General features: G+C 46.9%; 1 protein-coding gene across 1 annotated transcript; it reads left to right on the forward strand.

The window, feature by feature from the left end:
• The first annotated feature begins 5033 nt into the window (after positions 1-5033).
• On the forward strand, positions 5034-97311 carry SPAG7 (sperm associated antigen 7). Its single transcript, XM_069643757.1, has 7 exons — positions 5034-5165; positions 13170-13237; positions 23815-23903; positions 26248-26332; positions 35010-35099; positions 70305-70461; positions 94643-97311. Exons 1-7 carry the CDS (start codon positions 5081-5083, stop codon positions 94756-94758), a joined length of 690 nt encoding a protein of 229 aa, XP_069499858.1. The 5' UTR covers positions 5034-5080; the 3' UTR covers positions 94759-97311.
• Positions 97312-144179: the final 46868 nt, after the last annotated feature.

The following is a 144179-nucleotide window of genomic DNA, read 5'->3' on the forward strand; positions in this document are numbered from 1 at the left end:
CTCTGTATCAAACTCAAATCCTGCGAATTCCACCAGTATTCGAACGAAAAGGCCATGCGGTCTCAAGTCATAGCAGGCTGCGAGTCACAAGCATTCGGGAAGAAACTGCTACAGAAACACCAGTTGCTGGAGGACATTTTAGCGTTGGCTCGGATGGAAGCGGCAGTAGAGTCCCAGCTCAACTGCTTTGGGAAAATCACCATACAGCATAAACCTGCAGAAACAGATGCCATTAACAAACTGTCTACGGCACCAAACCAACCAGGCAGAAGGTCAGAAGCCACGTGCTTCTGTGGCAGATATGAGTATGCCGCATGCAGGGGAGACGACCATTTTCGGGCTGTCTGTAAAAATGCACCAGTCAACATGCTCAGCAGACAGAGGTTCCAAGCACCTGGGCAAGCCCACCAGGCAACAGACAAGAAGGTGAGCCCAGGAGTCAGAGGAGGGATGAACAAAAACACCAAAGCACGTTCACCCAGAATGACCATCGGGCCCCTGATGGGACCAGGTGTAGCGGCAGGAGATTTGTCCGATATATATAGATGAGATCTCCATCGAGCAGTGAGTCCCCATCATCGGGAGACGACCAACAAAAGAAGGGCTATGTATGGGCTCTTAACAACCGTACTGCCACCCAACATAGCCCCGTGCTCACACTACACATCAATGACACCTCTGCTGGAGTTCTTCATCGACACTGGGGCGACAGTCAATATCATTAGCGAAGAGGGCTACAAAGCCCTTGCCCAACCCCGGAAACTCAAAAAGCTGACAGTTAACATCTACCCATATGGGTCGACCACGCCCCTACCCTGAAAGGGCATAATAACAGCCTGGTGCACTCACAAGACCCATGCAGCAAAGATCCTGTTACACGTCCTAAAGATGGAAGTCAACAGTGGCTGCATACTCCACTTCAGTGCAGCAGTCGACATGGGTCTGGTACACATCTTATACCAGCTAATGGCCTACAAGTACTTCGCCATTTCAGAAGACGTGGAACCGGCATTCCCGAAGTTGTTCAAAGGGCTGGTAAAACTGAAGCACAGGAAGATACAGCTGCATATTAATCCTGAGGTTCGCTCAGTGGCCCAACACTACCAGGGCATACCCGTGAAAATACAGAGGAAAGTGGAGGAGGAATTAGACAAACTCCTGCAACAGCATGTGATTGAGCCAGTCACTGGGCCCACCAATAGGCCCGGTGCCCAAGAAGTAGCTGGACGGATCCATACAACAATGCATGGACATGAGTAGAGTCGACGAAGCGATCAAGCGCGAACGCCACCGAGCGCCAAGGATCACTAACATGATTCACCTATTCCACGGAGCGAAAGTGTTCTCCAAACTGGACCTCACAAAAAGGTATCACCAGATCGAGATAGCACCCGAATCTCGATTCATTACCACATTTGTCACACAACTGGGGCTGTTCCAATACAAAAGACTAAGTTTCGGCATCTCGTCGGCTGCCGAAATATTCCAGGAGGAGTTCCACAAGGTCATACGGCACATACCCAACTGCCTCAACTATTCAGACGACGTGTTGGTCTTCGGAAAGTCCAAAGTAGAACATGACGTGGCCCTGCACAGTATGTGTTCAGCACTGGCGGCTGCCAGCCTCAACCTCAACAAATCATAGTGCGAATATGGAAAAGGGTCGTTCCGCTTCTTCAGGGCACATCTTTTCCAAAAAAGGAATGTGGCCTGACCCGGACAAAGTGGCAGCACTCATCAAGGCACAACCCCCTCAGAACACGTCCTAACTACGGTCCTTTCTGGGCCTGGTGAGCTATTGCTCCAGGTATCTCAAGGACTATGCCACAGTAAGCAACCTGCTTCGACTACTCACCCGCAAAGACCAATCTGTTCGAATGATCAAGGGACTGCCAGAACGTGTTTGAAACAATTTGCAACATCTCCCAGGCCGAGGACATGGCATACTGGACACGGCACATAGGAAGACCGAAGTAATCGTGGGTGCCAGTCCCGTGGGGCTAGGAGCACTCCTGACGCAGAGAGACCCAGCCGACCACCCCAACGTATTCATAGCCTATGCCAGTAGGAGCCTCATAGCCACGAACAGGCATATACTCAGGTGGAGAAGGAGTCTGGCGGTGGTATGGGCCGGTGAATACTTCTACCTGTTTCTATACGAGAAGGTATTCACACTCATAACGGACCATCAGGCCCTCTTAAAGATCTATGGGGATCCAAAGGCCGGAATGCCCCCCAGGATCGCCAGTTGGGGTTTGCGCCTGAAAGACTAGAAGTTCCACACCCAACATCGCCCAGGCAAGGAGGACAACACATCAGACTATCTATCCCGCCACCCGACAGGCCCGGCCCATGCGGGTCCATCCATTGCTGATGAGTATATCAACTACGTGGTGCACCACCTCCAGCCATTCCCAGTAGACTGGGCTGAGCTTGCAGCAACATCCGAGCTGGACAAGGGGCCTCATTACGACCCAGGCGGTAAGGGGTTAACGGTGCCGTAAAAGGTGTCGTCGCCGTTAAACACTTACCGCCTAATTACGATGTCCCTTTGCGGGTCCCGACCTTAACGGCTGGTTTTACCAGCCGTTAAGGAAGGAACCCGCAAAGGGACTTTCGAGGTAATTACGGTACCACAATTTGCGGTACCGTTATTACTGCCTTCCCCATTCCCATTGTGCCCTATGGGGGCAAAAATGGGAATGGGGAAGGGCCAATGGTGAATGGGGAATCACCGCCCCGCCAACCTTGGAATGGGGCGGTAATTCCGCCATTCACCATGGCGGAGTTGGTAAAATATCGGCGTCAACCATGGCGCTAATATCGCCATGGTTAACACCCGGGTCGTAATGAGGCCCAAGATCATCAGCAGTGTGGCTAATTGCATCAAATCGGAAAGAACCTCACACTTCAAACATCAAGTCAGGAATGAGAACAAGGCCGTACGAGATGACATCCGGTATCCAGACCTGGTAAAGGACGAGTTGTCCATCGTAGAGAAGATAATCAGGCTGGCACACCAAGGTCACTGGGGGGTGGTGTCAACGAAGCGTCTTCTTCGACAAAAGGTGTGGTTTCCTAAACTGGACACCATGGTAGAAAAAAAGGTAGGGGGATGCTCCGCTTGTGCCCAAGTGGCTCCGCCTCCACACCCAAATCCACTACGGGTCCCTCTACCCGAGAATGTCTGCGACAAATTGGCGGTGGACGTCTTTGGTCCTCTTCGTAATGGCACGTATGTTCTCATGCTGATAGATGAACACTCTCATTTTCCGGAAGCCCAGCTGGTCGAGAGCATGTCAGCCACGTGCGTCATCCCGGTACTGGACCGCATCCTATCCACATTAAGGAATCCCGAGAGTTATAAAATCAGATAATGGCCCTATATTCACCAGCCAGGACTTTCAAAACTTTGCAAAGCACATGGGGTTTCAGCACAACAAAGTGACCCTCGGATGGCCTCAAGCCAACAGCATTGTTGAGAGATTTATGGTGAGCATCAAGAGCAAGCCCTGTATCAGCTGCTGCGGGAATACCGCCACACCCCCCACAGCAGCGTGCCTCCCTGACTTAATGTTTAGGTGCCACATCAAAACGAGGCTACCAGAAGGACCCTCCCAGGCCTCGCCAAGGCCGCTCGAGCAGCAAGCGAGAAAAAGATCACGAAGAGAAGAGCAAGATGAAGGATCGAGCTGATACCCGCAGGCGGGCTCAGGACTGCACCAGTGAACTAGTGGACCAAGTACTCCTAGTTCAATGGTCTGTCAACCAAAGGGGCGAACGAAAGACGCCACATTTCTCCTGACCACCTGATAGTGACCCACAAGAAAGGCACCATGATCACCGCCGGTGTGGATAGACAGTCGTCTGTGATGAGAAACTTGTCTTATTTCAAGAAAGTTGGGGCCTTACCGGCCCTTGGGTGGGAACAGAATTATGACAGTCTTGATGAAAGACATTCAGATGAATCCTACCTTGGAGATGGCGAGCAGTTGGAAGAAGAGGACGGCGGTGGGAGAGAGGCCTCACCCCCGCTGCGGACTCGCCTTCCTCAGAGGCCTCAGAGATGCCGCATGAAGCCTCCGAGACTGAATGAGGAAATGAACTGACAAACTGCAAGACCTGTTGTCTTAAAAAGGGGGGAGATTTCATGTTGCAAGCGCGACTGCCTAGCCCTGCCATGTCGTTGGTTGTGTGGAATGGGCCGGGTTTGGGCCGCATCCCAGTAGAAGTGGCGTTGGGGTTAGGGAGGCGGGTGAGGGGAATGGGTACTTCCGCTGAAGTTAATTAATAAAGAAGACGTTTCTTGAAGCCGCTCCGCCTGCCGTGTCTGTCATTATTCCCGGACGGGATAACCCGTGTGTGGGTGGCTGCAGGACGTCGGGCAACCCCTGAGCATCCTCGCCACCACATGTAGGAAAGCCAAACTTTCCTCCATTTTGTGGTACTGTCTCTACTGCATCGGCTGTAGAAAATGTGCCAACACTAATTTGTCACCTATGCATTTTTTCCAACAGTTGGTGGCCTTGCAGTCACTAGTGATGATTACGTGAGCCCCTCCCCACTTTTTAAAAATACGTTGAGCCCCTAAATGTTGATGCTGCGTCCCTGAGCCCACTGTGAAAAGTTGGCATCTATAGGAATTGTATTTTCCACAGTAACTGGAGAGACAGAAAATGTCGGCATCATTAAATCCAAACCCGCAAGAGGGATAAAGACCTTTATATGTACCTCTAATTTCGCCTGGATTGTTACTATTGCGCACATAAAACAATGTTCTATCCGCACGACCTTGAAGCACTCTATGGATTTGAAAGGGAGTGTACAATACAAAACAGCTCTCTAGGTTTAAGGCTTGGCAGAAACTCTTTGTAGTTCCGTTATTTATTTAGCATGCTCATATGATAATGATCATCCCTCTGTGATTTTGGGAGGTAAGTTGCATTTTTGAATATTTTGACCGCCGACTGGAAAACCTACGGACTTTTTCGCAGCTATAGAGTGCAATGCCTTTAAGAGCCGCTCCCGCGGCCCCTTTAAGACGCACAGTCCCCGCCGAGGGAGAATCACTCAGCCCAAGATGGCGGACCTTTTAGGATCAATCTTGAGCTCCATGGAGCGGCCGCCAACTGTGGGGGACCAGGAAAGCCGGCGGAAGGCACGCGGTGAGACTGCTGCGGGCGGGGGTCCCTGTGTTGTGGACATGCTGCGACTGTCTTCATCCTACCCTGCTCCCGTTGTCCTCCGTGCCCTCGCTAAACCGTCCCCGCCTTGCCCTAACTAGTTGCGGCCTTAGCCTCGCCGCTTTCTATTGGTCACTCGGCGTGTCCATCAAACGTCCTCCGAGAACGGTTCTTTAGCGCGGGCAGCTGATTGGTTAGTTGTTGTACCATTCGCGCCTCTGGCTGCTTTTCTCGGTGTAGAGGAGGCGGGATCAGCTTTTCCTGTGGTTTTACCTCTTCCCTACTTTTCAGTTCGTCTTAAAGCGATAGTGTGTTACTAATGAGTAGCCAGCGGCAGTAGAAAAGGGTTGTGTGCGCGGCCCTGAACTTGTTTTCGTTTTTTTCTAGTCCAATCTTTTTTCATATTTGGTTGAAGTATATTAGAAATTGAAGGAAAATTCATTTAGCGGGAGAAGAAAGCATGTACATGAAATGTGCATACACTTAACTTAGAACACGAGACTATAACAATGTCACTCCCCCACCCCTCCACTAAGTATTATTACAACAAAGCTACGGACTTTTTATTTTTTTTTAAAAAATAGTTTATTCTGTGGTATTGTACGTGTAATATGTAAACATGAAGTGAAAACATTTAAATCCAGCTATTAAAATGCTACGCGGGGAAGGCGATTAAAATAACTAATGTTTTCTCATTATTCCACTTGGGATCAGCACCTGACTTTTCAGTACTTAATGTAATAACTGCATTTAATGTTAATAGGCTTGTGTACTGTGACAAATTAATACTGTTGTGGTCTTGAGGGCGCGTAGGCTTGTGGCGTACAATGCCACCACCCGAGGGATCCAGTATGATGGAAGAAGGTAAATGCGCTAGGGGAAGCGGCAGGGAACAATACAGCTGAAACCTTAGTCTGGGAATATGTAGGATTCATATGTTATCCAGATTCTAGTTGATCCTGTGACATGGGAGGCGTGGTAGGTGTTTTGGTTTGAACCTTCACTCTCATTAAGATGAATTTACTGCATGTCCTGCCAATAATGATCCTAATAGAAATCATTATTACTCTGCACATGAAAATCTTCAAGTTGATTTGGCCTTATCATGTTGCTCTGACAATGTTTTGGAGCCCATTGGTTAGATGCTTCTGAGTGTTTCTAACATAGGTGAATCACTTGTGGATGCTCTGATTGTTTTAATCAGGGAGTGGATGCTTGATGTCTAAACTAAGAGCTGGGTTCGTTTAGAGAAGCCAGAACTGTTTCCGCCTTGTAATCTACTTGCGCTTCCTCTGAAGGCCTACATTGAATTGGACATGTGGTTAACTCTACAATAACTTCTATTCGTCACTAGGGTGGCGCTTGCTCGATCTATGCTGTTGCTCCTTGGTGAACCACGTTTACACCGATTTTATTGGAAAACCTGTGTTATTGTTTGTTATTTTTTTGTTCTTCTACTCCTGGCTTGAGGCTAAGGGATTTGTGTCTGCTAGAGAGGGGGGAATTGAATGTTTGGAGCCATTTTTATGATGAATAGGGAACGTGCCTTCGCTTTGAGAGTTACAAGAATGGTTATCCTACCTACCCACCCACAGATGAGGAAGGGGGGCAGATGCAAATGCAACCGTTTTGATTTCTAATCCATAAGTGTCTTGGAAAAATATTTTGTCCGAACCATCATCCACCTTTGTACATTTTTAATCTGGTACCTTACCCATGATCCTGCTTGCTCTATCTAGATTCTCCCCCATCACTATCAGAGGGAGTGCCAAGTAATGAGAGTCCTGATGCATGGTTTATGGTCCTGCCTTGTGATCAGTGTTCTGGAAAGAGTTCCTGGTGCAAATCGAAGGATTACTAGGGTGCATCGTAACCTGGTGGCAATACTCCTGGATCATGTGGGTTACTTCTTTTGGGTGACAGTGAGACGTGCACTCATTATCTAATTATTGGTAGCTGCATAGTTGGCAGTAAACCAGTTCTGGAAGTCTCCAGACCCCAACACCCTCTGCCATAACCACATTGATGCTGGTTGTGGCGCAAACAAAACAATAGGTTCTAATATGCGACTGCACTTCCAAAATATTTAAGGCTATGAGAGCCTGAGCTCTTAATGGACTCTATTAAAAACTAGATGCATAGTCCATATTTGGTGAGATGGTTTTTTTTCGTTGGTTTGCCTGAAGCTTGCCAATCCTTTCACCTCTCCTCTATAATGTGTCTTTCTCTTTTTGGCACATCCAGAAAAGCTGTACCTATTTTATTTGTACCAATTAACAAAAGCACTCTATTCATCGGATAGTGACCGCCTGTGGTTGTCTTATCACAGCCTGGCACCTAAATACAATTGGCTTATTGAGCTAATTAATTTGTATATCAGAGAATTTATTCTGATCGGTGTCAGGAAAGATTTCATAATTGTATGTAATGTTCCCTCCATGTGTCAACCCCCACATAGACTGACTTTGCTATAGAAGCAGAGCCTTCAGCTGCACTCCTGGGCTTTTTCTCACTTTTTATGGAGAAACCGACATGCCCTTAAGGCAGACAGTACTGGGACACTTTTTTTCCCTTAGTCCTTTCCTCATGTTGCAGCTTTTGTGCAACATGTAACAAGCGTGCAATGTATTTTACCATACAACACCCATGGGTCTATATATTTCCAAAGGCCCTAGATACTCTCTGGACTTTTTATGAACTGTGCAGATGTGTCATAGCTGCCACCAGTCCTGTCTATCTTTTCGCATTATTTTTAACCCTTTCCTGCCATGTTAACCGCGTTTGGCACGAATAGGTGGCCTGGCTCCAAAAATGGCCATGACACAAGGTTCTTTGTCCTGTCCTTTTGGCCATCTTGCCCCTTCACCTTCCCCAGGTCAAGTCGACCTGGGTCAGTCCTTATTTGGTCATGCACTTTCCTGCGAATCACAATGCTTTTGCGGGCTTCTGCATCTGTGTGTGTGTGTGTGTGTGCGCCTGTGCCTCCAGTATGCAAGCTGAACGTCTGGTTCCAATACTGTGGTCCATGATTGGTCCACGTATGGTGTGTGTGTGTTTGTGAGCAGATCTCCCATTGGGTCCTCTCCGTTTTGGCGCAAAGGGAACTTTGGATAAGAGGAGGCTGAAAACACCACTACCAGGTCGATCTCCTGAGTTCTCACTGAATAAAAGATAGGATCTCCAAGTATCCTGCAACTATGAAGCTGAGTCGGGAACCGCTGGTGACCCGCTGGAAGGTTTGGCACCCTGAGCCCGCTGTGGTCCCGTGGGACCCCTCTGCATCTGGTCGTCCTAGAAGGTCTGCGAAGACGCTTCGACCCATTGAAATAGTGGGAACAACTATTCTCGGCACCTTCATCAAACCCTGCAAGTAAGCTTTCTTGGAAGTGTCCCTGGGCCAACCAGTCGACTGACCAGCTTACCTAGTTACTTTGCTCTGTCACTGCTGCCGTTTCGTGGAGGCCCTCAAAACTTGGTATACTGCTAGCACTGTGTCCACGGCACGCCAGGACCGGAGTAAACACGGTTACTGTGTTGCCCTTCCGTGGCAACGTCCTTTGCAAGTCCGCTGCATTTGTGACCCTTGCCCCTGAAGCCTGCTGCAGTGAACTGGGTCGATTCATCCATCCAGAGCAGAGAAATTGCCACCGTCCCGTTTGGGAATCATCGCTGTATCTCAGGAACTTAAAGGTGCTGAGATGTCCCTTTTGCCGCAAGCGAAGTGGACTGACCTGTCGAAGTTTGGGTCTGCTTGCGTCTGGGACCGGTGAGTACTCAATACCCCAACCGGTGGCCACTAGCACAAGGGCCCATTTTTATGCATGACGGGCCCCTCTCCTTTCCACTGCTATTGACTCTATCCCAAACTCTCAAACTGCCTCTGCCTTCAAGTGGAGGTCCTGCTTGAATAGTGGGAACTTGTTCTGCATCGCCTCATCCACCTTCCCGAGTTGCAAGAGACCCTGTTCTGCCCATTGGAACAACTGCGTGCGTTTGTATTGCATTTACTATTGAGCACAAGGCTCCTCTCTTCTTAGGGTTTTGACTGCTTCTTAGGTATATTTTCGATGTTGAACTGGGCCTAAAGAATATCTGCACTGCCTGTTTCCTTCCGATCTAGGTTGTCGACATATTTCATGCATTTACCCCTTTAGACCCCAATGGTCGTGTGTGTATATACTGTATTGCTGGTGATGTGTTGGTTTACTAAGACTATAGTCTAAGACCTTGTAATAAATGTGTCTCTATATTTGTTACAAATTACTCCAGACAGGTGTTATATAAGTGTCCTTGCTCTGTGTTCTCATTGAGGTCCATCAGTCACCCTCACCCCTCCTGAGACTTAATCTTGACCGCCTGCCATAGCTACCCTGATTGGTCTGGCTTGTCCAGAGGTTACCCTGTTCCAAGAAACTAGGCTTACCTTCTGAACCTCTGCCCCTCCAGGTCAGAGTCCAGAAATCAATCTTAAATTAGTGTACAGCGGTGGGATAGGACTGAAGGTATCCGGTGTTGCATGCTAGTGAAGGTATTTCAAGTTATTCCTACCGGGACACATAGTGAATTGTTGTAGTATAACTGAAAAGGCCATAATCCTATCGAACAATATGGAAACAAGTACCTTGTTAACTTTGAATGCTTCTAAATCTGAAACATTGAAAAAGATGTGTCCTGAGGGAGGTATCACTGCTCAAGGCACAACAATGGAAATGATCCAAAGAATCATAGATTGGCAAGAAGCTCAGCTTGGTGCCATAGCTTCTGATGACAGTGCAGAAGGAGGTGGGGCTGCTCTCACTGGCAGAACTGGTAGTTCTGCCGCTGCACTGATTCATAGAGATCATGAGGATTTGGAGGATGTAATGTCTACTGTTTCCTCTGCCATTGCTGAAGGTTAGACCATGCTTGAATTCAAGAAACAAGAACTGCTGTTTAGGCAGGAGCTTGAATTTAGCATGGCCAAACTGAAGATGGAGCAGGCAGAAAAACAGAAAGACGGGGATCATCCGTTGGAACTGGCGAAGCTTCAGGTTGCCAAGGGTCCTGGACATGGGTCTGGGTAGGTTTCCTAAGGATCTGCAGTGTGTAGGAGCAGGAAAAGAATTACATTATGGACTGGCTGAATACATTTGAGTATGCATGTGAAGTTCAAGTTGTCAATGCTGATAAAATTGCCTGGTTACTTAACAGACTGCCCCGTTCTGGCTGTAGTGCCATTATGGAAATGTCAAAAGCTGAGAGCAAATTTTGCAATGTTGAAGCAAACTCTCATCTTAAAGTTTGGAAAGACTCCTGCCCAATACTTAGATAAAGAGAGTAAAAAAAGAAAAAAGGTGGTACTTGGGTATCTTATGTAACTGAATCCTTAAAGAACTTGACTGGCTGGGTTGAAGGTTATACGGTATCTACCTTTTTAAAGGTATGATATGCCTGTCATGCTGAAACATATTTGTGCATCTTCTTCCCCCTGAGCGTAAGCAGCACTTGGCAGATTCAAAGGAGATAGATCCTAAGAAACTTGCCATAGCAGTAGATTTGTGGGTGTCACAAGGAGTGTCCCATAAGGACAGGACTGCTCCTGGTAAGCAGGAGGAGGGGAGAAAGTCCAAAGATAAGTAGGGGGGTAGTGGGAATCCTGATAAAACTTCCTCCCAGAAGGGCCACAAGAGGAACAGTAAAGGTGAGACACGAGAACTCACAGGGTAGTGGAGGTCAGCCTCCAAAACATAACTCTGGTTATAGTAAGCCTCCCTATGTAAACAGACCCAGTGGATCCTGTTTTGCCTGTGGAGCAACTGACCATATGAAGGGGGGGATTCCCGATGTAAGGTCAAAACCTTGGGGGTCCACTCTGCTAATCTGGCCTTCTCCACCTATGAGGAAGAAGAGATTACAGGGTCATCCTTCTCCCCAGACCCCTTCCACAGTGGAATAGAAGCTGAGGTAGTTTTAGTTTCCCTGGGTTCCTGGGAGCCTAAAGTCTCAGAGGCTTATGCTAGGATTCCAGATAATACCAAGCACTACTTTAAAGACTGTGTGCTGATCAATGGAGAAGATACTCCAGCTCTTAGGGATGGTGGGTGTAGTCAAACTGTAGTGGTGCATTTTGCATTAGGCAGTGCCTAGTGATATTTGGCAAGAGGGGGTAAATGGTGTATATGTATGTTACTTTTTATGGTTGGGTAGTATCTGTGCAACTGGAATTGGTGCCCACCGGTAAGTATAAAATAATTGGTTTTGTAAAATGTTTTTTAGTCCATATGGTCTTATAAAAACAGCCAAAAACTCGGAAGCTAATTGACGTTGCTTATTTTGTTCTGTGCTTCAAGTGACTATTCTGCCCCCTCAGTGCTAAACAGATGTTGTATTCGATCATTTCTTAGTGATTTCTCTGATCAGCAAATGGTTTTGTCTGCAATTTTGAAGGAGAGGAACTAGACTGGTGGGGCCCGTTTATTGCCAGTAAACATAGTTTCCGTTCAGGTGGCCAGGGGTGTAGGCTTAGCCAATTTGTGTATAAAAAAAAAAAAAAATGCTCTCCGTTTTGAACTGCTATTGAAGGACTGACTCATCGTAATGTGTTGGATGAAAGAAGAGACGTAGGGTGCGACTGCGGCAGCTTTTGATAGCAGTACCCTAACCTTCATAGAACCCAGTATCGCAGCTGACTAACTCGCTAGACTGTCCGTCTCGATAGATACTTCACACCCAACCCATTCTGTTTCATATGTACCTGTGGAGCCTTATATTGACAAGCAATGTTTTGAGGGAAGGAAAGCTAACGTGTATTCACATCTGAATTTTCCTGGGAGCACAAAGATGTCTAGGTTAGAGTTTGAATATTTCCCTGGATTTTTTTTTTTTATTTTTTTTTTAAGGTCCGTTGTTGCCCTTCCCTAGCTATGGGGGTGATATGGGACAGTTCTAGGATTCCACTGCTCAGACCATATGATAAATGGCCTATGTAGGGGTTCAAGTTCACACCCAGGAAAGACTTCGGTCCCATTCTTTAAAAAGGTTCCTTGTTTTTTAAACGGGGGCCTTCAAAAAGGAAGACAGTAGAACATTGCAATGTGACAATGTTGCCATTTTAGAATAAACCTTTTGTGTCCACCTTTCATTGAAAGCCCTCAAGTTGTGATGATCAGACTTACTCCTGCTATCTCGAACGCTAATGAGTTTGGCTATGTCCGTTTGGGAAGATTTGCAAGTCCTGAACTTGGAAGTTTCATGACCCCTTGCTGGGGCACAGTGCATTCAGGTTTTTGTCTGGCTCCATTCCAACCCCATAAGTACATTATTTTCACCTTGTTCTTGCACCATCCAATAAACTCATTCCTCATCAGTGACTGTACACCTACTCAAACAAGCAAACCTTGAGACGCTTGCATCTTTGTTTCTTTACCTTATTCCAATACGTTTATTTTTCTTGACATTCTGGCTGCCATGCGCTTGGTATCGCATGTTCACTTGCCTATGGGACGTAGTATCCTGATTTCCTTTTGTCAGAGGCCTTGGCACTTTGCTCCAATGCCTCCTGTTGTCAATCTGATAGTGTGGGGGGGGGCTTAAGCCCTCCACACTTTCAGTATTGTAAGACCCTGAAGCTTTTCTTTGGGATGAAATCGGTAATTGAAGACTGCACCTTCCCTTGGGAACCAGTTACACACCCTGCCTGAGCAGTATACTGTTGGGAGACACGCGTATGTGGGGTCGGGGAGTAAACGCATTTGTTACAAGCTACTGTCAGCCATTAAGTAAATCGTCTCACAGTTCTACACGCACAGCACTACTTTTATGTACTCGTCAACTATTACTAGTGAGGTGGCTAATGGGGTGCATGCGTTGTTTTACCAGCACATTTAGAGACTTTCTTTTGTATTTATTTATTTATTTATTTTTTTTAGGTTTTTGTATTTTTTTTATTGCTTGTGTTGTGAGGAAAATCACTGAGCTAAGGATTTTTTTTAATTTCGTCTCCTTTAGAACAAGCTGCTAAAATGAAAAAGATGCAGGAACATGAGAAACGGCAAAAGGTGGAATTCCGGAAACTGGTGAGTTTTCTATGGGTGACAGAAATGTGCATCAAATCAGCTGTACTGTGTCTTTGAATACAAGCAGGATAAATAAGAATCTACTACTGATATTGTTTTTTAAAAAATGGTTTTTAATCTCTGCTGAGAGAAATCACTCTTTCAAAAGAAATCCAGGCCTTTTGATTGGCTTACCAAGCTGACAAGCCAGTGGTTGACCACACCTATGTTTGGTGATTGAGTGCTGTATTCACCTGCTGCCTCCTGAGATAGTTGAAGGGAGATCCTCTTCCCCACCCACTCACCTGGAACATTGAATCTGCACTCTGGAAGACCTACTGCTTGAAGCTCTGCACCAGTACCCATTATCGGACAGCAAAGCGCTGCATCTCCAGGATGACCACAAGGAACCCACAGCAGTGCTCCTGTCCTCTGATCCGGTGGACACCTTGATCACATCTCCTGCTCAAAGGCCTAGTCTCCCTGAATCTCCTGGCAGTGCTTCCATTGCCGGGGTCAGAAGTGAGTGCCTCTTTGCAGCCAGGTCTTTGAAGAAACTATGTACTGAACTGACCAGAGGATCTTAAGCCCCGGACCTCATGTAAGTGCTCTGGTTCCACCTTTTCCCGAGTTGCAAGCTCCAGAAGCCTACAACTGCACTTCCCAACTTGCCTTCCTCATCCTTCCAACTTGGCTTCCTCGTCCTTCCACCGCAGCTTGCTTCTCTGCGGTGTAACGTCATCATTTCCTATGCAGGGGGTCTCTAAACCCTGTGCCTGAGGATCCTGAATCACCAGCAACTGCTGGCTGCAGCCGACTCCTGTCTCCTCTGGGCCTGATCCTCAACCCGAAAACCACTGGATCGAGAATAATCATTCTTCATGAGGGCCTGGTATCCTTACTGCACCAATGACTTGTTGCTGGATCCCTTGGTGGTTACTAAAAAAGATGCATAGTGACCGCATCTGGAAACCGCCTGTCTCAGAACTTTCAGTACCAGGGTTTTGCATTCTTGACACTGCGTCACTTCTTCTTCATGTTTAAGGAACCCTTGAGGGCTTTGCTCCAACGGAATCCAAGTAATTGCTCGTTTGGGCACTTCGACACAATTGTAACACTTTCCCACCAAAGACTACCGATATTTGCACTACTAGTCTCCCTTTGTCCCCTCTTGAGCTTACAAACCTAGATAGAAATGCCTTTACTCCTCTTTTTGCCTTTTTACTTTCTGTGAAGTGCGGTAAAATGTGTGTTCTTATAACTTTCGTTTTAGTAACTGTTGTAAAGGGACCAGGGTACTCCAGAATCCCTACATGCTTTAGAGTTCGGCAACACCTCTTTAAGTCACTGTAATGGATTGGGGGGAGGAGGGGCACTATAAAGGCTTTCTCATTCAAATATAATGGCATACATAGACATGGACAAGCACTGAAGAAGGTAGTTCTTGTCAAACCATAAGGCGCCATTAACAATTTGCTGGATAGATTTGTAATGTCAGATCCAAGGCATTGTCAGATCTTAGTACTATAGAGGAGTCGAGCTCCTTCCTAGAAGGAATGCGGCCTGTGGGGTTCTAAAAATTGACCACCAGGGCTAATGCAGTGTTTGTCACTATGGCTAGCACTGGTGGCACTAACTGGCTCACCATCTGTCTACTGTCCGTCAAGGGTCCATGTAGGTTAAAAATAGGAATTACCTGTTCTGTGCGACAAAATGCAGAATGGGTTAATTATAAGAGTAAAGTGTGGAGGATGAGTGGAATATGGAGAGAATGACTGGAAAATGTTTGTACACATAAAAATGTTTAGTTTTTCCTTGGGCTAGGCCTCACGGTTTGTAAAAGTCTGCAGAGCTACAGGGTGTTTGTGAATAAGCTAGCAAAATATAGATCTGCATGCTATGGGAACATCGCTGACGAGGAAGAAAGAAGGCTTTGGAGCATCCCTATTATGGTAAAAGGACTGTTGGGGAGAATTCTCCGAAATGTGCTAAATCCTCTCTACCTGAGAGACCTCCAACAACTTTGTTGGATTTTAGAACTTTTAATTTTTAACCTGGAGCGGGTGAGACCCTTTTTCCCACTCTCTCATGTATTTTTAATGTGATGGAGCCTGACAAACTCCATAGGCATCATCTTTACATTGTCACACAGTACCTTAAGTGCAGTGGCACAAAGACGTCTTTTAGATTTACCAAAGGTTTAAACCCCTTCTCTTTGAACTACTGTTTCCAAGAGCAGTGTAATTAAATTGACTTTGACCCAGCACACACTTAGGGTGCTGGAGGGGTTACTTAGTATGACCTTTGTCTAGCTTCTCATGTAGCATTTTTGTTACCCTTTCCCCGATGAATGGCTGGTGGCAGTGGTTTACTTTTACTAACGTGGTGTGCATTTACCACGAGCTGCGTTTACAGCTGCAGTAAAGCACCAGGGTGCCATTCTTGGCAAAATGGGCCGGTTTTCTTTTTTTCGCCATTTCCTTGTGGAAAGAACCTTCTTGAGATTTACTCTGCGTGCCTGGTTTGGTCCCTTTGTTTGTTTTGTCTTTGGCAGGATTCACAAGTGAAGCCCGCCTCTGGCTCCAGGGTGTCTGGCGTGGGCAGGAAGAGAGGGAGTTGCCCGACTCGCTGTGCTTAGTCTCCGAGGAAACAGGAATGCACTCCTAGGTGATTTGCTGAAGAGTCCGGCAAGGACAGCCACCCTGCTGGGTGTTGGGCAAAGTTAGTATGCAGTACCCTTTGGGTGCACTACACACAACTCCTACTACAGGTATAGGAAACCAAACCTTTGGTATAAGCTTATACTGTACAGTTTTGGTAGCGTGTTGAGCAGCCAGCCTTCTCTCAAGAGGGGTCAATATGAGCTGGAGGGGAGTTGCACAGAGATTCACAGTGACAAGTATTCAAATAAACACTTACACACAAGGTTTCTTGAATAAACAATTATTAATTCATCAGTCATTTAGAATGAGCCTTCTTCAGAAGGGAGCAATATAATAGCAACACAAATACAGTTCAATACTATACACTCTTATTTTCTAAATCAGTAAAGACCCCCTTTGGGATGGCCCACAGACACAATCTACACCCTCAGGTGACTTCAATAGTTGGTGTGCTGGGGACATTAATATCTTACTGTTGGCATTTAGAATACTCAGGTGGTCAAGGAAAAGGTTACTAGAACAACAAGAGACCACAAATATTCTCAAGCAGGCAAATACTTTTGGATCTGCCAAGAAGAGTCGTTCAGTACAATAGGCTTAGCCAAAGTCAATGGGCTAAAGTCGTATATGGGATGAAGCACGTCTGGTAGGTAAGTAGAAAAGTCTTTGCACAATGTTTCAGAAATCTGTGGAGAAGAGAAGAATGAAATGTAGGGCCACAAGCTGATTAGACTTGTGAGAAGTAAAAGATGCAAGCAACTCTACAGTTAGAGGTAAGTTCTCTCAGACTTTACACTAACTTTGCATTGAAGAAAAAGTGCAGCAGATGACTTCTGTTCCAGTGCAGCTCTGCAGATCTCTGTCCTTGGGCCTCAGTCGTGGGGACAAGAGGGGGGACTTCTGGGGACTCCTGCAATGGGGCGGTCACCGCTCGCAATCGGCAATCTTCAAATCAGTGGCTGTTCAGTGTTTCAGCTCCTTGCGTCTCCTTGCGTCTACCGCGGTTTCTGGCTGTCAAGACGGACTTTCCTTACTTCTGGGGTCCCGCACTCTGAGGGGGCTGAGGCTCGGTCAGTCCTGCTTCCTGGGAGTCTGCAGGATCTTCCTGGAGCTCTAGGCCAGCTTAAAAGCAACGCACACAATCTGGTGTTCCAGCTCTGAGATGGATGTCCAGGTGGCTTACTTTGGAGTTGATTGGTCCCACCAACTCAAGGGGATAAGTCGTCCTTGCAGGGGCTTTTGTGTCCATGTTCCAGCACAGCAGCAGGGCTTCACCGGGCAAACCAACGGTCCAGGAGTTGCAGCAGGTGTCGTTTCGGTTCCTGCGTCCAGTGGTCGACTCTACCGTCCAAGCCAAGAGACTCGCCCTCAGTCAATTCCGCTTTACTGCTCTGGGAAACAGTAGTTGATCAAAGAGAAGGTATACCTTTGGGAAATCTGAAAGACTTCCCTGTGCCACTGCACTGAAGGTGCTGTGTAACGCAACGTAAGAGATGATGCCTATGGAGTTTGTCAGACTCCAACCAAAAGAAAGTGTTCAAAATCACATGAAAATACATGAGAGAGTGGGACAAGGGGGTCTCACTCTCTCCAGGTTAAGAAAAAACAAGTCCTCAAAATCCAGCAAAGACGTTGGCGGTCCCTAAGGAGGAGGAAATTAGCACATTTTTTGAGAATGCTCTCTAACACTGGTTGACTGACAGCTAGGCTGGAATGAATGGGAGCACTGCATGAAAGGCAAAGCTTTATGGCTTGGAAGGCAGAGTAGACCACTGGACGAAGGAATCCGAAGAAGAACTTGGAAGAGACACCTGCTGCAACTGGACCGTTGGTTTGCCCCTTGAAGTCCTGCTGCTGTGCTGAAGCTCCGAATTCGCTTTGACTAGAGAAGGCCTGCAAGGACGACTACTCCCCTTGAGTTGGTGGGACCAATCAACTCCAATTAAGTCACCTGAACGTCCTCTCGAAGTTGGTTGTATTTCCACTGCAGTTGCTGCTGGAAACCGAAGAGCCAGGGAGGGTAACACCAGATCATGTGCGTTGCTTTTAAGTTGACCAAGAGCTCCAGAAAGATCCTCCGGACTCCCTGGAAGCAGGATTGACTGAGTCTGAGCCACCTCAACAGAGTGCTGGACCCCAGATACAAGGAAAGCCCATCTCAACAGCCACGAGTCTGCGGTGGTGCTATTTGCTGAGACGCGAGGAGCTGAAACTGCAAAGTGCCACTGACTAGAAGCTAGTCCTTTCTGTCGCTAACCATCCCGTTGCAGTGCAGGAGTCCTCCAAACGTCCTCCCTCTTGTCCCCACAACTGAGGCACAGGATCTAACGAGCTGCACATGAACAGATGTCAGCTGGAAGCTTTTTTTTTTTCTTCTAACCAAAGGTACTGTAAAGTCTAAGAGTACTTCCCTCTTGTTGTGTAACCTCACTTGTTCTCAGTGGAGACTTGTCTTGGTTGCTTCTGTAGAGTTGGTTGCTTCTGTAGTTGCTAACAGCTTCTTTACCTCACAAGCATAATCCGCTTGTGGCCCAACTTTGATTTCTTCTTTTCTACAAAGACTTCTAAAACATTGTGGAAGACTGTTGTCCTGCAAGAATTGCTTCAGCTCACCTAGACTTTTGCCCAATTGACCTTGGCCTGGCCTGGCTCCCTGAATCACTCTTCTTCCCTCTGACATTGTGTTTTGTCCTCCTTCCAGGAAGGGGTTAACTTACTTTGCATTGGGGGTTATCAAAGTACTAAACCTGCTTCAGCATATTTGTGATTATCTCCTTGTTTTATTCTAATAATCTTTTTCTTAGACATACTCCGAAGTATTGCCCTAAATGCCACAGTGATCTATTAATGTCCACCGTGCCCTAACTATTTAAGTCACTTGAGGGTGTAGGAAGTGTCTGTGTGCCATCTCAAATGGGTATTTACTGATTTAGGGAAACAGTGTGTTACTATTATATTGTCCCTTCTGAAGAAGGTTTACTCAAACTGACTGTTAAATTAATAATTGTTTAATCAAGAAACCTTGTGTGTAAGAGTTGTCACTGTGAATCTCTGTTTAACTCCCCTACAGCTCACATTGACCCCTCTTGAGATGAGCCTGGCTGCTCAACACGCTACCAACCTGTGTAGTACAGACCTATGCCAAAGGTTTGGTTCCTGTTGCCAGGAGGTCAGAGTTGTTGTATTGCACCCAAAGGCTACTGCATACAATCTTCTCTATCAAGGGTGGATTGGGATGAAGTCATTATCCAGATCCAATGACGGCACCACAGCAAGTCGGGCCTATATAAACCCCTGCCTCAAACCACTTAGGCAGGAAGGAACGGAAGAGGGACAGGAGAAGACCGTTCAGGCTGCAGTCCTTTGCTATCATCCGCATTTTATAAAATTAACTTGTTGTCCTTACAAGATCGCTCTTGCCTTATTTCCCTAGAGGGGTGTATTTATTCTGGTGTGAGCGTAATTGGGGGCACCCTTAAATAACTGTGGTTATTTGCGTGATCTGCCTGGATGGGCTGGTGGCAGTGGATAGTTTTTGTAGTCTTTTCTTTTTTTATAATCTTGTGCATGTTTGCATTTTACTGCTCAATGTTGAGTACCATATACTCTAAAATGGCTGTGCCACAAGATTTTTGCTTTTATTTTGGCCAGTGGCTGGATTTTCCATATATGGTTGGCGCTTTCACAGGCATAGCGGTATCTGTTGTGGCCGGATTGGGGTGGGGGGATTTTTCTCTGTCTGGACCCTTTCCATATCCGTGCCAGTGACTTGTTTATCTATTGATATATAGATTCTGCTTCTATTATTAAGAGTGCTCCTTCTGCACTTAACTGTGCCCTTCACCACTCGCACCCACCTAGCTTTGCTGTTCATTCACTCTATCCAGATCGAGTTTTAGTGTTTGTCCTTGTTCCTTAGAATAGGGTGGCCTCTCAAAATCTGTCCACAGGGCTGATTCTGAAAATCCACCTTAAGTCTGTTTGAAAAGTTACCTCCGTTGAGTGTATTGCTTTGTCTTGGCCTCTTCTTGCATAAGGATTTATATTATTATTTTAATAAAATTGGGAGCTTGGTGCGCTTGAGGGAATCTCCAACTGTATCGGAGTGTGGAAGACTCACCTGAAGACCCCGACCACAGGGCTTAAAGAATATCTCCCCAATAGTGCAGGAACCATTACAGGCATCCAAGTGTTGCTACACGTTTGTCATTTTCTTAAATTTAGACAAATTGCAACTTATTATTTTACCAGAGCAAAAACAAATGTGTCTATATACAAATTATGGATAAATACAAAAGGAATTGTTGAAGAAAATTAGCCTTAAATATAATTTATATTTTTGTGTCACAGATGGCTTCGTCTTTCTCCTTCACTCGCACAATACCTTACTTGCACTGTCTCAGAACTATGCCATGTTGTCCTCCGCACTCTGCTTCCGTCCATTCTGCTCTTGGCCCACAACTGCTCCCCTTGACTTCAGCCTCACGCCTTTCAATCTCCTATGTGCTGGCTGGGCTTTTATAGTTCACACAGGACCCATGTGATCATTTCATACCACTTCAGCAGTCCTTTTCAGGTGGAAATCTGCATGGCTCAGACCAGTGTGGCATGGAATTTATCTACCTCCTTTGTTTTTGCGTTGCCCCGGAAAGGGCTGCAAGTTCACTGTACTGCTGGCTACCAAATTGTTTGTGCTTCGGATACCCCCTGCCCCCAGTAGTCCCAAAGGATGACCAGGGAGCCCCAGGCTCTTTAAAAAAAGGATTACAATATTTGGGGAGGATGGGGCGAAGGGGAGACGAGACATCTAGACGGGGAATTGGGGAGGTCTGGGGGGAAATGACCAAGAAGCCCCGAAGTGGGGATGACTCAAAGTATGGGAGGTGAGGGGGTTGATGGAGAGTAGTTGAAGAGGTAGCAGCCGAAGCCCTCTTAGGCTAAGGGCGCGGTGTTGTGTGCAGGTGTGCAAGACGCTGGTCGACCAATTCTCCCACACAGACGCAACGTAGCAGGTGAAGCCTGTGCAGGAAAAGGGTGCTGTTGTGCGCTACAGGGTTTTGGTACTGTGATGTGGCACCCCAAGAACTCTGCAACTACGAACTTTGAGCTGTACCCCGGAACCCATCCAGAACCCCAACCCTTGCATTGGGTAAGTGCATTTGCGCAACTTGCTCATCAGGATTCACCTATATCTTGTTTGCAGACGTCATGGCATCCAGCCACCCATCCACCCCATCTGTCTACCTCACTATCCATTCGAAATGCTCACCTCCACCTTGAGATCTACACCCCACTCATCCCTCCATTTCCCACCCTCTCCAAACGTGAAACAAGCTCCTCCAGCGGCCACACCTAACAAGCCTCTCAAATGTGCCCCGATCAATGTCTGATCTGTCCCCATGCATGCCCCTGAAATTCATGACCTCCTTGCCTCCCAATGGTGTTGACCTGCTTGCCATATCCAAAGCTTGGCGATCCGGCTCCATCTATCGCTATCCCCCCAGGATCCCGCCATGATATGCCATTTTGCGCAACAACGGATCTCCCAGTCGAGGCAGTGGAGTCGCTCTTAACGCCCTCACCATCAGGGTCATCCAATCTTGCCCAATCTCAAATTTTGAAATGCCCTCTACTAAGCTCACTCCCTCACCCACCAATGCTGTCAGTATCCACCTCATCTACTGCCTCCCCCTCTCCCTCCGGCCCCTTCTATCTGGAATTCTATATGCAAACCCCATCCCGACTTTTAAAAGTCCTGATCTTAGGAGACATCAACCTTGGCCTCAACGACCCCACAGAGACACACGCAGAGTCGTACCCTCAACTGGATTGCTAAACGTACTGCCACCTGGCCAGCCCTACCACCACAACTTGCCCCATCCCACCCCACCTTCGTCATAGTCATCCCCACGGGTCAGCCCCTGTCACTCGGTGAAATCAGAAACCCTAACTCGCGCTACAAAAAAAAATCTCAAGGAGCACCTCGCACTCCTCCTTCAGACCTCAAGGGTCTGACCAGCATTGCAACTAACCCCGAGGCCCTTGCCAACCTCTACAACAACACTATAGCACATGCTCTCAACACCCTTCCCCGCTAAAAAAGCGTAAAACCAAACTCGCTCTAAAGAAGAACTCTTGGTACATCCCTGAGCTCCTTGCTTCCAACGCAAAGAAACGGCATGGAGAAAAGAGCCCTCCTTTACCACCAGATCCCCGTTAAAAATGACTGTACCCTTCATCATGAAAATCCTTGGCTGTGCAGCATACATCCAGGTCCTCCAACAACTCGAGGATAACCGCACCCTGGGCACCCCCCAATTAGGCTTCCGACCAAGGCACAGAACTGAAACTGCTTTGTTGGACCTGAAAAACCAACTGGATGACATCAAAGACACTGGTAAACTCGCCTAGCTCCTCTTGCTGGACCCATCGGCAGCATTCGTTATCGACTAACCTCTCCCCTGAAGCCACAGACTGGATCAGATCCTTTTTGGCAGATGGATCTTCCCGCGTCTTCATGGGTGATCATGTTGCCCCACCCACGCCAGTAACCTGCAGAGTCCAACAAGGATCATGCATCTCCCCCCATCTTGTATATCATTTATCGTACACCCCACTTTGATAGACTGAATGTCCTCCGCATATCCTAAACAAATTATGCCAACAACACCCAAATCTTCCTCCCGCTTAGGCACCCACCACCTAGGCACCCACCACCTAGAAGTCGCAGCCATCAACAGTCTAACTTTGTCCAGAACTGGATGGCAATTCAACAGTTATGGCTAAATAATGACAAAACTGAGATCCTCCTTGTAGGCTTGCACACCCCTCTCTGCAACATGGATCCAGCTTACATAGCCTTTACATTGACGGTAACCTCACCTGCAGCCGAGACCCAAAGCAATCTACCTAGACACTAGCCTTGACCTCTCATGGCAAGTCAACACCATTTCCTCCTCTACGGCCGACACCGCCAAACTTCTTAATGCCAGCAGGCCTTTCCTCACTGCATCCAACCGCCCCACCGGAGCCAAATTGGACTACTGCAACTCCCACTTTGCAGGCACTTAAACAATGACCTCCGCGGCCGCCGTAGGCTTGTGCAAGAACGATCGGGTTTCAGAAAAGATGCCCACTGGCTTCCGATCCATGAGCGGCTCAAGTTCAAACCACTTTCCATTGCACACAGGTTCACCACCAACACTGCCTCGGATTACCTCTTGCGCTGTGTGGAAAATATACAGCCCATCTCGCCTGCTAAAATCCACTAATTGTCACTTACTCAAAGTGCCTAACTTCATTAGAAAGGCCACAGGAGGATCCAGCTTTCCTGCCATTGCTGCTAACCTCTGGAGCAATTTCCCCATCGCCGTGAGAAAGGAACCTTCCGACTGGATCTTAGACAAAAAAATAAAAACCTGGCTCTTTGCCTAAAGCTCCCTGAGTTCTCCTCTCGCCTCCCTGCTGTACCTTTTCATGTATATACTTTCACTTAATGTAACTAGCACCTAGGGTTCAGGGCGCTGCAACAAATGCAAAAATAAAGGTTACTGGGCCATAGAAGCAGAGGAATACATTGTCTGTACTGATCTGTGATACCAGTTGTGGTACTATCGCTGTGAAAAAAAAAGTATAAAGTTTGTTTAAAAAAAAATGATGGCGACTGCTTTTAAAAGAAAATGTAAGCAGTAGAAAATCTGCTTGAATTCTAAAAACATCCATCTTAATCCTTATTTTTTTTTTGCATCCCATCTTATTCTTCGGGGGCTCCTTGTTCATATTTACTAGTCGAGAATTTGGACTGGCATATAACTCCTTTAAACCCACGTTGTCACTCGTCCCCAGTAAATGGTTTTTACTTTCGCATGTTAAAAGTGGCAGATCTTGCATGAAAATATTTGAATAATGTTAGTGTTTTTATTTTTTCTCTCTTAGATGGAGAAGGAAGTGACTGATTTCATTCAGGACACGGGTCAAATGAAAAAGAAATTCCAGGCCATGGGAAAACTTGAAAGGAGTATCCTGTGAGTCTGACTTCCAGTGTTTATCTATCTTCTGTAAATATTAACTATACCTGCTTCTTTAAACAGTGTGCCTGTATGCTGTGCCCTAAGGGCTGCCCCCCTTCTAACATGTGGTAACCATTTTAGGTGATACCTGTAACCCAGTGGTATTCGAATATTTTTATTCTGCGCACCCTCCACCCCCCCCCCCCCTAAGTAAAAATATAGTTGTTGAGCCCCCTCTTGATTTTAAAATTGTGGTGCTGTAAATCCACCTCCCCCACCCCCGATGCCATATCTGCTTACTTTTTCTAGTGCAAGCTGTGCTCCCTTTTTTTGAAGAGCTTCGGGCCCCTTGGCCATCCTTCTCGTCCCCTCCCCCACTAGGGAGGCCAGCCTCACAGTTTGAAGACCAATGCATAGCCATAAGTAGTAGTGCTTGGTTGGTTACCGAATCTCCATTTGTGCTGAAATGCCCATAGTAAATAAAAGTATATGCTCCACCCCATATCAAGACTCAAAATCGTGGTGAGCTGTCTGAATTCCCCTCGCACCCTGCAATGCCTCAACCAGTCTCGATCATTGATTGATATACTGCTGTGGGTGCCAGTCTCGGGAGGATAAATCAGGGGCAACATGCTCGCCTTGGAAGCAAGACGACACAGAGCAACATGGGTTCAATCCCCGGATCCGTGCTTAGAAACCTCTGGGTATTAAGCACAATATAAATAACCAAGCAAATCATAGCCCTAATGGCAGAGTCCTTGAACCATGAGGATCCGTGTTGGTCGATAGTGTCTATTCCTATCTGCTATAAACAGAGGACCATTTTGTAAGTAGGTCTGTGATTAATTTTCTGTTTGTGTTCATACTGAAAGCCAGTGCAGGGATCATCGGGTTGATGTGACTTGGTCTTTTCTATTAAGCCTCAGTAGTAGTCTAGCTGCAGCAGTCTCAACGTATTGGCTTCAGTATGTAATACACTATGCAAGGATTCTGCATCGTGTACCTTCCTAGTGGTCTTCTGTAGTCCAGACCAAGATCTAGACCATTTACCTCCGTTTAGTTTTCGCATCATAATTGCAATGTCCTCACCCATTATTTTGGAGGTGGGAGCCGTAGCGAGCCAAATAAAATAAAATGTCACTTCTCCACTGTCAAATGCTTTAAAACTACACTTTGGCCAAAGTTGCAACCTGTCTTATCTGCCTCAGTTGGAGGCAAGGAACATTTTGAAGCTATGGTTTATGGGAGTTCTGTGAATAATTCTAAGGATTCCCAGGGCGACCATCCCAAGACTCGAGCAGGCAAGGGAATGTGGGGATGAAGGCATGGAGGGAAGTGCTAACGATTGGGCACTCTCAATGCAAAAATCTAAGTACTGTTGAGAAGGTAAGTAAACCCAATCTGATATCGCTAAACATGTGGGGCACCTCTGGGCAGAGGCATGTACTATGCAGGATGATGACCACCCCCCCCTCGGATTGCTTATAAAATGTATGCTAGCTGAGCCGTAGCATCTGTGCCAACTCTATGGGTCAGTAGATTCCCTTCATCTTTTTACTGGGTGAGTTCTAGAGAGACTTGTTTTAATGCTTTGTATACCACCCTAGTGATTATTCGGACTCTTGGGAGCACGTCCATTTGGTAGCCTAATATTACTAACTTGCTGTGTTTGTCCCAGTAGTTTCTTTCATATTCCCATCACAATGGAGAATAAACCATTCCCTCCGAAGATGCGCCATACAGTCTTAATGGTGCGCACTTAACAGAACCTTTATTTGTCATTGGCGATGGATGAACATGCATACTGCAGAACGTCTAGAAGAGGGTGATTCTCAAAACCCCCTGTGAATAATCTGGGGGGGAGGAATGGAAAAGGCAGAACATCAGTGTGAATGCCCTGAGGCAGGGATTTCCCTTACTCACTAATAGTATGTGTTCCTGGAACAAGACCTATTCTTGGCTTCTCCTTTTGACGCAAGTAAAATATCATTCTATGCATTGGAATCCTGCGTGTTTCAGGGGCTGTGCGATCCTGTACAGACTTAAGATTGATAACACTGGGTGGGAGTGATTGTGTTAAGGCTGAAGCCACAGATCCTTGTACATCAATCTTGAGGCTCTCCAAACTACCACTGATTGATCCTCGTATTTCCCACCCTTGCCCCCAAGAGAACCCTTGTATAGCCCCCAAAGAAACCATGCTACACCTCCTTCCCCTTCCTTGTGTTGGCTCACAGATTTCCCCCCGTGTTCCTTCTAAGCGGCCCTCATGTCCCCAAAGTATTATCTTTGCCTCTAACATACAATTAATTAACTTTTCCTCCACAATCCTTCATCTGATGCCTGCTTTTTATTTCAGGCATGATGTCGTGGAGGTCGCTGGCTTAGCCTCGTTTTCATTTGGCGATGATGAGGAGAGCAGATATGTGATGATATTTAAAAAGGTAAGTGGAGGACGACTGCATGCTGGACAGAATGCTTGGGTGATGGTGCAGCACACAGTCGCACTAGTGGCAAAGGCCTGTAGCATGCGGACCACAGAGATGAGGCCTGTGTGGAAAGGGCACGGAAGGAGGGCGGGCAACCACTCGATGTGTACAACTAAAGTCCGTTTTAGATGCACATTGCATAGTGCCGTTTTATTAGGCACCTTTTTTGCCAGTAGGATAACCTCCTCTTCATACATGTGAATGTTTTATTTATTCCCTTCGTTTTGTGTGTCCAATAGCAAAGCATTACTAATGATTCCCTTATTTTACAAAGTATATTTTATATATTATGGCAGGGAGTAGTTGGCAGTTTAGCTGAATGTGCATCGTCCACGTACTGAAAGTTGCATATCGCCTGCTTTTAGAGGAGACCACCAGTTGAAAGGAAGAGTTCTTCTTCCCCAACCCCATTTCTTTCTTTATGGTTTATATGCCAATCTATACCCTGGCCGCTTATTAGTGGTGGTAAGATGAGGTGGTGATGTAGGCATGGGATTGTCAGTTTTCTCAAGGTTTTGCATTTATGGGTCTTTTCTGAAAAGGGCGTGTAGTGGGATGTCCCGTTTTTATAGAAACCTTTCAACCTGCTGTGTTGCTTGATTATTTTTATTTTTTTTAAACTTTGGCTTTATTGGCAATTTTTCAGAAAAAGAAACAATGACAACACCGGGAGCAATATGATTATCACATTTAGCATCGTCATCAAACCCCCGCAGTCTCCTTCCCCTCAGATCAGTGTCCCATCGAAAAACCAATCGCAGGAGTTGTCATCAGGTTCACGTAAATGCTGGCTTAGACGGATCCGCTATCTCCCGGGCCGCGGATTACACCATTGTCCTTGAGTGGTACTCTCTGGGCTCCATCGCCCTCACGCCCCTTGTTGTCTACATAATGTCAGTGAGCATCCCACCCCCATGCCTAGTAAACCCCATACCAATTTGCCTGGTAGGCGCTCGATTCGTTTACCATGGGCGTCAGTTTGTCCATGAGGAACATGTTAAGTTTTTTTTTTAGCCAGTCTTCCTTAGAGGGGATCTCTGGGCTTTTCCACCTTGGCGCTAGGTCCACTCTTCCTGCTCGCAACATGGTCTTCCACATTCTTGGGTACCTATATATTTCCGCCTCCTCCAGTGGGAGGCCCAACAACATCGTCAACGGATTGAGTGGGAGTAGTTCCTCGGTGACCTCCGCCATCCATCCCCGTACCTGCTCCCAGAACCCCTGTACCTTAGGGCAGAACCACCACATGTGACCCCTTGTCCCCATTTGGCCACATCCTCTTGGGCATCTGGGGGACACCCCAGAGAACATCTTGGATAATTTCAATGGATCTCTATGCCATCCCTGTAAGATCTAAAGTTGTGCTCCTTGTCCGACGTAAATAGGTTCCCATGGAATGCTATTTTAAATACCCTATACCATGCGTCCTCAGAGAGCCTCTCCCGCCAAGTCATTCCAGAACCCACAAAACCCTCTCCTCCCTTCTAATTTAACAGTGTTCAATATTTGGTACATTTTGGATATTACCCCCTTCCTTGTTGTGGCCGTGTCAAGTAACTTTTCACAGGGGGTCAACTGTCTCCACAGGTTCAGGCCCCAAGTCTGGTCAGAGGATGCCCTTCAGGCGCAAATATTCAAAGACTGAAAGAGACCCCCCGCCCAAGCGCATCTCGCAGCTCCTCGTATTCGAGAAACTCGCCCTCCTTGAACAGTTGCCCCGCCCATTCCAACCCCCATCCGACCAGGACTGGGCATTCCTGAATCCCCTGCTACCTAGTTTAAGCGGGTGGCCCCAGAGCGAAGACATCTGGGAGGGCCAGGAAGTGAAGTGTGCGGTTGTGGGTCCTTCTTTCCAGATCGACCAAAGTATTCCCAGGGTTGGGTGGGTCTGCAGTCTATTTGGGATGTGTTTACATGGCAACCACAGAAGGTCGCGTACTTTCAGAGGGTGGGCGTCCATGTCCTCCAGATAAGACCAATAGGTGCCCATTCCCTCCTTCATATGCTCCAACAGGACCCTTAGCTGGGCGGCCCGGTGGTAGAGCAGGAAGTCCGGCAGCCCGAAACCACCTTCCTCCCTAGGTAACGTTAGAACGGCCTTCCCTATCCTCGGGTTCCGCCCTTGCCATACAAACTCTCGGACTGCCCTCTGTAGGTCTCGAAACATCTGGTCGGGGACCCCCGTTGGGAGTGCCGTGAAAAGATACAGCAGTCTCGGGAGGATGTTCATCTTCACCGCTGTCATGCGCCCATACCAGGATAGGATCATACCTCCCCACCTCCTCAGATCCGATTTAATCTCCGCCATAATGGGCCCATAATTCCCGAGGCCAATTTTAAGAGATCTCTCGTGAGGAGCACACCCAAATATCTAATGGAGTAAACCCCCCCCCCACCACAATTCCCCGCACACCTATCCCGGTGGTCCAGCCCAGGGTCCTGAACCCTCATAGGGAGTAACACTGATTTAGATGCGTTTATTTTTAGCCCTGAGAATTGCCCAAAGGTCGTCATCAGGGACAGGAGGGGGGAGAAGCGAGGAGCTGGGCTCCACCAGGTATGCTAGAATATCGTCAGCAAACGGGGAGAGCTTGAACTCCACCTCTCCTCCTTTTAATCTCTTTAATGTTGGGGTGGGCTCGGACCGCTATGGCCAGGCCTCCATCGTCAGGACCTATATTAAAGGGGAGAGTGGGCATCCCTGCCGCGTCCCCCGTGTAAGAGGGAATGAGTCGGAAAGTTCTCCATTCACCTGAACTCTCGCCGTTGGGGCCCCGTATAGGGCGGAAACCCAGTTCCTGATGTGAGCCCCGAAGCTCATTCGACGGAGGAGGAGTTGCATGTACTTCCACTCTACCCTGTCAAAAGCTTTCTCGGAGTCCAGGAAAGCAGACTTGCTTCGAGGTCTGATTCTTGGGCATGGTGGATTAGGTCTATCGTCGTCTTGATGTTCAGAGCCTTGCCTGCCCCCTGTGAACCTCATTTGATCCCTGTGAACCAGCTTGGGCATTATCCCCTCCATCCTTTTGCCTATCACCTTGGCCAGGATCTTAACATCTATATTGAGGAGGGAAATCGGGCGATATGAGGAGCATTCAGTGGGGTCTTTGCCCTCTTTGGGCAGGACCACGATTATGGCCATCATAATGTATCCGGCAGAGAGCCCCCCTCTAACACCACATTAAACACCCTCACCAGGGGTTGGGCTAGGATAGCCCGTAACCTCTTGTAGCAGTATACAGAGCAGCCGTCTTCCCCTGGGGACATTCCCACCTTCATCCCACTGATTGCGTGCTCCACCTCCTTCCGTCACCCGGCCCTCTAGACCCTCCGCCATTTCGCCTGTTAAGGACGGGATCTGGATGGAGTCCAGGAATTACTCAATCTGAGTGTCATATTCTGACGAGTATAACTTGTCATAACGGCGAAAGGCGGCTCCAATGTTTAGGGTGTTGTGATCTAATGATCCCCAATCATTCTTCACAGCCTTCACCGTTCTGTTCCTCTGAATCTGAGTTTCCAGGCCAGGATTTTGTCAGCTCTGTCCCACTTCTCATAATTTTGTTTCACTAATTGGAGGCTCCGCTCAGTCTTATGTCACAGGAAGTCTTTCAACTGGAGTTTATAGTTTTCTAGGGAGGCAATCTGATCCCTTTCCAGGGGTGCCTCCGGAAGGTCCCCCGGCTGAAGTTGGGCTATCTTTTCCCTCGGGGACTTTTCCTGGGCCTCCCTCTCCCTCTTTTTCTGGGCTCCCATTCTAATGAGGACACCACGTAAGGTCACCTTGAAGGCGTCCCACAGCACGTGTGCCTACCTAGCAATTGTCGCTCAACTCGAAGTACTCCGAGATGGCGTCCTGCACTTCCTGTGCCAGAACTTCGTCCTTCAACAGGGAGTCATTACATTTCCGTCGCCCTCTACTGCCTCTCCGCCATCCCCCTACTATGGTGGTACGGACCAAGTCGTGGTCGGACCAAGAGACCGGGGTCAACCCTGTGTCCAGAGACATGTGGAAGAAGGGGTTTGTCTACCAGGATGTAGTCTATACGGGAGTATGATGTGTGGATTGCTGAGTAGTATGTGAAGGAGGGGAGCCCTGTCCTGGGAGTCGGAATGGTGTCCACCAGGCCCAGCTCCACGTTGATCCTCTGGAAGGTACGGGTCATGGCCATATTTAAATCTCCCCATCCCCCCCCCCACCACCACCACCACCAACATCCCGTGAACAAACAATTTCAATCTGTCCTTCACTCCCACCCAGAATTGCGCCTGGCCTTCATTGGGGCTGTACACAACTGCCAGAGTCGGAGGGGAGCCCCGCAAAGAGCGCCTTGCCAACAGATATTGGCCCTCTGGGTCCTTCAACGGTGGCTTCCACTTCAAAACCAACATCCCTTGCTAGCAGTATGGCTACCCCCCTTTTCTTGGTTCTGTGGGATGCGCTAAGGACCTCCCCCGATCCCGCCTCCTCACAGCTTCGGTTCCTTCCTTGAGCCCAGTGTGTTTCCTGAAGAAAGAGCTGATCAAGCTTTGCCCTCCTGAATTCCCTGCAGACTAAGGATCTCTTGGTTGGGGTGTTCAACCCCCGCACATTAAGGGAACCCACGCCCAGGGCAGGCAGATCCTCAGCCATTTTCTAGGATCAACATCTTACTGGATAGCTGACTCATGGCACTTTTCCTTTCCAGCTCCTTTTGTGTTATGACCTGATCTCCCTTGCCCCCCCAGGTGGGCCTTAAACCTGTTTTCAACTGCCCCCTGGTCCCCACTCCGAACAGAACAACCCCAACTATTCCTTCAACCCCCCACCCCGGCGTCCAGCCAAATAGTTCACCATTGCTGGTAATTGGCCAGACCACCAGCCTACCGCCTCCAGCTGGGCTAATGTCGGAAATCACTCCTCCTTGAACCCCTCCCCCTTTCCCCCCTACTTCTCCCCCAGGTAGCCGACATACTTGCTGTTCTGGGAGGCCCCTTACGTCCTTGGACCCCATGGTCCTGGAAGTCAACCCGTCTTTGAGCCAGGCCGGACGTTGTGATCGTGAACTAAGTTCTTTACCCGGTTTCCCCGTACTCTTTTTCACTTCCAGATTGGTGTTTCAGCTACCAGACTACCCCAGGCCCGACCGTCTCGCTCCTCCGTGTCCGGGGTCGGCGTCCTCCCTGTCCGTCATCGGGGACGGCGGGTTCAGTTTCTTAAATTTCCGTGGACCCGTCTTCTTTCTCCTCTCCTTGTGGCCTGCATTATCTGGCTCCTTCCGCTGCGAATCCCGTGGGTTCTCTCCGCGGGGACGGTTCCGACACATACTCTCGGATGGCTCCCCTTATGTCCTCCTCTGTAATCACGGTTGACCCTCGAACGTGAGGGAGAAGGGGAACCCCCATCTATAGTGCACCCCCTTCTCTTTTAGCATTTGTGTTCGTGGGCGGCACATCCTGCGTTTGGCCAGCGTGTATGAAGAGAGGTCCTGGAAAATGGACACTTGTGCATTGTTATAGGTTATCTCCCATGTCTTTCTGGCCTCCTCCAGAACCTTCGCTTTCTCAGTGTAGTAATGAAAGCAGACCAGAATTGACCGGGGGGCCCCCCGCTCTGTGGACCCGATCAAACGTTGGTTCGGTCGTCATCTCGTCCGAGAAAAGGAGGGTGATGATGTCCCTCAACACCCGGTTCAATTCTCTTTCCGTTTCTCCCTCCGACTCTGGCAACCCAAACATTCTGAGGCTGTTCCTCCGGCTATACTCGGGGACATGTCCATCTCTTGGGTCGTTGCTGAGGACTGGTTGGTCTCCAGCTGCAACAGTCTGTCCTCGACCTTGTCCACCCTACGGTCCATGTTCTCCATTTTCTGGGCAATGTCCGCCCGCATATCTCTGATCTCCTGCAGGACCGAGGCAAAGCCCTTTTCCATTGTAAGGGTGGGTGTGGGGCGAGGTCTCGGGCTGGGACATTCTGGTCGTCCGTTCCGGGCCACTATTCTCCCTTCTAGCGTCCTGGTAACGGTACTCCTGGAGGGTGTGGCGCCAGCTCATCTGGTCTCCCTTTCTCTCCCTCCGGCCGGCGGTCCTCGGGGGCCAAGAGCGATGACCCTGCTGGGAGACTGCCCTCTCTCCTTCAGGCAAAACCGCTCCGTGGGGAGCTATCTTTGAGCGGGCACACGCCCCACCGGTCTCTGGTGGGGGCCTCGCACTCTTTACACTCCTTTTCCCGCTGCTTGTGGTCGTCTGTCCCTGTGGCGGGGAGGTGGCGACGATGTGTGTCAAATTGTGATCGGATGACAGTCCAGGCTGAGCCGCTGGGGAAGGGGGTTCAGCGCCAACGCCGTGCTGATTAGATTCTATCGGCCATGTTTTCTTCAGAGTTCGTCTCCAGGCGGGCACTCGCCCTGGGAAGGAGCCCAGGGGCCACCACCTGTTTCCTCCCGCCTGGGCCTCTCACCTTCCTCACCAGCCGTGGTCCGCTGTCCACCGCTCTGATGGCTCTCGCCAGGGTCCGTTGGACGGGGCCTCGGCGCCCCTGTTGCTCGACTCTGTGTTCGGGAGCTCGGGTCAGGCGGGCTGCCTCTCCTTTGGCGGGTCCGGATCCGCGACTCGCCGCCGCCTGGGGCCTCTGCTCCACACTGGTATCGTCCTCCTGTGCCTCGGGGCCCTGACGGTGGAGTCCCCGCCGGAGCGCTGGCGTGCTGTGACTGGGGTGGGGTGGAGAGGTCATGCGCGCTTGCAGGCCTCAACGGCTACCGCGCACTACGACTCCCCATGCAGCTCTGAGGCGGGCGGGGCCCCTCGTGGATCCTCTCGTTGGGCCGCGAGGCCTCGTTCTCGTGCACCCGAGGGTCTTTCGGTGTCACTCTTTCTCCCGGGGGGTGGGGGGTCCCCCGGGGTTCACTGCCACTGAGAACCGCAGATGTTCCGTGGAGGGGCTGCAGGGGGTGGCGCTCAATCACTCCACACGGCCCAGTTTCGGCGCGAGCAGCGTCTTCAGGCAGCCATCACCTGTGCGCTGGTGGCCTCCCGATTTATTTATTTTTAATGTATTTTCTCCGTTGATCTGTGACTTGCTTGGCATGCAGTGCACCTGAGCTCCTAAGCCATATCTCATCCTTGTACTTCTCAACCCTCTTGTTCATGTATGAGATCACGTCTGCCCTAATTCGGATCTTCTAAAGTAGGGGGATTCTTACAAATTGTTGCAGGACTCTCCCTACTTGTCTATACAAGTTTCCCAAACTGCCTGCATTGGTGCTACCAACACACCATTTGTCCATTGGGTGGGGGATGCTCTCAGTCCCCTTCACACTCCCCTATATCTTAGTTCATTCTCCTTTTTGGAAGGCAAATTATTTTTTCTGATTATGTAAGAAATTGCTGTCTACTGATTTGATGCTTTTCTTTGTTGTATAGCATAGCATTTATCTGTGTAGTCCCACTGACACACCAGGGTTATATCCATGTATCCTCTAGCTCTTTCGTGCATGTCCTTGAAGGGTTGCCCTTCACTTGCCCCACCTCCTACATTTCAAGCCTTTTTCATGTATGCAGTCTTTTCTATCACAGGTCTAGCAATTGGATTTGCTTTCCTTGAGCATTTTTTGAGCCCTTGCAATTACATGCCTCAATTATCTTACCGTAGTTTTCTTTTATTTCTCCTTTTTCTTTGCTCTCTTCTTTTTCTCTTGAAACTTTGTTTGCTTACTTGACTATTGGGTTAAAATATCATGGCCTTGATAAATGCTGTTCCTCTTTCTCTCTACCATGTTTGAAATGCAATTTTGCGTTCGTTACTGATTTTGTAACCGTCTACATTCTATTCTGCGGACCTTCTAGTTTGTGTATTTACAGTATGTGTCAGTGTTAATTTTGGATCACTACTGCTCTGTCGGAAGATTCGTTTTTTTTTTTTTTTTCGGTTTACTGCCATACGCTATAGTTTGTCTCGCACTGCTTGTTATTTCTTTTTTTCCAGCAAATCATGTAATGCCATAATGGTCATTAAACATTGTTCTTCACTTTCGGCCTGAATCCACACACATGGATGGATGGATCAATTTTGCCACCATCTCCAATAACCTTTTACACAGGATTTAGACCCTCTATACTCAGGACGAACATGTTTCGAATAACCCGTTTTATGGAGTTTACCCCACACAGGAGGGTCCCAACCATGTTTTAGCCCCTCTGCAGAATGTTGCACCCCATAGAATGCGTTGTTTGAACCAGCTTTGTTCTCAGTAGATGGGCTTCCACACTTCCTCTAATAACTTGTTTGCAGGAACCTGTGGCAGCACATTAATCTCTGTGCTCACTTATGAGGCAGGCCTATACATTCCACACTCCACTCCCATTTACTTTTTCTTTCTTTAATACCACTATGATCACTGTGCAGATTTGATGGAAAGGGGCGCTTTTATGTACTATCAAGTACATGTTTTGGTTGTATATATGCTATTTATTCCAGAGCTAATCTTGTAGGCCAGTAGACCCTGAGGTGCTTCAGGGCTGCATATGAGTAATGTCCCATTTGTCGTCTTTGTGTTGGCTGTTAAATTCAATTCTTATTTATCTGGAGGATTCTAAAATAAATGGTCTAAAGATGAATGCACACGGTACATTTAATTTATTCCTTTCTTTGTAGGAATTTGCTCCCTCGGATGAGGAACTGGAAGCCTATCGTAAAGGAGAGGAATGGGACCCCCAGAAAGCAGAAGAAAAGCGGAAATTAAAGGTCTAGAGTGGAAAAGTATTTGTGGGTGGGGGGGTTGAGTTGATTTTATAGCTGGTGTTCTGTAGGGGCTGAGGGCCTAGCGCTCTGGATAGAACAGTAACTGGGCAATAATGATCACATCCAAGGATTTTATCAGGATCTAGAAATGACATGCAAGCATTAGAGGATAAGGCCTACATTTGGGTTCTTAGCAGCATAAACTGAGCTTGCACACGCCTTGAAAGCAAACTTAAATGTGCTGCCTACAGAAGTACATATGTTCTTTATGTAGTGCTAAGAAGCCCTTTTGGGCTCTCCTAACCTTGGTAGGTTTTTGGAATCCTGTATTCGTATTGCTCCCTATGCAGAGGAGCACCCCACTTATGTCCTTGGGTGAGGTTTCTCATCCAGAAAGTGTTTGGTAGTAGGCTGGTGGCTCCCCTGTGATTTACTTTTAGCTAGGCAATTTGTATCCTTTGTAATCTGGGCTCAAAAAAAGTAACTCGGCCCACTACTTGGCAACTGCTCATAAAGACGTGACGGAGATGGAAATATGTTAAATGCTCAGTAATCCCAGCACTTGATTCAAGTACACAAGGAGCTGGTAGGAAAACACACAAATCCACAGGCAAGCCTTCACCTAGTTTTCCCAACTGCATCATTGCAGAACAATTATTTTTAAAGACAAAACTAATCATCCATGATGTCATCATGACAAGCAAACTACAAAACCTTTGTCTATACTCCATTGGTTTGTACCCCTAGGATACTTACATTTCCCATGGGTGCAACAGGTTGAAGGGTTCCTTATCTTACTGGCCAACCCATTTTAGATGTCAAATGAACTTATCACTTTCATTTCATAGGCTAGCAGTAAACTGAGGTTGTGTGCATTCCTACTTGTACTGACCAGGTGTGAAATATTTTATGAGGTAGAGGGATCAGTGTACCACTTACAATTTGCAATTAACTACTAGCTCTTGTCATCTCCATGTCATTTCTGCGAATCAAGGCTACTGAGTCATCTCCTTCCCCTGTCTAGTACAGCAGGTGTGCTAATCTTAGTTTCTTCAGTCTCAATTATGTGTTTCCTTGAGACCGTGTTTTAACTTGGAATATCTATATTTTATCCAGAAATTAGCTACGCACAGATCTGGCTACGTCCATCATTATGTCAACTTGGCTGTTTATTTTCCCTTTGTTGTCCATGCACCTGGACATCAAAGGCTATCTGCCCTTCACTGAAGCTCATTATTTTAATTATTACACACTGGCCATTTTGTGGCCGCGCCATGCTTATTTTATCCTGTGGCCTTCGAATTCCATTCTGCTTAAGCACTGAGCAGTCATTCAGGCTTGCTTGAAATTTATATATTTCCTGACCTATTTGAGTGTTTTGATGCCTAGATTTTTAAAGCCTGCTTTTAAAAATGAACAATTTCACTACTGTATTTTACTGGGATTTAAATGCATTTACTGCCGCATATGGATTCCCAGTAAATATACACAGCATCTTGCCCCTGTCATTTTGAATCATTCCCTTTACCAATTTATTGAGACCCTTTCTATTGTATACTGGAATCCTAGTTCCTCCTTGAATGTTTAGCACAATGTGTTATTTTGTAAGTTTGGGGATTCTGCTTTAAGCGCATGCAAACATGTAATTTTTATATCTCGGGAATGAAGTATGGCTTTCTCAGTTTACATCTTTTTTCACCTGCTATGTATTGGGCGTAAAAGCTGGTACAGACAGATTAATTTGCACCCTTACATTACCCCCTCTGGTTGAGTCATCCTTGGGCAGCCACACTTTGGTGACCTCCCCTCAAGCTACCTCTTTGTGCTGCGTATTCTGCTGGGCCGCATGTCATGAACCGTCCATTCTTGCCACACTTCATCCGGCGCTCAGTATAGATGTGGCTATCTTCTGGACATGGTAACGATGCCCCAGGTGGTCCAACTGGATGACCCAATGGGTACTTGTGATCGTTATCTTCCTCGTTTGAGTGTATTGATGTACATTGTGTCCCACATTAACCATTGTTATTTTGAGTGCCCTTTTGCCATTTGGGACCAGTACCAAGATTGCCAATAGAATTTTGAAAGCGCCTGTCAACCAGGTAGGCATCCAGGAAAACAGATCACTGAACCAGCCCTCCTCCTCTGTCATCCACTTTCTCTTTCATTTTATCGTGAAGCTCTTGCAAGGAGTATATGGCCTCTGTCAAGGTCCCATCCTCCTCATTGTGTGAGGATACATGCATACCTGGGCCTATCTTTGCGCACACTTCTCCCTTCATAGCTGTGATCTGTTCTGTAGGGTCATCAGTCTGACGGCTCTTAATTCCTCCTTGATGGCATTAAAGCCTTTAACTGTGGTATTAATAGTTTGCAACAGTTCCCATCTAATCTGGATCCTTTGTGCATTAGCTGCCACTTGCAGACCAGGCATTAGACCTGATGTGAAGAATACGGTTGTTTTACGAAATATATTTCTCCTGGTATTTCATCGAAGGCAGCTTTGACCTTCTTAGTTCATTTTGTGTGCTTTATACCTAGGGATCTTTTCTTCCTGTTGGGTGCCATTGAAGGAAAAGTCCCAATTTGAACTTCAATTTGTGTTTCCACCAATAATGGTGGATTCAGTAATGCCATTGACCATATGCCACCCCAGTTAGTTGGAAGTTGCATATAAGCTCTTATACCGCAGGCCCAATAGTGGTCCATGAGTACAGCTGTGCCAACTTTCATACTTGTTAAATCCATAATGCGTTTGCACACTTCATATTTACCATGTTTCACTGAACCGTTAGCATAACTTCGGTGCTTGGGTTTTAGGTATGGGTAGTGGGTCTGCTTCATTTTCCACCCATGTTAAAAACATGGCCGTTTGTTTTCATTCTTCACGGAACACTTTATCTGCATTTCTTACCACCTCTATTGACGCAGACACCACTGCCTCTGCTTTGCATCCCATTATTCCATCAACCTGTCCTCCCAAGGAGAATGCTTTCCCATTTGCATTTGGAGGGAGTTGAAGCAATAAGTTATCACATTTCGCTGGGCATCTCTACAGTTTTAATATTTTGTGATCCACTATTTGGACATCTCTTCTATTTGGGTTTTAACGGGTACTTCCGCACCTTACTTTCATGCTCTCATCCATCTTGTGCGTCTTTTATATAGTTGTCTATGTACAGGAATTCTGATCTTGTTAAATACTTTATCATGGCCGATTGTCCTTGGAACTTGCCTCGTGTCTGGAACACTGCAAGATGTACCAAGCAGTGTGCTCTGGATTCAGTTGATGGAAGTACGGAAGATTAGTGGTTCTCGCCCAATCCCACCATCTTTGGGAGGCCTGAGGGGGTCTCTGGGCAGAACACCACTGATCACGACAAGGCAATGTATGTTTGGTCAGTTGGTTACCCCCATACAACCCACGACAGTAGGGGAGGAGTTGGAAAAAGCTATGTAAGCTTGTTTCTATCTTCTTTCGACTTCTATTTTTTTTAAAACGGTTTACCAAAAAAAATCAAAACTTTCTTTTTTGTGAGGCGTTGATGAAAGCATAGTATACGGCAAGCTCTTCCAACCCCCCAAACCCCCCCCCCCCCCCACACAGTTACCACCCCTAGGGTTCCTAGATTTGCTGGGCCCACTTAACCTCTATCGTTGGTTCCCTCAGTGCTCACGGGTGTAGAGCTCCTTTTGGGGATCGAGATTGGGGACTGGCTATGCAGTGGTTCCGAACGTAGATGAGATGTTTCCTGATGCTTTGTAACTGGATGACCAAGGTACCCCAAGATGCAGACCACCACAAGTCCTACGATGGGGGGGAAGTGGGGGGAGTGGAAACGCCACCCCTTGACACCATGCAAGTGAGCAGTAGAGAAGTACAATGTGATCAGTAGCGGCAGGCGACTCAACATTCTGAAGACACAGAAACTGCTCCTAGAAGGCCTGAACAGCATCTGCAGGAGGACTGTTCATATGCTGGAGCTCTGCAGAGTTCCAAGGCAAAGCTCTGAATAGCGACTGATGCACAGCAGGTAACTGGACAGGGATGGTGAGCGCATAAGATGGGTCCAGGACACTTCCAAAGGCTCCAGATGGCAGGTCTATCACAGTCAGTCTTCGGATGTCCTGATTCGCCTCCTGTAGTTGCCCTGGTAGTGGAACCATTTCTTTTTGGCTGGCTGCTCTGTTTTTATACTACAGTGTCATTCTTGCATGTTTTTTGCAGTACTTATTTGAACTACTTGGTATATGTGTAATCTGAGTATGTTTTGTGTCCGCAGCTCACATTCAGAGCGAGTGTCTCCACTCTTCTGTAGGCCTGATTGCTCCTGCGAAATCCATGGTTCCTAAGTGCTTGTATTTATTTATTTAAAAATAAAAAGGAGAAACTTTTTTTGCTCTCACCTTTCCAACCCCTGATTTGGGTGCTTTGATCATGTGACCTGGAAACTCCTCCAGCCTGAATTTCTCGGGTCAGCCAGTGAAGGCTAAGAGTGCTGTATATTTGCTTGTTTGCCTGGTGCACTAGCTATGCTCTGCAACACCCTCTACCCTGACCCCGTGGACCACACATTAAGGTAGAGCCCACAATTCTACCATTGTGATAGGTTGCAACCGTAACATTCTACCACTATAATAGCTGGACAGATCGTAAAGCGCTCGCTTTGACAACTGTGCAGAGCCTGCCAACGCAGGTTTGAATTCCGGCAGGGCCAAACTCGGCCTTTCATCCTTCCGATGTTGATAAATGAGCATGGCACAGCGTGGGTAATAGGTCAGCGCTCAGATGTCCGAGGGTTCATAGCGCTATATAGATGCAACATTATTATAATATGCGGCCAATACAATTTACCACTGTGATGCTCTACAGTCCAGAAATCTTCTATTGGGATACTTTTATTACAGAGATTCTCTCCCACCTTGACTTGCCACTCCACTATTTTGCCATTGTTGAATAATTGACACTGAAAGACTGCCATTTCGATAACTTGACACACTGATAATCTGTCACTTTTAAATAATTGGTCACTCTAGACTTTAACATTTTGATAAATTGCCACCGCATTTATTATTCACTCGGAAACTGACATTTTTGATAACTTGCCACTTTGATATTTAGCCAAATTTTATAAACCAACACTGGGATACTGTTAATTCAGTTTGTGTAGCAACCTCGGTCGAGGGTGCTACGGCAACTAACCATGGGCTGGGAGGGGGAAGGCTACAACACCTGATCAGAAAGGGAAGCACCGCCTCTCTTTAGCGTGGTCAGAGTGATAATTATTAGGGGTAGTAGTTTGACACACAAGTATAATTGGCCCACAAACCTAAGTCTAGAAACCGCACCATACTGAGGGAAAATTAATTTACAATCCCTGGGCCTAAAGCATACTTACCAGTAATTTTGACATGCTGGGGCCTTCTAACCGCATTAAGGCCCAGTCATCTAATATATGTTCAGGACATAGAGTATGGAGCCGCAATAAACTTTAGCCAAAACTTCTAAGCCTCTATGAATGTTTCTAGCTAAATTTCATGTGGAAACATATGCATTATACTAAATGCACCGTGTTTCCAGTTTGTTTACCAGTGCAGAAACGAAAGGGCTGACTTTAAAAATGGGTATGAAATCATTGGGAAGTACTGAAATGGTGACTCTTTTCTAGCGCTCACGGCACCCTTGGAGGATCCAGTAAAAACGTCTATCGTTTTAAGAAGAGTTCCAGTATAAGTTCACTATTCCATTGATTATAATAGAAAAAGTTTAAGGGCCATCCACAGTACTGGAGGTATGTCTGCTCTAGCAAACCAGTGCGGATGCCGCGACGATCAACCCAGGGAGGGCCACCGGAGAACCCAAGTAAGAATTCCATCATTCATACGATAGGTCACAGAACATTAGAGCCCCCCCGCCCCCAATAAAAGTCTATGGGTTATTGTGGGTAGGATCCTCTTCCCAGGAATCTCTACCACAAACCAGGGGGACACGTGTTGGGCAAGAATTGATGTAGTAACCCTGTGGGCGACTACACAACCCTTGTCCTCTTGGTATTAGGTAATCCACCTATTGGTATTGGTATGTACTACACAAGCTGGTAGTGTGACGGAGCAGCCAGACCTAGCCTAAGAGGGGTAAATGTGAGCTGTAGCAATGACATCCAACAATATAAGTATCCAAATAACACTATCACTAAAGGTTTCTAGTTAAAATAATTAACGTTTAGTTTTAAATCAGCTTTTTTTTTTTTTAAAAGGGCAATATATGAAGCATCAAATACATTTTAAAATACTTTCTCAGAATCAACACCAAGCACGTAGATACTGTTAAGAGATGCTACATACACACTTCCCACACCCTGAGGGGACTTCACTAACTGGAACAGTAATGGCCTTTTTATATATCGCTGTATACTTTGTAAATTCTAAGTTTGGTAGAAAGGTTAAAGGAAGGAAAAAGGTCAAACGGATTCTCAAAGCATGTGAACACTTCAAATATTCCAATGAAGTCTAGATAAAAACCTTTCCCCGCAGTATTATTTTAAAAACCAATGCATCACCTATGAGGGACAGTAAGTCAAATGGAATAGAAGAGTCTGCAGGGAGCCAGGACAGCAAGTCAGTTGGAGCAAAGTCTATGGAGCTGAGCCACTTCTTAGATAGTAAAAGTCTTGCACAAAGTATAGAGTTTATTGAATTAAAAAAAATCACTGTAGGTTCACAAGCGGTTACACTTGTGAAAGTTGGAGCTGAAATCAACTCTAGAAAAGCAGCTACTACAAGTCTCAACTGAGAAGAGCAAGCTCCAGATGCTGAGGTAAGTACCCCAAGTCAGAACAGTACCTTTTGGTTAGAGGGTCAGGCTGGCTTCTGTCTGGTTGCAGTGATGCAGATCCTCTGTTCTTGGGCCTCAATCGTGGGGACAAGAGGGAGGAGTCTGGGGACTCCTGCGGCAGCAATTCAATGGTCGGTGGCAGCTACGGGCTCTTTTCGGATCAGCAGCACTTTGCGGTTTCAGTGCTCAGTAAATGGCAACATCGCAGATCTTGGATACCGGTTGGGCTTCCTTCACTCCTTGAGTCCTGCACTCTGGTGAGGTGACTCGAGCTCTGGTCGTCCTGCTTCTGTAGGGTCCTGGGGAGATTTCTGGAGCTTTTGGCCGGCTTGCAGATGTTTCACTTGCCTACTTTTCTTTTCCCCTGGCACTCGGTTTCTGCAGCAGCAAAAGTACAGCCAGTTGGGGAAGGTCTACCAGCAAAGTTTGTCTCCGGGTTAGTTGGTCCCACTAACCCAAAGGAATTTGTCATCCCTTCCGGAGATTCTCTTGTCTTTTTTAGAAAAATGAGTTTCAGCACAGCAGCAGGGCTTCACCAGGCAGTTTAATGGTCAAGGAGGATGCAGCAAGGTTTGTTTCATGGTTTCTTTTTTGGGATTCTTTCCCGGTGTTCGACTGTCTTCAGTCCCAAAGCCCTTGCCTTTTTAAGGTTTCTCCCATTCATGCAAAACCTAGCTGTCACTTACACAGGAGAGGAGGGTGGTTGTCCTGCAAAGACAGCCAGCCGATCAGGACTGGGTGCATTTATGTTTGCATGGAGACAAAGGACAGGGGTGTTTTGGGCACCTCCCTCATGTCTTGCCCTTGCAGACATACTGGAGCTAGAGGCGGGTTTCAGTACTGAAGGCCGCCAAAGGCAAAACGAAGAAAGGAGTTAAACCTGGTTTGGCGTGTGTAAAACCCAAGAAAGACCTCGCAAACAGTGGCAAAAAAAGGCCAGGGCGATTTTGACACAATGGTCAGCCATGGGTGCTATATTGCAGATGAAGTTCAGCCTGCGGTAGAAAATTAATGGTAGGAAAATTAAACCACTGCCACCTGCCATTCAAACTAGTGAGGATAACATAAAAAAATAAATGTTACATGAGTAGGTAGGAAAAGGGGCTACTAAGTAACCCCCCAGCACGCTACATAAGATGGGGTGTGCTGGACCTACAAAGAGAAAATGTAAGTAGAGTCCTTTTCACTTTACTATTCTTGGGAACAGTAGTTCTCACAAGAAAAGGTATTGAAACCGTATGAGGGTGCTGTGTGTTGCCATACGAAAAGTAGATGCCTATGGAGTTTGTCAGACTCCTAAAACAAAGGAAATATAAAATCCAAATCCGATCCAAAACATGAGAAAAAGGGCTCACTCACTCCATGGTTAAAATTAATAATTACTAAAGTCCAGCAAAAGAGCTGTTGGTCTCTATCGTTCAAGGGAATTAGCACAGAAATGAGAATTTGACCAAACACCACCCATGGGTGGAGTATAGTGAATACTCGCCCTTTATTTTTTACGTTTATAGCACACATACAGCCCAAGGCATCGCAGCAATGTTACTTGTGGCAATCTTATTTACAAGGGAGTTACATACATGTGACGATAGGTATGAGTACCATCATTCAAGTAAAAGCATACACAGGTTAAATTACATTATGCAGGTGCATAAATAAGCTAAGGCGTGTGGCAGGAAATGTTCAGCCCTAGGATGAGTCATAGTTGGAGAGCATAGTTTTCACAGCTTTGCGGATTGCTAGGTGGGAGACGTCTCCTCGCAAAGGTGGTGGTAGGGCGTTCCATTGCAGCGCTGATGGGTATGAGAAGCTAGCACCTCCCGCTCAGGCTCTCTTAACTCTCGGTATGTTTGCATAAGGTGTTCTGGTCGGTCTGGTGGATATAGAGGGGTGAATCCTCTGAGGTAGGGTGGAGCAGTGTGGTGGATGCACTTATGAGTAAGGGCAAGGGCTTTGAAGAGGACTTTCTCTTACTGGGAGCCAATGCTCCTGTTTCCTGGCTGCCGTGATGTTCTCTTTTTTGGGTATTCCAGTGGCTGCTCTCGGAGCGTTGTTTTGTATAGTTTGAAGTTTGGCTATGTTTTTTTTGTGGAGGTCCCCAGAAACCATGCATTACAGTAATCCAGTCTTGATCCTATGATCGCTCTGGCAATTGTGATGCAGTTGTCCTTAGAGAGGAAGGGTCTGGCTGCTGTCAAGAGTTTGTCATGGTAGGCCGCTGTTGAGGCGATTGCATTAACTTGCCTTGTCATTGTTCGGTTAGAGTTGAGATAGACACCCAGTGTTTTTACTGAGTTAGCCACTGGGATTTGAATGCCGTTGATCATAAAGTGACTGACTGAATTGGGAGAAGAGGTTCTTAAGTGTTTCCTTGGAGCAAAGCATGAGTAGCTCAGTTTTGTCTGAGTTGAGGCATAGCCCATTGGCTGCCATCCAGGCTTGAATCGTGTTGTATATCTGGTTCAGTGTCTTAGTCAGTGTTATAGTCTCCTGTTAGAGTAAGGAGCATCTGGGTATCGTCAGTGTAGTTTGTGTACGAGATACCTAGGGAGTCAAGGATGAGGGGCTGTGTGAAAATGTTAGAGGGTGGGCGAGACTGGGTCGCCACATAGGATAGTAGTGGGCGAGTCTGAGACCAGGTCCAGGTATACTTGCATGGTCCTACCTTGCAGGAAGGAAGCGATCCAAGCAGTGGCGTTGGGTCAGAGATTTCAAGCACCACAAGATAGGTATGTCAGTGGATTGGGTAGAAACTGTGCCAGTGACCTGAAACAAACTTGGCAAGTGAATGGCTCTTTTCCACAGTTGTTATTCAGGGTCCAGTTCCCAGGGTCTTTTACCCTGAACCAGCAGTGACTGCAGCAGCACAGGAGAAGTACAAAGGCTCTTCTAGGACATCTATCTTCAATGCAAGATACACTGAATAATACTTCAGGAAGACTGGAGAACCTTAACAGACTCTCTGCAGCAGTTTTAAAAAAGGAAGACTACAGCAAACCTTCCCAGGGCTAAGATGACGGTTGGTGGCACACGCTGATGTCCCAAACTAAAGATCTTTTGAAGTGAGGAACTCTCCATACACCTGTGGACTATTCCAGCAGCTTAAAGTCAAGAAGATGCTGGCAGTAAACGGTGGTAGACTGATCTAGAAACTGTCCCAAAGTGCAGTGCTCAACCAAACCGATGTTTGGAATAACCTGGAGTCTCCAAGAAATCTGTATTGGACTTCTAGCAGCAGGAATCCCAAACTGGGATATGGCTAAGCCAGTGCACGTAGAAAATATTGCCAAGGGAGGGTTTTAAAAATGTTGGGAATCGGTGGTAACAATTGTTAAGCAGGACCGCACACCTGCCACCTGCAAGTTACAGGAACCAGCAAGAAAGAGCAAGTAGTGGCAGGTGCAGAACCTAAATACCCTTGTGAAAGGAGACTGGCCCCTGGCCAACCAGCCTGTTGCAAAAAGGGGCTAGGGGCCGAATGCTGGATGACGAGCCCGTCTGGTGGAACTACCCCTCAGCCAATGCCAACCTCGCAGGAAGTGAGGGGGCAGGTCCAGAGACCTGTTTTAGCCTAAACCGATTGGCACCAATATGGATGATGCCATGATGGGCTCACAAAGAGCCCAGTTTGGCAGAACTGCTATTTTGAGCTTGACCTATGGTCACTTTGATGGCCTGGAAAACAAAAGGGCTAGATGGCTACCAAAAAGGTATAATAGGTATAAGAATAATAAAATGGCTTGCACCCATGGTGAAGAAAGAATAAAAGTTAAAGCACATCTATCACCAACCTGGTCCTTAAAACCAGTTTGTAGTGCAACAATCGACACTAGAGCAGTAATTTGGTGTCTGAGAGGCACCCCTGGGTCTGGCCACTTTAATACCATATTCCTTCTAATAAAGGGACATTATGGTACTGGGAAAGCCCACCCACCCACCCTCCCTAGGCCAACAAAAAAAAGTGGCCGGAGAATCCTTAAAATGGGGAAAACTGGCTTAACCGATCCCCCTGCTATTTTGAATACTCGCCACTGATGACTTGCACCCAGTTGATAACCGGCCACTAGGCAGTCCATCCAGGACACAAAGAGCGAGTGTGTCTCAGTACTGATGGTATTGGACTAGTCAGTTTCCCCATTAAAAATGAGCAAACTGGCAAGGGAAGTAAAACGCTAGGCTTTACTTGCCTCCAAAAGATCAGGACTGGGTTAAAAAACAAGCAAAAAGAAAGGGTGTTCATAGAAGTCTATGGGAGGAAAGCAAAAAGATAATCTTTCCTAACACTATTCGACAGATAATTGTTGGAGGCACGAACTAGAAGTGGTGCCTGTTGATCCCTGGACAATGCCTGAAGCTGGCCAGCATTGACTCAAGTGCTGTCCCCATCAAGGCCTTGGCCCGCTAACCTGATCGTGAGATGACCCTCAACAGTGCTTTGACCCCTGGACCAGTGGGAACGACCAATCTTCCCCCTGCTAGAGGATCAGTGCCTTCGGAAGTGTCCCTGGACCAACTGTTGGACTGTAAGGAACTCATGGTGGCAAAAGACAGACACAAGTGTTGACAGACACAACTGATCACAGTTCTAGGGTATTTATCTCACTCATTATACAGTTTAAGAAAAGGCTAATCTAAACTTAACTCTAAGATGGGAGCAAGCTACAACCCATCAAATAATGAGGCAGTCCTAGTTGCGTCTTGTCAAATAAAAAGGGCCTATAATAAAAACTAAATAGTGCCAATCCTTACCGCTAAATTACAAAATAGTGTGGGATAATGTTCATCCGAAAAGAAAGAAGTGTTCTCAAAATGATGTTATGTTGCATTTTTATATAGCGCCTTATATACCATTTGTATGGTCTGAAGGCGCTGGTAGGTTGAACGCCCTTGGGAACCGAAGTTCAGATCAATAGAGGGAGTAGGGAGAGTCAAAGGTGCGTGTGAGCACCAGGTATGTGTGCAGGTATGTGTGCAGGTTGAGCGTGTAATAGCTGCTTCTTAGCGGTAGGTGTGGTGGTTGCGGGGTCAGGAATATGTGTTCGTTCTGGCAGGATTTACCCAGACCGAATGTGGCTGCTTTAGGCCTGAGGAGTACGCCTGGCTGGGGGGTGTGAAACCAGCAGTGTTTACATAGTGGTGTGGAGTATGTGGTGGTTGTTGGTATGAGAACAGTCATACCGAACGGTGTCATAGTATCTCTGTTCTAGTTGAGTGGTGGTGTAAAGGAGAGAGTAAGCATATGGTGGGTAATTCATATAGTGGTCATTCGAACGTTTTCAGCATTCCAAACTATCCTATGTACTTCACAACATCCATTCCATGCACCCTATCTATTCTATGCACCCAGTCTGTTCCCTACATTCCGGTCCGCTCCACGCCCTCATGCATTCCAGTTCGCCCTGCGCGTTCTAGTCCATCCCGCGCGCCCGAATCTGGACCACGCAAGCTCCAAGTCATCCTCCGTTCTACGCAACTCGTCTGCTCTACGCAGCACGTCCATTTGTTCCGGGCACTCCTTTGCTCCTGGTACAGCACTCCTTCGCTCCACATACTACGCGCGCCCGTCCCCCTCTACGCGCGCCCGTCCCCCTCTACGCGCGCCCGTCCCCCTCTACGCGCGCTCTTCCCCTCTACGCGCGCTCTTCCCCCCCCCAACCTACGCACTCCCAGCGCACATCCGCTCTCACTCGTCCATCCTCATCCGTGCTCATCCCCCGCCCCGTGCTCATCCCCTGCCCCGTGCTCTTATGCCACCCCAGCGCTCATCGGCTTTGTGCACTCCTCATTTTCCACGCATTTAACAGTAATATCCTGTTCTCCATATTCGTCTCTACACTCATCTGCATTCTGCGCACTCATCTGCATTCTACGCACATCTCTGTACTTAGGCACTCATCCATTCTGCACATCCAGCCGCTCTACACACTCATCTACTCTGCACACTTCTGCATTCTACGCACATCTCTGTACTTAAGCACTTATCTGCTCTACGCATTCATCCATTCTGCACATCCAACCGCTCTACACACTCATACGTTCTATACACTCCTCATATCTACACACTAATCCGATCTACACACTCATCTGCTCACCGCATTCATCTGGTCAGCACATTCATCCGATTCACATGTTTCATCGGTTCTATCGGTTTCATTCACTCCATTCATTCATCATGGATTATATCCATTTCATTGATTTAAATCTGTTTTGTACGTTTTATTCTTATTGTTCACTTCGCTGCTTTGCTCCACTTTACTCATTCTGTTCTGTTTGTCTTTTCAGTTTATATTAGTGGTTATTAGATGTCAGTTCTCACATCTGGTAGTTTGTTGGGTTGGTTTCATTGAGGTGCATTTATTCCGTTTGGGTCATTTCGCGTACGGGTCGGTTCTAGGGGAAGAGCCAGGTTTTCAGCAGTTTGCGGAAAGACATTAGAGCCTCAGTAAGGCGGATGTGGGGTGGGAGTGCCTTCCACGGTGTGGGGGCCAAGGCTGAGAATGATGATCCGCCTAACCTGACTGAGTTTGTCTTAGGGATGATTAGGATGCCGGCAGAGCTTGATCTTAGAGTGCGTTGAGGGTGATAGGTGTTAGGGAGAATTCTCTGTTTAGGCTGAATTTCCCTACCTAGTGAGTCCCCCAGCAGCTTTGCTGGATTTCTGGGGTTTAATTTTTTTCTCCTGCCAAGAGTGAGACTCTTTTACCCTCACTCTTGGACATGTTGAAGTGTGTTTTCTTGGTTAAACCTTGTGTTGAATGGGCTATGGGGTCTTTTACTCCATAGGGCCTCATGTATTTTTGTGATGTGGGTCACACAGCACCCTCTGTGCCGTGACCCAGGGGTGTCCTAGGGACTCCCCAACATAGACTCCATACCCTGGGACTGACTACTGTCTCCCAGGGCATGTAAAGTCACCAAAGACTTTGCTAGTCTTGAATCCTGAACAGAACCAGTACAAACCATCATATTGTGGACGTACTGGCTGGGGCAATTCGATTGCCCCAGGGTCTGTTAGTCGAGGGGGCACGTCTCCGTCCCCCCTGATCAAGTTTTGGCTGGTGGCAGTGGAAACTACTTTTTATATTCGACCGCGAATATTTCCCTATGGGATTTCCCATTGTTTTAGGCTAACACATTTAATTATTTATTTACGGTAGCCTTAAACATACCGCCGGTTTATATATTTATTTTTATAACTCCGGTTGGGACTTTTTGCCAAAACTTGATTCTAAAATGGCGTTGGTGTTCGCCTCTGTAACTCTGACCCAAAGTGGAGCCCTTTGTTCCACTTTTGGCGGGCTTCTCCACAGAAGCCCTCCAAAGTGGTGCCACTCTGTCTGGGGTACTTAGGAGGGGTGGAGGGGGATTTAGGCACCCTGGACTGAGTTACCTTGGTAACTCAAGTCGCACTCCGTCCTGATTGGCCCAAGTGGTGAGCCGCCCGGCTCACCACTTAGCATGTTTGAGTGACAGCTAGGCTGGGTGAATGGGGGTTTGCTGCATAAAAGCAGGGCTTTGGGGACTGGGACTTCAGAAGTCGCCACAGGACCAAGAATCCGACGAGGGAAGAGCTGAGCCGACCTGCTTCGACGACACCACCCGGTGGAGCCCTGCTGAACCGTCTCACCACTTTTTCCCGACGACCGAGGAGAACTCTTAACGGAGTGGCTCCTTCCCTTAACTGGTGGGGACAACCAGTTTTCGCCTTCTTTCCGTTCTTTGAGGTATCTCGTGGTCGCCTTGCCTGTGCCAAGCACCCCGGCAACCGGAATACCACACTTTACCCCCATACCGCGAAAGTCGGTACCAACCCTTTAACCGGAGGACTCCGCGGCTGGTTTCTTCCCGGGCAGTGCAACGACCCTCTTCTTCTGCTCTTCAGCGAGAACTTCTTCTCCCCTGACCGACGTCGAGCCCTGCTGCCACTGCCTGGAACAACTGCCACCGCTGGAGGATCCTTTCCGCTTAAGGTACTGTGTTCCGCCTGGCTTCCCTTGCTACCGACTGTACGGGGTAGATTTAGTCCCCGGCTTTCGAACCTGGGAGTGCCTGGGACACTTTGGCTAAACTTTCTGAGCCACTCTAAACTCTTTTTGACTCTTTGCAAGACTTTGAATCTCTAACTAACAGTGTGATTTTGGGCACATTTTCGCTCCGGCTACTCTAAGAGTGGGCCCTGCCTAGTGACTTTTGCTCACCTGTGACTTTATTCTTCTTTAAGCCTATTGCAAGTGTTCTGGACCTTAGAGTGGTGTGTCTAACCTATTTCTGCTTTTCCTCTCCCTTTCTTGGAAACTACTAGAGTGTCATCTAACGTTAAGCACTCACCTCTGTTTTAATTAAGTGGTGTTTACCTAGAGTTGTCTAGATAGGAGAAAGGATTGAATCTACTTTCATTATAACTGTGTTGAAGTGCTTTTACTAAATTTTTGCTAGAGTGTTTTTAACTTATGTGTATTTTAAATAAATAACTATATACTTTTGAAACCAAGCTCTGGTCAGTGTTTGCTTGTGCTATTGTGTTTTGGTACATATTGTGTATACTTTGCATACTGCCTAACTCTTCTTGAGGGAAGTCTGACTGCTCAGCCACAGCTACCAGGTAAATCTGGGTGGTACAGACTGCTACCAAAGGGGTTTACTGCTCTACCTGTAGTCTTAAATCTTTTGCAGTGTTCCCCAAGGGAACTGCACAGGTTTCTGCCTAACACTGGTGTACAGCGGTGGGATTTGTATTGAGTATACATTTTATTGTGCTTTAGATACCTTAGTGCAACTAACCACAAAGCTTAGCACTGAAAAAGTAAAACCTCTAACATGTCAGTTATAGAAAGCTATAGTCAAGAGTCCCTTGCAGCCAAAACTGCTGATTGTTTAAGAGTACTCTGTAAACATAAGGATCTCCTGACTAAGGGCAAGAAAATGGAGCTGATTGAAAGATTGTTAGCTAACCAAAGTCTGGGTGATGGTTCAGAGGAACCTACCACTCCAGCAACTGTAGATGACAGTGTTGAAGTTAACATGGAGCAAAATGTTGATGTTTCTGAGGAAGAGTCAGAAGAGGAGGGTGAGGCTGTTGTAACTGTCCCCCCTAGGCCTCTGCCTGCTCTACCTGCTGTGCCTACTGGACCTTTACCAGGTCCCACATTTAGTCCTCAGTACTTTGAACTAGAGAAAATGAAGCTAGAATTGGAGTATAAGAAACTTAATGCTCAAACTGACAAAGAACTAAGGCTAAGGGAAATGGAGCTCAAGTATGACTTAGAAATGAAGAAATTATCTGTTGAGAATGTTTCTCTCTCTGGCTCCTCTAGAAGTTCCAGTCCTAAAAGACCCCGGATGCCTAAAGAATTGGTTGGTATGTATGAGCCTAAGTTGGATGTGTTGGATTGGTTGTCTCTGTTTGAATATAATCATGGGCTCCAGAACATCACAGGAAATGACTTACTCACCTGGTTGTTCTCTAGGCTTCCCCCTGTTGCAACTGATGTGGTAATGGAGATGGGGGAGGAGGATAGGAAGGACTATGAATGTGTGAAACTAGCTTTGATAGCTAGGTTTGGGAAGACCCCTTCCCAGTATCTTAAGAGGTTTAGGAGCCTCAAAAAGCATGATGGTACCCCTTGGGCTACCTGGGTGAGTGAATGTTTGAAAAACTTAGAGGGATGGATTAAGGGTTACAAGGTGAACACTTATGAAGGTATGAAGAATTTGTTTATGTTGGAGACTATTTATGATGCCTGCTCTCCTGAGCTCAGACAACACTTGGCTGATTCCAAGGAATTAGATTCCCGGAAACTAGCTAAGGCTGCTGACTTGTGGGTTGCCAACAGGGCCACTCACAAGGATTCTGGGGTAACTCAGAAGAAGGATGGGGAGAAACAGCCTAAAAAAGACTCCAAAGAGAATTCTAATAATTCCTATCCCAAAGAGGGCCCCAAACCACAAAATAACCAGGGTAAGCCACATGGGAAACCTAGTCAGGCTACTGTACCTTCTGGCCACAAGCCAGAAGGAGGTCAGAACAAGCCACCCTTCCATAGAGCATTTGGACAATGCTATGTCTGTCAGGGTACTGACCATATCAAAGGAGATCCCAAGTGCAAGGGTAAACCTGCAGGGATCAGCACAGTCTCCTTAGCCTTCACTCCTGAGGATGAAGTACAGATGGCTAGTGCCCACTTTGAACTCTTTGCTGAAGAACCCTTGGGTCTTCAAGCAACTGTAAACTTAGAGCCTATGGGTCTGGTTAGTCCCCAGAATAGGGTTGTGTATAACTCCCTACCTGTTAACTCTAAGGTGTATTATGTGGACAGTGTTCTTGTCAATGGCCAGGATACTCCTGCCAGGAGAGACACTGGGGCCAGCAGAACAGTAGTGGATGAAAGCTTCTTTCAACCTGAAGATGTGGCCAAAGCACCCAAAGGTCCCACTAGGATGTCTGGAGGCCCTGTCCAAATGGTTCCTATTCTACCAGCCCTCATTCAATGTAACAACATGACAGTAAGGATCCCTGTCAGTGTTCAGGCTGAGGTACCTGGGAAGGTCCTGTTAGGGAATGACCTAAGAACTCTAGGAGTAGTGTCACATACCCCCAGGCCTCCCAGTATGGAGAAGCAGAACTTAACCAAATTGGCTAGAAAGGCTACCTTGAAGGACCCTTCTAAGCCTGTGGGACCCTCTACTGAGAACCCCACTACAAGCCCTGGGTTTAGTAAGTTGACCTCTGACCCAGGCACCTTTCCGGATAGTATGCTAGGAACATGGGAGCCCCAACCAAGCTCCATCATTGTTCCCCTAGTCTCAGAGTCTCTGACTCCCCCTGCTTCTGAGGAAGAGGTGGATAGACCAACTAGGCCCCTATCTGGACCCGAGAGAACTGGTAATTCTCAGTGCTGGTGGAAAACCAGAAAAGAAAAGTCTAAGGCCAAAAACCTTCAGACTGTTGGACCTTCTACTGAAGACCCCAACTCAAATCCTAATATTAGGGGGGGAACTCCTAAAATAGGTAAGGGTAGATCTAAGAGGAAGGGGAAGCAGGTACATTGCCTAACCCCAACCCCTCCAACCAAGAGGCCTAAGACCCAACCTGCTCCCACAAGAGAGGTGGTGAGGAACCTTGGAGGCCCCTCTAGATCTAAGGGAATCCTTTATAAGGACCCCTTGAAAAAGCCTAACATAGGTTCAGAAGTTGTACCAACTTCTGAGGGACTGGTCAACCAGATCCCCTATAACAAAAAGACTGATGTTCCTCAAAGGGTCTGTAGGTCCGTTAGCTTACAAAAGAAAACCTTTGAGTTCACCATTGAGCACAGGTCAGGGTGTCACCATCAAAATGCTGATGGACTCTCTAGGATGTATATCATCGACTAGAGGTATGAGGTTCATCCAGGAGTGGATTAAATCCTCCTGTCCCTTAGTCTGGGGGGGGCGAGTGTTAGGGAGAATTCTCTGTTTAGGCTGAATTTCCCTACCTAGTGAGTCCCCCAGCAGCTTTGCTGGATTTCTGGGGTTTAATTTTTTTCTCCTGCCAAGAGTGAGACTCTTTTACCCTCACTCTTGGACATGTTGAAGTGTGTTTTCTTGGTTAAACCTTGTGTTGAATGGGCTATGGGGTCTTTTACTCCATAGGGCCTCATGTATTTTTGTGATGTGGGTCACACAGCACCCTCTGTGCCGTGACCCAGGGGTGTCCTAGGGACTCCCCAACATAGACTCCATACCCTGGGACTGACTACTGTCTCCCAGGGCATGTAAAGTCACCAAAGACTTTGCTAGTCTTGAATCCTGAACAGAACCAGTACAAACCATCATATTGTGGACGTACTGGCTGGGGCAATTCGATTGCCCCAGGGTCTGTTAGTCGAGGGGGCACGTCTCCGTCCCCCCTGATCAAGTTTTGGCTGGTGGCAGTGGAAACTACTTTTTATATTCGACCGCGAATATTTCCCTATGGGATTTCCCATTGTTTTAGGCTAACACATTTAATTATTTATTTACGGTAGCCTTAAACATACCGCCGGTTTATATATTTATTTTTATAACTCCGGTTGGGACTTTTTGCCAAAACTTGATTCTAAAATGGCGTTGGTGTTCGCCTCTGTAACTCTGACCCAAAGTGGAGCCCTTTGTTCCACTTTTGGCGGGCTTCTCCACAGAAGCCCTCCAAAGTGGTGCCACTCTGTCTGGGGTACTTAGGAGGGGTGGAGGGGGATTTAGGCACCCTGGACTGAGTTACCTTGGTAACTCAAGTCGCACTCCGTCCTGATTGGCCCAAGTGGTGAGCCGCCCGGCTCACCACTTAGCATGTTTGAGTGACAGCTAGGCTGGGTGAATGGGGGTTTGCTGCATAAAAGCAGGGCTTTGGGGACTGGGACTTCAGAAGTCGCCACAGGACCAAGAATCCGACGAGGGAAGAGCTGAGCCGACCTGCTTCGACGACACCACCCGGTGGAGCCCTGCTGAACCGTCTCACCACTTTTTCCCGACGACCGAGGAGAACTCTTAACGGAGTGGCTCCTTCCCTTAACTGGTGGGGACAACCAGTTTTCGCCTTCTTTCCGTTCTTTGAGGTATCTCGTGGTCGCCTTGCCTGTGCCAAGCACCCCGGCAACCGGAATACCACACTTTACCCCCATACCGCGAAAGTCGGTACCAACCCTTTAACCGGAGGACTCCGCGGCTGGTTTCTTCCCGGGCAGTGCAACGACCCTCTTCTTCTGCTCTTCAGCGAGAACTTCTTCTCCCCTGACCGACGTCGAGCCCTGCTGCCACTGCCTGGAACAACTGCCACCGCTGGAGGATCCTTTCCGCTTAAGGTACTGTGTTCCGCCTGGCTTCCCTTGCTACCGACTGTACGGGGTAGATTTAGTCCCCGGCTTTCGAACCTGGGAGTGCCTGGGACACTTTGGCTAAACTTTCTGAGCCACTCTAAACTCTTTTTGACTCTTTGCAAGACTTTGAATCTCTAACTAACAGTGTGATTTTGGGCACATTTTCGCTCCGGCTACTCTAAGAGTGGGCCCTGCCTAGTGACTTTTGCTCACCTGTGACTTTATTCTTCTTTAAGCCTATTGCAAGTGTTCTGGACCTTAGAGTGGTGTGTCTAACCTATTTCTGCTTTTCCTCTCCCTTTCTTGGAAACTACTAGAGTGTCATCTAACGTTAAGCACTCACCTCTGTTTTAATTAAGTGGTGTTTACCTAGAGTTGTCTAGATAGGAGAAAGGATTGAATCTACTTTCATTATAACTGTGTTGAAGTGCTTTTACTAAATTTTTGCTAGAGTGTTTTTAACTTATGTGTATTTTAAATAAATAACTATATACTTTTGAAACCAAGCTCTGGTCAGTGTTTGCTTGTGCTATTGTGTTTTGGTACATATTGTGTATACTTTGCATACTGCCTAACTCTTCTTGAGGGAAGTCTGACTGCTCAGCCACAGCTACCAGGTAAATCTGGGTGGTACAGACTGCTACCAAAGGGGTTTACTGCTCTACCTGTAGTCTTAAATCTTTTGCAGTGTTCCCCAAGGGAACTGCACAGGTTTCTGCCTAACAATAGGGTTTTAGCTTGTTAAGATATTGCAGGTCCGGTTTTATGCACTGCTCGATGGGAGATGCATAAGGTTTTGAAGGTCACCCTTCGGGCGACTGGAAGCCAGTGCAGAGTCTTAAGGGCCGGGGAGGTGTGGTCTCTTGGGCCGAGCGCAAGTAGCAGTTTGGCTGCAGCGTTTTGTGCCCTTTGAAGTTTATTCAGTTGGTATGCGTGGAGTCCGAGGTAGAGGGGGTTTGCGTAGTCGAGTCTTGATATAACAATCTATTGGACCGCGGAGAGTCTATGAGAAAGTAGAGATATGGAAAGATGCGCTTAAGGGTTTTAAGGTGGTAGTGGCATGACTTTGAGACGTTGTTGACTTGGCGCGAGAGTGTTGGGGTCAGAGTCAAGTGTGCATCCAAGGATTTTTACTGCGTTAGAGGGGGTCGGTGGGTTGCCCATGGCGGATGGCCAGGGTAGTGACTCTGGAAGAAGTTCGGAGTTGCCACATACCATGATTTCAGTTTTGGAGGGGTTTAACAAGAGGTGGCTTTGGGTCATCCAGAGCTCCATGTCAAGGAGGCAGGAGGCGAGGTCAGGTCGGGAGTTGGGTTTTGATTTCAGGAGTTTTAGGATTAGTTGAGTGTCGTCAGCGTAGTTGTAACACAGGATGTTGTGTGAGCGAATTATTGGTGGGAGGGTGATCAAGTAGAGTTTGAACAGGAGGGCAGATAGGCATGCACTTTGTGGGACTCCCTTGTCGACTGGTCTGGCTTGGGAGGAATAGGTGGAGAGTATTGTTATTGGGTACCTATCTTTGAGGAATGAAGCTATTCATTTAAGAGCGGTTCCACGAATTCCTAGGGAGTGGAGGCGGTCAAGGAGGATTGAGTGAATGATCGTGTCGAAGGCGGCGGATAGGTCAAGGAGGATTAGTGCGGCGCATCCCGCGGAGTCGGACGTTATTTTGAGGTCATCCCAAATTGAGGTTAGGGTGGTTTCGGTTCCGTGACGGGCTCTGAAACCTGATTGTGCGGGGTCTAGGAGATTGTTGGCCTCGACAAAGGCATTTAGTTGGGAGTAGGCGGTTTGGTGAATGAGTTTGGCAAGGAACCTCGTGTTTGAGATGGGGCGGTAGCTTTTGGACTCGGGGGTCGAGAGAAGGTTTTTTTAATAGAGGTTTGATATGAACCGTTTTGCATGCGTCGGGAAAGATGCCCGATGAAAGGCAGTCCTTTATGATGGATCTTGCATGTTCTTCTGCGCATGTGGAAGTGAATTTTACTTTGAGGGTTGTGGCCGGGCAAGGGTCTAAGGGAGAGCCGGATGGTTTGCGGGCAGAGAGAAGTTTGAGAAATTGGTCTGGTGATATTGGACTAAAGGATTCGAACGTTGGTTGCGTAGTGGTCTCAGGCGGTGGGTTGGCCGGAATGGGGGAGGGTTGCCTGGAGGATGTAAGAGAGCCAGTTTGGTGTTAGAGCATTTGTTCTTTCCAGAGCCGTGGAGAGCGAGTGAGTCGCACAGTGATTGGGAGGGAGTCAGGACGGTCGTAGTGCATGCTGGTTTGGTGAATTCGGAGATGATTTTGTGAAGTTCTTTGCTGGGGTTTTTGCAGTTTAGGATTCGGGATTTGTAGTGGGCTTTTTTTGCTTTCCGGATTTCGGCCTTGTACTGATGAAGGTGTCAGGCCAAGGTGGTACCGTTCTCCTGGGATTTGTCTTTCTGCCATTTGCGTTATAGGTATTTATATAGTTTAGTGGTTTTAAGCTCGGGTGTGAACCATCTAGGGAACAGGCCACGGCGGGCTGATGGTTTACAGGAGGGTGTGAGCCGCATCAGTGAGGAGTTGAGCCATGAGTCAAAGGCCTCGGGGGGCGGGGGGGAATTTAATTGATTGAGTTGGATGGTGGAGATTGGAGGAGTGCGTCGGCTAGGTCAGGAACGATTGTTAGTTTTTACCAGCATTTGCGTAGCTTTGGAGGTTCTGATTCGCATAGGGGAAGGGGGTCGGGTGAGAGAATGGCGAAGGAAACAATGAAATGATCGGACCAGATGATGGGGGTGGGGGGGGTTTAGATGTATCTGGTTGTGGGAGCTAAAGATGGCATCAAGAGTGTGTCCTTTATAGTGAGTCGGCCGTTTATGTGGGGTTGGAGGTTAATTGCGTCTAGGCCGTCAACCAGAGTGTGTGTCATAGGGTTGGTGGGGATGTGGAAGGGTGAGGTTGGGATGGTTTAGTTGGAGGGTGGCAATAGAGTCGCAGAGGTTGTTGAGAATTGTCTATTGTAGCCAGGGGGTCTGTAGATTATTAGGAAGCTGTGTGAGAGTGACAGGGAGAGGGATAGTTTAACGAGGAGTGATTCGCAGGCAGGAATGCAGGGTTGGTTGTCGGTGATTGAGGCGTGGAGGTGAGACTTGAAGACATGCTATTCCTCCACCTCTAGAGGGACGGTTAAGTGGGATGAGGGAGTAGTCGGGGGGGGGGGGGGGGGGGGGGGGGTCGGCGGGGGAGGGGGGCTGGGGAAGAGGCTTCGTTGGCGATCGGGGCAAAGTCGTCAGAAAACCAAGTTTCGGTGATGAAAACCAGGTCTGGTTTGTCAGAGGCGAGGAGGTCAAAGATGCAGTGTCTGGTTTTTTTTGCTACGGATTGGGCATTAAATAGGATGTAGTTCACTTCGGTAGGTGAGGATGGTGTCGGTTCTGGAGCGGGGGAGGGGGTGGAAACTGGAGAGGGGGCTGGAGCGGGGGAGGGGTAGGGTGGTTGATGATTGATGGAAAAAGTGGGCGAGCAGAAAAGTTGGCAGGTTTCAGGTGGGAGTGGGTGGATGCGTGTGTTAGGATGATAGGATTTGGACCGGGAAGCTTGAATGTGGGGTGTGGGCGGTTAGGGGTTTCAGTTGGTGAGAAATCTAGGGAGAGGGGTTTCAGGAAGGGTGAAACGAGGGGGGGGGGATGGTGGTGATTGGGGGAAAGAGGAGGTGGGTCGAGACAGGGGTGGCGAAGAGTGCTGAGAGATTGAGGGGGACCAGGTACATTTCCTTTTTAGTGACTTTGATGTGATTGCCGTGTGGGAGAGGGCTGAGGCTTCTGTTCTTGCTAGTGCTAGTGCTAGGCGTGCTGTTTTTAAGGCGGAGAATGGGTGTGGTCGAGGGAAGAAGATGGTGGGGGTTTGTGGTAAAGGTGGAGGGGGGATGGTTGAAGGGCGGGGTGTGCCTGGAATGACAGTGAGGGGAGCGAAGATGATCAATGTCGGCTGGTGGGTGATGGGGTTGGGGGCAGTGGTCTTGGGGTGGTTGGCTCGCCAACGTGCCCCTCTGGCTTGGTGTTTGGATAGGGGAGGGGGAGGGGATGGCAGGGAGGGTGCAATGATTTGGGAGTGGGGGGCGGGAGGCGAGGCAGACCGGAGAGTGGAGGTGGTCCATGGTGGTTGTTTCCGACAAACCATGGTGGAGTGGGTGCACTCATGGTTAGCATGGGCTACTTGGGGGTAGCTTCAGGTGAAGCTTACACTTTAAAGTTCGGCTATTACTGGGTGAGATTGGTCATGGTTTCAGTGAATGCTGAATAGGTGGCCTATTTAGTTGGAACTATAGCACAGTTACGCTGTTTGGTAGGCTCTCTTCTAGAAAGCTGGAATACAGGTAAGCTATTAGGGAGAAATTGAATGTAGTAACACCCCAGGTATGGTTTTGGGCCATCTTTTTAAGTACAGTTTCAGAGGGCTTTCTAATTTTAGTTCTAGATTCGATGTGTACGCTATTCGGCACACTTCTAGTTTCAAGCTAGCGGCGCTATTGGGCCCACTTCTAAATTTACACTTTATTCAGGTACGATATTGCGCATGCTTCAGTATTCAGCTAATAACTCAACGAATACTGGGCACCCTATTGCACAGGGAGGGATATTATGAAGATGGAGAGGATATTAGGCACGCTTCTAAGTTCAATTTGCACTGGGAGGGTATTTGGGATAGTTCTGAGTTCAGCTAGGGCAATTATTGGTCATACTTCTAAATTCGAGCTAGGTGCGTTATTAGGTTCACTTCTAAATTAAGCTTTGCGGGTATTTAGAGCGGGAATTTAGGGATAGGTGTTAGGCAGAAACCTGTGCAGTTCCCTTATGGACCACTGCAAAAGATTTAGGACTACAGGTGGTTGGCAGTAAACCCAATTAGCAGTCTGTACCACCCAGATTTACCTGGTAGCTGTGGCTGAGCAGTCAGACTTCTCTCAGGATGAGTTAGGTAGTATATAGAGTATACACAATAGGTACATAGATACAGTAGCACAAGCAAACACTGACCAGAGCTTTGGTGTAAAAGTATATAATAATTTATTTAAAGACACACTTGTATTTTACACTAGCACAAAGAGGTAAATAAATTCAACACACTGTCACCTTTTTATATATATATATATATATATATATCTCCCTAATTACTTATTAGACAAGTCTTAGTGAGAAACACCACTTATTTTCAGACAGAGGTGAGCGCTTAACATAAGATGGCACTCTAATAAGTTATTAAAAAGGGAGGGAAAAAGGCATGAAAGCACACAAATTTCAATACTTTTCAAAGAACCACAGTGAGGCAGATTAGGCAAAGTCTACTGGAGAGCAAGGAAGTTCAAATGCCAGGCCCACTCTTGGAGAGAGCAAGCAAAATGTGTCCAGGATCACACAGTGGGGTTATGCCCAAAGAGTCTTTGTAGAAAGTTCACAAATATTGAGATCAAGTCAGGAAAAGTTAGTTAACCGGTCCCAGGCTAGCCCAGATTAGAAAGTCGAGGATTTACTGTCACCCCGAACGATCTGTCGCAAGGGAAGCCAGGCGGGACACAGTACCTGAGAGTGGGAAGAACGCTCCAGTGGGGGCAGTTCCTGGCAGCGGGTGCAAGCCGGTGTTTCGTCCAGAGAAAGAGGAGGTCTCGATGTGGAGGAAAGCTGAAGGTCGTTGCACTGCCAGGGAAGAAACCAGCCGCGGAGTTACAAGGTACCACCCCGGTTACAAGGTACCACCCTTTTATTCGCAGTAGTGGTTAACCGTGGTATTCCGGTTGCCGGGGTGCTTGGCAAGGGCAAGGCAGCCACGAGATGGTCCAGGAAGGCGAAAAGACGGGCAAACTGGTTATCCCCACCAGTCAAAGGAAGAAGACTCTCCGGACTGGAGATCTCCTCTGTCGTCGGGGAAAAGTGGTGAGACGGTTCAGCAGGGCTCCACTGGTGGTGTCGTCGTTGCAGGTCGGCTCGGCTTCTCCCTCCTCGGATTCTTTAGGTCCTGTGGCAACTTCTGAAGTTCCAGTCCCCAAAGCCCTGCTTTTATGCAGAAAACCCCCATTCATTCAGCCTAGCTGTCACTCAAACACTTGGGCCAATCACACAAGAGTGCGACTTGAGTTGCCGAGGCAACTCAGTCCAGGGTGCCTAAACCCCTTCCAACACCCCCTGTGGTACCCAGACAGAGTGGCACCACTTTTGGGAGGCTTCTGTGGAGAAGCCCGCCAAAAAGTGGAACAAAGGGCTCGACTTGGGTTGGAGTCACAGAAGCGAACACAAACGCCATTTTGGATCCAAGTTTCGGCAAAAAATACCAAAAATACCAACTGGTGAATTTTTATTAATTTCATAAACCAGCGGTATGTTCGAGGCTATTTTAAAAAGTGGTAGCCTCGAACAATGGGAAAATCCCATAGGAATATATTTGCGGTCGAATATAAAAAGTAGTATCCACTGCCACCAGCCAAAACTCGGTCGGGGGGGGGGGGGACTGGACAGTGCCCCTTCGAACAACAGACCCCGGGGCAATCAGATTGCCCCGACCAGTACGTCCACAATAGGATGGTTTGTACTGGTTCTGTTCACAATTTGAGACTAGTAAAGCCAATGGTGACTTTACATGCCCTGAGAGACAGTAGTCAGTCCCAGGGTATGGAGTCTATGTTTGGGGGTCGCTATGACACCCCTGGGTTACGGCACGGAGAGTGCTATGTAACTCGCATACCAAAAACACATGAAGCCCATGGAGTAAAGGACCCCAAAGCCCATAAAACACATACAAAGTCAAAGGAACACCTCAAATCATGTCTAAGAGTGGGAGGAAAAGAGTCTCACTCTTAGCAGGAACAAAAAATAAGCCCCAAAAATCCAGCAAAGCTTCTGGGGGACTCGCTAGGTTTGGGAAATTAGCCTTTACATAGAATTCTCCCTAACAATAGGCTTTTGGGCACACTTCTAGATTCAGCTTTACACCGAGATGATGTTGGTCTATTAGATAAACTTCTAAGTTCCGAATTCTGCTGTACACAGGGATGCTGTTGGACTGTTAGACTTTTAAATTCGACTACACAACAGAGATGGTATTAGGCCTGCTTCAGGTAGGTAATTTAGACCGGACTTCTGAGTTAAACTTTTCGTAGTTCTAGGGTCCGCTTTGCACGGGGGGGTATTTGGTATATTTGGTTTCGGGTTTGTACTGGAGGGATATTATGTACAAGGTTTGCACAGAATGGGTATTAGGAGCACTTCTATTTCTAATTTACACAGAAACAAAGTTGGGAACACTCAGCTTGTCCCTACACCTCTTTGCGCCAATTTTAATACATAGTCAAAAATCACAAAAGCCGATTTTTCTTGGAAAAGGAGACAATTGAAAATATATAGTAATGTGATAAAGAGATTTTCTCAGTTGGTAATGAATATGTAAATAAAAGATGAAAAAGTATAAGCGATTAACGTGGACTCAATTCGAATATTAGCGTAAGCTGATAACCTCATATGTAATTTTGTGTATAGGAGGGATTGAACCCTAGAACCCCAGCCACTTGACCAGCTAAGAGAGGCATTTTTCAGAGGGGGGAACTGTAATCTCACTAGGAAGGGTAAGAGATTGCTGAATTGGACATTTAACAAATATTTTAAAATACAATTAAGATCAGTTTTCCGTTTTATCCTCCCCATTTCTGTAACGTATACATCTCATTGATATTTTTTCCTTCTTATTTGATTGGCACACAAATTATTGCACGAGGTGTAAGGCAAAGGTGTCATTTTGCTTTTCGTTTTGGGAAAGTTTAACATATGGTTTTACAACAGTAATGAAAGGCACCACTTTTACTATGTAGTAAATGGCTAAGGAGGATGTAACGCAACGAAGTTATTCAATATTGTATTTGATTTTGTTTTCAGCCCGGATTTGAAAAAGGCGCAAGATATACGCCGAAACACGTGTCCTCCGATAAGGGCTAAACACAAGTTAATAAATAAAGGAATACTCCTTTTCAAGAAAAATCGGCTTTTGTAATTTTTGGCTATGTATTAAAATTGGCGCAAAGAGGTGTAGGGACAAGCTGACTTTTCTCATATTTTTCAAACAGAGTCGAGGAACTCGATGTCTCCGTGTAACCCACACCCATGCGACAACTTAACAGTTAATGGAGAAAGAAAGATATTACACAAAGAAGGCATAATCGGCTCAAAGAGCAATCTACACCTCAAGATATCTCTACTTGAAAAGTTCCTCTAGTTCACAAGAAGTTGGGAACACTTTACATTCAGCTTTAACAAAGAGGCTATTGGGCGCACTTCTAAATTTTATTTTCAACAGAGAGGCTATTGGGGACAGTTCTAGGTTCAACTTTTCACAGAGATGCCACTGGTGACACTTTAGGTTCAGCTTTCCACAGAGGTTATTGGGCACACTTCTAAATTCTGCTTTCACAGAGAGGGTATTGGGCACACTTCTAAATTCTGCTTTCACAGAGAGGCTATTGGGCACACTTCTAAATTCCGCTTTCACAGAGAGGCTATTGGGCACACTTCTAAATTCCACTCTCACAGAGGCTATTGGGGACACTTCTAAATTCTACTTTCACAGAGGCTATTGGGGACACTTCAAGGTTCAGCTTTTCATAGAGGCTATTGGGGACACTTTTTTCATATAGGCTATTGGGCACAGTTCTAGGTTCAACTTTCCACAGAGAGGCTATTGGGCACACTTCTAAATTCCACTCTCACAGAGGGTATTGGGCACACTTCTAACTTCAGCTTTCACAGAGAGGCTATTGGGCACACTTCTAAATTCAACATTCATAGAGAGGCTGTTGGGCACACTTCTAGATTCAACTTTCACAGAGGCTATTGGGCACACTTCTGGATTCAACTTTCACAGAGGCTATTGGGCACACTTCTGGATTCAACTTTTCACAGAGGGGCTATTGGGCACACTTCTAGTTTCAGCTTTCACAGAGAGGCTTCACAGAGGCTATTGGGCGCGCTTTTAAAATCAGCTTTCGACGGAGAGGATGTTAAGCACACTTCTAAATGCAACGGTTAATTTTGTGCTCTAAGAATGAGACTATACCATAGACTTGTTTGTAAATGCAAACTTCTAAATGTAATGCTAACAGTGTGTAGATCTTACAATGGTTTAGTTTCTAGGTTGAGTGGTGGGGTATTATGGTGAGAAGTAATTGCTTATGTCCCCGCCCTTGCCACACTTACTTTTTTTGTCGGCTTCTTGCTTCTCCTGCGGATACCAGGATAGTCAAGATGGTATTGCTGATGTCTTCCTACCCCATGTTCTTAGCACAGGACATGGCGTGACTCGCTCCTGGGCCTTGCCAGCACAAGTTATTTTTTTTTCCAAAATATCAGGGCCTTCGGTGGCCAAGTCTCTTTTACAGTCTTTTGCCTTCCGAGGACATGATGTGTTAAAATCAACAAAACAAAAGAGCCTTCAATAAATCTTCACAGGGAGATAACTCTTTGCCTTAGGATCCCCCTGTGCTGGGCTCTGATCCTTTGTGCAACGTGGGCCTCCCTCTGTCTGGTTCACTTCAGCCTTTCATACTGGTCTTAATGTCTTTTTAGACCACCATTCACTGTAGACAACCCTCAGCCGGGTTTACCCTTGTCCATAAAATGTTTGCGGGTGTATCACTTTTCACCCCAATTCACAAGCATCCTTCCGTCAGGTTCACTTTTGCCAAGTACACTGTTCACTTTGCTTTCTCACAATGCAGCATTCACTTCCCTTTGCTCTTCTTATTGTCAACGTGTCAGACTTTCAATTGTACAAGGGGGTTGATTCAATCCTTGTATAACACTCTACTCCTCACGCAGGCCTCTCCTAGGGTGTCCTGATACATGTTGTTTCAATTAAGGGGACCAGCCAGAGCCCATCAAATTAGCACCAATGTGGCGCTTGACCACTCTGCAGCTGGTCCTTCATTGTACTTTCTTCCAAGCTCAAACACAGATTTTCTTTGTTCACAAGTTCATACAATGTTGCTGTTTGCAACTTTGGGCTCAACACAGTCTGACTGCTATCGGCTCTCTCCGGCTCACCGGCTGTGCTGAACCTGTTGGCTCGCCTTTCCTCCTGGAGTACGGCAGCCAGCATGCCTCATTGCCTAGTTATCAATGCGAGAGGGCCTTTGCCAGCTGTAATTCCCGATCTTATAATTCTTGCCACTGAGGCTTCGTGGGTCTGGGTTGAATAGGGCAGTGGTACTTCCCTCCTTGTCGTCCTCTCAGGTTTCACTGCCTTTCTTCTCAGTTTGTACTGCCAGTCCGTAATAGCTGCTTCCTCGTTCGTTTGGCCTTGCTCGTCGTGTACTTTCGTGCTCTGCCTTTTCTCAAGAGACTACCGGGTGAGACATCTTCAGGTTTCTCACATGGACCGACTTACTCCCTCTTGGGCTACCTCACTGCAGCCATTTCCGTTCCGAATGCACCCTTGAGACTTAGAGGTTGTACTTTTGTAACTAGACCCCTGCTCCTGCAATTTCAGCCACCTTGCATCAATGGAAGCTGTTCTGGGCATGCCCCTTTATTCGTCCATTGAAGATCGCCTGACGCCACCTGACGTGGTGACTCCCGTTGCAACACTTAGATTGTCTGGAGGTTTCCTGATGTTGTCATGATCTCTGCTTCCAAAAGATCAGGACTTGCCCGACTCCCTTGGAAGCAGACCCATAACCCCGGTTCCGAGTGCCAGCCAGTCCCAATTGGGACCATTTGGACCCTGTCCTGGCGCCAGTGGCACCAGGCTCATAAAGATGCCCAGTCCTAGCGCTGGAAGCGCCGGGCTCATAATGCTTGGGTGGACTTACCTGCAGCAGACCATGTTGCTTACTTACCTGCCAGTTGAACCCCTGATCCTCTTCTGTTTGGGACTACTTTTCCTGTTGGGTGGGGCAGGAGCCACTCCCTAGGTTCAGAACACTGGAACTCTTCTGGAAAGCAGGAACTCTTTTCTTACCTAGGCGTGGCTTTGGAAGGAGACACCTAAGCACTACAGGAGGCTATTTAAACCACACCCGATGGATGAATCTTGCTTTGCGTTATTCTGCATTCTCTGCAGCAGAACGCTCATCGTGTCTTCTGCTTCTGATCCTGGGCCTAAGGGAACAAAGGCTTACCATCCTGGAATCCAGTCTTCAGCAGCACCTGTAAAGACAAAGAAAGAACAGGTTAGCACTACGGTCTTCAGTGGCAGCGCATCTCTTACCTGGTCCATCGGCTGTCACCAACGCCTCGCGCTGCATTCCGGCATCTGAAAGACAAAAGCTTACCAGCTCTTCGCACGCTCTGGAGGCCTTCGGCGCTGCATCCCGCATCTGAAAGACAAAAGAAGGTGCGTTTAAAGACATTGGGCAACTTTATTACTCACGTGCCATTACTCCTTCCCACGCCGAATCCAGTGGGTATTCAGCACCCTTCAGCTTCTCTAAAGCTCCGAACTTGTACCTGCAAGATAAAAGGGACAGTCAGTGCGCATCGTGAAGCAGGCTACAAGCGCTTACTTACGTGCTTCCAGGCGCTTCTATTCCTCACGCGGGTTCGATCCTCAACTCTCATCAGCCCGCCATCCGCCATCTCCGGAACCCTGCAAAACAAGAGATATCATTACAAAAGACTTTTAAGACATTTGAAGTGCCCAGAACTTACCGTTCGTGCAGTTAACGACGGACAGCAGTCCTCTGAGGTCAAGAGGCCTGCACCCTTATCCAGTGAAGAAACTGGTTACGGCACCCTGCCCCGAGGCAGATGGAGAGCTCGGCGTTCACTTACCTAAGGTGAGGGCGTTAACCTTTGGGGTTCTACAGGAGAAGAGAAAGGGAAGAGGAGAGAGGCACCCAATAACCCCAGTTCATTAATCCCATATTTTCTATCTGCAGACATCTTACTCTTCGAGTCAGACATACAGTGCACAGAGGTCCAGCCCAAAGAGCCAACTGTGTGTTACACATCACCTTTGAAGATACGGCATTCACCCAGTCAAGACCGGCGCCTCTGCGGGAATCAGGTGAGCGTTACAGATGTAGCCTGCTCCACAGAACCCTAAGTATCCTCGGTGACCAAAACTAAATCTTTGTCCGAGTGACCTAGGCACCCGTGACCCACTGGGCTTGCTCATTCGGACAGCGCACAGAAGATATTGTCTGCAACGTATTCCGGAACACCAGCAGTCTCCTCCTGGAGACTCATGGGGGAAGGTAAGTTAACCTACACTTATTTATTATTTTTCTGTCCCGCCCCCACTTTTCGATAGTGTTACCTGGGTGAAAGTCCTTTTCCTACTCATTGGTGGAGACCTAGTCAAGGATTCATTACTTTTCACCGTATCCTCGAGCTGCCTGCAGAATTTGCTGCATTATAGAGAAAGTTAATCTTCTTTTTGAGACTCTGCCATTCTATGCAGGAACGACCTCTGTGGAGGTTTTGTCTTTGGCGGCAATCCTTTGGAGTCCCCCGCCCAGGCTCCAGAGTGTCTGAGAAGGCAGAAAGCGAGGTATCTCTCCAAAAACTCTGCAGCTCTTTGCCTTTCACCTTGCCTGAAAGGAACCAACTACCAGTGTTGGCGGACTGTCCTGGAGAGATTGCAGAAGTTTTTCTGTAGATCCTGATTAAAAACTTTGAACCTGGAAGCTGCCACTAGAGCTGAAACCGAAAAGGAAGATGAATAAAAGACTGCTATAGTGAGTTTCAGCGACATGTCTGAGAGCCTACTGTGTAACTGGAGCCTGCTGTTACCCTTTCTTCCAAGCGACCTCGGGGGTCCCGAAAAAGACAGCACCTCCTCAGATCCTGGTGAGATCCACTGTTTTTAGCCAATCCACGGCATGCGGCGACCTTGCTGGGTTGCAATAACCTGCGACCTCAAGCATTACACGGTCTTCTGAATCCCGCTGAAACTTTGATGACATCCTGCTGTACCTCCAGAGAATTTGAAATCCCCTTACCAGTGCTGGACCAGATTAGTGACGAGAATCCAACCAGCGATGTTCAGTCTTCTGGTTCATGAGAAGGACGCCAAACCAGAGCCGCAACCGGCCATGTAGAACCCCCTTGCCTGGAGCCTTCCCCGTTGATCCCTGCTGCATTCCCTTCCAGTGTTGTATCTTCGCTCTTCACGACAAGGAATTGATTGACTGGGATTTTGGCTGCAGATCCTGAAGACCTCCTGCTGCAAACCTGTACTGTGTTGGCTGGGGAGTTACTTAGCTTAATTCCTGTGAAGCTTTGGGGGTGATTCATGTGATTGGAAGTTCCGTCATTCAGTTTGCCCAGGCTCATAGGTGGAATCCCTCTAGGGTGTCTTCTCTGAAGTCCCTGGAACATTTCTACTTATTGGTCTGGAACAGCTTTCCACAGGAACTTTGACTTTTCCTACTTCTGTGCCTATCATGCCCTGTCTGTTGGCCACTAGAGATCTACTGAGAACACAGACTAGGGAAAGACTTGTATGGTTTGAGCCTTTTGCCTAGAAATGTAACCAGCATTAAGTTACTTGCTTTAAAGAGTTGGTTTGGTAACTGTCCCTCTGAAATATGAGCAGTTACAAAAGTTGTAATGTGTTTTTGCCATTTTTTCAAAGTGTATGAAGCAATTGTACTTGCTTGTGAATTGTTGATCTTCCAAAACGTAATGCTGTTGGCCTCACTTTACTATTCCTGTTACGATGTTATGAAGGTGTGCAGGCTTTGGAGTGTCGACGCTTAGGTGTCCATCACAGATTCTGAACTAGAGGCTTTGATTGCACTGTGAGTCGGAAATATGGCAGCTGGGATGCAAAAGTGTTTCCAAAGAGTGATTGTGACCTTGCACTGCATAGAATACCACGAAAAAGCAAACTCTACGTTTTTATATTTATTTTTGTCCATTTGAAAAGAGTAAAGAGCTATTTTTTTTTTTTTTTTTTTTTTTATTGGTTAATAATGGTAGGGTTTTATGTCTCCAGCAAACCACTATACATGCTTCATGTGTCGCAGCTCAACCAGCCTGGTGTGTTTTAGGGAGATTTCTGCACAACCATTTGTTTGTGTAATGTAACCTAATGGTGGGTCAGTGTCAACGGATAAACGACTCTTGTGTATAGGCGCGTTACAAATGCCATATCATATCTCCAATGGTAGCTGTAGCAGAGCAGTCGGGCTGAAACTGTTGGAGGGAAGAAGGCAGGCTGGCAGGGAGCTACAGTTAGTCTGAACCTACACTAAAACAGAATACACCACACTGGGAAAATATGTACACTCTAGTATAGTGTGTCACACAAAATATATTTATGATGAGGGGGCGGGTGTGGGTAGAAGTACTCAGGTTATACCGAACACACAATAGATGATAGTTTAGATGAAAACAGCAAATGGCCAATAAAAGCCTAACTCGCTCATTAACCAAAAATGTAGGCCCACCTACCTGGTGGTAGGCACTATACATATAGGCTTTCAGAAAAAGACCCTATGACAATGTTACACACATGATCCTCATGTTCTGGTTCGAAGGGTGCCAAATAGAACTTAGCCGCACATTGTGCTACTATTGCGGTCAATCGGTTTGTCCCTCTGGTGAAGCCAAAACTAGATATGAGCTGTCCCCAGCCTACCCCTTGAAGCCATTGGAGAGTAATCAAATCCGCATAGTACAGAAATGGCACCTAATGGGTAACCCAATGCCCAAATACCTTAATGAAGGTAAAAAGGGATGTAGTCGCAAGCAGACTTCAGTCGAAGTTCCCATGATGACCAACACAAATGAAAAACGCCAAACAAATAGGGGGTGGGCGGCAAAAACAGTATTAGAACCCGCATTCTAAGGCTGCACATTTATAGCCTGCATGTTAACTGTCATGACATTCCTGAAATTAATCATTGATTTGTGCTTTAACAATTTTGTTTTTTTACGTAAAAGATTTTTGCACCTTTTTAGTAAATCTGTTTCCTAGACTCCCCATTCCCTCCAAAACCCCCGTTCTGAAAGTGACCCTTCTGGTTTATTTTGAGGTGATGTTTATTCACTCCCTTCAAGTTACATTGCTGCAAACCTCAGCAGCTGTGCAAGCTAGGATGCAGTAGTACCACCAAATAAGAACAGTCGGATCTGCTCTAGTCTTTTGGAATTTACCATTGTTGCGAGACTTTGACAGAAGTATGTTTCAAAAGGGGTGTACAGAATTATTTCCCCTCTTTCTAATGGAAGCAAGTTTTTGCACTCTGAAATCAATGGTTAGAACAGCGCTCCAACCTTGTGTTTTAAATTCTATCTGATTCTCAGTGTTTTTGGAGAAACTAGCTTTTTTGGATCTTCAAGCTCTGTTCCCTTCAATAGCTTTGGGTTCTGTTCTGATGAGTGTCTGCCTGTGCTCCTGAAATGCTATGGCTTGGGACTAAGTTGTGTGCCTACATGCATGTGGTCGGCGTTTGACTTTAGGCTTTTATGTATTTTGGTTTTATAGGCACTGTCTTTGGGATGTGGTGGGATGCGTCTGTTTTGATTTTAGGAGCATGCTTTGTCGGTGTGTTGTGATTATTCATTTCACGCTTTTCTTCCGTGCAGGAGCTGGCACAGAGGGAAGCAGAAGAGTATGCATTAAGAGTTCCTGCTACTGTGAACCCCAACAGCAACTACAAGGACAAATACAGTCACCTCATCGGCAAAGAGGCTGCAAAGGACGCCGCCCACACGCTAGAGGCCAACAAGGCTTATGGATGTGGTAAGTCCCTTTGCAGAGGTCGATGTACCCTTCTCGACATTCTGCATTTCATAGCGAGATAAAGCAGAAATGTGCCCATTCATCTAAAGCTTTTCTTCTTCCTACGCAATTAACACACACATTGTCAAATTCATTGTGTGTAATTCTAAGCAATGTGCTATTGATGTATTCATAATCCTGCATCCATGCCATGGTTTCATTCCAGGATTTGCCTGAAGGGCAGTAGGCATTGTCAGGGTTTGAACATTTGCCGGGCAGCAGGTGTTTCTGGAAATCCTTCATTGAATATATTTCCGGATTTTTCATTCAACCATGTAGGACCATTGATGAATCTCGACGTTTCAAAGCCCTGCATGCAGTGACATGCTTGCATTCCATGAAATGTACTCCTGGATGGATGGCTGTGCAAGTGTTGTGCGATTATGTAAACCGAGGGATATGGGCATTCTTTTGTATAGCCCATGGGCTAGAGTGTGTTGTAGTTTAGCAAGTTTTTAATTATGTAGCATAAGATGCCAGGGAATCCAGCTTTGTTAACCCATTCAAGATTGCAACGATAAGCTGTCTTTGTGCATGTATAGTACATGTGTGCAAACTGAGCCTGTGGGAGAGATGGATGCATATATATCCACAACAAAGACAGTCTTCCACCCATGAGCAAAATGCCTGGGAACTCCATCCTTCAAGTACAATCATTTTATCATCAAACTGCACACTTTACCACACCACATCAACTACAAACAAACCACACATAAACCGCACCAACAGCACACTAGGTCTCGCCCGGTCCGATACTCTCACCAAAGCTCAGCACGCCACTTCTCCCACTCTCCTACTCCCCCCCCCTTCACCTGACTAACTCTACCCGCCCGCTTTCTTGTTTTACAGATCCACCAGAGCACCTGGGGACCAACTCCGTTGGCGATGGTGCTTTTGGGCAAGATTGTATGCAGTACCCTTGGGGAGCACTACAACAACCCTGACCTCCTGGCAATAGGAACCCAACCTTTGGTATAAGATTGCACTACACAGGTTGGTAGCGTGTTGAGCAGCCAGGCTTATCTCAAAAGGGGTCAGTTTGAGCTGTAGGGGAGTTACACAGATTCACAGTGACAAGTTCAATCCGAGTAAGCCGCCTTCAGAAGGAGCAATATAACAGGAACACTCAAATACACTTAAAAAAATACACACTCTTAATATTTCTAAATCAGTAAGTACCCTTTTGGGATGGCCCACAGACACTACCTAAGCCCTCGGGTGACTTCAATAGTTAGGGTGCTGGGGACATTAATATATCTGTTGCATTTAGAATCTGAGTTGAGAGTCTGTCAAGAGATAGGTTATTATGACACAATAAGAGATCTCACAAATATTTCTCAAAGCAGGTAAGTACTTTTGTAAACTCTCCCCCCCCACCCCCCCGCACCCACATGACCGCCCCATGCAAAGTTAGTTTACCCTTTCCTGGAAGGAAAGACCAAACACGTTCACAGCGGGAAGAAGTCATTCAGGGAGCTCGGCTAAGCCAATGTCAATTGAGCAAAAGTCTAGGTGAAACACTTCTCAGAGGTAGGTAAACCGTCTTGCACAATTTTGTAAAATTCTTTGTAGGTAGAAGAATTCAATGTAGGGCAACAAGCTGTTTAGGCCTGTGAAGTAAAGAAGCTGGCAGCAACTCTACACTGCAACAACAAGAAGTCTCACCAACAGAGAACAAGTGCAGTTACACAACACGAGGTCTGTTCTTAGACTGTACAGTACCTTTAGGTTAAAGAAAAATGCAGCAGATGACTTCTGTTCCTGTGCAGCTCTGCAGATCCTGGGCCTCGGTCGTGGGGACAATAAGGAGGACTTCTGGGGACTCCTGCACTGCAATGGGACAGTTACCGACCGCAGCTGGCAAGTGGCACTTTGGTGTTTCAGCTCCTCGTACCATAAATGGCAACACTGCGGTTTCTGGCTGTCGAGATGGACTTTACTTGCATCTGGGGTCCAGCACTCTGTTGAGGGGGCTCAGGCTCGGTCATTCCTGCTTCTCGGACCCCAGAGGATCTTCCTAGAGATCTTTGCCAGCTTAAAAGCAACACACACAATCTGGTGGTCCTCTCCCTGGCGTTTTGGTTTCCAGCTGCAACTCTGTGGAAATTCAACCAGCTCCGAGAGATGGCCAGGTGGATTACGTTCGAGTTGATTGGTCCAACCAACTCAAGGGGAGAAGTCGTCCTTGCAGGGGCTTTTCTGTCGATACGAATTTGGAGTTTCAGCACAGCAGCAGGGCTTCACCAGTCAAATCAACTGTCCAGGAGTTGCAGCAGGCGTCCTCTTAAAGTTCTTTGATTTCTTCGTCCAGTGGTCGACTAGGCCTTCCAAGCCAAAAAGCCTTGCCTTTTATGCAGGTTTCTCCCGTTCATTCCAGCCTAGCTGTCAGTCGCCCAGCAGGGTGGGTGTCCTTGCCGGATAGTCACCCGGCCAATCACGACAGAGTGCATTTGGGTCTCCTAGGTGACTAAGCACAGGGAGTTTCGGGCACCTACCTCACTTTCTGCCCCCACCAGACACCCTGAAGCCAGAGGCGGGCTTCACTTGTGAATTCCGCCAAAGGCAACGCGAACAAAGGGACCAAAACTGGTTTGGCGCGCAGAGTAAATCTCAAGAAGGACCTTTCCACAAAGAAATGGTGAAAAAAGACCGGGCCATTTTGACAAAAATTGCACCGTTGGGTGCTTTACTGCAGCTGCGAACGCAGCACGCGGTAAATGCACACCACAGTAGTTAAAGTAAACTACTGCCACCAGCCATTCAGTGAGGAAAGGGTAACATAAAATTGTTACATGAGAAGCTACACAAAGGGCATACTAAGTAACCCCTCCAGCACCCTATTGTAAGATGTGTGCTGGGTCTAGAAAGTTACAAATGTAAGTAAAGTCAATTTCACTTTACTGTTGTTGGAAACAGTTTATCCAAGAGAAGGTATTTAAACCTTTGGGAAATCTGAAAGACTTCCCTGTGCCACTGCACTGAAGGTGCTGTGCGACACAATGTAAAAGATGCCTATGGAGTTTGTCAGACTCCACAACCAAAAGAAATGGAGTTCAAAATCACATTAAAATACATGAGAGAATGGGGAAAAAGGGTCTCACACTCTCCAGGAAAAACAAATGAAGTCTTCAAAATCCAGCAAAGTTGCTGTGGGTCTCTAAGGTACAGCGGAATTAGCACATTTCTGAGAATACTCCCTAACTGGTGCGCTACATAAACAATAACATCAAATACAGCATTTGGGCATCAGACACATGCCCACAGAGGCCACATGTTCTGTCCCTGAATGTACTTTTCCAGACAGTTAATTGTTAGGGATAATTTTCAGTTTCTGTGCTAATTCCCTTTAAGCTTGGAGCCCACCAGCACTTTTTGCTGGACTTCTATCTCCTCAGTGAGTGGAACTTTTTACCACTCACTTTTTTTTGGTGGGCGGGGGGATTTGTATTCTTACTGTTTTTTATGTAGTCTGGTAAACTCCACATGTTTAATACAGGCATCTGTTTTGCTTTTGACACTTAACACCTTCTGTACAGTGTTACTGAGGAGTCCCTTGGACCTTTCCATGTTTTAATACATTCTCTTGAGAACTACAGTTCCCAAGAGTAGTAAGATACTTTTTATCTTAATTGCCTTTTCTTTTTGTGGGTCCAGCACACACCACCTTATGTGCGGTCCTAGGGGGGTTACATTGCAACTCCTCCTCCCTTTCTCGAGTAACTTTTTGTTACACTGACTGAAATGGCTGGTGGCAGTGTTTTTCCTAGTTCCTTTTTGTGCAGGTTTCTAGCAAGCTGATTTCTTAGCTGCAGTACAGCACCCATGGGTGACCATTTTCTCAAAATGGCCTGTCTTCTTTTTTCATAATTTTTCATGATCAGTTTCTTCTGGGCTCTTCTATCGTTTTCAGTAGATTTGAGCCCTTTGTGAGTTTTGACTTTGGCGGGCTTCAGCCCTGCTACTCGCCCAGGCTCCAGTGTGTCTGGCAAGGTATGGAGTGAGGGAGGAGCCCAAAACTACATTGCCCTTTGTCTGTAGGTGTGCCTGAAACCAGTAACTGGCCGGCTGGCTGTCCTTTAGCACAGCCAACCCCAGTTATTGACCACTCCATGGAAGTGAATGGGTTCCAGCACGTAAGGTGATTTTTGGACTACAGGCAGAGTCGACCACTGGAACAAGGAATCTGAAGCAGAGGCGCCAGCAGCACCTTCAAGTACCACTGAAGTACTTGTGAAGCCCTGCAGCTGGAAAGGAGGGGGAAGCAGTGGGAGTGGTCGTGGGGGGAAGGCGGGGTGAGGGCAGGTAGGATTGGAACAAAGAGCGGTGAAGTCACTGGGCTGGCAAGTTACAGAGAAGCAACAGTTACAAGCAAAGTGCAGAGCAAGTTGGCCAAGTACAGCAAGATCTGACTTTTAAACCAAAAAAGCAAAAACGGCAAGATTTGACTTTGATTGGGTTCAGATTTTAGCAAAGGGGCTAAAACCAAGTGCAAATCGGAATGTAAACATGGGAGAAACGAACTGAAGGGACCTTGAAAGTCAAAAGGGGGTATGAGTGATTTAATATTATTGGAGGGTCTCTTGGGATTCCCTTCACCAAGCTCCAACTCTTCCAGTTCCAAACACACACATACACAGTTCTGGTCGGGCTTCTCTGGGTTCCCTTCCCCAAGCTTAGGCCCCTTTTGGTTTTTAAACAAAGTTCTCCTAGTCAGGAAGTAGGTTTCACTGTACAGTTCTTACATAGGGTAGTATCAGAGGCTTTCGAGAACGTTGGGCTCTTTGCTCCTCCCAAGAGTGACCACTCTGACCTGCAACCCCTCTCCTTGCTCTGTGTTCAAACCCAATTTCAGCGTGGGCCTCTTGGGGTACCCTTCCCTGAGCTTGGGTCCCTTTTAGCTTTAACACAAGTTCATCTTGTCAGGATGTACCTTTCTCTCGTACAGTTCTTTCACACATAATCCATTCGGGGGTAGCATCGGAGACTTAAAAAAAATACCAGGTTCTTTGCTCCTAACCGCTAACACTCTGATCTTTAGCCCCTCTTTATTCTTTGCACTTCCTTTTTTTTAACCTTTCAATTTCAGGTGCTTCCTGCACCCCTTCCTGTTCTCCTTTGTTTGTTTTCCTTGCTTTCTCGTGCACTCTTGCACCTTCTTACTGTCTTTACCTTGTGTCTGCGCCGCTAGAGCCTTTTCTTTTTGTGGCTGTCCTTCTCTATCTTGTGCTTTCTGTCTTTCTCATATTTCCTTTCACCTTTCTGCTTGATGCCGCTTAACATGCGGTTAGGGAGAATTTTCAGTTTAGTGCTAAATTCCTCCCACCTTTGAGACTCTCAGCTCTTTTGCTGAACTGTGGGACTTTGTACCTTGTGTTTTCTGTGTTTCTTTTGACTTTGGAGTCTGACAGACTCCATGGGCATCATCTTTACGTTGTGACACACAGCACCTTCTTCCTCCGCCTTCTGCAACTCATCCAGAACAGGACTGCGAGACTTGTCCTTGACCTCAAGCCCAGGGATCATATCTCTCCAGGACTGAAATCTCTGCACTGGCTCCCAGTGGCTGCGAGGATTAAGTTGAAAACCCTCTGCATTGTCCACAAGGCCTTCTGGGGCCTGGGTCCTCGATACCTTCAAGTCTCTCTTCCTAAATATATTCCTTCTCAAGCTCTTTGCTCATCTGCCTCCCACCCCCTCAAGGTCAGTCGCTTCTCCAAGCAACAAGTCGGTGGTAGATCTTTCTTCAGCTGGGGCCCCTCTGGAACAGCCTCTCTGAAACTTGAGGCGAACCACCTCCGGTTCCGGAAGCACCTCAAAACCTTCCTCTTTGCTTCGGCTTTCTCTCCTCCTCTCTCCCCTGCTGAACTCCTACTTGAAACTGTACTGGTCACCTGGCTACCCTCTGATCTCGGGCCCAGGTCCCCCTCCCCCACCAGATGCACCCCTGCACTGCCTCCCTGGAATCCCCCACACTTTGGGACTGTCCCTACAGCCCTCTATCAGCACTTACACCTGGTGTCTGCACAGGCCGCACTTTTACTTATTGCTTTATTTTAATTTGACTGTCTCTCCAATGTACTGCACTGATTTCCCCCCAGCCCTCCCCACCTTTCCCGGCTGCACTTGCACGATCTCGTTATCACCTGGCCTAGTAAGATCGTCGTCTGTCTTCCCCCTGTTCCCCCCCTCTTACCTTGCTGCGCCTTGAAAATGCCATATCGTATATCATTTCTCTGTGAAAATACTGTTTCCGAGAGCAGTGAAGTGAAATAGACTTTACTTAAAATGTGGAACTTTTCTAGACCCAGACCCAGCACACACTATCTTACAATAGGGTGCTGGAGGGGTTACTTAGTATCCCCTTGTCTAGTTTCTCATCTAGCATTTTTAGACTTGAGAGGATAGCTGAGGGGCAACGTGTTCGCCTTCGAAGCAAGATGACACGGAGCAACAAAGGTTCGATCCACGGGCCCGCGCTCAAACCTCTGGGTATTAAGTGATATGATATGGCATTTGTAAGGCGCCTATACACAAGTGTTTCAAGGTGCGACGAGGCAGGGAGGGGGGAACAAAGGGAAGACAGACAAAGATCCTACTAGGCCACGTGTCAATCAGATCGCGCAAGTGCATGGGTGGATTGAATGGAAAAGTGGAAGGGTTGGGTTGGGTTGGGTTGGGTTGGGTTGGGTTGGGTTGGGTTGGGTTGGGTTGGGTTGGGTTGGGTTGGGTTGGGTTGGGTTGGGTTGGGTTGGGTTGGGTTGGGTTGGGTTGGGTGAAAGTGCAGTACAGGGTAAGTAGAACAACAAATAAATACTAGGGCCAGCTTGTGGCCGCGTTATAAATAACCTATCATATATGTTACCCTTTCTACAATTAATGGCTGGTGGCAGTGGTTTACCTTGTTTCCTACCATTGTGTGTTTTTACCACGGGCTGCAATTGCAGCCTGTGGTAAGACATCCATAGGTGCACATTTGTCAAAATGGCCCTGGTCTTTGTTTTTTTTTGCCATTTCTTGTTGAAAAGGTCCTTCTTATTTACTCTGCGCACCAAACCAGGTTTGGTCCCTTTGTTCGTTTTGTCGTTGGCGGGATTCACTGGTGAAACCTGCCTCTGGCTCCAGCATGTCTGGCAGGGGCAGGAACTGAGGAAGGTGCCAGAAACTCCCTGTGCTTAATCCCCATGGTTACAGGAATGCACCCAAAGGTGACTAGCCGGCTGTCTCTCTTCGGAGGACAGCCACTGTGCTGTGTCATTGACAGCTAGGCTGCGAATGAATTGGAGAAGCCTACATAAAAGGTGAGCCTTTTTGCTTGGAAGGCAGCGTCGACCACTGGACGAAGGAATCTGAAGAAGAACTTTGAAGAGACGCTTGCTGCAACTCTTGTACCGTTGGTTTGCCCGGTAAGCCCTGTGGCACTGCTGAAGCTCTGAATTTGCCTCGACTAGAGAAGCCCTGCACCGGGCCCCTTGAGTTGGTGGGACCAATCAACCCCAAAGTAAACTCGTCTGGACATCCTCGCCGTGCTGGCTGTACTTCCATTGCTGCTGCAGGAACCGAAGTGCAGGACTAACCAAGCCTGAGCCACCTCAACAAGAGTGCTGAACCCCAGATGTGAGGAAAGTCCATTTTTGGGTCCGCAGTTGTGCTGTTTGCAAGAGAAATGAGGATCTGAAACCGATAAGTGCTGCTGATCTGAAGTTTGCCCATTGCTGCCACCGAGCTTCCATTTATAGTACAGGAATCCCCAGACGTCCCCACGACGGCCCAGGAACACAGGATCTCCAGACCTACAGAGGAACAGCAGCCAGCTGGAAGCTGTTTTTCTTCTAACCAAGGGGACTTGCTTCTAGTCATGTAGCATTGCTTGTTCTCAGTTCACTTGGTTGCCCTTGCAGAGTTGCTTGTAGATTTGCCCCTCGCAAGCCTGCCAGCTTTTGGCCCTACAGCGATTTCATTTTCTACAAATATGTCTAAAACATTGTGCAAGACGTATTACCTACCTGCAAGAAGTACTTCAGCTCACCTAGACTTTTGCTCAACTAACATTGGCTGTCCTGGCTCACTGAAAGACTTCTTACCTCTGACCTTGTTCTTTGCCTTTCCCCCAGGAAACGGTACATTTACTTTGCATTGGAGGGTTTTTAAAAGTACTTACCTGCTTAAGAATATTCGTTAACAATGGTTTTCTCCCTCTGAAACTTTCCCTTTTGATCTCTGCAATGCGCTAAATGTGCCAGTGATCTATCGATGTCCAGTGTCCTAGTTATTTGTCACCTGAGTGTGTAGGAAGTGTCTGTTTGCCATCCCCAATGGGTATGAACCGATTTTAGAGAAACCAAGTGTGTTTTGAAGTATATTCTAAGTGTTACGAAGGCTTATATAACTAACTGTTGAATTAATGATTGTTTAATCAAGAAACCTTGAGTGTAAGTGTTTATTTGAATAACTTTCACTGTGAAACTCTGTTTAAAACCCTACTGCACACATTGACTCCTCTTGAGATAAGCCTGGCTGCTCAGCCACACTACCAAAGATCTGATGAACAGTTGTAGGAGACCTCCTTTTATCCAAGATTCAGGCTTGGAGCCTGTTAGGGATCATTCTCAGAAATGTGCTAATTCCCTTGTACCTTGGAGACCCCCCAGCTCGTTTGCTGGCCTTTAGGATTTATGAGACCTTTTTCCCCACACTCATGTATTTCTCTGTGATTTGGACTCTGTTTCTTTTGACTTTGGAGTCTGACAAACTCTTCCCACCTTCAACCATCCTTTCCCCTCGCACCCTAGGGACCCTTTTTGGTAGTTTATAAATTGAGTCATATGTCCCTCCAACTTTTCTGGCGTCTACCTTTTCCTATTGCAGCACAGCACGCTCTGTGCAAAGTTGCTGGGCGTTCCTAGAGCTTCCATTCTTATTGTACCTGTGTTACACATGTTATCAAGGCAGGGAGACGCTTTTTGTCCCACCTGTGTTTTATTTTGTGAGATCAGCACACCCCACCTTAGTGGATTCCTGAGGGGTGGGGGAAACATGATCTCCCTTTTCTCGCCTCTCCAGTAACTTTTTGGTAATTGTGACCAGATCATCTGACAGGCTGGTGGCAGTGTACCGTTTTACACAACTTTTTGTGGACATTTGTCGCAGGCTATCTTTGCAGCTGCGGTAAGGGACATAAGAGTCACCACTACAGTGGATGTTGTTCTTTAAGCCCTGTTCTCTAACACTTGTCCTTTCTTGAGCCTTCGTCTACCTAGCTGGGTGGTGGAGGTCTTTGGCATGCTGTTAGGACAGTGTTTCTGAAGTCCAACTAAGGGCTTAGTAAAACCACACAACTGACAGTACAAAACTCCACCCTTATTAGAAGGCTGTACCACTGAGTATTTGATAGTGAAGACGCCCATTCCCAAAACACTGATCCCAAACTCAGAATAAATGGACACATCGCATTAGGGAATGAGACCAGGAGATAGATTGCAAGTTGAATAAAGTTTATATCCGGTAAAAGATGCACGGCGAGAACTCTGCTGCTCTGAGAGCGCTCTGCCAAACAGTACAAAAATATCACATTAGAAGGACCGATTTCGTCATTGATGAGCAACAGTATAGGTGCTGAATGCTTCATGGTTATTCACTACAAAGGTATAGAATTAAGCAATATGCCCAGAGCGGCGGGGGCGTTACCGACTTGGGTAAAGCCCCCGCTGCGAGGGGCATATTGCTATTAGTACCCCGGCCCACAATTTTGCGTGGCCGGGGTACTAAAAGCATTTTTTTTTTCTGTCGCGCAACACTGTGGCGTTTCAGGACAGAAAAAAAAAAGACCAAGAACATGGCTGGTGGGAAAGGCTAAACGGAGTCCGCTCCCGATGGCCGCCATGGAAAGCGGAAACAAACGCACTGGGAACAGTTCCTAGACCGTCCGCTCCTGAGAAGAAGAAGAAAAGAAGAAAAAAAAGCAGAAGGTAAGTGGCGTTGAGTGGGCAGGAGGGGAAGGAGAAAAAAAAACATACCTGCGTCCCAAGCGGGGGACGATGGAAGTCTCCAGCTGTGTGGAGGCGTGGAGTGGGGATGGCCTTCAGGCCTCCTCATTGGCTGAGGGGCGGCCACGCCCCCGGCGAGGACAAGGCGGCTCGAATCGTGGCCGATAATCGAAGGATTCTCTGCCAGGTAATGACCTGGCGAGCGCCAATCGGAATGCGTGTTGCGTTCTGCTGGACTTTCGCCAGGGACTAATAGAATATATATGTACTGATGTAGCTTGATTGGCTGATGCTGGGCTGTTGCTTCTTGCAGCACGTGGGTCAGCTGGGCTCATCTGGGAGGGGTGAAGGTCGGAGGCGCAGGGCACAGATTGGCTAACTAATCTCTTTATTCTGACAACACAGAAAAATACTAGAAACAACTAAACATTAAACTCTGACATTTAGTGGAGGTGCTATAAAGTTCAGCTAACCACTATATATCCAGCTTATACTTTGTCCCCAAGGAACCATAAAACATCAGTGCCCAACTTGAAGGGGTTTGGTCTACTTGGTGCCTGCCTCATGATACAGATTGATTGGTGTTTCTTCATTAGATATATGGTACAGGGGTACTTGGGACTGTGATGGGTGCTTGCTCTGGTCACTTCAGAGGGTTATATGTATATCAACATCAAAGGTACGGAGGGGGTCAGGGTTTCGTGAGTGGTGGGTGCGAAGGTGGGGGTTGAGAGGGCACATGCTGGTTTGTGGAGATGGATTTGGCCTGGTAACCCAGAGGGCAATGAGCTCAGAGGAAGAGAAGGATGCAGGCGCTTTGCAACAATACATGGCTGTACTTCCGTGAGAAAAGGGCCCGTGCGGCGCAGACGGGTGAAGAGGTGGTGGGGGGTGTCTGGGCTGTTTTAGCGCGGCGCTGGACAATGGGAGAGATGCTTTTTAGAAATCATTGTGCAGCCTAGTAAAAAGATGAGTTTGGGGTGGCCTAAAATGGAGTCTATATGTGTCATCCAATGGTTTCCTTCCTCTGTCATCAGAGAGCAGACAAGGGGACGTCTCCCTGCAATGGGATGAGCAATAGATCCATTCCACACAGAATACACAGGGAGAGGTGAAAAGACCCTTCCTCCCTTACATTCACCCCCTTTCGTTAATCTTAAAGTAACAAATACCCTTAGCCAGTAATGCGCCTACGTTCTTCTGCCTTTATCACTGCTTCATCCCCTTTATTGGCATCCAAGCCCTACACACAGATCTTAGACTTTGGCCCCTTCTGTCATATTCCTCAGGAGTGCATGTCATGTATATGCACCCACCATCCCCCTCTAGGTCAACCCACACTTCCTTATACCACTTTAATTCACTTGATAGTTGTGTGCCTCCAATTGTCCACTCTATCCCCTGTATTATATACTGCTGTCATACAGTATTTGGGCTCATTGTTTTCACCAGTTTGCTCTTGTGCTTCCTTAGTTTCATGAGGCAGTTTGTTTGGATTACCCACTGTCCCCATCATCATTGCACTACTAGGCATAGATTGTGCGCAGCGTCGAACCCCTACCTGTCGCACACAAAATATGAGTAGCAAAATACTATGATGGTGACCAGTAGATTCATTGCAGTCCCAAACCAGGTTTGCACCCAATCAAAAACTGGACGCTCCCTTCCTTCATCCTTTCTCCTAGATCGTGTATTGCAGCGAGATTTGATAATGTCCCGTTGTCAGCATCTGCAGAAGGCACGAATGTGCAACCTGCAATCCCAATTTCCTGGCAAACGCCGCCTTCCATTGCTGTGAGGAGGTCCAAGACGTAGTGGTTTTGCATTGTCATCAGCCACAGGGCTCAGTTCTTCCTTGATGACGTTGAACTCTTCTTCAGTGTTGTCATTTGCCAGTTGGACCCGCTCCCACATCACAATCTGCAACCATTTGGCGTTTTTCGTGCCTGGATACTTGGTATGAGTGATGCGAAAAATGTTTCAGCTGAGTTAAACAACTTTTGTGCCAGAAGATTGGAAGATTCTGTAGAAATGTAGTTTGATGCTCTTCTTTTACGCGACACTCTGTCTTGTAGCTTGACCTCTGACAGCACATCATATATGGGGTGATTCTTCGGTTGTCTGTTGGGCACACTCTCCCCTTGGACGTGAGACTCAGCTGTTTATTTTCTCATGTCGGGGAGGACAAGTGTTTTGTTGCAATGTCTGTTTGATCCCATGGGCACTTTTCCTTCTCCGTGAAAACAAAGTTCGTGCACTTTGCGTTGGATCTTGATTGGCTTTTCGAGAGCTGTTACCCATGTTAGTTTGGCAATGTGTTGGGACCATGTTTGAGTGGATGTTCTTTCGACCAATTGAAATTTTTCTTCTGACAGTCCTCGTAGTGCTTCTGCTTTGCACATCACTGTTTCCTCTTGCCATTTGTTTTCTGTGAACATTGTCCCTTTTATGACAAAAAAACGGTACCTTGATGCAAAGTATTCCTTGAGGCTTGCTGTGACAGGTTTTCTCGTTCTGAAGCAGTTTTAACGTTCCTCTGTGTTCTTGAAAGGTACTTTGAATTCTACAAAGTGCAAGATGGACGAAACACTGGGCATCCGCAATGGGAGTTTCCTGCAGTATTAGAACCTTGGGTATTCTGATGCGTGAGGTATCGGAGAAAACACAAAGCAACTTTCTTTTGTTGATTATCAGAGTATCATGTGTTAGACTGTGACGGGGATCCTCTACTGCATCCAGCCCTAGGCCATGGTATTCATCATACCTTCCGTTCCGTCTCCCATTTCCTTCTGTTACTCCCCCTAGACCATTTTGTATCCTCATAATTCTTTGATGGAGGATAGGAAAAATTCCTAAATTCATCTTTTCGTTCTGTGCATAATTATGTTGCCAATACTGTGTATTTGGAGGGGCACTCTGGGTGGGTGCTGGGGACATAATGTGCATAAACTTGACATTTGGGGTTGGGTCAAAGGTTTTCTGAGAGTGAGTATTCAGTGGTACCAATACGTCAGAGGTTGGTTGGTATTTATCATAAACACAAATTACTTTTTCACTACTACTCCATGTTGGGGACTTCACTTCTTGTGTAGTGAGGTCAAATTTGTAGAGGTATTGGGGGGGCACATCAATTTCACCCCATCCCATATTAGCTGTGTTCCCTTTTGCACAAGTTTTACCCCAGACCACCTCTATCGGATATCTTGCTCCATTACACTTTTCTCCCATGTCTGTGTAGTCAACGTGCAGCTCACGGAAAGGTCCGATGGGGCGGGGCAGTGTCCTGAGGGCCATTCCAGAGCTGTATGTTTGGCAAGTTATGCCTTCAGTTGTCATTTTGGCAAGCGGATCTTGGAGGTTTGGGACAAACCAGTCCTCCTTGATGTCGGTAGCTATGTGTTTTGTTGTATGCGCTGGAAAATGTAGTTGTTGGAATGCAAGTTGTAATAGTTCCACAGGCATTAGTACATTTCCCGTTGTCTCTTGTTGCCAAAGGAGATCAGTGAGTGACTGTGTACAACCCCCTTTTTGACCATAATTCCTGCTCCGCCATTGGCGCCTTTTTTTAATAACTCAATTACTTGTGCAATGGGTAGTGAATTGTATCCGCTGCCTTTTTCCTCACGTGTTACCCTTTAGTAGATACTCTGTTTGGGGCTTCTGGAAATGCGCTGCCTGCTTTACAGCGGCGTCTGCTGCCGCGTGTCCCAGTGCAATTACGTCACTATTGTTCGTGTGGGCTTGGCATTTTACCAAAGCCAGATGGTTCCGCGAGAGCTTCTATCAGCTCATTCAAAAGCTCAGCATGTTGTACTGGGGAGCCATCTGCTTTTCTGAAACCTCTCCTTCTCCACCTGGACAACCCAGCGTGTACGGTTGTGGTTACATATGCTGAATAAATGGTAATTGCACATCCTTTTGCTGCATGCAATGCTTCAATCAGCGCTACTAGCTCTGCTGCTTGTGCCGAGCAATGCATTGGCAGTCGTTTTTGCGCAAGCATCTTCTTTTCCCCTTCTAATCTCGCAATCGATGCGCCCACATGTCTCTCCTGTCTCTGGGCGAATGGATGCTGACCCGTCCACCAGTACACTTCACCTTCCTCTCAGGTGTTCTCACTTGCTTTGGGAATGTCCTCTCCTTCCCCCCCCACTGATAAGTGGTACAATCGTGATTTTTGCATGTCCTCTACTGTGCATGGCTCGGTGAGGAATGTGGCTGGATTTACAATTTTGCAGCATATGATGTGGATGTTTGGGCTGGAAAGTATTTCCTAGGATGTTGCTCTTTGTGTTGTAAGTGTGGATTTTGATTGTTCAAGAATGGAAAACAAGGAGTGCTCAACAGTGTAACAGAGCACCCCGTTACTATGGTTGCGCTTTTTTCAATCGGGGAGGCTGTTGCTGCGAGAGCCTGTTCGCATGCCCTTGCATTACTGAGTTAAGGGTGCCGCTGTAATAAGCCATTTGCGCCCCAAGTATGTCTTTTTGTGTTACTACTGCAGTCATTGGTGTCCCATTGCAATGAAAATAAAAATAATTCCTGTTCATAGTCTGGGGTGGCTAGAACGAGAACTGTAGAGATCAGCTCCTTGAGTGTTGCAAAGGCTGTGTGCAGGTATGATGTCCAGAGGATAGCTGTGCTATCATTTTGTGCTTCCTTCAGTGCTTGTAGGAGGGGACGCGTATATGCTGCTTAGTCTAGTAACCAAGCTCGGCAATGATTGCATATGCCAAGAAACCTTTGCATGCTATTCAATGTGTGTTGCCTAGCTGCTGCACGTACCGCTGCTGCTCTGTCTGGGATTATTCTCTTGTCATCTTTAGATATTAGTTGTTCCAGATACAATACCTCTGCTAAGTAGTACTGCAACTTTCCTTTGTCCACCTTGTGCGCCAACACATTTTCTAGTAGTATTGAATCTTTCCTGCATTGTTCCTCCTTTTCACTACAGATTGAGAGGTTGTCTACGTATTGTATCGCTGTGCTTTTGACATTGATATTACTGAGATTCTCGTGCAATATCCTGTTAAAGATGCTTGGGCTTTCACAGTATCCCTGGGGCAATCTATATCTTTTTCCTCCCAGGGGGAATGCAGTCAAGTATTGTGAGCTTGGATCGAGTGGCACAGAGAAAAAGGAATTTTTCAAGTCTACCGCTGTGAAGTGTGGCCTTCTTTGGAATACTGCATAATATTGATGCAGGATTTGGGACAAGGGGGGAAATTTCTTATGTATGACGTCATTTAGTGGGCGCAAGGCCAGCACCATCCTCCAAGCCCCTCGTTTCGCTTTCTTAATCTGATGAATCGCAGTGTTACAAGGAGAGTTTGGGATACCTTGCTGTAATCGTGCGTGTATTGTTTCTTTAATTCCCTCTTCTGCTTCTCTTGACAAGGGATATTGTCTCACCCGGGGCAACACTGCACCGGGTTTGAGTTTAATTTTGACTGGGGTTACCTCTTGCAAAAGCCCCACGTCATGGGTCATGGGTCATGGGGGGGGGGAGGGGGTTAGTTGTCTAGAAGTTTGTGGGTACCTGCTGCATGTCATCCTCAAAATATGATTGCTGCGCACGGACACCAGCAATTGGAAGGGTCAATTGCTCGTCTGTTTTGTACCATTATATCGCATGGCATGCATATTTCCATTATCATCTCTCCCTCCTTGTCATTGTTCTAATCTGTCAAATCTCGCAATGCTGTATTCGGATCTATGCACAGTACTGTTCGCCACTCTCATCCCTGCAGGTCCAGACGATCGCCACAATCGGTTCAGCTGATACTTGTACTCACTGCAGATCTAATGAGAGGATCGTACCTGGTAATATTACAGGGGCAGCTGCAGGGCGGTAAACAAAGTCAGAGGGTACACTCCATTCTTTTCGTGTAATTTTGGGTACCACTCTTGCCAGAACTTCCATACACAAACATGTCTGCATTAGTGCGCACCCCTCAGACAGCTGTTTCATTTGCTATTGTGTTGATCAAAAATATTGCCCGGAGGGGGCATATTCCCGGGGTGGAACACACAATGCCTCTTTCAGTAAACTAAATGCTCATAGTGAGCTTACAAAGGAGGTCTCTTCCCAGCAAATTTACCGGCAAGTCTTTGTGATACAATAGGGGTGCTCGCACTGTCTTTTCCCCCTATCTTTACATCCAAATCTTTAGTGTAAGGAACCGTGACCACAGCTCCAGAGAATCGCTGCTTTTCCAAATTCTTGGCCAACAGCGGAAATCCGCCTTCCATTAGGCACGATTTTTCCACATTAAAGAGGAACTGTTTGTCTCCTGTCTCCACCCCCACCAGTGGTTCCTCGTCTGGACATAGGGTAGTTGACAGGACTAGACACGCAAGTGCTCGCTGTGGGCTGTTCTAGTCTGGGTGTGTGTTTGTCCCCGGAAAAGAAAATACATTCTCCCCAACCATAGTTGTTCCCTGAAATGGCGCTGGTGCACTGTTTGCAGTGGTGGCGAAAGGGTTATTGCGCATGTTAATCGTGTCTGTGCCCCTGTGTGAACCGGGTGTCGGTCTGTTCCTCTTGTCCATAATCTCCCATAGGGACTGCCTGGGTAGAGATGGCCTTATAGCTGTTTTAAATCTTTGTGTATTTTGGTAACACGCATGGGACGAACGCAACATTCCCTTGCAAAATGGCCCGCCTCCCACATGACCAACATGCTCCTTATCCTCCTCCTGGGCCCTTGTCCTCTGCACCCCCCTTGTTGTCCTCGGTACCCACCGCTTCCTCTTTCAGGCCTTCCTTGCCACTGTGGCACTCGATAAAGCTCTTCTCCAGCCCATTGTGCCTGACTGTTGGCTGCCCATGTAGCTGCCATCCTAGCCTGTAATGCTATCTTCCCCTCCTGCTCTCCCTGCCGTTTTGGAGGTGGTGCAGCTGTCACTGCCGCGACCTTCACCAACTTACTTTGTACGAGTTTTGCTTCGTCTGGCAATCTTTTCTGTGCTATTTCTTTCTCCCTTTCTTTGATTTCCCCCCTGCAATGATGTACTATAATACTTTTGATTTCTGGCCAACCTTTGGCTTCTATCCCAGCAATTTCATCAAGGGCCTTCTGTACCTCCTTCGGTAGGCCTCTCTTGATAATGAAGTTAAAGAGGGAGGTGGACTGGTCTCCATCCGTGCCCGTCTCTGCCCTCCACATATCCTGCACCCAAAGAATGAACTGCGCAGCATCTTCCCAGTCCCCCATTGTGCATTGTGTCAGAGTGTAAATCGGAGGTGTCTGGAAATGTTCTCCACAGTGCATCTCACACCTGTGCTCTCATGTTGTTAAGATGCCCCATCATGCCGATCACAGCCCATTGTTACTCCTGGCAACTCCGCCTTCACCCACTGCCGATACTAGGAGGCTCTTGATGTCCCCTATGGCTAATGGGACCCCTGCAGTGTTTTTCTCAGAAGCATATACTTCTATTTCCCTGCCCCACCCTCCCCCCAGAAAGTGGGGGGGGGTAGTGCTTTCAACAGATGTTCTTATCCATCAACGCACAGGGCACATAATGAGGTCTTCCCTCTCCCTTATGTATGAGGGATATGTAGATTTGTTTCCCCCTTCCCTTACTTACCTTCGTTCCTTTTTACTTTGTCAGTGCCTTTCTCCCCATCCTGTTCCTAAGCCTTCCTTGCCACACTTCTTCACTTCCAACTGTGGGGTCTGCCGCTGAACTTGCAGATCACCTCTCGTTGCTCCTTCTTCGTTCTAGTCAATATCTCTCCAACATTCGTCGTCCCTGTCAGATGCCACGCTATTGTACTGTACACTTATTGGGTCACCACCCCGTTCCACTCGTACTATTTTAATCGGGGTGCAATCGATCAGAAGAGAAAGTCCCCGGACTTCCATACATCTTCTGCTATTACAGAGGAGTCTTTCAATGGTGGTGGTAGCGGTGTCTGCCCCCCTCCCCCGGAAACAATGGTTTATTTTCAGTGTTCTTAGTCTGGACAATTCTGCTTGGGTACTGGTCATTTGGGCCTCTAAATCTTGCATGATGCGTCATGTGTGTGCTTGTTGGACCGTACAGGCCCGAAGGGTCATTTGGGGGGGGGGGGGGGGCGCGGCGCGGGTGGGAGCTGCTGTCTGTGTAATGGGTGCACTTGGTTGGGGTAAAAATAACAGATCGCAATACCCCATAGCAGGTTTGGTCAACAGTGGGTATAACTTTTTTGGTTCCGTCCTTTACTTCCTCTCCTCCCTCCTGTCTTGTTAAACTACCTGTTGTGACTTTTTCTTTATTATTTGCAGGGGGCATTTCTTCAAACATCCTCCAGAAATCTAGCACTTCCCTTCTATTCTGGAGCTGCCTCCCCTTTTATTTGGCCATTAAGTATGTCGCCACAAGGTCCAACAGTCTTATCGAATGACCCTTCTTCTGGCCATATTTGAGATGTCCCCTCAACCCCCAAAATCTGTTAGCCACAGCCCGTGGTGCTTTTTTTTTTTCACTACACAAGTGGAGGTGTTTGCAGATGTGCAAAGTGGCGTGTCTTCCCCCATGGTGTATGTGTGGCAGCCAACCCTGTCAGTACCTCAGTCGTTTGATCCATCTAACAACAATCTTTCAAATTGCATTTCAAAACACTTTACTCATCTTATATTGCCTTAATTCATTCAGAGGGAGAATGAAAACATGAAGACGTAAACCAATTAACACGTTGACCTGACAAACCGACGCACCTTAATGACAGCATAAAACATGAAACATATATTTACGATAACCCTTTATACCTTCTTCCCTGGTGGGCAAACCTCTAAAAGATATTTATCACCACTAAAAGAAAGAACTGCTGCTATTTTCCGAGTCTACTCCAATATATAAGACTCCAACTTATTCCTTTTTCCTCACTTGTATGACTGCACTGGTCGAGACAGTACTATGCAGCGCTGCCTTCCACCTCCTTTCGGTGCTAGGTTCCTGTATCCCTTCTTATTTCATCACCTTATATAAAAACGTAATGGCCATAAGAAAAAGAAAATAACACCTCAGTCAACAATCACTCAATCTTCCCACTGTCGCCCAACCGATAACATTTTCCCCCCATAATCTTACTCTATGTTCCCTCCTTGAATTCTTCTTGCAATCAATACTCACGTGTCCGTGGTGTTCCGAGAGCCTCCGAGAGCCTCCGTTCGCGGTCTATCCACAATCTGGGTGCCTCCCCCAACCAAGCCGTCACTGGATCCCGCGAGCAGTTGGGTATTTGCAAAGTCGGGAGCATGCGCGTTTTAATTACTGTCAGCCGTAGGTGGCGGTGTTCTTGATAGGGGTGGGTGGTGCCCCAGATCTCACCGCTGAGTACGGGGTTGTCCCGGATCAATCACTTTTAAGGGGTCACCAAATGAAGGCACCCATTCCCAAAACACAGAATAAATGGACACACCCATTAGGGAATGAGACCAGGAGATATATTGCAAGTTGAATAAAGTTTATATCGGGTAAAAGATGCACACAGAGAACTCTGCTGCCCTGAGAGCGCTCTGCCAAACGGTACAAACACATCACATTATAGGGACAGCACATTATAGGGACAGATTTCGTCATTGATTATCAACAGTATAGGTGCTGAATACTACATGGTTATTGGGTCACTACAAAGTTACATTATAGAATAGATGCAGCTTGATTGGCTGGTAAAATAGAAAAAGGGTAGAAACAACTAATCAACATTAAACTCTGACATTTAGTGGAGGTGCTATAAAGTTCAGCTATCAACTATATATCCAGTGTATTGCCCCCATGGAACCATAAAACATAGTGCCTTAATCCCAGTGCCCACCCTGAAGGGGTTTAACTACTTGGTACCTCATGATGCAGATTGATGGGTGTTGTTTCTTCATTAGATAGATGGTACAGGGGGACTTAGGACTGTGGTGGATGCTTGCTCTGGTCACTTCAGGGGGTTGGATGTATATCGACATCAAAGGGACAGAGGGGTCTGGGTTTTGTGAGCGGTGGGTGCGAAGGTGGGGGTTGAGAGGGCACATGCGGGTTTGTGGAGATGGATGAGGACACAAGTCAAGATTCGGCCCAGTCGCACACAGGGCAATGAGCTCAGAGGAAGAGAAAGATGCAGGCGATTTGCAACAATACATGGCCGTACTTCCGTGAGAAAAGGGCCTGTGCGGCGCAGACGGGAGAGGAGGTGGTGGGGTTGTCTGGGCTGGCTGTGCACGGCGCTGGACAATGGGAGAGATGGTTTTTAGAAATCATTGTGCGGTCTACTAAAAATATGCAAGTTTGGGTGGCATAAAATGGAGTCTGTATGTGTCATCCAATGGCTTCTTTCCTCTGTCTTCAGAGGGAGGCAAGGGGACGTCTCCCCGCTATGGGATGAGCAATAGATCCATTCCACACAGAATGTACAAGGAGGGGTGAAAAGACCCTTCCACCCTTGATTAGCATAGACTGAGCAGCCTGGCTCATCTTAGGAGAGAGGGCTGTAGGAAGGTACAAAGAACCTGTAGTATACAAATGGTTCGACAAACACTGACACCAAGAAGTATTATAACAAAATAAAGGTTTACTATAAATACAAATAGACCAAGGTAAATCTAGGCGGGGGAAACACTTTGTCATAGAATCATAAACACATTATAAAAATTCAATACAATGCTGAAGATGCACAGACCAAAGCATATACCTTGTTCAAAATCAGCAGTTCTAGGCAAGCCAGACCTAATCGTAAACACATAGAATAGAACACAACTATTCAGGGGGAGTAAAACCACAAGTTACTTTACTTACAGTAATTCAAGGGTAGTAGACCCTGTCAGTCATGCAGTGACACTCCGTTAAGGAACCACTTAGTGAACCAACCCTGTTACCAGGATACTTTTTCTGAAGTGGAACACAAATTCATGGAATGGTATAAACCTATACTTAATTTCAGTATAACTCTGTTATGAGTAAGACCTAATGTTGTAATAAACTATTACAGTTGCTTTTTGTTATGACCATTTTATTCTCAAGTCCAACTAAGAGCTCAGTAAAATTATTCAACTGAGACAGTACAAGACTCACTCTTAGTAGTAGAAGGCTGTACCGCCTGAGTATATGGTGGCGTTGACGGAGCAGCCAGACGTACCTTAGGAGGGAGAGGGCTGGAGAATCAATACAAATAAATTGTAATACACATACGGTCCAAAGAAACACTGACACACTATTGTAAAAATAAATGGTGCATTTAAATACAAGTAGGCCGGATAAATCATGGAGGGGGGGGGAGGGAAGTACTATCGCAGATCATATAAACCCATTATAAAAAACCCAACACTATGCTTGCAGGTACACAGACCAAAGCATGTAATCTTATTTTGAACACCTAACAATAGTTCTAGGGAAGTCAAAACCAATAGTTAATTTTTGATTACTTGCAGTAATACAAGGGTAGTAGACCCGAACAGATGAACGTGACGCTCAGCAAGAAATCGCATGTGTCAACTGGACAATATTAAGACTAGTGGAACAGTATAAACCTAGAACTCTGATTCAGGATAAGAGTTATTCTAGGGGAGTTGGACCTTGCGGTGTAATATACAATTCAAACTTACTTTTCAGCTCAGTAAAACTGTCTAAGATCAGTAAAAACTGTTTTTGGATGGCTCAGGCAGACCAACATTAGCTACACCTGAGAACAATTTTCAAAAATGGCACACAGCTATTCTAGACTGGTAAATTCGAATGTTGTAATATACCATTAGTTTGCTTTTCAGATCAGAAGATGTTACACAGAGGGCTTAAGATCACAGTGGTTCAAGTAGACACACAAGATTTCTTGGTAAAACGCATATTAATGTATTACACAGCCATTTACAAAACATTCACTAGAAGGATGTAACTTAATATAATACACAAACACACTTCAATACCACACCAATACGTTTTTGAGTAAATTGGGCTCCACTGAAATGGAAGCAAAATGGCATTTCAGTTCCTTTTTAAATAGGAGTACAAAGGCACAAGTTAATAAAATAGATCACATACTTTCTTAGGCAGTGCAAATAGTTTTAGTTCACTAGATGACTCGATTCAGTTCAATAGGCCTAGGCCAAAGACAATGGGCTAGTGTCTTGGATAGGAAAGAGCAGTTCTTGTATTAAACTGTAAAGTCTTTGCCAAAGTTCTCAGAAGTAGTTTATAAGAAAAAGAATCATATGTTGGGTCACAAGCTGATTAGGCCTACAAGTTGGGAAAGTTTCACAAACTTTCATCACGAGAGGTTAAGTTCTGTCAATCGGGTTGTCACAGAAAGATGCAGATGAAGATGTTGGTTCCTGGCAGTTCCTGCAGATCTCGCTGTTCCTGAGCCTCAGTCATTTGTCCTCTATTCTGTTCCTATTTCAGTGGAGCCTAATTTACTTAGAAACGTATTGGTTTGGTACTGAAGTGTATTTGTGTATGATATTAAGTTGCCTCCTTCTAGTGAATGTTTTCTAAATTACTGTGTAATAAATTAGTGTTTTTCCAAGAAACCTTGAGTGTACTTGTCTACTTGAACCACTGTGATTGTAAAACCTCTTGTACTGCTCATATTCCCTCTTGTGATAAGCCTGGCTGATCGGCTTGCTACCACAAAACTGTGTAGACTTATACCAAAGGTTGTTTTTTTCTTACACCTGTAGGCCCAGAGGGTACTGCATGCAATTCTGCCTAACAGCGATCTTAATTTTATGGTTCCCAATATAGCTCAAGACAGAGTGGCTACTGCTGGTTGAGTGCCAGAACGACACACCCATGTGTTCTGAAAGTTTAGGCCAGTCTGGCCATGTTAAAAGATTTGATATGGCGGTAGTGTATTTGAAAATCAGAACGGAAATTCCTGATGTAGCTAGCCTTTACCTATTCTGAAGATGTAAACTACCAAGCTGTGTTCTAGAGCTATGTTTGATAGTATAGGGTGAGGTTGCCTTTCAAACGAATGTCCCATAACTGCTCAAAGTAGTGCTAGTGTTGCCTGTTTCACTGCATCGTTTTACATGTATTTTATGTCCTTGCATACCATGCTCGTTACAAAGCAGATGAGTTCCTTGAAACTTACATATTCTAATTAGGGGACTGATGTGTTGAAGTCAACATTTTTTTTTCAACCACAACAAAAAGTTTCTCTGTTACCAGCATATAACAGAATCTTGCATGGGTAAAATGCGCGTTTAACATGCCATATTGAGACTTCTTGGAATTTGTAGAGCTTTCTAACCGTGCAAAACAATAAAAAGGTAAAAGTTATGTTTAGCTCTGTAAGCCAAACGAGTGCTACTGTTGCAATTCTGCGTCGTCTTAACATGTTAACTTGTGCCTGGTCCTTAAAGGTTAAGGAGAATTAATGCGCCTGTTGTCTTCTCCCTTTTGATATTTTATTGTGGACTGCAAGGTAGATGTAGTCTTATATTGTAGAATTCTGATCAAGATTGTAAGCCCTTTTGCACTACTGGCTAAAAGAATTGTTATGTAGTGAGCAAACAAAGTACATTGTGATGTCCAGTAGGAAGATTGACCTGCTATTGATTATCGGATCACCACTCCCCTGCAGGCATTTGTTAACTGATAGCCCCGAAGTCCGTGCCCAAGCACAGACGCTGCACCCTGTCACTGGGGAATACCTACACGCTTAAAATATAATGGGGCCTCAATGGTGACGAATGATGATCAACTGTACATTTTTTGTGATGCAGTGTAAATGTGTCTCTTGTTGATACTGCTTTTGTAAGTTACAACCAAGTACCTGAATGTGATGGAGATTTGAGGATTGCTGGCTTGGGTGAATACATTGAAAGGATGCGTTATGGATTCCTTAATCTAAAGAAGGTAGTGTGACCTGTACCACTTTTCCAGTTTTGGGATTACTTTTACAAATTCACAACAAATGCTTATGCCCAAAGCGAGCGCAACCGCAAATACAGTTCCTATAATACATTAGTGTGTTTTTAAAACCATGCCTAGAGTGGAAAAAGTGGTTCCCCGGTCACAGTAGTCAGTCGCCTCTGTAGAAGGGCTTTTTATGGGAGTGCTTGTAAATTGAGCAACACAGATGAAGGGCTCTAACAAACTGCTGACAATGTTGATGTACGTTTTCATTTGGTAGATGGACTTGAAATGTATATGCTAGATTATAACTGTTTGTTTTACCACAGTTCCTGTAGCCAATAAGCGTGACACCAGATCCATTGAAGTAGCCATGAATGAGATCCGAGCCAAGAAGCGATTGAAGCAGTCGGAGGATGATGTCCCTGGGTCCAGCAGTGCTTAAATTTGGAAAGTTTACGTCCGCTGGGTTTGATGTCTGCCTCCATTATTGTCAAGACGCTTTTTATTTCTTTGCAGCCTCACACATGGCCCTATGTGGGTGTGGGGCAACATGTCCGTTTTAAACCCTACCCCGGAAACAGAAGCCCCATTGGAATCCACTGCCTAACTACCTCGTGTAAACATCTGAATGTGTCGTGCTCTGTTGACCCAAAAGCAAGGCCAGCAATGCACTGTACAAAATGGAACGGACTTGCCCCGTGGGCGTGAACACACAAGGCTTTTGCTTGCAGTGGACTTTGGGGCTGCGGACTGCCTGAGCCAGATGCACATGTCCTCATCCTTAATAACCCATGTCTTCTCAAACTGAGCAGAGTGCCAAAGAAGACACTGCTAGTTTAGCGTCCCGCATTGCTGCTGGCCATGTCCTTCAGTGAGGTTCTTGTGGTGATGGTGTAGACCACGCACTGGTTGGTTATGCAGTTACTAGACAGGATTTTACGAGAGTCAGATATGTTTAAAATTTATGCTTTTTGGATGGAGTGCGACGAAGGTTTTATATAGTGTTTTAAATTTTTCCATGGAAAGCAGCAAAAAAAATACTGGAGGTCTTCCCTCTTCTTCTTTGGCTCATATTTCAATGTTCCTTTTTTTCTTTTTCCCCAGAGGTTGGAAGTGTGACATTTTGTTCTTCCCTTGTAGCATACCAGAGCAACATACCACCTTTACATAGTATGTGTTGCTGAGCCTTTAGGCTCCTGGAAAAGCAGAGGGCTAGCTAACTTTAGCTGGAGAGGTGACCTCTAGTCCCTCCCAATAGTGCCTTAGTCCCAGCAGACATTGGTTTGTGCAATGTCTTCATTTGGTAGATGGACTTGAAATGTATATGCTAGATTATAACTGTTTGTTTTACCACAGTTCCTGTAGCCAATAAGCGTGACACCAGATCCATTGAAGTAGCCATGAATGAGATCCGAGCCAAGAAGCGATTGAAGCAGTCGGAGGATGATGTCCCTGGGTCCAGCAGTGCTTAAATTTGGAAAGTTTACGTCCGCTGGGTTTGATGTCTGCCTCCATTATTGTCAAGACGCTTTTTATTTCTTTGCAGCCTCAAACATGGCCCTATGTGGGTGTGGGGCAACATGTCCGTGCATTGGAACTCTGTATTTGCCAACTCAATGTCTTGAGTCACCTTTATCCACTCCAAGCTTTCTATCCAGCAATACCTTGCACATAGACGTATTCTTTAAATCGAAGAATGAAAGTTCCGGTCCTAAAATAGTGCATTTTGTTGGCTAAAAACTCAGGACTAGATGAAGTCGATTAGTGGCATGGTTGAAGATTTTGGTGAGAGGACACAATTCTCTAGAGACAGGAGATCATTGTCTTCTCCAAGAAGGCAAACCGGTAGCTCTTATAATCTGACGTACGTCTTCGGTAATCGGTTGTAATGCTTGTTTCCTCTATCCTGACTGCATAGACATGCGAGATTTGGCAGCTGTTTGCTGTAGCATTACTCTATGGCAGACCCGGAAATACGGCCCCACACAGTGCGAGTACTGCAGTTACCAATGATAAAAGCTAAAGTAACCCGACCAAGTAACCTTGCGGGTAAAACGCCAAAGACCTGAAACAAACACAATGCATGAATAAGCGACGAGGAGACACTGCAATATGGAGCACAGGAGGAGCTCAACTAGTCTATGCCCAAGTTCATCAACTCTCCAGAGGATCACCTGATTTGTATGCATTGTAGTCCATTCACCTTTCATTTGTTCCGTGGCCATAGGTCAAATCCCCAGCTTTGCATCATTTTCGTGGGCGACTGTGAACATTGAGAGTTTTTGGATTGTAGTACTTTGGTTTATCCACTGCCTGATAATCTAGCTGAATGTTGTGTGATGTGTTTCATGGTCTTATTTTAAAAGGGCTGTAAGCTTTAGCTGAATGTTCTTTGAGATGGAACAATGGCTGTGTTTTACCTTATTGACTTGGGCAAACTTCCATCTTTGAAAGCAGCAAGGGTGTAATTTTTCAATCCTAGAAACCTTTTAATCTTTCTGACCTGCTAGTGGATCTGCTGTAGGCAAACCAGTTAGAGGTCTTCCATGGATGGAGTCCGCACGGTGCTACCTCGGCTGTTTTTACTTGTATTCCCATTGCCTGGTCATCTGCTCGGACCACGTTGAAGTTTTAATTAAATACCGTTTTAATTTTCAGTCGTCAGATGCCCGACTGGAGCAGGCACTGGGAGATGGAGGTTACCTTTCTTTTACCTTGCTTTTTCACATATATCCCTTTTGCATCAGTTGGTTGCCAATATTATCAGACTGCGAACTCTCCCTTTAAAAATCCTTGATTCTTAGAAATGGGTTTGGCTCACACAGTTAGTGTGTGCTGTTTTCTGATTTCCTGGAGGTAGTGGAGGAATGTAAATGGTTTTATACTATGTGCTGTAAGTTTATTTAAATTGTTTATTATTACATTTTAAACAAATACAATTATAAAGAATACAGTTTTTATTAAAATAAACATGGAACATTTACTGTTATGAGAATTAGACTTGGTCTTTTTTTTTTTCTTATAACTGACACCATTAAGGCTCCACTGTATACGCAAGGTCCATTTCCCTCTCCCCAAACCAGTCTTCGCCCTCCCCCACAAAGCTGTTGGTTCAACTAACGCTTCTCTCCATTTCACTCCCGTGCAATGTATAGTCGTTTTTTTATTTGTGTGTGCAAAAGTTAAACAAAATTCAACCTTTCACAATACAAACTATGATTTTTTTTTAAAGAACTTTCAATTATACGCGCAAAGGTTTCATAATCGTTAACTAGCCTCTTTGATCATAGTAAATATTCCAGTGATAACAGTCATTGACATCAGCTAAAATGAAGTATTTATGAATTGTGCATTGATGTCAATTTATGTGTGCAATGCAATAAACAATTCTGTGTAGGTTGCTTTTTCAAATTTCTCATAAGCATTAATAAAATATGCTAGCTAGTTACTTTTTTCTTTTTTTCTTAAAAAATAAGTTTTTGTGGGATGATCACAAAGACCATACACCTTTTTGAAGGTATATGTGGCAATACTGTGCAATACAAATGTCCAGTTAGTCTCATTTGGTAGACTGTTGTGGAAACGTGGGTGGATGGTGATATTTGCGGAATAACTTGCCAAATGTCACCAATGCAAGGTTTGAGTTCAGAAAAAGATGTTTGAGTCTTTGTTAGACTGGATTTCTATACTTGGTGGTGGACAGATGTTAGTGAGTAAACAGGGACAAACTAATGAAATCAGCAAAGGGAGAGTGGTCAAGGCAAAGTCTCAGAAATGAGCGAGCCTGGTCAACGGTCCACAATGAGTCTATAAGATAAGTAATCAAGGATTACTCTATTACAAGTAGTAATAAAATATACTAATAATGGCCTAGCAAACACTATAGTAAGGGAGTATAAGCAAGCGCACAACACTCTTAATAATACAATTTATGTAATCCATCAAGTAGCCAGTGCAATCAAACCACAATACCCTCCACCCCACAATACGAAAGGAAAGGTAATGGTTAGGTTTGCAATGGCAGTCCACAAGAATACAACCCTAACTCTAGAAGTCCAGCCCAGAGTTGACTGGGGCCTTGTACTGTAAAGTTCTAAGAAGTTTTGGAAGGTTGGAAAAAGGATCCAGAAGTCAGGTAAGGATGCATTCTAGTAAATGAAGCTGTCCCTCAGCTTTTGGGAGGGGTTTTGACAACAGTTTTGCCAAACAATGATAAAACTTTCCAAAGTCTTCAGAAATGATACAGGTGGTGATAGGGGGTGTTAGGCAAGTAGTGCTGTAACTCACCCCTGTACTCTGGTTCCTCTTCAGACTTGGCAGGTCGTCTGAGGTCTGTTTTCCCACCGTTGCGTCCAAAATATACACAAACTGGTGCAACTTGCACTAATGCAGCACTCCTCTAGGCAGTAGAACAGACGTGGGGAAGCCGGTGTCGAATCACCCATGCACAGCAACACAATAATATTTTTATTATTAAAGGCACACAGCTGTTGGGGTCAGAGTCGGCTTCCTATCTTGAGTCTCGTAAGATGAAATGCAGACATTTCGTAGGTGGGACTCTTTAAGGACAAGCTGGGAGTCCCAGAGTTATGAGCCGAAAACACAGAATCATGACGACTCTACCCCGGTAACCCGAAATGGAGTTGGTCAGTGTACAGGATGGTTACAGGAACACTTCGCAAGACTCCAGATGGTTGGGCACTGAGCAGACATCTGGAATGCTTGGTCCTACTACTCCAAGGGTCGAAGAACCGCTGAAGGCCTTCTAAAGAGCACCAACCAGACAGGGCTCCACTTGGACCACAGCATAAATTGGTTTGCAGGCTTTCTTAGGACAGTCTTCTGACGTCTTCACAGCTGGGCAGGATACTTGAGGGGGACGGGAGACGGGGGGGGGGGCGGCCTTGCGGATTCCTCCAGGATTTCTAGGGCATGGCTGCAGGAACCCTCTTATGGCAAATATCGGGTGAGGCAGAAACCCAACCCACCCAATGGAAGATTTGCCTGTTACACCCCCCTCGTTCCCTCCTAGCAGTGGTCCAATCGTGCCCCTGATGGTGAAACTCATGCATACTCTAGACATCTAGAAACCAGCTTGTGGATTGGGACCAGACGGTCCCAACCCACTTCCTGGAAACACACGCACATACTCCCCCAAAGGTGGTTGCTTTGAGTGATTTGTGTTCTTTGCAAATAAACAACCATTTTGTAGTTCTTGAAACGATACAAATATGTATACTAATTAGAGCTTGGAAGGTATGTGGCAAGTTGCTTAAATTGCTGGCAAATTCTGGCTTCACTGCTTAACCAAACTGTGTGATCCTGGGCAAATCACTTGACCCAAACCAAGCCACACCAGTGTGCTGGCAAGAACGGAAATGTGCATTATTTATCCTTCAGTAGTGTTGGTGGCCTGATGGGTCGTACATTGCACAATTTGCTGTTAACTTGCCACTCAATACTTCCAACAGTGCCATGGAGTCACAAAATGTGGTGCCTGTGTGCCATAGGTTTAGAGAAGAGATTTGGCACCCTGATGATTTTTCTATTGGCTTTTAGGTGTCTGATGGCACTCCCTCTTTAGATTATTTATTTTGATCTTTTAAATCATCTCACTTTGTTGACTTGCAATCAGCCAGACCACAAATGGATGATTACATGTTAACTTGCTGGGCCCATTTGTCTAGCAGATGCATGAGACATTACGGCACTAGTAACTGGTAGGTGCTGCATCAGGGCGTCACTGACCTGGGCAGACCAAGAGACTGGCATCTGGACATTTGGTTCTGCAGACTAAGATAACTATTGTCCCCAATTTGTCACAAACTCCTTGTAGCTGCTGTCTTCATCTTGGCGAGTTGCTTGTGACTGTTATATGCCAGAACACTAGCTAAATGAAACTTTATAATAAAATAAACACTCAGAATTGTATCTATGTGATGTACACTGCACTATGCACCACTGACTGCTGCATGACCCAGCTGCACAGAGCCTTGAACTGGAAAAAAAAGCCAGAGCTTTTTTTAAATCTGATCTATTCTATGCAGTGAACTCATCTTGCAGACACTCATTGCACTAAAGTATTACTTGAGAGGTACATATAAATGCAGTATTCTTGCTAATTGTTTAACTTTGGGTGACATTTAAAATAGGAGTACAAAATTGCTAATCAAAAGTATTTTAATTGGCAAATTCTGCTAATCAAATTTTGAAAACTAATGTATGCCTTGCCCCTGTAACTTAGAGTGGACCCCCAAGGTCTTACCCTTACATGTGGGGGGGGGGGGGTCCCTCTTCACATGGTCACTGGCTTCACATGTGTAACAAGATCCACTAGACCTCGACACATAGGGAGGCTTGGAGTAACCACACTCGTGCTTAGGCTTGTTTTGTCCCAATAACCTTTCCTGACTCTTGTGACTTCTTAAGCTTTTTGTGGGCCTTCTGGGATGAAGTTGTATCAGATTCCCCCACACGCTTTACCCTCTTCCTACTTACCAGAAGCAGGTTTGTCCTCAAGGGATACTCAGGGTCACCTCTTTGGCAAAGCTGTTGACGACCAGCTGTAGACAGCAAAAAAGGAGCATGAAACGATCAAGGCCCCTTGGTAAGCTATCCAAGCTCTTCATTCTTTGAGAGTGTTCACACGCCATAACTTTCAGGGACAAGGCTCAGGAAAACAAAGCTAAGCAGGAGCAAGCATTCCTGGTGCCTCCTTTTACGTCTGCATGTTCAGTCCTCTTACCAGCAGCATTGGTTTCACTGCACCCCTGCCTCCAAATGACGTGCTGATCCATGTCCCTATCACCCCACCCGCCCCCAGTCGGGGGTCGCGTATCTGTCTTTGCCCAGCAATGGGAGGGAATAACGTCAGACTGCTGGGTCCTCAATACTGTGGCCATGGGATACTGCCACCCCGCCACCATCCACCTGGATGTCTGTCTTCCGAACACTTCTGCATCCTTGAGAGGAGAGCCAAATCCTATTACAGTAGGAGCCATTGAGCTGGTGCCCTTCATGGAAAAAAAAATCAAGGCATTTATTCAATATACTTTCTTGTTCCAAAGAAAGAACTAACAATGCACCCTGTGGTGGACCTGCGCCCTGCAAACACATATGTCAAATCTAAGAAATTCAGGATGGCAACGCTGCAGGAAGAAATCCCATTATTGAAAATGGGGGAATTACATGGCAACATTGGGCATGAAAGAGGCATACTTCATATTTCAATATTTCCAGCGCTCAATACCTCAGATTCAAATTGGGAAACAAGCACTACCAATTCATGGTGCCACCATTTGGCATTGTGTTAGCCACCAGGGTATTCACAAAGGTGCTAGCAGTGGTGGCCGCCAACTAGCGAAGGCAGTACATTCTAGTGTACCCTTACAAACACGACTGGCTAATTACTGGGGACTCTCCCCAGAGGTGACTTCAAAACATGCAGGAAACTATCAATCTGCTATTGCAATTGGGCTTCTCCATAAACAAGAAGTTGAGTCTAGTGCCCAGTAAAGAAGTTTCCGGGGGGGGGGGGGGCACTAATCAAAACTGACGTCTTGACTAGTATCCCTCTGAAGAGAGAGTCCATAACATGCTGTTTCAAACATCTTAGTATGTAGCTGGTCTCCAGTTGACTGTACGAAAGGCAACGTGCCTGCTGGGAATGAGGGATTCCTGCATCTACACAGTGCCTCACGCCAGGCTGCGCATGTGACCAAACAATGGTCGCAAGCAACTGGGTTGTGGGGCAATCTTGTGGTGGTTTTGCAACCTCTGATTCAATCGCTACTGAGTTGGAACAGAGACAAACTGCCAAGGGAACAGCCATTCCACACACCAGTGATCGAGGCCACTCTCACAACGGACGCATGAATGACTGGCAGCAGTGCTCACTTACTGCATCTTAGGAAGCCTTCAAGACTCTGCTAGCACACATGACAATCCTAGTCCTGACGGACAGTACCACGGCCATGTTTTATTTAAACAAACGGGGGGGGTACACATTCTCCAGGGCTGTCCAAACTAGCCCAGAACATCTTGCGATGGGCACTACATCACATGTTCCTAGTGGCACAACATGTTCCAGGGGAACTCAATTCTCTGACAGATGTTCTGAGCAGGAGTACATTGCTACCCTCTATTAATGGCAGCTAACACACAGACGGGTGTCAACGTCTTCTCAAACTGGGGGTTCCCAGAGATGGACCTTTTCGCAACCCTGGAAAATGTGCAAGGCCAAGATTAGGCATCCAGGTTTCCCCAGAAAGGATCCAAGGGAATGGTGGTAATAGTAATGTTTATTTATAAAGCACCTATACACCAGGCAAGTGTTTCTAAGTGCTCCAGGAGGGTGGGAAACATGGGGTGGGGGGGGAGTTGAGGGAGAGAGGAGGGGGGAGGGCAAACCAGTCATTCAGAGTCCTTGAAATTCTGAGACGATAATAGTCTGCACAGGCAGCGTAAGTGCATATAATAACAGTTGAGACACAGCAAATAGGCCTGACGATGATTCTGCAGTTTTACCAAGTGCATTAAGGGGTGAAGACAGGGGAGAACAGACAGACTATCTTCAAGAACGATGCATTTGGATCGTGCAAGTGCACAGACAATTACAGGGAGGGGGAGGTCCAAGTGCATCCAATCAGTGGAGACTATGGTAAGTGTAGAGAGCCACTCTCTTGATTAATTCTCAAGTGCAGTGAGGGTGAGGCAAGTGCAGGGTCCTGAGGCTTGTGTGCGAGAGAGGACAGGCAGGGGTGCCAGGGACCTGTGAGACTGAGGTACACCAGGCAGCCAGCCAGCAAGCTGTAAGAAAAAGGAGGGGGATGGGGAGAGGGACAGTAGAGAGCTAGGTTAGCAGGGTAGAGGGAGAGAGAAGGAAGAGGAAGGTCTTGAGGAGTTTCCGGAACTTAAGGAGATCACGGTCACGATGGAGGGCTGCATGGAGGCTATTCCAGAGGGAGGCCCCTGCTGAGGATCTCCCTCCAAATCTATGCTTGGAGAACCGGCTCACTTGCAGAAGGTTGGAGGTAGATTAGCAGAGGGCTCGGCAGGGACAGTATTTAGGTAGGCAACGTTGCAGATAGGTAGGTCCCAGGCCACAGAAAGCGTGAACAATGCTGAGGGCCTTGGACTTAATCCTTGCTGCCACAGGGAGCCAGTGAAGGGATTTCAGCACCAGAGAGATGTGGTCCCTGGGCTTGAGGCCAAGGATAAATCTTGCGGTTCTGTTCTGGATGATTTGCAGAGGGCGCAGGGCAGAAGCAGGGAGGTTGAGGAAGAGGCTTTTGCAGTAGTCCAGCCTAGAGAGAACTAAGGCTCTGGAGACAGGGAGCCGCTGGGGGAATGTGAGAAAACGTATGGTATCTCTGAGGAGGTGTAGCTGATTGTTAGCCTTTTTAGAGATGTCCGAAATGTGAGGGGAGAAGTAAAGATTGGAGTCGAAGAGGACCCCTAGTTTTTTTATTTTTTGCTTTGTAGGTGGGTGCTGGGGCAGGGCCAATGGAGGCCGGACAGAGTGAATGTTGGAGTGTGGGAGCTGGGGTCCCAATGCGTACTACCTCGGTCTTACTGGCGTTGAGGCAAAGGTAATTTGCAGAACACCATGACTGAATAGCGGTCAGTCAGATATGAGCATGGAGGAGGGGCTGGCTGAGGGTAGCCTGAAGGATAGTTGCGTGCAGGGTCGGACTGGCCCTTTCGGCCCGTGGCCGAACGACTTTGGGGTCCCCTAGGGCCGGTTTTCCGGCAGCCACCTCTGGGCCGTTTTTTTTAAAAAAAAAATTTATTTTTTTTTTTATTGGCAGGCCGGGCCAGCGGCCCCCCGGGCCCGGCCTAGTGTGTGTGTGTGTCCGCTGCAGTGTGCCGAGCCGCGGCGTCGCGAGTATTCGCGGCCTGCGGCCAAATCAGGGGATGGCCGGATTGGGGGGGGGGCCGGGGCTGGAGGAGTGAGTCGCCTCGCCTGCCCTGGGCTGGGCGAGCCAGCCAGTCAGTGGAGGGCGGGAGGCGGGAGCCAGGAGGGGGAGTGAAAGTCTGCTCTGCTCTGCACAATCATCATAGCAAGGTAACACTAGTCAGTTACCTTGCTTTGATGAGTGCATCTGCATCATGCATGCATCATAATTTATGATGCATGCAGATGCAGATGCATGTGCATAATTCACAGGCCGGTGTGCCTGGGGCCTGGCCAGGCCGGCGGCATGCCGCCGCCCGCCCAGTGCCACTGCAGGGGGCCGGTGCGCCTGCCGTCAGCTCACGAGCCTCTGGCCTGCGGCTGTGGCGGGCGCGGCCACAGAGAGAACAACTTGTTTAGTTGTTTAATCTGTGGTGGGACTCGGGAGCCAGAGGGAGGCAGGCTGAAGCAATTGCAAACACAAAGCAATTGTAACACCTGCCTCCCTCCTCCCCTCCGAGTCCTCCTGACCCTGGGGGGTGCAGCCTGCCTGCAGGCTGACTGAGGGCTCCGCTGAGCTGGGGCCGAGCCTGGCACTGTAAAACACAGTGACACATTTCACACTTGCTTTCAACTTTGCTGCAGGAAGTAAGTAACACTTCTTTGCAAAGTTGAAAGCAACTGTCTTCAAATTGTGCGCCTGGGGGCTGGCTGGCCTGGGCCCCCGGCCGCCGGCGCCGTGGACGGATCGGACCCATTGACCCAATGAAAATTCGGCTGGGCAGGCAGTGCCTGCCCACCATATTTGCAGCCAAATCGGCGAAATCGCCAATGCATACTTTATGCTACTGGCTGGGCTGCTGCTATATGAGCCCCAGTGCCCCACAAGCACACACCGTCTGCAGTGGACCTCGAGACCGACAGTGCCAGTGCCCACAGCCACAGCCCACACAGGACAGGAGGACCACAGCAGCACTGAGGCGGCCGGCCAGCAGACAGACAGTGGAGTGCCCAGTGCCAGTGCCGGCCACACAGACAGCAGGCAGCAGCCAACAGCCAGCCAACTGAGGTAAGGACTGGACTGGAGTGGGACTACTGTGAGCATTGAGCAACGTAAACATTAGGGCAGAGTCTAACAAGTGCCTGTGTGTCTCAGCCACACCGTCCCTTTTCAGGGGCTTTCCCTGCCATGCCATGCCATGTGAGTGTGCCTGGGGTGGGGGGTGGGGGGATGCATGCAGGTCTGCTGTGAAGTGATACACATTTCATACAAGAATGGATCACCATATGTATCATTAATATCAGCGCATATGGGCCAATTTACCAAATTACTGTGAATGCAAGCAGATGTCCAAGGCCAAATGATAATGTTGTATTATTATATAGCACTTACTTGTAAGAGCTTCATATAGACCAAATATACCTACAAAGTCACCCAACCTGTGTTGGTACTCACTTATCAACCTCAGGAGGATATAAGGCTGAGTTGACCTGACCTCTCTCTGGGAGCTGAACCTGCAACCTGCAGAGCACACGCACATTGCAGCAGTGAGCGCTGAACCCACTGAGCTATCTTACCGGCTATAGCTATCAGAAAACTAGCCACTTAAGAAACACAGAGCCACATGCTGCTGACCACAGCCCAGGAGCCCCAATTTTAAATTAGGGGTAGCAAGGGAGACCACAGGGGTAGCAAGGGAGGCTTCAGGGGTCACCAGGCAGACCCCTGGCAACCCCTACATGAGTTGACATCCCTGCCAGATGTGGTTTGATTTACAAATACGCGTTTCATAAAATGTGTATGCAATGGTCACCATATGTGCAGTGAGATACATAATTGTGTCGGCTGACGCCTCACGTTCGGTTTAGCTATATTTTATTTTATTTTGCACAATGTTTAATTCCAGTGTCCTCCATAATACAAATAGAGTTTGGTTGTGCCGTTGACGAGGGCAATGATGTGTATTATTACATAGCACTTCATGCCGGACACCTCCCTGCTAAGGTGCGAGGCACTGCTGCTGCCCACTTGCTGCCTCTATACACCGTCCCTTTCCAGGGGCTTTCCCTGCCATGCCATGCCATGTGAGTGTGCCTGGGGTGGGGGGTGGGGCGGTGCATGCAGGTCTGCTGTGAAGTGATATACATTTCATACAAGAATGGATCACCATATGTATCATTAATATCAGCACATATGGGCCAATTTACCAAATTACTGTGAATGCAAGCAGATGTCCAAGGCCAAATGATAATGTTGTGTTATTATATAGCACTTACTTGTAAGAGCTTCATATAGACCAAATATACCTACAAAGTCACCCAACCTGTGTTGGCACTCACTTATCAACCTCAGGAGGATAAAAGGCTGAGTTGACCTGACCTCTCTCTCTGGGAGCTGAATCTGCAACCTGCAGAGCACACGCACATTGCAGCAGTGAGCGCTGAACCCACTGAGCTATCTTACCGGCTATAGCTATCAGAAAACTAGCCACTTAAGAAACACAGAGCCACATGCTGCTGACCACAGCCCAGGAGCCCCAATTTTAAATTGGGGGTAGCAAGGGAGACCACAGGGGTAGCAAGGGAGGCTTCAGGGGTCACCAGGCAGACCCCTGGCAACCCCTACATGAGTTGACATCCCTGCCAGATGTGGTTTGATTTACAAATACCCGTTTCATAAAATGTGTATGCAATGGTCACCATATGTGCAGTGAGATACATAATTGTGTCGGCTGACGCCTCACGTTCGGTTTAGCTATATTTTATTTTATTTTGCACAATGTTTAATTCCAGTGTCCTCCATAATACAAATAGAGTTTGGTTGTGCCGTTGACCAGGGCAATGATGTGTATTATTACATAGCACTTAATGCCGGACACCTCCCTACTAAGGTGAGAGGCACTGCTGCTGCCCACTTGCTGCCTCTGATCCTGGGTTTACCGTGCAGGTCTGCTGTGCCAGTGATGCGCACACACACTCGGCACTCGCACATCCCGCAGACCCATCTCTCTTCATTACCCTCGTGCCACGGAGATTAATGCATAATAGCGGCCTTGGAGAACCAATTCATGACTTCCAACATGTTGGTCAATGGTCAGTTGCCAATCCCTGGCAAAATGGCACTCTAGTAGGCCACTAGCACTCCCTAAAAGATGTGCATCTACGCTGTTTAATAATTATTAGATACTGATGTGCATTATGACAGACAGTGAAGCCCTCTGCAGAAAGGCAACTAACCTCTCTGTGGCTCCAAAGGCAAACGTTATCATGCGATCACATGGATCCCATTAACTCAGTAGAACAAGACATAACACAGGTTTCTGATTGGCTTATGAATCCCAAATGCAGGAATGATGTGATGCACCCCCGCTTTAGCAGCTCGTACTGCCCCAGTGTGGTGTGGTCGTGCGGCTGCATCTGCTTGCTGGGTGCCAGCTCCAAGCAACTTGTTTTTCAAACACATTGTAACGCATAACGCCCAGATCTATAGCTTAATATTTAGCCTGGGATTCGCAAACCTTTCTTTAGTCACCATTCCATTATATGTGTAGGCGTAAGCAGCGCATTCCTTTCAATGGTGCATGACGTTACCTGAAGTTCCGGATGGGGCTCCCCCAGACCCTTGGGCTCGCCCCATACTCTGAGCCCCCTTTCTCAAACCCTTTCCTTCCCTCGGTTCACGCGTGTATACCTTCTGTAGACAGTAGACCCCTGCAGCCTGACACGGGGTGGTACCTCTGCCCCAGGGGCTCTCCCCGACACCAGAGCCCCCCTTTCCTCCTTGTTCCCTTCCCCCTCTCTCTCTATTACCCTCTCACCGAACAAACGAGTCGAATCTTCCCGAGTCGGGTAATTCCCCAGTCCTGGTCCCAATTCCAGCTCAAGTCTTTCCATCTTTCCTTCTTCTTTGACCAAAGGCTTTCTGTCCATTTGTTTTAAAATGTTCAATATTCTTCCTTTTCTCTCATCAAATGTTACTCAGTTTCCTCTGCACACCTGCCTTTTATAGTTTCCATCGTCTTTTAATTTCTCTCTCTTCAGACTCACCTTTTTTTGTCCTTAAGCTATCTTGCAAACTTCTGTTTCCGTTTATTTTTCGAATTTTACCTTCTCTTTTGTGTTAATATTTATCAATTTCAAACTATTTTCCTACCCTGCTAAGTCACCAAGTGTTTGTTTCTGATTTAATTTTCCTTTCATTGTGTATATCCCTACTCCATAGTCCAAACTTATTTTTCTTTAGACCCCACCCTTACTGTACACTTCCTCTGCCTGCATACACCCACTCTCTTTTTGCCTCCTGCCTGAGTACCAAAAGCATACCTGTGTTCTTCCCCAGCCCCCACCAGGGCCCATCAATCGCTCTTTTTGCACTTGTTTGCCCATCTAGAACTTACCCTCCTCCCTAGGCTGCATCTCAGGTTCTGCCCTTATTGGCCTCCCTTGCCCCAGCCCAACTCCCCAGGCTCCATCTCTCCTCCTGCCCTTGTTGGTCTTTCTCGTGCCCCAGGGCAGGCTCTATCTCTGTGCACCTCAAATGTTGTGTATGTTTGTGTGTGTCCAGCATGGACTCTGCTATGTTTACACTCTGTTTCCATCATGTGACAAGCTGTTTCTGTAATTCTGCGCCACATTGTAAGTTTGGCGGTATCAACTATGGTAAAACCGCTCAACTGAATTCCTCTTACTGCATGCGGCTACGATAATACTACAACTGATTTAGGGTTGGTGCAGTACAAGTTATTGCCCGCTTTTGAGGCCAATTGAACTGCATTGGGGACATGTGGTAATACTGCATGGGGCAAGACCTCAATTGAAGATGAGGCAACAAGCAGGCAGCATATGCATGGGCTGCAAAGGCCATTATTGTGTGTTTCGGCAAGATGGGCGCTACTCTGGAATGCTACCTGTTACCACCATACTTATAGTGAGGCCGACAGTGGCAGACTGGCCCATAAGGAACTTGGGAACACTCCAGAGGGGCCTATGCCTCTGGGGACCTGTCTGGGGCTGATCCAGTTACAAGCTTTATTTTTCCACCATCCGACAAGTATGTCATAATTTTTTCACTGGTCTATTGCAAGACTGAGCTCAGCTGTTCTTGGTGAGGGCAGCAGTCAGAATTAGGTGGCACAGCCATGGGCCAATGTATTGCCCTACTGCCATGCTTTCATGCTTAGTCTCCCTACCTTTGCGCATCAGTTTCCAGTGTTACATGCCTTTCGAAACGGAGCCTATACTATGGACATTGTGAGCTAAGGGGGGTGGGGTGGGGCTGGGCATGTTGAAGGCTATAGCTGTACCAGTTCCGGTGATGAGTGCGAGGAGTTTGGGTTGTAAAAGCTACTGGACGTGAGCAGTAGCTCGCTGTCCCTGTTAATGGAAATGGTGTTACCTTGCGCTATCTATTGCCTGACATATGTGGGAATTTGCTCCTCTACCTGTTACTAAATGGGTGCAGCAACGTTCACAGAGAATGATCAGGAGCCGATTGTGTTTGAACTAGCTTTACCATAGCTGGGAGCAGGCTGTACCAGTTATGCTGTACGGCTCCTTGGGCATCAGAGCTGGTTGTATTTGTTGGGCAATGTGGGCATGAGCGAAATGTAACCGTATCCGTTTTGGAAGCTGGCTGTACCTGTTCATTGGCATGAATAGTTAGGTAAAGAGTATTGCATGCTGCTACATTGCTCTCAAAGCATTTAGGCTTCCTTGATAGAGATGGATTGTGGCCCTGCCCATGGTAAAACATGACTTTTTTTTCTGTGGGTAGGGGTTGCAACTGGGGGAAAAGATGAGGGAAAAAGTGTCAGTACTGAAAAGTCAGTTGAGCTGGGAGCAGCCTCGGACTGGCCTGTAGGACTATAGGCCCAGGGCCAACCAAAAACACAAAATGCTGGTGTGGGACCGTTTTATTGGCCAAAGGTGGACCCTTGTTGGCCCATGTGGGCCAGTTTGATGAGTTAATTCACACTGCGACTAGTAGTTTTGACCAGTGTTGCTTGCTGAATAAATATTCTTTAAAATATACAATTTGCATGTCACTTTATCAAAAAGCTCCGCCTGGGTACTATTCAAACAGTATCACAAAAGGAATCAAAAGCCATTTGCAACTGCGGGCCACTTTATCTTTGGTGCCTGAGATAATTGCATGGCCCAGTCTGACCCCGGATGATAGCTAGCCTTTGTTGCTGACTGTGTGCAGTTCGGAAGCACCCCACAGTGTCTTTGTCGAGGGCATAGGGGCATTGGTATCCCGAAAGGGGCCACTTTTTTTGAGGCGAGGGGTGGGCCACTTTTTTGAGGCAAGGGGTGGGCCACTTTTTTTTTTTGTTGTCCGGGCCTATTTCTTGTCCCAGTCCGACCCTGGTTGCGTGTCATCTGCATAGCACTGGAAGTTGGAGGTGAAAGTGGCAATCGCACGTGCCATGGCAGCCAGGCGGATAGGTTGGATCCCTGGGGGGTGCCACAGGTTGAGAGAGTGATGGTCGAGAGAAAGGCTTGTTCCACCTGGGATGGGCGGTTGGAGAGAAAAGAGGTTAACCATGCCAGAGCCTGACCTGTGATTCCCAGGGTGTGAGAGACGTGTGATCAGGATGTTGTGGTTAACCGTGTTGAAGGCAGAGGAGATGTCAAGGAGAATGAGGACAGAGGGGGGTGTTAGTCTCAAGGTTTGATAGAAGGTCCGCACAGGTGTTCATAAGAGCAGTTTCTGTGCCTCTGGATGCTCTAAAGCCAGACTGATGGTTGTGGAAGCACCCAATAGATTCAGTGTGGAGGTTCGGCTGAGAGATGGCCAACTTCTCCCGGAGATTGCCCAGGAAAGGAGTGATGGTGATAGGGTGGTAGTTTTCTGGAATGGAGGAGTCTGCACAGGGGTTCTTGAGCACAGGGTGCACAAGGGCGTGCTTCAGAGCAGTTGGGAAACCTTTGTGAGAGAGAAGAAAGGGGAAGTGGAGGGGACTGGCAGGGGCGAAGGGAGGCTCCGGTGTCGATGTATGCTGTGGTGTCGGAGGGAGGAAAGGATGTCTTGGGTTTTTGTGATGAAGTGTGCAGCTAGGGCTGAGCAAAGGGCCTCAGTGGGTGTGACGGAAGAGGAGGCTGCTACAAGATTGGCCAGTTACTTACAGACTTTGAAAAGCTAGGCTGTGTTGCTTGATGCCACGGAGATGCAGACTTGAATCAAGACTCTTGTTTGTTTGGAGTGGGTGCAGAGTCGATATTGCCTTTGAAGGTGTCATGCCTACCCTTCCCCGTTCCCTGGCACCCACACATCTCCCATCAGGTTCCTTCCCCGCACCCGCGCACTTCCCGCCCAGTTCCTTGTTACCTCCCAATACCTGTCTCCCCTCCCAATAGCAGCGGGATGTCGAGGGGGGAAGAGGATGGCGGCGCCCAAGTTCCTGGTGACTATGGTCCCGCTGGCGCTGGGGAACGCCGGCTTCCAATATTCATGGCCGAAACAGACCACCGCGCTCACTGGTTGGGACTTCTCGGTCACATGGTTGCACGCAACATCGCTCGCCTGGACCTGCAACATTGCAGATGCGATCACGTGACCGTTCACATGACCAATCTAGGAAGTAGCCAGTATAAAGAGCTACCGGTACCTCAGGGTCATGCTTCTCAGCTGTTGCTTTCAGCATTGAGTGGCGTTACGAACTTTGGTGTGTTTTTCTGGATATTTGGACCTTGCTAACGGACTTTTGGATTGTTTTGGATTTCCCTCACATAATGACCATTGAGCCCACAATAAAAGCAGGCATTCGAGGAACGCTGTTGTTCCCTTTCCGTTGCTGTGATTGGACGGCACCGCCCCCCCCCTATTTGTATGGGTTCCCCTGCGGATTCACTGGAAGAGGGAACGTAAGAGAAAGGCACTGATTTACCGAGTTCCTGTCTTTTCTCCGCCCTTCGGGCATCCACTTGTCAGGCCAGATCGACTAATTCAGGGTATTGGGCCAGTAGGGAGGGTACCACCACCAATACGTCTTTGATAAAAAGTGTGCTGAACATCTCCCACCACACCGGTCCTACAACTGTCCCATCAACCTTATCCCTGAGGGACCTATACCATGTGGATGGATTTATTCCTTGTCACCCACGGAAGATTTAGCCCTAAAAGTATACATCCAGACAGCTTTGCGAATTGGTCACATCCGTCCTTCCCAGTCTCTGGGCTTGTGCCCAAAAGAGAAAGCGACTTGCGTCCCTGTGTGTATTACCGCCGCCTTAACCAAATAACAATCAAGAATAGGTACCCCATTCCTCTGATAACACCACTCCTTGAGAATCTCACTCATGCCACTATCTTCACTAAACTGGATCTCAGAGGGGCTTACAATCTGGTTCGTATAAAAAAGGTTGGCGAGTGGAAGACCGCTTTTCCAGATCGGAGTCATACCAAGTGTTGCACTATTTGGAAGGCTTTGGCTGGACCCTCATGATGGAGGCAAGAGTATCAAGAGTGTTGGAGATGGAGAGATTGAGGTTAGTGCGGGCTGTGTGGGAGTCAGCTGCAGGTATTGGTGGAGGAGAGTAGGTGGAGCCCAAGACAGCCACTGTCACTTTTTTCATGGGTCTGGTCACTTTGAAGCCGAGTGGCCGTTGCGGGTGTGCTGCTGCAAGAGGAGAGAGAGCTTCAGGTGTGTTAAAAGAAGAGTGGTCAGTCCAAGAGAGCGAGGTAGTGAGAGGGATGTTGGTAGAGATGAGAGAATCCAAAGTGTGGACCGCAGTGTGCGTGGAGCCAGAGTGTAGGATCGAGAGGGAAAGGGTGTCATAGGTTGCGGAAAGGTCCTGCGGAGTCTGGTGAGTCCAGATTGATGTTACGATCAACCATCAGGAGGAGTTGAGAGGCGGAGGAAAGTGGAGAGGAGGCCAGGTCAGCCCATTCCGACAGGAAGAGAGTGGACTGTCCTGGTGGTCGATGGAAGGTGGCCATACGATAGAAGATTTAGGCGAGAGTCTGCAAACTAGGCACTCGACGAGGAGTAGGGATGATGTACACAGGTATCTTTACTAGGAAGATCAGCGCTACTCCCCCCACCTGTCTTCTTTGGCCTGGGCGCAGAGAGGATTTTGTACCCTTCAGGGAGTAGTGTGTCAAAGTTCGTAACAGAGCTATCCTTGAAATATGTCTCTGATAGCACATCAAGGTCCATGAGTTCGAGGAGGTTGCAGATGTCGGATGAGTGTTTGACGGCAGAGCGAGTGAGTGTGGCAATGTGGAGCAGCTTGCCATCTTCAAAGGTCTTCCTCTGGAGGGGGGGGTCAGTGGACAGTGTCCCTCCTCCCCAGGGTGGCACGAGGGCCAGAGGGATAGTGGAGGATGGCAAAGGAGCCAAGGCCGACAAGGCAGCTGGGACAGTACGGCAAGGCAAGGGTGACAGCGTACAGTAGGAGGGCACAGTGGGCAAGGGGGCCTGTGCAGAGGAGGAGAGCACAGTGGGCAAGGGAACCAGTGCAGAGAAGGAAGTAGGCAAGGGACCCTCGCCCGAGGGAAACGTGAGGTTAGAGAGGTTAGGGAGGAGCCTGTCAAAGAGAAAAAGGTTGGGTTGGGGACCCTGAACCATGATGGTCCTATTGAAATAGACATTAAGGATGACTCTGGCGCTTGCGAAGAACCTTTTAGGTAAGTGCCACCATTAATCGGAGAAGAGGTGATGGGAGAGAGAAAGCCAACCATGTAGCAAGTCCATAGGTCAGGTGCGTTCACGAAGAAAAGAATGTCAGTGAGAGTCTCTCTGCTGGAAGCCGTGACATAGGTATCTGCAACAGGAAGGCCTGGGTTGGCACCCAATAGGTCCTTAAGTTTTCTTTGGCCAGATTTAGTGATGTGAGAAGGATAGGAGATAGCAAAGCAGTTGGAGAAGATAGGAGAGCTAGATAGCGACATAGTAAGCTACGTTGGTGGGGAGGACACTTACCAGTCTGAAGTACGGATGCACAACGAGGAAGGGCGTGGGGGCACAAGGGGAGGGAAGACAGAGGGTAGTGCACACAGCTAATGAAGATACCAAGTTGCCTCGAGGCATGGCTGAAATCGACTTTAGCAGGACAAAATGAAAACATAATGCGGCCACTAGGCAGAGGTAAGTTCGACTTGTGCAGGACAAAATTAAAACACAATACGGCCACTAGGCACAGCTAAATTAGGGGAAGGCACTTCTGATGAACTTGTCAGGGAAAATTGCATACGCTTCCCTCCGCCTTCCCCCCCACCCCCCCGAACAACACAGTCCAAAAGCTACACTGGCAACAAGTAGCACTGATCCTAATAGATCCAATGTGGGCCCGCCAGACCGGATTCTCACACCTACAAATGATGTCCCTGTGTTCTCCCATGAAACTACCCTGCAAGGACAACCTGTTGACCCACCCATGATCTGTGAACAAGGCTGCACTCTTGCCCTCAAAAGCAAAACTTAGCAGCTTGGCTCCTTAGGTCATAGAACCTGGTCACCATAACCTAGACCAAAGGTGCATGGAAATACTCAAGGAGGCACACAAGCCTAACACAATGCACTGCTATTTTAACAACTGTGTTATGGTACCCTCCCATCTCTAATCCTACTCCTGGCTGGGACCTCAATGTCCTACTCGCAAGGTTCTTGGGGGTGGCCCCTTTCGAGCCTATGCACAAAGCCAGCCTTAAGCACTTTACATACAAAACGGCCTTCCTAATAGCCGTTGCTTCTATCTGAATGGTTAGTGAACTACAAGCTCTGTCTGTATAAAACCCCTTTGTAGTTATACTCTAGGGCCACGTGGTGCTACGCACACATCCTCGCCTCTCACCCAATTCCATACCAAAATTCCATGTCAATCTAAGTATAGAGCTTCCTGCGTTTTTCCAAAACCCAACAAACGCAGCAGACAAGTCTACATACACTGGATGTACACCGAGCTGTTGTGTTCTACTTTCAAAAGACAGTCGATCAGAAAGACAGATTGTTTCTTTGTATCTGTAGCTGCTGGAAAAGAAGAGGACCTATCTCTAAAGCAGCTTTTTTTTATTTTCTTTTTTTTAATGGATTGTCAACTGCAACCTGCTCTTGCCCAGAGAACATTGCCTGTTTAAGCCCAGAGCACACTTACTCTAGGCAACTTTAGTCCTCATAACAATTGTGGGATGTATACGTTTTGGCCGTGGCACAATTGTTCGTGGCCGAATTGACTGTGTTCAATTCAACCAAATAGGCAATTTTGCTGCGGCCAAATCCCCCCAAACAAAAATAAAACCCACCTCCATATACTCCCCCACCCACTGCCTACTTACCTTTTTGCCGTTAACTCCTCATCTAACCCTGAAGCGTTGGATCCGTCCATCCTACGCAGGTCGAATCATATGCAGCAGAGTCTGCTTTTCTTTTTTCTTTTTTTTCCTCTTCTCGTCTCCCGCCTCCAGAAGCGGGAGACACCCCCGCTACCCCCAAAAGCCATCACTACCAAACATCAGGAGCGGGGGGGAAAAACGATCGGATGGTACTGGCTGAATTCGTCCAGATTTACCAAATGATCGTTTGTAAACGATCAATTTGGGTAATACCCCAAACGTGCTTCTAGACTCCATTTGCAGGGCTACCACTTGAGTTCAGTACACACCTTCACTCAGCATTACTGTCTGGACACACATTCTAGGGGTGATACATGGGTGGGACAAGCGGTGCTGAAACATCTCTTTGCATCTCTACCTTCTAAAAACCACCTCCTACCAGTACTGCTTGCTAATCCATGCAAAGCATTTGATTCTAAGCAGATCCACAAGACTCAGAAGGGATACATTGTAATCGTATTTCTGATGCTTGTATCTGCTTAGATTCATGTCCGCCCACCCTTCCTCACCTCTTGGAGTGTAAGGGTGCTGGAGAGCGGGGGGAAAGCATAGTTTTTCACACTGCATAGTCTCTACTTACACTCCCTCTTGGCAAACAATCTGATGGACTTGACGCGTGAGGGATCATGGGTACAGGGTACGTCACACTAGGGATAGTATTAGTCATGCCTGTTGATGTCTCTTTTCGAACTTCAGTGCAATCAAACCACAATACCCCCACCCCACAATACTAAAAAGAAAGGTAATGGTTAGATTTGTAATGGAAGTCCACAAGAATGCAACCCTAACTTTAGGAGTACAACACTGAGTTAACTAGGGCCTTGTGCCCTAAAAGTTTACAAAGTTCCAAGAAATTTTGGGAGCTGTGAAAAAGTTAGGGGGAGGGTCTTGTGGGTGGGGTAAAAGGTTCCAAAAGTGAGGTAAGGATGTATTCTAGTAAATAAAACTGCCCCCAGCTTCTGAAGGGCTTTCAGTGACGGATTTTGCCAAAGCCAAACAATGATAAAACTTTGCAAAGTGTTCAAAACTTGTACAGGTGGAGATAGGGGGTGGGCAGGTAAGTATTGCTGTAACTCGCCCTCATATTCCAGTTTCTCTTCAGACTTGGCAGGTCGTCGGAGGTCTGTTTTCCTGAAGTTGGTTCCGGTTGCCAGAGCCCAGGAGTCCTGGGTGCAAGATATGTCCCGGTTGGATACAGAAGCTGGTGCAACCTGTTCTGGTTGATGAATGCAAGCCACAAAGATGCAGCACTACCCTAGGCAGTGGACCAGTCTTTGGAAAGGTGGTTTTGGCAATAGTCCCTCATGCATTGTGACACAAAGGGACACAGCTATCTGTCAGACTGCTATCTCGGGTACTGTTGAAGCTGGAATTCCACAAGTCGGACTCTTGTTGCACAAGCTGGAATTCCCAAAGTTCTGAGCCGAAACATGACACCACAACGCTTCTAGTGTGGTAGCCCAAACTGGAGTTGGTTCAGTCCGCACAATGGTTCCAGGAACGCTTCCAGATGGTTGGGCACTGAACAGATGTTGGTAATGGTTGGTCCCACCACTCCAAGGGTCAAAGAAGCACCAAAGGCCTTCTTAAGATCATCGGCCAGTCAGGGCTCCACCGGGACTACAGCATAAGTTGGTTGCATGTCCTTCTTCGGGCAGATCCACGGGTCTTCTGACATCTTTACAGCCGGGCAGGATAGTTGATTCCTTGCAGGATTTCCTCCAGGATCCATGGGGCATGATATGATATGATAGGTTATTTCTCCAGCATTGGATCTTTCATGGGTTCACATGCTTAGAATATTCCCCGTCGACAGACTGGGAACCCTCGGTAAGCTTATAAAGCCTTTTCCCGTAGGAAAAGGTTTGACACTTTTGTGTCCTATCTGTCCTTTTGGGCTGTGCACGCACGCCCCACTAGGTCGTAGTGGTATAACTGCCCCGCCCCCGTGGCTCCCTTCAGATTTCAACCATCTCCAAAGTGGGAACGCCTTGTGTATTTTCTACTTGGTAAGGTTGTGCTGTTGCAGTTTTTTCTCCTAATGTCGGGGAAAGCACTGTTCCGCCCGTGCGCTACATGCGGATGAAGGTGGTCTACGATGGGGACGGACATATGGACTGCATTTACTGTCTGCACCCTCATCACTCGGCTGACAAATGCGACATATGTAAGGGCTTCTACCAGAAGATTCTTAAGGATCGGAGTCGCAGACTTGTCGCATGGTTGAATGACGGTGCAGGGGCATACCCGCCTTCGGAAGTGGGCTCCACACGCAGCGCGGCCTCGGTGTCAAAATCTTCAGGGGCCCCGCGCTGCTCATCGTCATCGGAACCACCGGTAAAGAAATCGCGACCGGTGGACAAGGAATTGTCAGGCCATTCCAGGGACTCTTCTTCGAAGAAGGCCTCTTCGTCCTCATCTTCAGCGAGGAAAGACAAAGAAAAATCTAAATCCTCCTCGGGCGATCGTCATAGATCGACCTTGAGTCGAGAGAAAGAGAAACGCAAGTCGATTTCGGAAAAGGCGGGAGCAACGCATAAGCCTGTGCGACCACCACCGTCGTCGACAGTGGGGAAGTAGTCATCTACTTCTCTGCCGTTGTCGCAGTTAACATCAACCAGTCCTGGATTGCAGGCGACGTCGACGACGGGGCCAACTATCGCTTCGTCGACTGACACCCCTCAAGAGGCCTGGCGTCCAGAGGTCTACGACCCAATTTTGCCAGACACTCTTCTACAGCAGGAGGCTTTGTCGGTATCCTCGGGAGACGAGGGTGAAAGGATAGCTGCCCCTGCAGACCTGAGGTTACAACTTACCACACCTTTCCCCAGGAGCATTCCCCCCCCCCCGCTCAACTCGCAGTCGTTTTTGTCATTGGAGATTTTGTCCATGCTGCAAACGCTGCTGAAGATACTGGATGAAAGACTGCCCAGAACAACTCCGGCCAGGTCGGTTGTCGACGACCCGGGGCCCGTCTCGCCGCCCTCCTCCTTTAACCCCCGCGGCAGAGCCTCCGGTGGCAAATCTCTCGGCCCCACGCCGCGAGGAAGGGGAACTGTTGGATTTGGAATCAGGCAGCAGAGCGTCGTTGGTGGTCTCCCTTTCCCCCTCCAGGGATCCGACTTGGGAGTCCGATGCGGAATTGGAAACCCTGAGGAGCCCGGCTCAGCCGTCTCCCCCAGACGATATCGGGTCATTCCACAACATGATGGCCAGGGCTTGCACGGAATTTGGCCTGGCCCAAGAGGAGGGAAAGAAGGACTGTTTTCTTTTCGACCACATCGGTAAAAGGAGGAGGTCAGTGTTTTCAGTGCTCGTCCTAGATCATGTGTGGAAGGAAGGTCTTCAGACCATGCGTCACCCTTTCTCAGAGCCAGCGATGAAGGGTCGCCTAGAGAAAAAATTCAAAGCCCCGGACTCTACTCCTAAGTGCCTTTCCTCTCAACCAACATCTGACTCTGTGGTATCGGCGGCAAGAAAGGCAAGGGTTCAACACAAGTGTAGGACCCCTCCGGAAAGTGATGCTAGACGCCAGGATGCGTTCGGCAAAAAGGTCCTGTCGGTAGGTGCACCACAGTGAAGGCGGCCAATTCGCTCGCCGTAGTTGCTAGATACGACAGGGAGATGTGGCATCGGTTGGCGCCCATACTTGAACACCTTCCGGATGAACATCGAAAAGCAGCTATGTTGCTGGTCAGGGAAGTTGAGGAGGCTTCGAATCACGCCATTAACATCATGGTGGACCTTGCAGAGTCGGGGTTTAAGCAAGTGAACAACGGCGTTGTTCTCCGACGACAGGCATGGCTAAAATGCACCAACTTCTGACCGGAGGTGCAGTACAAGGTACTGGATATGCCGTTAGGAGACCTCCTCTTCGGCGAGAAGGTCGACGAAGCCCTGAAGGGCATGAAGGAGGACTCTGACACCGCGCGTTCCTTGGGGGCCCTCCAGAGTGGGCGGAGTTTCCGGTCTTTTCGTCCCTTCAGAGGAGCTTCGGGGAATTCCAGATTTTCATCGAGGGACCGACCCTTCGGTAGGCCAGCATATTCCTCTCAGGGATACAGGTGAGTTTCGCAAGCGGCTAAACGTCGCCGGGACTACCAGGCCCCCAAGAAGAGAGCAAGTTTACTAGTCGACGAGGGATAAACTGAGTAAGGACCAGCAATGACGGGCATCGGAACGTTCTGGGGGGCAGAGTATCATGTTACATCAACGAATGGGAGTTGATAACAACAGATCAATGGGTGTTGGACACTGTAAAATACGGTCATTCCCTGCAATTCAAGAGCAACCCTCCGCATATTCCACTGGGGTGTAGAGCTCAATCCAATCTGAGCGTGTTGCTGCAGGAAGTAGCACTTATGCTACCAAAAGGGGCTATAGAACTGGTCCCGTCGCCACAAAGGGGTCAAGGGGTTTATTCCCGATACTTTGTGGTGAAAAAGCCAAATGGAAAGTGGCGTCCCATCCTAGACCTGCGCGAACTAAACAAGTCGCTGAAAAACACAAAAGTTCAAGATGCTCACGCTCCAGGAGGTGATCAGGTCAGTTCAAGAAGGGGATTTTCTGGCGTCTCTGGACCTGCAGGACGTGTACTTCCACATACAGATGTGTCGCCGACACAAGAAGTACCTAAGGTTTGTGGTAGGGCGGACTCACTACCAGTTCACAGTTCTTCCGTTTGGACTGAAATCTTCCCCCAGAACGTTCACGAAATGCCTGGCTCCGGTGGCAGCCTGGCTGAGAAGGCAAGGCCACCATGTATACCCGTATCTCGATGACTGGTTGGTGAGGGGGTCCTCCCCGGCGTCGACACACAGGAGTCTACAGGACACCATGAGCCTGTTGCAAGGATTGGGGTTTGCAATAAACTTCGAAAAATCCTCGTTAACGCCGTCCAAAAGCTTGGTGTTTCTGGGTGCACAGTTCGAAACCCAGTTTGGGTTAGTCAGACCATCCCTCGACAGGATCACCAGGCTCAGTCGATTGGCAAGTCAGTTGAAAATCAATTCCAGGCTGTCGGTGAGAAAATATACATCAATCCTGGGAGCTATGGCATCCTGCATTCCTCTGGTGCCCAACTGCCGCCTCTTCATGAGGCCTGTGCAACAGTTTTTGGCGGACCGTTGGACGCAGGCTCAGGGCCTCTGGTCAGACAGGCTGACCGTCGACGACGACAAGCTCCTATCAACTCTTCGGTGGTGGAAGAAAGTTCAGAATATTTCCAAAGGGGTACCCCTACAGGAGCCGGAGTTCCGATTTCACTGTGGTGACGGACGCGTCCCTAACTGGCTGGGGTGCGCAGATGAACACACTGCAGACACAAGGCCGTTGGTCTCAGAAGGAATCTCTCCTGCACATCAACGTTGTGGTATTGAGAGCAGTCCTCTGGGCCCTGAGGGCGTTCCTGCCTCACATCAAGGGATCCACAGTGGGAGTTCTGACGGACAACACCACAGCAATGTTTTACTTAAGGAAACAAGGCGGCACGCGATCCAGAACCCTCTCCATCGAGGCTCAGAAAGTGTGGCACTGGGCTCTAAAACACTATATATCCATCGTAGCTCATCACCTGCCAGGAGTGAGGAACGAGCAGGTGGACTCGCTCAGCAGAAATATGGACCAGATTCACGAGTGGGAAATAGACACCGATCATTTTTCGAAGGTCTTCGAAAAATCGGGGCGACCTCAACTGGATCTCTTTGCCACGAAGGCGAACAGAAAGTGCGAGATGTACGCCAGCAGGTGGCCACAGGAAGATTCGGTGGGAGAAGCGTTTTCCTTCCCGTGGACGGGCAAATTCCTCTACGCCTTCCCTCTGTTCACTCTGATACGGAGAACTCTGCAGTGGATACGCAGGAACAGGTGCCTAGTCATCTTGATATCGCCGTGTTGGCCGAGGCAACCATGGTTTTCCGACCTGCTTCATCTGTCAGCGGATCGCCCAATAGAGTTCCCGAAGGTGCCCAACCTCTTGTCCCGGGACGATGGAACGGTGTGGCATCACAACCAGAGCAGCCTCAACCTCACGGCTTGGCTCCTGACTTTTCAGAATTTGGTGCCTTGAACATTCCCTTGGACTGTCGGAAGATATTACAGGCTGCGCGGGCCCCATCCACCAACAAGTCTTACAGGTGTAAGTGGAGGAGATTCTGTACGTGGTGCCAAGGACAGGCAGGAGTGGAACCTCTGAGGGTTACTCCGGAACAGATTCTCCCGTATCGTCTACATTTGGCGAAGAGTGGTTTGTCTTTTTCATCACTAAAGGTTCATCTGGCGGCCATCTCCAGGTTCACAAGACTGAGGAAACCAACGCCCTTGTTTAGTGACAGGTTAGTGAAACACTTCATGAGAGGTCTATTCCAGACGTTTCCCCCGGTTAAGTGGTTTCCACCGATGTGGAGCCTTAACATGGTTCTTGCAGGGTTAATGAAACCACCCTTTGAGCCGATGGCCACGTCGTCGTTGAAGTTTTTTTCATGGAAAGTGGCTTTTCTAATAGCCATAACATCGGCTAGACGGATCTCAGAGTTACAGGCATTGGTCATAGACCCTCCATATCTCAGATTTTTCAAAGACAAAGCGGTCTTGTCAACGAGTCCTCCTTTCATCCCGAAAGTTCCTACGACTTATCATAAACATTCATTCATTGTCCTGCCCACCTTCTTTGCGACTCCCTCATCAGCTACAGAAAAGGTCTTGCATACCCTGGATGTCAAGAGAGCTCTAAAATTTTACCTTCATCGAACTCAACAACTTCGATCTACGCAGCAACGCTTTGTTGCATATGGGCCTTCAACAAAGGGGAAGGCAATTTCAAAACAAGGACTGGCCCGATGGGTCTCGTCGACGATTGCCTTCTGTCACTCAAAAGCGGGGAAACCGCTACAAGGACGTCCGAGAGCTCATTCGAACAGGGCGACTTTGTCGACGGCGTTGTGGGCGGGGGTTCCACTGACGGACATTTGCAGGGGGGCATCATGGTCAGTGCCCCATACATTCACCCGCCACTACTGCCTCGACCGTCAGCATGCGGACGAGATTCAAATGGGACATCTTTTTCAATAAGGTAAGCCCTTCTCTTTGAGGAGGGTCTATGCTAGTTTGGATATGTATTTGTATAGGTATATGTGTGTGTGTATATATATATATTTCTGATGTTTGTTAATCTGCTTAGAATCACATGCTGTGCATAGGTCCGACATCCAGTGGTCACTGCGGAGTGTTGCATTTTGTTTTTCGTAGTCGAAAAGGGACGTCGACAAGGCGTGTCTGAAATACTATCCCTATAGTGACGTGCGTTGTACCCACAATCCCTCACGCGTCGAGGTCCCTCAGATTGTTTTTTTCCGCCCAGCTACTGGTCGCCTTTACGCGGAGCTCCTCGAGAGACATTGCAGATTTCTTCTCCTCGACCTTTGGTCGTTTTCCTACTTAATATATAACACATCGATCCCTCCCTCGACGCAGTTGTGAAGCTGTCTCTGCCGAGCAAGATCTTCGACAGAGGGGACGAGCGGAGGAGATCCTTTGGCGTTGCCGAACACGTGGCCTGGCCTCGCAGGCCAAATACAGTAGAGAGTGGGGTCGTGGGACATCTCTGGTTCTTTTCTGAGAATGCCGTTCCTTTTCCCCTTCCTTTCCCTTGGGGTCGTTATCACGATTTATTGCCTCGGCTATGGAGAGGACACCCTTTAGGTTTTGCCCGCTTTGCAAGGGCAAGTTTACTTGGAAGGACAAGCATTCATGGTGTTAACCGCTGCTTGCCCCTCGATCACAAAGAGGAGGGTTGCACGGCTTGTCGGCTTCTTAAGCCAAAGACTCTAAAAGACCGTAGGGTCAAGAGGTGGGCGGCCTACGCTATGTCGAAGGCCGATTCTTCACCCGCCGGTGCTACCACCGACAGTGACGAGGAACGTGATAACACGACCTCCGCTACGGAAGTCGTAGACCCCTCTAAAGAGCGCTCGCGCTCTTCGTCGTCTGTCCCCGGCCCCGACGGGCTCGGCTCATGCCCTGCTTATGGGGATGAACACCCCGGCGACACTGACGCACACAATACCACACATAAGCACACAACCCATGGCTCTTCTTCGTCGAAGACGAAGAAAGCATCAGCACCCAAGGAGACGCAGGTTCCACCGGCGGCCTCCTCGGACCGTTCAGGTTCGAAGCCCCTCTCGCAGCCGCGACTGGGCTTTCGGCAAATAAGGGCGCCGCCCCCAAACCATCGGCCGGAGCGCACCAGCAGAGAGCGCACGCCGCCGTAGAACGATCGACACCTGTAACGTCGAAACCACAGCCCAAAGCTGACAAACGAGTCGCAGAGAGCTTGGCGAGCATCGTTGTAGCCGACGCCCAGAAGCGTACGCCGAAAGACATGTTGAGCGCTACGCAAAGGTCGAAAGACAAGCCGAAAAAGCCTGAAGAAAGACAGGGACTACCCCCTTCAGTCAGGGGGACCCCCAGCACACCGGAAGGCTTTTCGGAAGGCGACGGGACACTTTCCTCGACGTTATGGGAGAGGTCGAGCCGTTTTCAGCTAGATGACACTAATTTTCCCCCGCTAGACCGCTCAGGGGTACCCCATGAAACCATGGAATGGCTCCATCTCTGCATGGAGAGAATGGAGAGGTTTATGAAGATCCAGAACCCTCCTACTCCCAAGAGAACAAGAGAAGGGCCTCAGGAGGACCCCAGGGCCAAATTCCCGAGACTATTCAATCCCCAGCAGGACACAGCCTCAGATTTCCATAATGTGTATGACCTCACTGGTGAGGAACAATACTTGGAGGAGGAGGATGAATTTGTGGACGATTAAGAGGGACAGAACCAGGAGGAAGGTCTGGAAGACAGCCCAGACATGGTAGGAGAAGGCTTCGGAGAAAATCCAGAAGAAGGACCTTCTCATCCCTGGCAATCCCCATCAGTATATTCGGACACTCATGTCCTGAACCTTAATCCTCCTGACAATTCACCTGTTAGAAACACGTCTCCCATTGACGATCAGCCCACATTCAATGCCCTGTTGCGCAGAGCAGCAGCACATTTCGAACTGGACACTGGGGAGATCTCTCCTGAAATAGACTTTGTGGAAAGAGTAATTAAGGAGAAACCCCCGGTCAGCCAGACCATTCCCCTCCTCGCTTCAGTGAAGAGAAGAATCATCCCTTCGCTATCCACACCCGCACTAATCAGGGGGGTTAATCCAAGAATTGAAAAACTTTTCACTCCTTCACCCTCAGACCCGCTGTACATCAGGGGACATTCCATTCCGGATTCCCTTGTAGTAACTAATACAAGGAAGAGGGCAGGGGTGCCGCTGTCCACCAGCGAGGCACCACCTGACAAGGAGGGCAAGAGGTTATATGCCCTTGCAAAGAGAGTCACATCCTCGGCTGCCTTTTTGGCAAGAATTGCGAACAATAATTCTTTGCTAGCTAGCTACGCAGACGCGCAGAGGGCCAAACTGCGCAAAGACGCCGAAGAAGCGCCAGAACCTCTACGTACACGCTTCCTATCGACTATTGGCGAAGGAACCCAGGTCAACCAGAGTATTGTAAAGAACTCTCTGGATGCTGCAGAGACAGCGGGACGTTCCCTGGTTCAGGGAATACTCCTAAAACGCCATGTATGGCTGCGCAACTCGGGGTTCAAACCGGAGACACAGGCGTCTTTAATAAATAAACCTGTTGAAGACTCAAACCTCTTCGGGAAAGCGGTGGATGAGGCTCTGGAGATGGCTAAAAAAGAGTTCGATACTATCAAAACTCTTGACCAGATCTCTAAGCCCATTACCAGACGCGGCTATGGAAACAAATGCTTTTTTCGTGGCCAACGCCAACAGCAGAATCGGCAGCAACACTACCCTGCCACCAATTATCAGACCAATAGTGGGCAGTACAGCCAAAGAGGCCAGCGCCGTGGCAAAGGGAGAGGTCGGGGGTCCACCCCAGAGGCTCCCAAGCCCCCAATAACACCAAGTGACGCGAAGATTGGCGTCCCCTCCCATGCAACACCGGTCGGGGGCCGGATAACATCCTTTCTTCCAGCATGGGAGGGAATAACGTCAGACCGCTGGGTACTTTCCACCGTAGCCCACGGATACTGCATCGAATTCAACGGTTCCCTAACATACAGACCCCCGAGGGGACGACGCATGACACCAGAACACCTTGCCATCCTTCTCCAAGAAGTACAACAACTGCTGGAAAAAGGAGCCATAGAGGTCGTGCCTCTATCTCAGGTAACGGAAGGTATTTATTCAGTGTACTTCCTTGTACCCAAAAAGGATCTAACCATGCGCCCTGTATTAGATCTGCGCCCTGCGAACAAGTTTATCAAACCCCAGAAGTTTCGTATGGTGACCTTACAGGAAGTGATCCCACTGCTATCACAGGGAGATTACATGACAACATTGGACATGAAAGATGCATACTTTCATATTTTAATGTTGCTAGCGCACAGAAGATACCTCAGGTTCATGATAGAGGGCAAACACTACCAGTTCAGAGTGCTACCCTTCGGCATAGCATCGGCACCAAGGGTATTCACGAAGGTACTGGCAGTGGCAGCGGCCCACCTGCGCAGGTTGTCCATCCCAGTTTACCCTTACCTCGACGACTGGCTCATAACAGGGGATTCTTACGAAACATGCTTCTCCAATACCCAAAAGACTGTAGACCTTTTGTTCCAGTTGGGCTTCTCCATCAACGAAAAGAAGTCCAGCCTAGACCCCAGCCAAATCAAACAATTCCTAGGGGCTCTAATTCAAACAAAGGACGGCCTCGTCTTCCCCTCCAACGAGAGGGTCCAAAACATGCTGTTTCAGATCCCTCAATATGTGACCGGTCGAGAGGTGACGGTACGCAAAGCAATGCGCTTGCTATGCATGATGGCGTTGTGTATTTATTTGGTACCTCACGCGCGTCTGCGCATGCGCCCTATGCAAGAGTGGCTCAACAGCCAGTGGTGTCAGGCCAGCGGACTATGGGACGATCTAGTGGTGGTCTCGCAGGCCTTGGTTCTCTCGCTACGGTGGTGGACAAAGGAGAACCTGGAAAGAGGGAAACCCTTTGCCACACCCGCGGCGGAAGCCACTCTAACCACAGACGCATCCCTCACAGGATGGGGGGCTCACCTATCCCATCAGACTGCTCACGGAGTGTGGACTCCGAACGTAGCATCCAAACACATAAATCTACTGGAGCTACTAGCTGTGTTCAAGGCGCTAAAAGCCTTCCAGGAACACCTACAAGGCAAGACTGTGTTGGTCCTTACAGACAGCACCACAGCCATGTACTACATCAACAAGCAGGGGGGCACCCACTCTCCAGGACTGTCCAAACTGGCCCAAAATATATGGAAGTGGGCTCTCAAACAAAACATGTTCCTACTGTCACAACATGTACCAGGGGAACTCAATCTGCTGGCAGACAAACTCAGCAGAGATTTCCCCCTGCCCGAAGAGTACGAATGGCGACTGCACGAAGACATCGTCTTCGACGTCTTCACACAATGGGGATTCCCAGAAATAGACCTGTTTGCAACCCTGGAGAACTCACAATGCCAAAGTTACGCCTCCAGGTACCCCCAGAACCAATCCAAGGTGAACGGTCTGTCGATGCAATGGTCAGGGAAATTTGTTTACGCTTTTCCCCTGACTCCCCTTCTCAACAAGGTGGTGCACAAGATGCACCAGGAACAAGTGACCATGATACTGGTGGCCCCAATGTGGGCCCGACAGCCATGGTTCGCTCACTTGATGGAGATGTCCCTATCTCCCCCAGTGAAACTCCCCTGCCCTTACAACATGCTGTCACAAGACAAGGGCAGGACTCTGCATCCATGCCCCCAGAACATGAACTTAGCAGCTTGGCTCCTGAGATCATAGAATTCGGACATCTACAGCTCTCGCAGAGATGCATGGACATCCTCAGGGAAGCCAGAAAACCTAACACTCGCCACTGCTATTCTAGCAAGTGGAAGAGATTTGTCATCTGGTGCAGAGGAAAAAGCATTAACCCGATTGACTGCTCTCCCACACATATTGTTCTATACCTGACCCACTTATTGGATTCAGGTCTAGTGTTCAAGTCCACCTAGCGGCACTTTCTGCATACACCACTTCCCAACTCAGTGTCGTGGTGGAAGATCCCTGTTATAAAGGCCTTCATGGAGGGAGTAAAGAGAATACACCCCCCCCCCGATAGCTGACCCAACTCCCGGATGGGACCTTAACGTGGTACTTACCAGACTCATGGGCTCACCATTCGAACCCATGCACAAAGCATCTCTTAAACGCCTCACTCTTAAGATTGCTTTTCTAATAGCTATCACCTCCATCAGGAGAGAAAGTGAACTACAGGCTCTTTCTGTTCTAGACCCCTTTGTTACAGTTCAGAGATAAGGTGGTTCTACGCACGCACCCAAGGTTTGCTCCGAAATTCATCTCGAAATTCCATGTAAACCAGTCTATAGAACTGCCAACCTTCTTTCAAAATCCTTCCAACTTGGGAGAAAAAATTCTGCACACACTAGATGTGCGCAGAGCGGTCATGTTCTACATGGAAAGAACCAGACCACTGAGGAAGACTAATCAGTTCTTCGTCTCGGTGGCAGCAGGAAGAGAAGGAGATGCAGTTTCCAAGTCCACTATTTCTAGATGGCTTGTTCAATGCATCACTCTCTGCTATACTCTTGCTAAGAGAGAACTGCCCTTTAAACCAAGAGCACACTCTACTCGAGGCACGGGGGCGTCCATAGCATTCATTGCAAATGTTCCCCTTGAGTCCATCTGCAAAGCGGCTACCTGGAGTTCTGTGCACACCTTTACAAAACACTACTGTCTAGATGCACACTCGAGATCTGACTCCCAGGTGGGACAGGCAGTATTAAGACATCTTTTCTCTACTGTTCCTTCTCATAACCCACCGCCAACTCCGGGTACTGCTCGCTAGTCTATGCACAGCATGTGATTCTAAGCAGATTAACAAACATCAGAAGACAATGCATTACTTACCGTAAAAGCATTTCTGATGGTTGTATCTGCTTAGATTCACATGCGCCCACCCTTCCTCCCCGCTCGGATGGAAGGAACATAGACTTCCTTTTATATCTCTCTTTTCTGTACTCACTCACGTCTAGAAGGCTCCCTCAGGGCAGAAAAATACAAACAGAGGGACCTCGACGCGTGAGGGATTGTGGGTACAACGCACGTCACTATAGGGATAGTATTTCAGACACGCCTTGTCGACGTCCCTTTTCGACTACGAAAAACAAAATGCAATACTCCGCGGTGACCACTGGATGTCGGACCTATGCACAGCATGTGAATCTAAGCAGATACAACCATCAGAAATGCTTTTACGGTAAGTAATGCATTGTCATATATATATATACACATGGAGGTAAACGCGTGTGTTTTATGTATGCTTTTTTGCCTTATATAAGTGTTACTCGGTGCAGTACTGTGACATATTGTTAGTTTCAAATCCTATTTGATTATGATTCGCCTTTTGCAGGATGGGGTGGGTGTTGAATTGCATTTACACCTCCTCCATTGTTTCAAGTTCACTGCTGTGCATTCTATTGTAAGCATGTGAATCCATGAAAGATCCAATGCTGGAGAAGGGAATAGTTTCTTACCTGTAACTCCATTTCTCCAGCATTGGTATCTTTCATGGATTCACATGCGCCCTCGGGCCTCCCCAAAATGCAATCACCTTGTAATTTTGTTTTACCCCGTTCCACTTTGGAGGGGTCGAAATCTGAAGGGAGCCGCGGGGGCAGGGCATTTATACCACTACGTCCTAGTGGGGCGTGCGTGCGCGGCCCAAAATGACGTAGATAGGACACAAAAGTGTCGAACATTTTCCTACGGGAAAAGGCTTTATAAGCTTACCGAGGGTTCTCAGTCTGTCGACGGGGAATATTCTAAGCATGTGAATCCTTATTTATACTGTCAGACAATGTCCCCTATAACATCATATGAACATATGCAAGAGAGTAAAACTGGTCCAGGAAGTCCAGGTAGGCAGTCCATCTATAATACCTAAATACTGGATTTTCAGATCAATCAACACTCAGGACAAGTCCTATCTTCACACTGAACATGGTACTCCAATCCTTGGTGCTTCTCTTTGAAACCATTAGTGGAGAAACTACAATTCACTTGGTTCACTTGGCACATATTACTGAAATAATACAGGAATTAAAAACGACCTAAATGAAACGGAAGCATCAATGGCCTCGATCTGTTCAGATCACTTATGCATTTACCCCCAATACTAATTGGGGACCGTGTACAACAGAAATGGTGACCTTTCCTAGGCCAACCATTGGGTTGAGGAGTAATGAAAATTCGTTCACATGCAACAAATGCTTAGTCAGAAACCCTAGTGAAAGAAAGCACAAACTAAACTGCTAGGAGAAACTGAGGGGGGGAAAAAACCAAAGTATTTATGGAGTTGCGACTGCCCCTGACAAGCAGGCTCTAGAACATTTTTTAGAAGGATTTTGTTGGCAGCTCAAACTAAGCCACAACTATATTCTGCGCAATCCTGTGTGGGGGAAAAACAATCGCCAGAGGAGACCTCGTAAAAAGAAAACACAGTGCAATACCCCTGCAATGGACTTGACTGTGGAAAGTGGGGTACCAACCAACATCATATCCTCCCACCCATGCCTTTTGTCCACGGGCAACAATGTCATGACTAAAAAGGATATTAGACAGTACATGTTAAGTAATACTAAAGACCTACAAGGAAAGACCACAGTAGATGCAGACATAATCAAACCTACATCGGATGCTACCAAGGACTCGGTAGGTGGGAGCTCAACCAATTCATCACATGTTGAGGGCAACTATGGCTTAAAAACATTGTCATAGGCTTGCCAAACTATGATCGAAAACCTTGATAACCTGAAACAACTCCCTCTTCTAGAGAAGAGACCCGAGTCACATGTTCATTCAGACTCAATAATAACAGTCCCCAAGTGAAAATGAGAAAGGAATATCAATAATAGGCAGCCTGAAGAGGCTAACGATCCATTTATCAGACTAGAGTTGATATTTAGGGACGATCAGGATGCACCACTGAATCATTCAAGAGTGCTGGCAGTGTTCAGAAACATGACCTCCCTTGCTAATTTAACATCAGCGGATGTGAAATTGGTGTAATTCTATGATGAAGTTCAATGGAGCAAGGTTTTGGTCCACTTTCACTCCAATTTGGTTTGACTTCTGGTAAAGTGATTATGACCTATCAGAATTAAAAGCCAATCACTAAGGACAAGCAAGAGGTAGATGGCACTTAAACACCTAAGGTGTACAACTCCGACAAAAGTCTTAAATCTAAGGTGCATTGTGGACTGAGATGGTTCCCGGCAGGTCTACAATAAACCCACCAAGAATAACGTCCAAGACTGGTCGTGGCTACCCACTGTGCTCCCTGTATAGTCCACATCCAGATCAAGATTATAGTTTGCACACAAAAAAGTTTATTTCGGAAATGCAAGGAGATTTCCATAAAAACCACAGATAAAAAACTGTTATACGAGAAATATCTACACACAATTTCAATCAGGTAAACAAAACCATTAAAAACAATAAAAATGTATGGATCCGGTTCCTGTAGATTTCAGCAAATATTCCCTCACATTTAGTGCGTTCTTCAGAAAAGTGCCCAGCCGACACGAGGTGAATCAGCCCAGAACGGAACAGGTTTGTGCTGAGAAAGCCTGTGTTCTTCCAAGAGTGGGTTTAACATGCTTCGTCTCAAGCTTACAATAAAAAATGAGCCAGATCCTTTCTAGGAGTATTACACAGAGGGCAAGATTATTTTGTCCTTCTCGTTGTTCCAGGCAGCCACCACCACTTTCAAGAAAATACAGTTAAAATGTGCCCTTTTTATTAAAATACATTGGGAGGGACTCTTTGCCGTAACACACAGCCCTGGAGACCAGAGCCCAAAATAATAACATGCCTCTGCTTCGCAGGCTTCATAATCTCCAAGGATTCACTTTTCTCCAAGTGGAGCCTCAGTTTCAGAGCTCCTGAAACACTCATAGGCAGAATATTCAGTAAATAATGGTTCCTGACAGAGTAAGAAGTTTGCCTATTTGATTAGAAGCTTTGCCTCTGTGCCATTTCTCTTTACAGATTCTGCATATTTTAATGTTTCCCAATCCCCAAAAGATCCTTTCTGTTTAATTTATGTGTATGTTAATTGTGTGCTTGTACTGATTCGGCATTGTTACAGTGCCAGCAGTATCTCTTCACTGGTTACTGCTACAGAGCCGTGCGGGTCAGCTGATCTCCCGGCATGGCATGTATGTGCTGGGAGAGCGGCCCCCACAAAAGGCAAGCCTGTCCGTGCTCAGGCCGGGCCGCGGGGAAATAATATAGTTAACCTTCTAGGTGGAGAGGGCTTCGCCCAAGTGTTGCGCCTTTGTTACCAACATGTGCGCCTTGTGGAACCGTGTTACTCTCTGGACTCTTGACAGTCTCTGATGCAGATGAGGTGGTCCAACGCTTGTTGACTATGCCACTCCATTTTCTTTTACTGAATGCACGCTCTCTCACGGCGCATGCCACAGCATGATATGACCTAATAGGAGTATAAACCTGATGTACTGTATGTCATGAAAACATGGCTGGGGGAGCATTCAGTTCCAGCGGCATCCCAAGCACTCCCCGCTAGATAATAGTATTATTCACTGGGACCGCGCTGCTGCCCTTCCGGGTGGAGGCATTACTCTGATTTTTAAATCCATGGCTGTGGCTATCCCCCTTGACCATTACATCAATATGGAAGCTCTCCTAGCTTGTGTGGTCGTTGTTGCTTCTAAAACGTACTAGTTTCTTATCTACCAACCTCTGGCCTATGATCATCCCTTTTTCAGTGACCTTTTTGCAGAATATCTAGCTGTACTACAGCTGAAATATTTCTATTTGATTATTGTTGAGGACTTAAACCTTGCTAGCAATAATGGCAGTGACAAATTGGCATTTGGTTTCATGGCAAACCTGTTCGACTTAAGTTGGTCCAACCTGGTTGCAGAGCCCACCCACCAGTTGAAAAATACTCTTGATCTGATTTTTGCTTTTGATTCTCTAATCACAGTTTTCTCTGTGGTGCCAGTTACCTGGTCTGATCTCTTTAATATTTTATACAGCTGACGGTACCCCAAGCTGTCTGTGCCAGACCAGCTATTTAGAAATGCAAATGGTGCTTTGTATCCATATCTGATATTGCTGGTCAGATTAATCTCCTCTGTGTGCCTACAGAAGCCTGCTCCATGTCCACTTGGTGATCTTTTAACTACACGGCTGACCTTACAGCGCTTTGTAAACTATGTAGGCTAAAGGAGCACCCGTCTGAGCTGTGGTTTAATGAGGACCTTACTCTTAGACTTAAACGTTGGCAAAAAGAAAGCAAATGGAGGGCATGCTATTATACGTTTGACAAAATCTCACTCCTGTTAGCTATCACTATGTATCACAAGGCAATTGTGTTGGCAAAAGAAATCTTTTTTTAAGGATAGGGTAGAGTCTGCTATCAATCAGTCCAAGGCACTGTTTGATTTGGTGCGCTCCCTGGCCACCCCTTCCTCTGTCCAATCAGGGTTTAGTCCCGCATAGAAGTTGTGTGACTTCTTGTCGGAGTCACACATCCTAGGCTGATCTACAGACGAGGGCAAAGGTGTTGAAGGGGAAAGAGTGGTGATCTGAACTCTTTGTCCTCTTTGTACACCAGGAGGGGTAGAAGCCTGTTACCCAATCTGGTGATATTAGGGTGGACTTTAACAAATGGCCATATGGACCATTAATATATAAAAAAAGAGCAGGGGTGCCAGGATGCAGCCCTGGTGACCCCACACTCCTCTTGGAAAAAAGCAGTGCAACGCCCATTTGCTCCACTCCTCACACAGGCCCGAGTTGAATGATGTAATCTAATAAAAAGATGTATTAGGGCCTCTGGGCAGTTCATGGATCTGATCACACACCAAAGCTGATCGTGGTTCACTTTATCGAATGCCATGCTTAGGTCCATGAAGGCGTGGAAAATCGGTTCTTTTTTAAGAAACAATGAATGGGCCACAACAAGATTAAGATTCAGGGACTGTTCGGAGGTTCTAAGACCAGGTCTAAAGACTAACTGGATTGGGGAAAGAATGTTATTACCCTCTACCCAAGATTCAAACCTTGCTAGAAGAACCCTCCCAAAGGTTTTAAACAAAGAATCCAAAACAGAGATAGGCCTGTATGAGGCGAGTGAAGCCTTTGACCCTTTCTTGTAGATTGGCTGGCGGATAGCGTGAGACCAGGAAGCAGAAAACATACCCCCTGCACAGGTGGCTTTGGTCCAAAATGTTATGGTCCTGTTTACACAGTTAAAAAAAACCAGGAGAATGCCACCATCCCGGAGCAAAGCCATAGTGATGACAATTTACAAAAATGGAGACCGAATGCCATTACATTTCTGACCAGTTTCATAGACAAACTGTTTGCATCCTTCATATTGAAGGACCTAACTGATTGGCCAGAAAAATCGGGGCACCCATCTATATTTCAAACTTGATTTAGAAAGAAAATGGGGGATTCTAGAATTGTCAGCTCCAGGGATGGCAGCGTAAAAGCTGTGTTCCTGTGCCCTAGACTGACTCCTTCATCTTTTCAACTCAATATGTCTGTACCTGATACCCCTGAGGTGATTCAACAAGCGAAGCGACAAAAGGGGGTAGAGAAAAAGGACAATGATGAAAGCAGTCAAGACAAATTGCTAGAATTGCTGACTAAGGTGACATTGGATATTGCAGAGATAAAGTCAAAACTGTTGAAATCAGAGGAAAAGTTTGTGGAAGTGGTCAAGAGAGTTGATTCAGCGGAAACGCATCTGAATTCAGTGGATGAGAAGACTCGGAGACTAGTTGATCAAGTGAGATATTTGAAAATACTTAATGAGGAAATTACTCTGGAGATGTCTGAACAGGAAAATATTTCCCGAAGAATCTATCTGCGATAGCTGGATTCAATGATAATGCTGAGAGAGCTAATACAATTGATTTTCTACAAAAGACCTTACCAAAGATATTGAATTTGGACCCAAAGATATCCTTGGAAATCGAGAGAACCCATCGTTCCCTAAGGCCTAACCCATCCATGGGGGAGATATCGAGATAGCTCATTGTTAAATTTTTAAGATTCCTGGTGAGAGTGTTGTAGTGAAAATGGGTGCAAGCACCGTTTTGGGACTAGCCCACACACTATAGCACACCTCCCACTAACCGGTTCCACTCTGCGCGACAGCCATGAACACACAACTGGAGAGATGACACTTTCAGCGTGAACTAAACATTCATTTGACAGAAAGGCAAAATATAAAAGACAGTAATTTTAGCAGCAATTGGGAATAAAAATGTAAGTTAAGCAAATCACAAATAATTGGAAAACAGCCTCACGTTCCATGTATATTAGTGCTGGGGGACCCTGGTCATCTTAAACAAACTGCTGCCCATCACCAGGTGTTATTCTTCAGCCAGCCCTTTAGATGACAGCGCCACAAGTAGGCGCATTGGCACAACAAGCTTGGGCACTTGCTCGAAGCGAGTCCACAGAAGAATCCCCACCGGGTCATGTTTGCATGCATTCTTGTACCTTCGTGTTGTCAGTCAGCGTGATGCAATACACTAGAACTTTCTCAGTGCAAAACCTGTTTACTGATTGGAAAAAACCTCAGCTCGCTAAATCTCCAAGGCGCTCCTTCCTCCCCCCTCAGATCCCATCTGCAAATTCAGGAGTGTCTCTTATCAGTGCGTGCAAGGTCGTGCTGTTTCTTCTCATGCGAATGAGGGCCTGTTTAGGGAGGTTGGCAATGCATCAGTTGCAAAGAAAGAATATTCCAGTGGAAGCTAAAGCAGTTTGCATTGCATTAACACCTAGTGAGTAAGCTTTACCGGGCCTGCACTCTGCTAGCTAGTGTCTAGATACTACAAGATTGGCTATCTAAGCACTACAATGCTTTAAGCACTCAAATACAGGTCTCTATTAGCTCCTAAACTTGGGCCTCTGTCCTGCATTTGCAAGCTATGTATTTAACCTTCCATCCCTTTGATGCCTGCACGATCAATGTAGCTCACTATGCTTAGTATATTGGTGCTACTAAATCATTACTAATCCATCTATAAAGATCTGTTTCAGCATTTAGTACACCCTTTGCATAAACTGTTAGTCTTAGCTGTTAATGCAGCCATCTAAGGACCTAATATGTAATATGGTTAGCTCAGCAGGCTAATGCACCTGCTGAAATGCATCTTCCTTCACACTACAAGTGCTTATACTGAAAAGAGCCAGAGAATTGAGAGACCTAGCATGGGGTGGCAACAAAATAATATTTGTGGATCTGAGTAAAGATGTCCTGGAGAGGAGGCGGACCTTTGATAAAGCTAAAATGAAAACTCGGGATAAAAATACAGGAAGTACTATAGGATATACCCTGCTATATTTAGGATTGTGCTGGATGGTCCTCTACACTCCTTTTACTGAGCATAAATCTGCTGAGACTTTTCTGACAGACTTGGATTCAGACCCCATGGAAGTACATCCTTGGGTCAAGATTTTACAAAAATAACGAAAAGAAAGAAAGGCTTGAGCAGCCCAAAAATGAAATAGGACAATATGTTTTTTTTTTTTTTAGGATTGTGTAAAACAAGTTTAATTTTTACTTCATTTTGCTTTCATTATCCATTTATATTTCAAAATTAACATGTAAAAAGATGGCTGCCACGAAATTGCCGTTAATTCAACTTAATTCGAAAGCTGTATGAGCCCTATGTTGATTTTCAAGAGTTTGCATGCTTGTAACCGAGGAAAGAACCCATTGACGTGATCAGGAAATGGATGGCCATACAACACGTTTGAGAATATGGAGGAGCATACCAGACACAGCGACGTCGACGTATTGCCTGTAAACAGAATACTGCCATGCGGTACTCCAAATGGAAGCATGAGACAGCCTGCGACTGGCAGGTTGAATGAGGGCTGGCTACAAAATGAAATAATGAAGTTCGGATACGGCTTCGGAAGGGCAGCGTGCAAGTAAATGCTTTATCCCTGCTCGCTGCACCGCCTGGCGTTGCAAACACTTTCTTTCCAGCTCTTGGTTTAATTAGCTGGTATTTCTAGATCATTTCTCCTCCTCTCACCTGCTTTCTTTCTCCTTTCTGCTGCCTTCTTCATTCCTCGGCGGCACGCCGGCTCTCCCCTTCTGGCTTTCAGAGGATTTGGTAACTCTGCCTCCTGGATTCTGTAAATTCTGACTGGAAATCTTCCTCTCTGGTTGGGCTTTCGGTCACTGCCCTATCACTTCCTTTTTGCCTGCTCTCCCGCACAGGCTCCCTCTTAATGTATTTCATTGCGTTTTGGGAAATTAGAATCCTGATAGGTCATTAACAGCTCTGCAATCCCATTATGTATGACGGCTCTGTGCTTTTGAAAACTCGAGTCCTGATATGTTATAACAACTCTTCAGAAAAAAGCGAGCTGAAACGCACCAAAATGCTCATAATGCCTTCCAAGTCATAAATCAAACTTAAGCCTGTAAACCATAACATAAAGAAACTCCTTTTCTTTGCCTCTCCGTATCGTTCCTCTTAATTATTTTCTCATGTTTTGGTATATTTGCTTTGTGATGGGTTTTGAAGTGACCTGCACATTCATTTTGCATAGCTTTTCTGCGGTTTTGCAAACTTGAGCACTGGTGTCATGCCTGACATTAAGGACTTGACTGCAAGCAGTTATTACACAGAGTACAGCGGAGATCCCGCATTGATGGTGCAGGAATGAGATTCTTGCTGTGCTGTCAGAATAAATGGCAGGAAAAGGTCTAAACAACATATCCTATAGACATGTATTACATTCAACATTCCCTATATGCCTTAATAACCATGAAGAACTAATATACGTTGCTCTGTACTGTCTGTAATACAGAAATAGATATGAGAACAGGCACACGATGGACGTACATAATAAGAATGTAGGAATATGTCAAGACTTAAGACGAGGCAGGGTGCTCGCTTCATAAGCTCGCAAATGTGCTAGCAGTTGTATCTAAAGGGGTTTCGAGCTCCTCAATACCCTAGCAGTTTAAGTGAGTGTAAGAGGTTCATACAATACATTAACAAAAAGGAGATACGACTATTATAATCCATGTTTAGATGCAATATATCTGAGGCTAGCAGAAGATTGAGGAACAATATCACTTTAACACTGTGAAGGGGAAACAGAGGCAGATTTAAAAGGGTGCCCAAATAAAAGTTGCTGGCTGTAGTGATAAAGGCCCAGTTATTTGACTTTTGACCACACAGATTGCAACTGGAAAAGGAATCTGGCTCAGACAATCTCCTAGTTGAATACATATGTATAATTATGCATTATGTTGGGCAAATATACAAGTGCTTTACTCACCCTATTAACTTAGCAGGATGGGCCCCAGGAAAATGAATGTTGGAATAAAATGTTCCTTCAGCGGCATTGAAATTGTTTGCAAACATTGACTGCTACTTCCTGGCTAATAAATGGGATGAAATCCTGAACTTTGGATAAACTGCACAGGGTCATTAGCTGAATTGGAGAGCCTGACACCAAAAATTGTAAAGATATGCTAAGATATAAAGGGCGGAGCCGACAGAGGGTCTAGGGTACAGTATTTTTTCAGACTACCTGGTAAACGGGGATCGCTGGTTACATGTCCTTGAGGACAGTGGCAAAGGTGCTATATAATGGACCGGATGTGTTGTGGAGGAAATGGCAGATTCTTAGTCATGTTGAAGTGATCACTTAACAGTGAGTCAATTGGACTAGCTTATCATGTACTGCAGTCAAGCAGGAGAAAACATTTTAACAAACATTCTGGCAAGGAAGCAATAAGAACAAAGCTGGGAAGATGATAAAATGATGCATTCACCTAGTCGTGGTTGTATGCGCTGGAATCTGATAGAGACCTTTCTATTTTCAGGTGTTATATTATGTGTTTAACTTTTAACTACTGTAATGTCCCTTCTTCTCCATTGTGTTGACGCTTGAATAGGGGCTGAAGTTTGATGTTGTGTAAGGGGGAAAATTAGGGGCAGGAAGGAAGTTGGAGTAAATGGAGAAGTGGGATGAGGTCAGGGGAGGATAGTTTGTGGCGGACTATTCTACTTCTTGTAAGAGGTAAGTGTGATAGAACAAATTGGAAAATAGGTTAATAAGGGTTTGAGTGTTGAATACTATAGGAATTTACAAGGGAACTAGTACTTAGACAAATGATAAGTAGAAGCTGCTTTTGTTATATAATATGATATGTGCGCAGTTAACAAGGCCACTTTGGATTAAAGTGCTATATAAACTCAATGGTTGAGTCAAGGAATTGTTGGTGCATGTGATTTTTATTTTTTTGGTTGATCAGAACCAAAGAAACGTCTTTGTGGCAATGATTGCCAAATATTCAACATAAATGAGGGCAAACACCCGGCGCGTGTTTCAACCTAAGTCTTTTTCAAGGCCAATTGAGTATCGTGGTGAGCTCAAGGATTTTTTTGGTTCTGATCAACCAAAAAAATAAAAATCACATGCACCAACAATTCCTTGACTCGACCATGACTTAAAACCACTGGCATAACTGCAACCTCTTGGACTAATATATCCAACCAGCGCCCACACTGATCCACAGGTTTTGTCATCCCCACTAATTTGTATACATAAGGATATATCGGAAAAAGTACAAATTCATGGGTTAATATCAAGATCCTTGCCACTATCAAAGGGTATTAGACAGGGATGCCCGTTATCGCCTTTCTTATTTAATTTGGCTCTGGAACCGTTGCCAGCATACATTAGACAATGCAATGAAATAAAGAGGATTCAAGTAGCAAGTACGGAGCTAAAGATTCTAGCTTATGCGGATGATATGACGATTCTCCTTTCAAATCCTGCAATGAGTGGCTTGGTTCAAAAGGAAATGTTTGAAGTTGGAAAAAATGTCAGGACATAAAATGAACTGGGATAAAACTGAAATATTCCCTCTCTCCAATGTATGTGATATGTAATAAAAGCGTGTTAGAATTCTGGAATTGCAAATGGTCCCTGAGTTGAGTAGAATACTTAGGAATACATATCATTAGGGACTTGAGGAGAATTGTCAATTTTAATATTGACAAAATAGACAAAATATTAATGAATATTAAGAAATGGGAAAGGCTGAATTTGAATCTGTCGGCTAAGATAATGCAATACAAATGGTATTATTACCCAAAGCATTGTATGTTATACAAGCACTTACTCTATTAGTTTCAAAGAAAGTTCTGCAGAAAATTGATAAGGTCTTCCAAACCTTTTTATGGGGAGTTAGTCAACGACCGCATATGTCAAAATATATTTAGTTATGTGAAGTTAAAAAAGGAGGGTTGCATTTCCGGATCTTTTTTAAATATTATAGAGCATTCTTAATAAAGAAAGGTTCACATTATTTTGATAATGATGATATAAAAGGTCCAATTTGGCCGCACATAGAGAGCGAGGGTTGTAAACCTTGCACTTTGGATAGCCTTTATACGATGGAAAAAATGTCAGAGAAAAACATGAGGTTACAGCCAATAGTGGCAACTAAGAATGCTTTAACAACATGGTTTAGGGAAAATGGTCAACATTTTGGGATCAAACATGATGCGTCAATATGGCATAATCAAGCGCTACAGTTGCGTAATAGATGTTTGCATTGGCAGAGCTGGATTAAGAAGTGTATATTAAGAATAGGTGGCATTTTGGAGGGAGATAGAATACTAAGCTTTGAGGAATTACAAGATAAATTTAGTTTGAATAGAAGAGAGATGCGTCAATATGCAGAACTGAGTCCTTAATAAGCCACAGAATAAGCATGCTTTATAAAGAGTTTAAACAAAGACTGGATATTTGTAAACTGTTTGATGGACAGGAACGTGGTGTATCTACTTGTATGCATTTTATGAGTATGGGGTTAGATAATGAAGACTCATGGACACAATTGAAAGATGTTTGGTCAAATGACATCAATTTGACAATATCAGAGGAAGAATGGGGTGATCTTCTTAGGGTAGTATCTAACACAGGAATGGACACGTACTTATGGTTGATATGGAAAAACGTTATTGGACTCCAGTGAAAATGTATAAGCTAAAATTGATGACTGATGATGTGTGTGGAGTTGTGGTAGAGATGGGGGAAGCCTATTACATTTACTTTGGAGCTGCCCACGAGTACAGGTTGTTTGGAAAGAGGTTTTGGACCAAATAGACATGGTTTTTAATATAACTATCCATAGATCAGCTGCTAATGTAATTTTGCTAATACATAGAGGGAGATGTTTAATCGCAAGAAAATACAATGCATGGATTGATAAGGCTCTGGTGGTTCCCGTCAAGCTAAGAGTCTGGAAGACTAGAAAAAATACCTTTATGGAAGATTGGTTGGTAGGGATGCAAATAGTACCAAAATAAGAGAAGGTATCTTTAATAAAGGTAGTGAGGATATATGTCTTTCATTGTGGAGTCCTTTCAATAATTTATATGAGTGAATAATCTTTTATTTGTGTGTGTTTTTTGTCCTGTGTTGCATGTGTGTTAATTTATTGTATTCCATTTCTTCTCTTCTTACATGGGATTTGAGATGAACTATCGCTGTAGTTATTGGCTTAGTGCATATGATTGTAGGATACTGTTAGTGTTGTTATAACGGTAGTATAGATTACTATACTTATGAGCTTCATAGTTAAGACATGATACTAAAATCTGTGTATGTTGGAAATGTATATTGTTGCAAAAATTGAATAAATGTATATTTTTTTTAAAGCAAGAAAATGGTGTCCATTCTAAATGGGTTTACTTATGGTTTGTACCAACAAAATGCACTCTGAAATGATCTGCCACATTAAACAAGCTTCCCTGGATTTGACTGCAGCTTTTGTTAAAGTAGTAAGGAAGAACCTATGGAGATACATTCTTGCATGGAATATTCCAACTGGTTTACTAAACATGTTATTCATTTTCCACACAGCTAATAGCCTGCAAGTAAGAGTGGACACTTCAGGCTCTTTGTCGAAACCCAGTAAGATGAATGTAGGTGTGGGATAGGGCTGCATACTAACCCCCCCTAATTTGTATATGGCTGACACGATGGAGTCCTTGTCTAGGCCAGATCTATTTCCCCCCAAAATAGGTTCTATCCCAGTTGGGTGATTTATCCTATGTGGAGGGTGTCATCCTGTTGGATAAGACGCCCATAGGCCTACAAAGAAGCCTGAATTCTTTCACCAATTCGCTGAAACAATGGACGGGAAATTAATTGAAATCATTTCCTTTAAAAGGAAAATAAAAAAAGATTAACTTTGTATGGTTGATTAACAATAATACGGTTGAGGAAGTGGACAATTTGATTGACCCAGGTTTCACAATAACTAATAAGAATAACCGAGAAGTAATGAAAGACAGTCTAGAAGCCAAAAATAGAATGTATTTGATTCAAATGAAAATGACTCTAGTAAAATACTGCTCCTTCTCACTCCTCAATCGAAATAGTCAAAACGAAGGTCAATGCAAGCATAACCTATGGACTTGAAATAGTAAACGAAATAGACCTGAATTGGCTGAATGTGCTTGAGGGTTCATTATGGTGCTCTGTGCTAAATGTACCCGCGTTGGTTCAGATGGTGATCATCCGACTTGAACTCGATCTATGATACTTGAGATATACAGTCTTAAGAAATAGATTAAACATATATGCTAAACATCTGACAGGGCAACAAAACACTCTTTATCACGCTCTGAACAAAGTAGCAGTAGGAGGAGTTCACTTGGAAATGTGATTCTATATTGAGTGATTTGAACGTTTGACATTGCAGTATAGAAAACTCCCCATTGCTAATAAACTTAAAGGAAAGGAATTAGACTATATTAGCAGGTATCTAAATTAAAATTGTAGAAAACATCCTCTGAGGCACTCCCGGGACTACATTCATCGATGGCCTACACTAAAAATGTCCCCTCGCCGGCGTCAAGAATGAGGCTTTTAAAGATTCTGATTTAGTGTATTACAAACATTGGAAGTACTCGACCCAAGACAAAAAATTCCTCAAAGAGATCGTACATGCAGAATTTACCAAGATAATTGTGAAGATAATCTAATGTATCTGTTAGTTGTCTCCCATGACCATCAGTCTGGCTTCAGATCAGCCAGAGGCACAGAAACTGCTCTCTTCAACACCCATGAAAGTTCCTAGATACCCTGGGCATCACGGATCAGATTCTGGTGTGGCTATCCTCTTTCCTCTTGGGCCGACCTTACCAGGTTCAACTTGGGTCCTTACTCTCCTTCATCACACTCTGAACATGTGGTGTGCCCCAGGTATCTATCCTCTTGCCGTGGTTTTTCAATGGCTATCTGGCCTTCTTGGACCGCCTAATCTCTACCTTTTCCTCTAACTTTCAGTGTGCAGATGAAACACAGCTATCTTTCAGGCTACCCTAAGCCTCCTCCTCGCTCATCCGTGACTGTGTTTCCACTATTCATGCATAGTGCGTCTCTAATGATCTCCACCTTAATGCCAGTAAGATGGAGATCCTTCTCATTGGGACCCCTGCTCTCGCTTTTCCCCCTTCCACTCTACCCAGCCTCCCTTGGCCCTGTGCCCTCATCCTCGGATGAGACAAAAAACCATGGGATTATCTTTGACGCCACTCTCTTCTTCTCTCCGCACATCAGACATCTCCAAAATGTCCCACTTCCAACTGCACCTCCTCAGAGGTATTCTACCTTTTCTCACCTTTCCCCAGAGGTTCACCATCTCTAGAGCCTCTTTCTCAATCTACCTAACTCTACCCTGCGTAGCTCATCCAAAATAGGACTGCAAGACATATCCTTGGCCTCAAGTCCAAGGACTGCATCTCTCCGGCTCTGAAATCCCTCCACTGGCTTCCGGTGGCTGCAAGGGTCAAGTTCAATACCCTATGCATTGTCGACAAGGCCTTGTGGGGCCAGGGACTGTACCATCTCCAACACTCTCTTCCTTCCATAGCCCTCTGCTCATTACGCGGGTGAGTCGCTTTTCCAAGCAGAGACTGGGTGGTAAATCTCTTTCCTCTGCAGGTGCATCCTTCTGGAATGGCCTCCTTGCCACTCTCCACATTGGCCCGGCCCTCCTTAAGTTCTAGAAGCTCTTAAAGACCTTCCCTTTCTCCTCTTCCTTCTCACTGCCTCTCCCCTGCTAATCTTTCCCCGCCTCCTTTTCTCTCTGCCTTCCCTCTGCTATCCTTCCATTCCTCCTGCTCCTCTGAGTCGTATAGGACACCTATCAGCGCCCCTGACAGGTCTCTAACACTTGCCTTTGGGTCCTTCTGTAGTGCCACCTGGCCTTCCTTGCCCTTCCGGGGCATGTTCCCCTTAGAGGCCCTGCCATCCTTGCACTTAACCCAGAGCACTGGTCCACTGGGTGCACTTCTCCTCCTTCCCCCTCCCCTGCACTTTCTGACTGGCTGTCTGTTGCTTCTCTGAGTCTTCTAGGACACCTGCCAGCCCCCCCTTTCCTGCCAGGTCCCCAGCACTTGCCTTCAGGCCCTCCTG

Source organism: Ambystoma mexicanum, chromosome 1p, assembly GCF_040938575.1.
Source record: "Ambystoma mexicanum isolate Mex_15411 chromosome 1p, UKY_AmexF1_1, whole genome shotgun sequence".
In the NCBI taxonomy this organism is placed as follows: domain Eukaryota; kingdom Metazoa; phylum Chordata; class Amphibia; order Caudata; family Ambystomatidae; genus Ambystoma; species Ambystoma mexicanum.

Coding starts and splice junctions, on each gene's coding strand:
- SPAG7 (XM_069643757.1), top strand. CDS start 5,081: ATGGCGGACCTTTTAGGATCAATCTTGAGCTCCATGGAGCGGCCGCCA. Junction 13,238..23,814: donor AGGTGGAATTCCGGAAACTG/GTGAGTTTTCTA, acceptor TTTCTCTCTTAG/ATGGAGAAGGAAGTGACTGA. Junction 35,100..70,304: donor AAGAAAAGCGGAAATTAAAG/GTCTAGAGTGGA, acceptor TCTTCCGTGCAG/GAGCTGGCACAGAGGGAAGC.